Here is a 143177-nt window from a genome sequence, read left to right on the forward strand (position 1 = left end):
TCTCAGCCGACTGAAAGCCAAAATCAAGGTCACAACAACATCTGTTATAGAAGTCCAATATGCCGACGATAGCGTAGCCTGTGCACATTCAGAATAATAACAATTATGAGGAGCCTTCTAATCAAGGTGAAAGAAGAAAGCGCAAAAGCTGGGCTGCAGCTAAACATAAAAAAAACCAAGATTATGGCAACAAGAGTGATTGACAACTGGAAAATAGAGGGAGAAAATGTGGAGGCCGTGATAGACTTTGTATTTCTAGGCGCAAAGATTACTGCAGATGCAGACTGTGGCCAGGAAATCAGAAGAGCTTACTTCTTGGGAGGAGAGCAATGTCCAGTCTCGATAAAATAGTAAAGAGTAGAGACATCAGACTGGCAACAAAGATCCGCCTAGTCAAAGCCATGGTATTCCCTGTAGCAACCTACGGATGTGAGAGCTGGACCTTAGGGAAGGCTGAGCGAAGGAAGAGAGATGCTTTTGAGCTGTGGTGTTGGAGGAAAGTGCTGAGAGTGCCTTGGACTGCGAGAAGATCCAACCAGTCCATCCTCCAGGAAATAAAGCCCGACTGCTCACTGGAGGGAAGGATACTACAGACAAAGATGAAATACTTTGGCCACACCATGAGGAGACAGCAAAGCCTAGAGAAGACAGTTATGCTGTGGAAAGTGGAAGGTAAAAGGAAGAGGGTCCGACCAAGGGCAAGATGGATGGATGGCATCCTTGAAGTGACTGGACTGACCTTGAAGGAGCTGGGGGTGGTGACGGCCGACAGGGAGCTCTGGCGTGGGCTGGTCCATGAGGTCACGAAGAGTCGGAGACAACTGAACGAATGAACAACAACAAAGAGGTCAAGATAGAATAGACTGGACTAGAATGGAATAACTTTGTCATTGTATATTATACAATGAAATTAAATGCTCTCCCTAGCACATATCACAAACAACACACCCATCTCTCCACACTCCAACTACCACCGCACAGCATGCAATGCCACATCAATGTGAAACCATGGAGTTTAATATAGTTACAGCTCTAGGATCAAGGCAGTGACATCTCCGGCCCGTCCTCTGTTCAGATATCAGCCAGCATGCCAATGGCTTAAATCAAGAAACAGCTTCCTAAGATCTACAGAGATACTCGCAGGAACACCTGAGCAAGCAAGAATCCAAAAGTGGCAGGTTAAAACCCAGCACCTTAATCAGTGGCTGAGACCGAATGAGAAATTCCCTCCTGGGCACACAGAGACTGGGTGACTTGGAACGTGCTGAACCTTAAGAAATGGAGCTACAAAGTGGAGTCCACGACATGCGAATGTGGAGAAAAGCAAGCCACAGACCACTTTCTACAATGCTACCTGAGCCCTGCCACATGCAAAATGGAGGACCTTCTTAAAGCAACACCAGAGGCACTCCAAGTGGCCAGCTTCTGGTCAAAGGACATTTAGCATAATGCCAAGTTTTAAAAAACTTTGTTTGTGTTTTTAAATGCATTTTAACTGTACCCTCTACTTGCTTCTGACACGATAAATAAAATTAGCTGTAGGATAAAAGTGGTCTCTCAATCTGTTTGTCCTTGCCTTTGTCACCCTGTACCTTCTGCCAGATGGTAATAATCCAAAAAAAAGATGCTTGTTGATAAAGCTATTGCCCTTCCAACTGGATTGTACGTATGCCTGCAAAACATGGACCATCTATAAATGTCACTCTCAACTTCTGGAACAAAGTGTTGCCTCTAAAAAATCCTGAAAGTTGCCCACACTTGGAAGAAGCAAAGGCCACCATTATTGAAGCCATGACTCTCCACCATCAACTTCTCTGTAATGACCACGTTGTATGGATGCCCAAATAGTTACTCTACTCTCAAGTCAAGAATGGAAAATGGAAAGTTGGTGGACAGGAAAAGAGATTTCAAGATGGACTTAAAACTAACCTTAAAAACGTGGAATAAATACAGAGAACTGGGAACTTTGGCCCTTGAGCATTCTAACTGGAGGTCAGCTGTGACCAACAATGCTGTAGAATTTGAAGAGGCACAAATGGAAGGTGAAAGGGAGAATCTTGGTAGTGGTTCCATAAGTGACTGTGAAGAACACACACACACACATGCAGGCATACACACAAAAAAGTGTGTGTGCATATATGTATGTGTGTGTATACACACATACAATCTTAAAAATATATAGAGATATACATACATGTATATATGTGTGTGTGTGTGTGTGTGTGTGTATATATATATATACACACACACACACATACAATCTTAAAAATATATACAGATACATATACATTTGTATGTAGCTATGTTTGTGTGGCTTGGGGTGGATGGACCCTAGATTCTGGGATTTATAGTTCACATACATCTAGAGATTATTCTGAACGCAGCTGACAATGAATCTGGACTAAACTTGGCACAAAGTCCCCTCATGATCAACTTTAAATATTGGTGGGATTTGTGGGGTGTTGGGGTTGGACCCTGGATGATGGGAAATGCAGTATACCCACAATCAGAGAGCACTCTGAATCCTACTGACAATGAATCTGAACCAAACTTGACATGTATACCCATCATGACCAACTAAGTACTGGTGCAGTTTGGTTAGGAAATTATAGATCATGATGGGAGTTGCAGTTCATCTACATCCTTACGCCTTTTCTAATGAGTTCATTTGTTGTTTTGATGTTGTTTATTTGTTCAGTCGCTTCCAACTCTTCGTGATCTCATGGACCAGCCCATGCCATTGCTCTTGACAGCCGTCACCACCCCCAGCTCCTTCAGAGGTGTTGGAGGAAAATTCTGAGAGGGTCTTGGACAGCAAGATGATCAAACCAGTCCATCCTACAGGAAATAAAGCCCAACTGCTAATTGGAGGGAAGGATATTAGAGGCCAAGATGAAGTACTTTGGCCACATCGTGAGAAGAAAGGAAAGCCTGGAGAAGACAATGATGCTGGGGAAAATGGAAGGAAAAAAGGAAGAGGGCCGACCAAGGGCAAGATGGATGTTTGGTATCCTTGCTTGTAGCGACTGGCTTGACTTTGAAGGAACTGGGGGTAGCCACATGCGACAGGGAGCTCTGGCGAGGGCTGGTCCAGGAGGTTATGAAGAGTCGGAAGCAACTGAACCAATAAACAACAACAAAGTCAACTTTGTTGTTGACTGAGAACTGGGAAGCCCTCACCCTTGAGAATCCTAACTGGAAGTCAACTGTGACAACTGTGATCAGCACAAGAGGCACAAATGGAGGGAGAAGGAGAGAAATGTGCCAAGAGGAAGGCACATCAAGCCAACCCTGACCAGGACCGCCTTCTGTCTGGAAACCGATGCCCTCACTGCAGGAGAACATCCGGGTCAGGAATAGGGCTCCACAGCCACCTACGGATCCACCACCAAGACAATGCACTTGGAGGACCATCATCCTCGGACCACGAGGGATCGCCTAAGAAGAAGAACACCCTCCCCTCCCACAAACAAAGAATGGCTTCAAGCAACAGAGGCCGGGCTACCTCTATGCAAATACCCTCACTGATTGACTTTGCAGCTTCATAGTTACTCAATTGTGCCATCAGTAGGCAGTTGTTGTTGTTGTTGTTGATTCCTTCAGTTGCTTCCGACTCTTCGTGACCTCATGAACCAGCCCACACCAGAGCTCCCTGTTGGCCGTCACCACCCCCAGCTCTTTCAGTAGACAGTTGTTGATAATTCGTTCAGTCACTTCCGACTTTTTGTGACCTCATGGACCAGCCCACGCCAGAGCTCCCTGCTGGCCATCACCACCCCCAGCGCCTTCAGTAGGCAGATGTTGTTGTTGTTCATTCATTCAGTTACTTCTGACTCTTTATGACCTCATGGACAAGCCCACGCCAGAGCTCCCTGCTGGCTGTCACCACCCCCAGCTCCTTCAGTAGGCAGTTGTTGTTGTTTATTTGTTCAGTCACTTCCGACTCTTCGTGACTTCATGGACCAGCCCTCACCAGAGCTCCCTGTTGGCCGTCACCACCCCCAGCTCCTTCAGTAGACAGTTGTAGTAGTAGTTGTCAATGTTATTGCTTTGTTTTTTTAGTTATTTTGCTGTTTGTTGTTGCTGTTGTTTTTACTATTGTATTTGGGCTTGGCCTCTTGTAAGCCGCACCGAGTCCTTCGGGAGATGGTAGCAGGGTACAAATAAAGGTTATTATTATTGTTGTTGTTCTTCATTCGTTCAGTCGCTTCTGACTCTTTGTGACCTCATGGACCTGCCCATGCCAGAGCTCCCTGTTGACCGTCACCACCCCCAGCTCCTTCAGTAGGCAGTTGTTGTTGTTTATTCGTTCAGTCGCTTCCAACTCTTCGTGACCTCATGGACCAGCCCACTCCAGAGCTCCCTGTTGACCGTCACCACCCCCAGCTCCCTCAGTAGGCAGTTGTTGTCGTTTATTCATTCAGTCACTTCCAACTCTTCGTGACCTCATGGACCAGCCCACACCAGAGCTCCCTGTTGGCCGTCACCACCCCCAGCTCCTTCTGTAGGCAGTTGTTTTATTGGTTCAGTCACTTCCGACTCTTCGTGACCTCATGGACCAACCCACGCCAGAGCTCCCTCTTCTCCTTCACCACCCCCAGCTCCTTCAGTAGGCAGTTGTTATTGTTGTTGTTTATTCATTAGTCACTTCCGACTCTTCATGACCGCATGGACCACCCCATGCCAGAGCTCCCTGTTGGCCATTACCACCGGCAAATCCTTCAGTAGACAGTTGTAGTAGTAGTTGTTGTTCATTCGTTCAGTCGCTTCTGACTCTTCGTGAGTCAGTGGACCATCCCATGCCAGAGCTCCCTGTTGGGTGTCACCACCCCCAGCTCCTTCAGTAGGCAGTTGTTGTTGTTTATTTTTTCAGTTGCTTCCGACTCTTCATGACCTCATGGACCAGCCCACGCCAGAGCTATTTGTTAGCTGTCGCCACCCCCAGCACCCTCAGAGTCAAGAGTCACTTCAAGGAGACCATCCATCCATCTTGCCCTTGGTCGGCCCCTCTTCCTTTTTCCTTCCATTTTCCCAAGCATCAGTAGGCAGTGAGTTCCCCAAACTCTGGCCTTTGTAGAGTCTTTAGACTTCACCTGTCAGAATCCCTCAACATTGGCCAAAGCAGCTGAGGCTTCTGGAAAGGGAAGTCCAAAAGGTCTGGAGAGGTTAAGAGTTTGGGGCAGTCAACCTGGACTAACTTTCTATCCTCCCTTCCAAGGGTTAAATCCAGTGAGCCCAGGTTGGTAGAAAAGCCCCGGAAATAGGAAGACCCTGGGAGGGGAGAGCCACTTCCGGTTGAGCTGAGCCCTGGGAGATGCCAGGAGTTCTAACAATTGACCAGCGAGAGGGCGAGGGCGAGAGCGGCCGCAGGGGTGGCAGGGAGGCCTCCCTGGGTGCTGCAGGGCGGATGGGTGAGTCAGGGAGGGAAGGCATGGGTGTCAATGGGGGGCAGGGGGAGGGGGTGCCACAAAAAGGGGGAAAGGGGCTGCTGCAGAGAGGATGGGAGTGGGAAAACAACACACACACACACATCTATATCTAAATGTATCTATGCACATATGAAATATGCATTCATATACAAGTATATAGATAGGTGCAAATGTGCACATGTGCACCTGTATCTATACCTGTATGTATCTCTATATACCTTTCTGTGTCATTGTGTATATGCAGATCTTTATAATGTGCATGCATATATTATATACATATAGCACATATGAGTATATCCATATGACATGTATGAGCACATATATATGCATATACATGCGTATATGCACATATTATTATGTTTATTTGCATCCTGCTTTTTCTCTCCATACCCTGACTCAAAGTGGCTATATATGCATATATGCACATGTGCCACTTATACCTATGCCTGTATGCATCTCTATATACCTTTCTGTGTCATTGTGTATATGCAGACCTTTATAATGTGCATGCGCATATTATATACATATAGCACATATGAGTATATATGCTTCCATATAACATGTATGAGCACATATCATTACTATGTTTATTTACATCCGCTTTTTCTCTCCATACTGAGACTCAAAGCGGCTATATAGATAGATGCATATATGCACATAGAATGATAGAATCAAAGAGTTGGAAGAGACCTCATGGGCCATCCAGTCCAACCCCCTGCCAAGAAGCCACCTATACCTGTATGCATCTCTATATACCTTTCTGTGTCATTGTGTATATGCAGACCTTTATAGAAATAATGTGCATGCATATATTATATACATATAACGCATATGAGTATATATGTATCTATATAACATGCTTGAGCACACATATATGCATATACATGCGTATATACACGTATTATTATTAGGTTTATTTGCATCCTGCTTTTTCTCTCCATACCGAGACTCAAAGCGGCTATATAGATAGATGCATATATGCACATGTGCACCTATACCTATGCCTGTATACATCTCTATATACCTTTCTGTTTCATTGTGTATATGCAGACCTTTATAGAAATAATGTGCATACATATATTATATGCATATAACACATATGAGTATATATGTATCCATATAACATGTATGAGCACATATATATGCATATGCATGCGTATATGCACATATTATTATGCTTATTTGCATCCCGCTATTTCTCTCCATACTGAGACTCAAAGCAGCTATATAGATAGATGCATATATGCACATGTGCCACCTATACCTGTATGCATCTCTATGTACCTTTCTGTGTAATTGTGAATATGCAGACTTTTATAATGTGCATGCATATATTATATACATATAGCACATATGTATATATGTATCCATATAACATGTATGAGCACATATATATGCATATGCATGCATATATATGTGCTCATACATGTTATATGGATACATATATGCATGCATATATGCATGCATATATGCACATATTATTATTATGTTTATTTGCATCCCGCTTTTTCTCTCCATACTGAGACTCAACGCGGCTATATAGATGCATATATGCACATGTGCACCTATACCTATGCCTGTATGCGTCTCTATATACCTTTCTGTGTCATTGTGTATATGCAGACCTTTATAATGTGCATGCGCATATTATATACATATAGCACATATGAGTATATATGCTTCCATATAACATGTATGAGCACATATCATTACTATGTTTATTTACATCCGCTTTTTCTCTCCATACTGAGACTCAAAGCGGCTATATAGATAGATGCATATATGCACATAGAATGATAGAATCAAAGAGTTGGAAGAGACCTCATGGGCCATCCAGTCCAACCCCCTGCCAAGAAGCCACCTATACCTGTATGCATCTCTATATACCTTTCTGTGTCATTGTGTATATGCAGACCTTTATAGAAATAATGTGCATGCATATATTATATACATATAACGCATATGAGTATATATGTATCTATATAACATGCTTGAGCACACATATATGCATATACATGCGTATATACACGTATTATTATTAGGTTTATTTGCATCCTGCTTTTTCTCTCCATACCGAGACTCAAAGCGGCTATATAGATAGATGCATATATGCACATGTGCACCTATACCTATGCCTGTATACATCTCTATATACCTTTCTGTTTCATTGTGTATATGCAGACCTTTATAGAAATAATGTGCATACATATATTATATGCATATAACACATATGAGTATATATGTATCCATATAACATGTATGAGCACATATATATGCATATGCATGCGTATATGCACATATTATTATGCTTATTTGCATCCCGCTATTTCTCTCCATACTGAGACTCAAAGCAGCTATATAGATAGATGCATATATGCACATGTGCCACCTATACCTGTATGCATCTCTATGTACCTTTCTGTGTAATTGTGAATATGCAGACTTTTATAATGTGCATGCATATATTATATACATATAGCACATATGTATATATGTATCCATATAACATGTATGAGCACATATATATGCATATGCATGCATATATATGTGCTCATACATGTTATATGGATACATATATGCATGCATATATGCATGCATATATGCACATATTATTATTATGTTTATTTGCATCCCGCTTTTTCTCTCCATACTGAGACTCAAAGCGGCTATATAGATGCATATATGCACATGTGCACCTATACCTATGCCTGTATGCGTCTCTATATACCTTTCTGTGTCATTGTGTATATGCAGACTTTTATAGAAATAATGTGCATACATATATTATATACATATAACGCATATGAGTATATATGTATCCATATAACATGTATGAGCACATATATATGCATATGCATGTGTATATGCACATATCATTATTATGTTTATTTGCATCCTGCTTTTTCTTGCCATACCGAGACTCAAAGCGGCTATATAGATAGATGCATATATGCACATATGCCACTTATACCTATACCGGTATGTATCTCCATATACCTTTCTGTGTCATTGTGTATATGCAGACCTTTATAGAAATAATGTGCATACATATATTATATGCATATAACACATATGAGTATATATGCTTCCATATAACATGGATGAGCACATATTATTATTATTATGTTTAATGTATTGTTGAAGGCTTTCATGGCCGGAATACCTGGGTTGTTGTCATTTTTTTCGGGCTATATGGCCATGGTCTAAAGGCATTTTCTTCTGACGTTTCGCCACAGAGAAGCCATTGAAATCCACAGGCATGTGGACAATTTCAACAGAAAGGAGGAAACCATGTAAATGAACAAAATCTGGCCACCAGTATTAAAAAACTCTAAAATTAGAACAGCAAAACAACAGAGGGGAAACAAACAAGGACATCTAATTACCTCTCAACAAAAGATTGCTCCAGACACTGCCAGGCAATCACATGCTAATCAAGGTGATCAGTTGAAACATTCACACCTAGCTCCAGAAGACAAGAGTCCTTTGTCCCATCCTGGTCATTCCACAGATATATAAACCCCTTTTCCCAGCTCCAACAGGCCTAATTACCTCTGAGGATGCTTGCCATAGATGCAGGCGAAACGTCAGGAGAAAATGCCTTTAGAACATGGCCATATAGCCCAAAAAAACCTGCAACAACCCATTATTATGTTTATTTGCATCCTGCTTTCTCTCTCCATATAGAGACTCAAAGCAGCTATATAGCTACATGCATATATGCACATGTGCACCCTATACCTGTATGCATCTCTATATACCTTTCTGTGTCATTGTGTATATGCAGACCTTTATTATGTGCATGCATATCTGTCAGGGGTACTTTGATTGTGCTTTTCCTGCATGGCAAAAGGGGGTTGGACTGGATAAGCCATGAGGCCTCTTCCATCTCTGATTTTATTATTCTACCAACTGTCCCCTGCCACATGTTACTATGGCCCAGTCTGTGTATCTGTGTTTTTTGTGTGTGCGTTTGTGTATATGTGTGGTTTTGCACATGTGTTGTAATGCATTATTTGTTTTTTGGCTTTTAAGTATCTTCTGCTGTGTTTTTCAGTGTTTTTATGAGTGATGGTCACTTGTTGGCCTGATAGGTGTATTGTGTCCAAATTTGGTGTCAATTCGTCCAGTGGTTTTTGAGTTATGTTAATCCCACAAACAAACATTACATTTTTATTTATATAGGCTAGCCATCCCCAGCCACATGTGCTGTGGCCCAGTCTGTATATATGTGTTTTGCGTATGTGTATATGTGTGTGTATATTTGTGTGTATATATATATATGCGTGGTTTTGCGCATGCGTAGTAATGCATTTTTTGTTTTTTGGCTTTTTAAGTCTCTTCTGCTGTGTTTTTCAGTGTTTTATGAGTGATGGTCACTTGTTCGTCTGATAGGTGTATTGTGGCCAAATTTGGTGTCAATTCGTCCAGTGGTTTTTGAGTTATGTTAATCCCACAAACAAACTGTACATTTTTATTTATATAGATTTCTTTTTTTATTTTGGACACGGGTAAGTAAAACCATGGGCACCATCCCACGAATATGGAGGAATCATATTGTATTATTTCTCTTAAATGTGACTTGCACAAAAGGAAAGGGCAAAACCAATACTATGATTCTCTGTTTCCTCTGACAGATTACACGCACAGATGTTGGGAAGGCAACACTCAGTCCGAACGCTCTTGAGACATTTCCTAGAAGAGCCAAAGTAATGGCCACACTTGGTAGCGATTCCGAAGAAGGCTCCGAAAGGCCACCTGGTGACCACCTGAAGGAAACCAAAGTCCAGTTCATTAATTCTTCCGGAGGATACGTTGAGGCGGAGGACTACCTGGCCCAGCATAGCATCATCAAGACGGAGGTTGAAGAGGATGGTTATGAAAGTCTGCAGAACTTTGGCTGGAGCCCAGTTCTCGTGAGGAGCCCCACCAAAATGACGGGAGAGAAACCCCACCGGTGCTCAGTCTGCGGGAAGACCATCTCCACCAAAGCCAAGCTCATCATCCATGAAAGGACCCACACGGGGGAGAAGCCCTTCGTGTGCTCGTACTGCGGGAAGCGTTTCAACCAGCAGGCGCACCTCAACGGGCACCAAAGGACCCACACAGGGGAGAGGCCCTACAAGTGCGTTGACTGCGGGAGGAGCTTCAGCGATGGGACGTCCTTCAAGCGGCACCAGCGGATCCACACGGGAGAGAAGCCCTATGAGTGTGCGGACTGCGGGCGGTGTTTCCGCGACACCACAGGCATCAAGCGGCACATGATTGCCCACATGGCCAAGAAGCCCCACAAATGTGAGGATTGCGGGAAGAGCTTCCTGCACCGCTCGGAGCTTATGAAACACGAGAAAAGGCACCCCAGGGAAAAGCCGTACGGGTGCTCAGTCTGCGCACAGAGCTTCAGTAAGCCCCTGTACCTTTTTCGGCATGGGATCGTCCACGTTCGAGAGCAGCGGGAGCACCAGCAGCACATGAAGGGCTTTCCTCCCGAAAACCAAGGGGTCGTTCCCTCAGAGGGATCCGACGGGATCAGGGTCCCGATTCCGAAATGTGCCGCAATGCGCATGGAAGGCGGGAGGACCTTCCGTTGCTCTGAGTGTGGCAAGAGCTTCAGTCAGCAAACCAACCTGGTGGTCCACTGGCGGACTCACACCGGGGAGAAGCCCTACAAATGCTCGGATTGCGAGAAAACCTTCGGCGACCGGACCTCTTTGAGGCGGCATAAGAGGATCCACACGGGCGAGAAGCCCTATCAGTGCTCCGAGTGCGGGAAGCGCTTCAACGACAGCACCTCCTGCAAGAGGCACAAGACCACCCACACGGGCGAGAAGCCACATAAGTGCGAACATTGCGGGAAAAGCTTCATGTATCAAATCCAGCTGAATAAACACAAGAGGTGCCACGCAGGAAAGGCCCTGAAATAAACGTGCCAACTTGAAGGGGAATTTTTTTTCCCACTTGACATGCATTCATGTTACCCCTTGGAGAAGGGATGCCCAGGGCCGCCCCAACAGAAGCAGCCTGAGATTTCTGTATCGGGTGCAGACGTGATACAGAGCAAGCGCCAGTCTTATCCTCCTTGGAAGCCATCAACTACCACGTCTTGTGGTAGCGAGTTGCAGAAGTTAATAATGTGCAGTATGAAGAATTGTCTTTTGTTTTTCCTCGTCCGAGCTGAACCTATTGACTGTTTCGTTCGGATGACCAAAAGTTCTCATTTTCCCCAGACAGATGTTCTCTGTCCACTTTCTCCATACCATTCATAATGAATTTTCTAGCACATCCTTTCACTTAGTCTTCCCTGTGTGTTAGCCTCTCCTTGTAGCGGGGTGGGATGGGAATGGATTGATCCAACCCCCTAATGTAATTTTGGTTTTTCTGTGCTGGGCCCAGCCCAATATTAAAAAAACAAAACATTAACTTATAATGGATCCTGGCCTGACGTTCCTATGTTTGAAGGTGTGCTGGTGAAGGTATTAGTAAACTCTCCCTTGTCTCCCAACTCCCTATTGGTAAAGGTCAACTTGTAAATTATCTGTGAAATAAATAATAAAAAAGATGTGTCAAAGAGGAGTGCCGGCTATTTCTTTCCTTACTCTCAAGTTGATTTGGTTTGCAACAAGAAATGGAAGCCATATTCTTTTCAACATTGGACTACATCATTCATGGTCACTAGTTATGCTGTCTCATGGTGTCATGAGCTCATTTCCTTGTTTTGTGTAAAACCAGGAAATTAGGCCATGACATAGACTTGGCCTGTGTATATTTGAAATAAGGGCGAGGGTTGTCATGGAAATGGGAGCAATGAAGGGGCGGGGCCAGAGTGAAGGATAGGAGGCGTGAGGGAAATAAACTACCAGTTGGAATTTTGTTTCGTACCCTAATGTATGCTTTTGAATAAAGCCTTCCCACTTTGGGTGGTTGTAGGTTTTTCGGGCTGTATGGCCATGTTCTAGAAGCATTTTCTCCTGACATTTCACCTGCATCTGTGGCAAGCATCCACAGAGGTTGTGACCTCACAAGGTCAGTGCCCACCAAGCCCTTCCAGTATTTTCTCTTAGTCATGGGAGTTCTGAGTGCCAAGTTTGATTCATTTCCATCGTTGGTGCAGTTCAGAATGCTCTTTGATTGCAGGTGAACTATAAATTCCAGCAACTAAAACTCCCAAATGTCAAAGTCTATTTTCCCCAAACTCCAGCAGTATTCACATTTGATCATACTGAGTATTTTTGCCAAGTTTGGTCCAGATCAATCATTGTTTGAGTCCACAGTGCTCCCTGGATGTAGGTGAACTATAACTCCAAAACTCAAGGTCAGTGCCCACCAAACCCTTCCAGTGTTTTCTGTTGGTCGTGGGAGTTCTGTGTGCCAAGTTTGGTTCAATTCCATCATTGGTGGAGTTCAGAATGCCCTTTGATTATAGGTGAACTATAAATCCCAGCGACTACAACTCTCAAATGACAAAATCAACCCAACCCCCCCCACCACCAAATTTGGGCATTTTGGGTATTTGTGCCAAATTTGGTCCAGTGAATGAAAATACATCCTGCATATCAGATATTTTCATTACTATTCATAACAGTAGCAAAATTACAGTTATGAATAGCAACAAAATAATTTTATAGATGGGAGTCACCACAACATGAGGAACAGCATTAGGCATGTTGACAAAAACTGTTCTACAGTGTAGGTGCACCTATATCATTCCCAAGCTGAAAGTTTCCCGATTTTTAAAAAAATCGTACTTTTGTGCCTTATACTGTTTCCAAGAACTTGGTAGCGATCCAGAGCAACATCCATAATAAAAAGCTTCTCATTATATTTGTCAGAATTTTATTACAAATTTACGTTCAGGGCTGACCCAAAACATTTTGCTGCCCGGAGCAAAGTATAAATAGACTCCCATTCCCTTCCATTGCTTGCTTATATGTTAGAAACACCAACTAAACTGGCTGTTGGCTTTTATTCCAAAAGGACACTGTCTATTCCATTACAGTAGTTTTCAAACTTGGGTCCTCCAAGCGTTTTTGGTCTGCAGCTCCCAGAATCCCTGACCACAAATGAAGCTGGAGCTTCTATGTTTGGAGGATTGCGAACCTTTGCTTTAAAATATATGAGGATCTGAAGGGAAGGAGACATAAAACAAGTTGTGGGATATATAAAACAATCTCAATTCTGTCATTTGCCCCATCTGCATCTGCACTGCTGAATTAATGCAGTTTGACACCACTTTACTGCTACGACTCAATTCTATGGAATCCTTGGAACTGGCATTTCATAGAATCATAGAATCAAAGAGTTGGAAGAGACCTCATGGGCCATCCAGTCCAACCCCCTGCCAAGAAGCAGGAATATTGCATTCAAATCACCCCTGACAGATGGCCATCCAGCCTCTGCTTAAAAGCTTCCAAAGAAGGAGCCTCCACCACACTCCGGGGCAGAGAGTTCCACTGCTGAACGGCTCTCACAGTTAGGAAGTTCTTCCTAATGTTCAGATGGAATCTCCTCTCTTGTAGTTTGAAGCCATTGTTCCGCGTCCTAGTCTCCAAGGAGGCAGAAAACAAGCTTGCTCCCTCCTCCCTGTGGCTTCCTCTCACATATTTATACATGGCTATCATATCTCCTCTCAGCCTTCTCTTCTTCAGGCTAAACATGCCCAGCTCCCTAAGCCGCTCCTCATAGGGCTTGTTCTCCAGACCCTTGATCATTTTAGTCGCCCTCCTCTGGACACATTCCAGCTTGTCAATATCTCTCTTGAATTGTGGTGCCCAGAATTGGACACAATATTCCAGGTGTGGTCTAACCAAAGCGGAATAGAGGGGTAGCATTACTTCCTTAGATCTAGACACTATGCTCCTATTGATGCAGGCCAAAATCCCATTGGCTTTTTTTGCCGCCATTTGATGGTGTACCAGCATTCCTTGGCAGAGAAGACCAAAGCATTTGCAAAACTACAGTTCCTATAATCCCATAGTATTGGAACCATAGTATCAAATTGTATTAAACTCTACAATGTAGATCATAGAATAATAGAGTTGGAAGAGAGCACACGGGCCATCTAGTCCAACCCCCTGCCATGCAGGAAAAGCACAATCAAAGTATCCCTGACAGATGGCCATCCAGCCTTTGTTTAAAAGTTTCCAAGGAAGGAGCCTCCACTACATTCCAATGCAGAGAGTTCCACTGTTGAACAGCTCGTATGGTCAAGAAGTTCTTCCTAATGCTCAGGTGGAATCTCCTTTCCTGTAATTTGCACCTAAGTCTCATGATAAGGCTAGTCTTCATTTATTGGAAGGCAAAAGTACTGCAAAAATTAAATACTGCTGGAAGAGCCGCTGAAGAATAGGAATGGACAGAGAATAGTAGAATCATAAGAGTTTGAAGAGACCTCATGGGCCATCCATTAGAAGCAGGAAATTTGCATTCAAAGCACCCCTGACAGATGGCCATCCAGCCTCTGTTTAAAAGCTTCCAAAGAAAGAGCCGCCGCCACACACCGGGGCAGGGAGTTCCACTGTTTTAGGGCTGTATGGCCATGTTCTAGAAGTCATACAGCCCAAAAAACCTACAGCAACCCAGTGATTCTGGCCATGAAAGCCTTCAACAATCATTCCTGTTGTTGTTCATTCGTTCAGTCGTCTCCGACTCTTCGTGACCTCATGGACCAGCCCACGCCAGAGCTCCCTGTCGGCTGTCACCACCCCCAGCTCCTTCAAGGTCAAGCCAGTCACTTCAAGGATGCCATCCATCCATCTTGCTCTTGGTCGGCCCCTCTTCCTCCCTTCTTCCTCTTCCTAGCTTTAAATAATTTACACATATATAGAAGTCATCATTTATTATTACATACCTGATACACTTGCACCCCAAAGAGTGGGAAGAGAGGTATAGAAACTACAAATTCACATCCTAGAAGTGTTCACCCTACTAGAAAAGTAAATGAACTTTCTCTGTGGATATTGCAATGCCACACAGCAGGGATAGCTACACACATTTTGCTGCCTGAGGCAAAGAACAAGATAGCAGTGCCCTCCTTAAAAAGAGTGGTTTTCAAATAAAAAAGAGTGTGTCTACACTGTGGAATGAATGCAGTTTGGCACCACTTAAACTGCCATGGCACAATGTTATAGAAACCTGGGAACTGTAGTTTGGCAAGGCACCAGCAACCTTGGGCAAAGACGTTGTAAAACTACAACTCCCATAGCATTGTGCCACGGCAGTTAAAGAAGGGATCTAACTACATTCATTCTATAGTGTAGACACATCTCCCAGCTTACTGCCATTCCCTTTTCCTTCTCTGCCCTATCTTGTTTAGATTGTAAGATGGAGAGCAAATTAACGATTTGTAAGCTGTTCTGAAAGCTGCTCTCAAAAAACTGGGGAATTCCAGACAGGAAACAATCAGGGCCAGAGAAGGGCGGAATATAAATACTGCAAATAAATAAATAGTAGAGGAGTGTTCTCACTACATCTTCCAGCGGCATTCTGTGGCTAACATCCAGTGGATATTGACCACAGAATCATGCTAGAGGACCTAGAGATCCCTCAAAGTGAAACTTGCAAATTAAGAGGGCCAACTGTATTATCAGCATTTCTACATTCTAGACAACACAGAAGTACCTTCACAGTTTCCGCTAAGGTACTAATAACAAGTCCATGGTTGTTAACTCTCTAGATCAGGGCTTCCACTTGCAACCCCTTTCCGCTCGAGAAATTTTTACGTGACCCTAGGTATATTGCTCTATCAAAAAAGCAATACAAATTAAACACATGCTCTTTCAAAGTCAGCTTTTTGGAAGATTTGCTAAACAAGGTGATTTTCCTTTTTTATGGAGTACAGCTGAAGCATCTTCTGCAGTAAACACTGTAACACTTGTGCAGTAAACATTGTAAACACTGCATGTTATTGCTAAATGGATTCATGAAAACAGAATAGGGTTGGATAGGTTCGTTCGGAAGAGCCTAAAAGTCGGGGAAAAACTTCTGATGTTTGCCTTCCAAAGAGTTTTGAACCATGCAAGAAAAGTGAGAGGGGCAAATCCGAAATGGAACCACTTACCTTTTTTTTCTGAAATATTCCATAATGTTCGGATTTCTTGCAAGGTTATTTTATCCCTTCCTTCTCCACTTTTGACCCCTCTTCTTGTCCCTCTCACTCGGATTGAGCCAGACGAGGGAGAAGAGGGGAAGCGGAGAAGGAATTAACTCCTCCAGTTTTCCCCCCTCTTCTTCTCCTTCGCCCGGCTCAAGCTGAGAGAGAGGGACAAGAAGAGGGACAAAAGCAGAGAAGGAAGGAATTAACTCCTCCGCTTTTCCCTCCTGGCTGGCGGCCTGAGGAACAGCAGGGAAGGCAGGCAGGTGCATGGGCTGGGAGGATCAGCTGCACAAGTGCTTCCAAGTCACAGGAGGGCAAGCGGAGCTGAAGCAACACCCCCGATAAGTGAGGGAACACTGTACTATGATTTCTTTTCTCTACCAATTTAACACAGTTTGTGCCAAACAAAGTTTCTGAAGTAGAACAACTACTTTCAAAGTAAAGACCACCCAATGAAACAAGAAACAACACTTCAAACCATTAACGAAACAATTTGGAAGTCTTGGAAGTTTCGAAAAGTTTTGAAATTTTTTTGTGAAATTTTGAAGTAACTTTAGAATCGAACCACAAGTGCTCCCTACATCTAAAACGAGTTTTGAACCATTTATTTTGGATCAACCAAACCTAGTTCAGAAACCTACTACTGTTGCCAAATTTTTCATGACCTCAACACTGAGCTAAGAGGACCCCATTTGTGTTCAAGACCCATAGTTTAGAAAGCGGTACTCTAGACAACAAGGACAAAGCTTCACAGGGTTGTTGTAGGTTTTTCCGGGTTATATGGCCATGTTCTAGAGGCATTTTCTCCTGACGTTTCTCCTGCATCTATGGCAAGCATCCTCAGATGTAGTGAGGTCTGTTGGAAGTAGGAAAATGGGTTTATATATCTGTGGAATGACCAGGGTGGGACAAAGGACTTTTGTCTGCTGGAGCTAGGTGTGAAGGTTTCAACTGACCACCTTAATTAGAATTTGATGGCTTGGCAGTGCCTGGGGGAATCTTTTGTTGAGAGGTGATTAGATGTGCCTGATTGTTTACTCTCTGTTGTTTTGCTGTTGTAATTTTAGAGTTTTTTTAATGTTGATAGCCAGATTTTGTTCAGACAAGAGTCCTTTGTCCCACCCTGGTCATTCCAGAGATATATAAACCTATTTTCCTACTTCCAACAGACCTCACTACCTCTGAGGATGCTTGCCATATATGCAGGCGAAATGTCAGGAGAAAATGCCTCTAGAACATGGCCATATAACCCAGAAAAACCTACAACAACCCAGTGATTCCGGCCATGAAAGCCTTCGACAATACACAAAGCTTCATAGTTTTTACTAAGATCATAAGTCTGTGGTTGTTGTTTTTTCTTAACATTTCCCCTCCTGGTGGATGATCTGATGTCTGACAAGAAGCGACCTGTCACTGAAAATCTTCCCACAGTCCGAGCATCGGAACGGCTTCTCCCCAGTGTGGATTCTCATGTGTACCCTCAGATTTGAGTTGCCACCAAAGCTCTTCCCACAGTCCGTGCAGGTGTAGGGCTTCTCCCGTGTGTGGGTCCGTTCGTGCACCAGGAGTCCCGAGCTCTGGCTGAAGCTTTTCCCGCAGTCCCGGCATTTGTAGGGTTTCTCCCCTGTGTGGATCCTCTGGTGTCTGATAAGGACCGGCCTCTCTCGGAAGCTCTTCCCGCAATCCGTGCACTTGTAGGGCCGCTCCCCGGTGTGGGTCCGCTTATGGACGATCAAATTCGAATTGTCGCAAAAGCTCTTCCCACAGTCTGAACACTGGTAGGGCTTCTCCCCAGTGTGGATGCGTTTGTGGGTGATCAGGTAAGCTCTTGTGCTGAAACCTTTTCCACATACGGAGCACTTGTAGGGTTTTTCACCCGTGTGGGTTCTCTCGTGAGCTTGAAGGTTGCACTTGAGTTGGAAGTCTTTGCCACAATGAATACATGACTTGTCTCGCTCGCTTCCAGGTTTCTGTGCTTCAGCGATAGGCATCGTTAGCTGGACAACATTCTCCTCAAGCACCACATATCTTCCCTGGGAATTAATAAATTTATCTCCTCCTTGGCAGACCTCTTCTGGACTCATGGATGCTTCTCCTTGTTGAGCCCAAGTAGAAAAATTCTGGCCAGCTCTTCTGGCCAGTATTTGATGCAGCTCTAATCCCTGGGCCTTTTCCCGTTGCTTTTGCTTCTTACAGTCTCCTGCTGGAATAAAGCAACAAAGATAGACATGAAATTCCAGTTCCCAACTAGAAACTAATATAATTAAATTTAATAGAGATAAAATTCTACATTGAGAGCAAGAACATCAAATGCATTGATACAGGACAGGGAATCTGTACTGGTTTATCAGCAGTACATATGAAAAACACATTGAGGTTATTGTTGCTCCAAAACTGAACATCAGCCAGCAGTGTGATGCTGCGGCAAAGAAGGCTGCACAGCTTTATATATATATATCACAGTATATATCATTAACAGAAATAATAATAATAAAATAATAATAATAATAATAATAATAATAATAATCCAGTACAGGTGGTCCCAGTGGTCATCGGCACACTGAGTGCCATGCCAAAAGACCTCAGGTAGTATTTGGAAGCAATAAACATTGACAAAATCACAATCTGTCAACTGCAAAAGGCCACCTTACTTGGATCTGCACGCATCATTTGAAAATACATCACACAGTCCTAGACGCTTGGGAAGTGTTTGGCTTGTGATTTTGTAATACAAAATCCAGCATATAGATCTCCTTTGCTGTGACATACTGTGATTTTGTGTCAGTAAAATAATAATAATAATAATAATAATAATAATAATAATAATAATAATCCAGTACAGGTGGTCCCAGTGGTCATTGGCACACTGGGTGCCATGCCAAAAGACCTCAGCCAGCATTTGGAAGCAATAAACATTGACAAAATCACTATCTATCAACTGCAAAAGGCCACCTTACTTGGATCTGTGTGCATCATTCAAAAATACATCACACAGTCCTAGACGCTTGGGAAGTGTTCGGCTTGTGATTTTGTAATACAAAATCCAGCATATAGATCTCGTTTGCTGTGACATACTGTGGTTTTGTGTCAGTAAAATAATAACAACAACACCAAAAATAACAATAACTTCTTAAACATGGCCATATAGCCCGAAAAAACCCACAAGAACTTAATAACTTCATTCTTATATCCCGCCACCATCTCCCCGAAGGGACTCAGGGTACATTACAGATAGCACATAGTACCTAAAAACAAACATAAAAGTGAACACAATATAAATTACAATAAAACACATGCACACATTAAAACATCAGTTCAAACTCACTCAGTTGCAACCCTCTAACTGTGGTGATAAATTACTGGCACCATGGCCAGGATGTAAACATTGGAATAAAATAGGTGCCAGCTGCAGTAATGGAGAGAGAGGGCATGGGATAAAGTACAGGATGCGCGACTACTATGAAGGACAACTAGGGCCTAATTATTCTCAAAGGCTTGCTTGAAGAGCCTTGTCTTCAGGTCCCTATGAAAGGAGGGCAGTTTGGGGGCTTGTCTAATCTCCCTGGGGAGGGAGATCCAAAGCCAGGGGGCCACCACCAAGGAAGCCCTCTCCCTTGTCCCCACCAACCACACTTGTGATGCTGGTGGAACTGAGAGGAAGGCCTCCCCAGCAGATCTTAATATCCGTGTTGGTTCATTTGGGGGGGGGGGGGGGGCGGGATGTGGTCACAAAGATAGGCGGGACCCAAGCTGTTTAGGGCTTTATAGGAGATAACAGTATTACAGTAATGTAATCTTGATGGAACTAAGGCATGGATCACCATGCTTCTTGAGGTATAGTCGCAGCTGGCGCACAAGCTTTAACTGTGCGAAGGCTCTCTTGGCCACTGCTGACATCTGAGCTTCAAGTGTCAGTACTGAGTCTACGTGGGGTTGCCTTTGAAGACTGCTCGGAAACTTCAACTAGTCCAGCGAGAAGCAGCCAGATTACTCACCGGAGCGGCGTACAGGGAGCATACCGCCCCTCTGTTACGCCAGCTCCACTGGCTGCTGATCCAATTCCGAGCACAATTCAAAGTGCTGGTTTTGACCTACAAAACCCTATACGGTTCCGGCCCAGTGTATTTGTCCGAACGGATCTCCCTCTACATCCCATCTCGAAATTTAAGATCGTGTGGGGAGGCCCTGCTCTCGACCCCGCAACTATCACAAGTGAGGTTGGCGGGGACGAGGAGCAGGGCCTTCTCAGTGGTGGCCCCTCACCTGTGGAAATCTCTCCCCGGGGAGATTAGAACAGCGACTTCCCTTTTGGTGTTCAGAAAAAAATTGAAGACCTGGATATGGGACCAAGCTTTTGGATATTCTGGCAGCTAAGGAAAGAGCTGACGATAAACAAGGGCGAACGGAATGGAATGGATAAACGGACTCTGAACACTGAGCATGAGATTGTTTTGCTATTTTACTATGTATTAATGTTTTTAACTTGTTAATCGTTTAAATTGCTTTTATGTATTGTTTGTTTATTGATTTAGGCATCGACTTGTGCCTTCGTTTGTAAGCCGCCCTGAGTCCCCCCTCAGGGGTGAGAAGGGCGGGGTAAAAGTAATTGAAATAAATAAATAAATAAAATAGGAGGACCCCCAGACTGCGGACCCGTGTTCTCAGGGGGAGTGTAACCCCATTGAACACACGTTGCTACCCTATACCCTGATCAGCCTAATGACAGACCACGAGGACCTCTGTCTTGACTGGATTAAGCTTCAGCTTGTTAGCCTCATCCAGTCCATCACAGCAGCCAGGCACTGGTCCAGGATCCGAGGGACTTCTTCCTGCATATAGATGGCACCAAACTCAAAAACTCTGGATGACCTCTCCAAACGGTTTTATGTAGATGTCAAAATGCATGGGTGATAGAATGGAACATTGCGGGACCCCACTGGTCAAAGGCCAGGGGTCTGAGCAGGTGTCTCCCAGATTCACCAACTGGGTACGACCCTCCAGGAAGGAGTAGAGCCACTGGAGTGCAATGCCCCCAAGGTCCATTCCGGAGAGCCGCCCCAGAAGGATACCATGGTTGATGGTATCGAAAGCCACTGAGATGTCCAGGAGAACCAACAAGGATACACTTCCCCTATGCCAACTAGATTATTTCATTTATTTATTTATTTACGGCATTTATATGCCGCCCTTCTCACCCTCAAGGGGAATCAGAGCGGCTTACAAGATATATTTTCATGCAATATATTATATTATTAGGATAGTACAATATCAGTATTATATATTACAATATTGCACTATACCATTAGAATAGAATCATAGAATCATAGAATCAAAGAGTTGGAAGAGACCTCATGGGCCATCCAGTCCAACCCCCTGCCAAGAAGCAGGAATATTGCATTCAGATCACCCTCGACAGATGGCCATCCAGCCTCTGTTTAAAAGCTTCCAAAGAAGGAGTCTCCACCACACTCTGGGGCAGAGAGTTCCACTGCTGAACGGCTCTCACAGTCAGGAAGTTCTTCCCCATTATATTGTAATATTATTAGTAATATTACATGTAGTTTAAATATATAATTATAGTTATAATATTGTATTATTATTACTAATATTATATTGTATTACATTATAATATTAACAATATTATATGTATATACAATATGCTACGATGGATCAAGATAATTAGTTTCATCCAAGGATGCCTAAAACGTTTAGCTGTATGGCCAAAACTCTATTGTAAGGAATCTTTACCTGATGAGGCTGAATCTTGATCCCCTTCCTGTTTGATCTCCACGACAAGAGGTGTCTTCCAAGCATGCAAGGGACTGCCCTCTGCTTCAGAAAACTCAGCTGCTCCCTTCTTGAGTACGGCCACCTCCTGAATCAGAAGGAAAGGTAATCATTTTAGTGTATTTGACCAGAAGTGTTTTGGATTATGGAGATTAGAACATTTGCATTTTTGGATCTTTGGGATACAAGCCTAAAAAACAAAATTAATTTATTTTTCAAACGCAGAGGAGATTTATTATTTTTTGTTTTTACAGACATTATTGTTTCTTTTATATTAAATTTTAAATGTTTAATTTAAGGGGAGGAAAGGGCAGGGATGGGGCTTGGGGAGAACCTCCTCCCTCCCAGCCCACCCACCCTGCTCCGGCCCGCCATGCGGCCCCCAAGTTAGAAAGTCTGCCCATGCCTGTTACAGTGGGTCCACTGTACTCACAAACAAGAGTCTTCCTTGCAGTGTCTTTCCTTCACATACCAGGCAGTCAAGCTCAAGATTACCCAGAGAAAACCATAAACTCACCTGATTTCTTCTGTTCTCCCTGGGCGGCTGTTTCAGCAAGAAGTCCTCAGCCAGGGCCACTGCTTGAGAGCAGCTTTTTGGTCCTCCTTTGCTAACCCAGTTCTGCATCTCTGGAGGCAGGACAGCCAGGAATTGCTCCAGGATCACCAACTCCACAATCCGCTCCTTGGTGTGCCTCTCCGGCTTCAGCCACCGGTGGCAAAGGTCCCAGAGATGGCTGCAAACCTCTCGGGGACCCTCAACCTCCTGGTAGAGGAACTGACGGAAGCGTCGACGTTGTACATCAGTGCCAATGGCATCTTTCTCTTCCTCGCCATCCTCTTCTTTCTCCAATTTCACTTCCCCTTCCTCTTCCTTGTCTCTGGACAACTGATCATTAGCCAGTGGTTGGACTTCCTTGCTGGGATTAGCCCGAACCCGGATCGGCGCTTCTTGCTTTGTATCTACCAGTACAATCTGAGTTGTGTCCCTTAAGGCCAAAGTGTCTTGGTGAGGATTTTTAGTTTCCGAGTTGGAACTCTCCATTGCTTGCAAAAAGTCCTGCAGTCGGGCTTCCCATGGCTGCTGTGGCTCATTATGCGATTCCTGTTTCATGTGGTTTGGCACATTTCTGTCCCCCAACTCATCCACAATGTGGGGGCCTTTTCCTATCCCCAGTTCAAGGGCTGCTGGATCTCGCTGCTTGGTTTTAACTTCCCAATGGGGTGGACCCAAAGAGAATGCACCTTTTTGCTTTGCAGCCATTACCTCCTGGCAAAAAAAATGTCCAGTCCTGAATTAATATTATCGGTGATTTTTCCAAGGCCAGGGGATGGTTTGGACCTCACCACATGGCACTGTGTTCAGACATGCAAGTGCGTAAGAAGCAAAGGAGATTTATTATTCCTGAAAAGAAAAGGAGGACAGATGTCAACAAAAAGAAAAATAAGAAAAATAACACCTGGAATATTGTCTCCAAATTTGGGCACCACAATTGAAGAGAGATATTGACAAGCTGGAATGTGTCCAGAGGAGGGCGACTAAAATGATCAAGGTTCTGGAGAACAAGCCCTATGAGGAGTGGCTAAAAGAGCTGGGCATGTTTAGCAGTAGGAAAGAAGGCTGAGAGGAGACATGATGAGGGCCATGTATAAATATGTGAGGGGAAGTCATGGAGAGGAGGGAGCAAGCTTGTTTTCTGCTTCCCTGGAGACTAGGACGCAATGGAACAATGGCTTCAAACTACAAGAAAACAGATTCCATCTGAACATTAGGAAGAACTTCCTAATTGTGAGAGCTGTTCAAAAGTGGAACTCTCTGTCCCGAAGTGTGGTGATGGCCATCCAGCCTCTGTTTAAAAGCACCAAAGAGGGAGCCTCCACCACACACTGGGGCAGAGAGTTTCACTGCTGAACGGCTGTCATTTAAATATCAAGGTCTATTTTCCCAAAACTCCACCAGTGTTCACATTTGGCCATACTGAGTGTTCGTGCCAAGTTTGGTCCAGATCCATCATTGTTCGAGTCCACAGTGCCCTCTGGATGAAGGTGAACTACAACTCCCAAACTCAAGGTCAAAGCCCACCAAGCCCTTCCAGTATTTTCTGTTGGTCATGGGAGTGCTGTGTGCTAAGACTGGTTCAATTCCATCATTAGTGGAGTTCAGAATGCTCATTGATTGTAGGTGAACTATAAATCCCAGTACCGACAACTCCCAAATGTAACGATCTATTTTCCCCAAACTCCACCAGTATTTATATTTGGGCATATTGAGTATCCGTGCCAAGTTTGGTCCAGATCAATCATTGTTCGAGTCCACAGCGCCTTCTGGATGTAGGTGAACTGCAACTCCAGAACTCAAGGTCAATGCCCACCAAACCCTTCCATTATTTTCTATTGGACATGGGAGTTCTGTGTGAGACGTTTGACTCAATTCTATCATTGGTGGGGTTCAAGGGACTCTTCGATTGTAGGTGAACTATAAATCCCAGCAATGACAACTCCCAAATGTCAGGGTCTATCTTCCCCTAACTCCACCAGTGTTCATTTTTGGGCATATTGAGTATCCGTGTCAAGTTTGGTCCAGATCAATCATTATTTAAGTCCACGGTGCTATCTGGGTGTAAGGGAACTAGAACTCCAAAAGTCAAGGTCAATGGCCACCAAACCCTTCCAGTATTTTCTGTTGGTCGTGGGAGTGCTGTGTGCCAAGACTGGTGGAGTTCAGAATGCCCTTTGATTGTAGGTGAACTATACATCCCAGCAACTACAACTCTCAAATGACAAAATCAACCCCACCAGTATTCAAATTTAGGCGTATGGGGGATTTGTGCCCAATTTGGTCCAGTGAATGAAAATACATCCTGCATATGTACATCAGGATTCATAACAGTTACAAAATTACAGTTGTGAAGTAGCAACAAAAACAATGTTATGCTTGGGGGTCACCACAACATGAGGAACTGTATTAAGAGGTCACAGCATTGGGAAGGTTGAGAAACCCTGGTGTAGATGCATTGGAAAAGAGGCTTCACTAGTTAGACCTCTGCCTGAGTCCCACAGATACTCATGCAACACACTTTCCTACTCACCAAGAAGCAGAGGGTGGGATAAAGAGAAGCTCAGCATCGCCTGGGAAATTTAAATCCGATTTTCCCATGGAAGGCGGGGCAGGAAGTGAGTTGCATTGACAGCATCCACCAGCCTTGCCTTCCCAAAGTCTCTCTCTCTCCCTCCCTGCTTCTCTAGGAAGGACAAACTCCATGAGCTTAACCCCTTTCTCTAGTTCTGCTGCAGCAAACAGAGCAGAAGGGCCAGGAGGGATTCCAAAGATTTCCTTAGATGACAGGTGGTGCAGCTACACTGCAAGATTAATGCAGTTTGGCACCTCTTTAGATGCTTTGGCTCAATGCAATGTTATCCTGAGAGTCATAGTTATACTCCTAGGATTCCATTGCATTTATAACCATGGCAACTAAAGTGGTGTCAAAATGCATTCATTCTACAGTGTAGACCAGGCATGGCAAACTTGGGCCCTCCGGGTGTTTTGGACTTCAACTCCCACAATTCCTAACAGCCGTAGGCTGTTAGGAATTGTGGGAGTTGAAGTCCAAAACACCTGGAGGGTCCAAGTTTGCCCATGCCTGGTGTAGACGCACCCACAAACTCAATGTTGATAATCACAAATTTTAATCTTGCGCCTTGTTTTGGATCTGTGTAGTTAAAAAAAATTTTTTGCTGAAATGTTTTTTAATATGTCTTTTATAGAATGCACTAGCCTTCCCCTGCCATGTGTTGCTGTGGCCCAGTCTGTTTTGTGTGTATATATATTTATGTATATGTGTATATATATGGTTTTGCGCATGCATTGTAATGTATTTTTTTTACTTTTTTTACTTTTTAAGTCACTTCCGCTGTGGTTTTCAGTGTTTTTATGAGTGATGGTCAATCGTTGGCCTGATATATATACACATGCTAGCCATCCCCTGCCATGTGTTGCTGTGGCCCTGTCTGTGTATATGTTTTTGTGTGTATATATGTGTGTGTATATGTGGTTTTCTGCATGCATTGTAATGTATTTTTTAATTTTTGACTTTTTAAGTCACTTCCGCTGTGGTTTTCAGTGTTTTTATGAGTGATGGTCACTCATTGGCCTGCTCTCTCTCTCTCTCTCTCTCTCTCTCTATATATATATATACACACACACATGCTAGCCATCCCCTGCCATGTGTTGCTGTGGCCCTGTCTGTGTATATGTTTTTGTGTGTATATATGTGTATGCATATATGGTTTTGTGCATGCATTGTAATGTATTTTTTTATTTTTTGGCTTTTTAAGTCACTTCTGCTGTGGTTTTCAGTGTTTTTATGAGTGATGGTCACTCGTTGGCCTGATATATATATATACACATACTAGCCATCCCCTGCCATGCGTTGCTGTGGCCCTGTCTGTGTATATGTTTTTGTGTGTATATATGTGTGTGTATATGTGGTTTTGCGCGTGCATTGTAATGTATTTTTTTATTTTTTTGGCTTTTTAAGTCACTTCCGCTGTCGTTTCAGTGTTTTTATGAGTGATGGTCACTCGGCTTGCTATATATACATAGGCTAGCCACCCCCTGCCATGCGTTGTTGTGGCCCTGTCTGTGTATGTTTTTGTGTGTGTGTATGTAGTTTTGCACATGTAGTTTTGCACATGCATTGTAATGTGGTTTTTTTTTTTTTTGGCTTTTTCAGTCGCTTCGATTTTGGTTGGTAGATCTTATAATTGCTGGTGATTTACCCACTGTGCTAAAGCCCAGCCATGAAAGTAAACTTTGATTCTACCACACTGATTTATTGCTTGGAATTGATTTTTTATTGTTTATTATTAATTGCTTTTAGTCATTTATGAACATTAAAAGCAATTAAAGGTACACCCATTTTTCTAAAAAAGCACTAGGCTTGGGTAACCACGGAAAAATTTGGTTCTAAACTCATTTTGTTTTTAAGGGGCCCTTGCGTTTTGTTTTTTTTAATAATTCTGAAATTTTCCTTTTAAAAATTTCAAAATATACGAAATTTTGTATAATAACGAATTGATTCATTAATGGCGGACGCGATTGCGCAATATGCTAAAAAAACCTCCAAATGGGACAGGGGGAACTTCTGAAGCTTCCCTCTCCCTCTGTTGTTGACTGTTGGTGTGATAAAACAAACAACAACTATAAAACTTGCACCAGACATGCGAAAATAATTACAAAATAATTACAAAATAATTACAAAATAAATTGAAAAAATTGTTTTGAATCTAATTTACTCCTCACACTATTCCTGCATGGCTCAATATTGGATTGTAAGCTAATTTAAATAAGAATTAATAACGAATTACGAAATCAACGAACGAAACCGCCCAAGCCTAAAAAGCACACAAAGACAACACAGCACATTGTAGATTGGAAGTAGGGATGTAACTATAGAAGTGGGGAAGGAAATGAGGAAATGTTCCATAAACCAGAATTCATCCCCGCAAATGAAGTTTTCCTTCAGCTTCTACATTGCAGAAAATGAAACACAGAAGATGGTTCACACCAAGAACTACTTTTATTTGCTATGTTCACACTTCCTTTTCAGCAGTTATACATATTACATCTTTACAATCGGCCCTCTACGTTTTTGGGTTTCATATTTGCTGATTTGATTATTCACAGATTTGGCTAATATGTTCTCTGTATGAACCTTTAGGTCCTCCAGTGTAACTCTACAAGTCAATGCCTTTGATAGAATTGAGCTGGAGGATCTAGAAAATCCTATTTTCAAGCTCGTGTGATGGCATGGCTAACACGCTTTGGACCACCAACCCATATTACAGTAGATAATTCAGTTTACGTATTGACTAGGGAATCCACAGGAAGTTGTCTTAGATTAACAGACTATTTTCCTAGACCAAACTGTTATCTGTTTTACAGGCAGTAACCTGCTAGGATCACAACCTTTTCAATCAACTGCTGTCTCATCCCTCAAACTGGAGACAGCAGGAACCGAACTTTGTGACTTTGTGAATGAAAAGTTTGTGCTGTATCACTGAACTATGTTCTATCATCCAAGCTATGACTTCATGGATATGTAAAAGAAAGAGACAACACCAAAGAAAGTATCAAACATATTGTTAAGTCCATTGTAATCCCTCTGTCATGATGAAATATATGGTTTGAATGGAATTGTATGAAAAGTGTATGAGTGAGAGCTAATAATTTTGGAGACACCATTTTGAAGCCAAGGTTTGCAATGACTAAACCATTTACTCCCTGCTTGCTTGGATTGTAATTAAAACCTGCTAATGAGAACTGAAGTGGTTGACCTGCCTAATAAACTGTGATAAGAACTGTTACGAATCATAGAATAGAATCAGAGTTGGAAGAGACCTCATGGGCCATCCAGTCCAACCCCATTCTGCCAAGAAGCAGGAATATTGCATTTAAATCACCCCTGACAGATGGCCATCCAGCCTCTGTTTAAAAGCTTCCAAAGAAGGAGCTTCCACCACACTCCGGGGCAGAGAGTTCCACTGCTGAACGGCTCTCACAGTCAGGAAGTTCTTCCTCATGTTCAGGTGGAATCTCCTTTCTTGTAGTTTGAAGCCATTGTTCCGCGTCCTAGTCTCCAGGGAAGCAGAAAACAAGCTTGCTCCCTCCTCCCTGTGGCTTCCTCTCACATATTTATACATGGCTATCATATCTCCTCTCAGCCGTCTCTGCTTCAGACTAAACGTGCCCAGCTCCTTAAGCTGCTCCTCATAGGGCTTGTTCTCCAGACCTTTTATCATTTTAGTCGCTCTCCTCTGGACACATTCCAGCTTGTCAATATCTCTCTTGAATTGTGGTGCCCAGAATTGGACACAATATTCCAGGTGTGGTCTAACCAAAGTTACTTCCCTAGATCTAGACACTATGCTCCTATTGATGCAGGCCAATTGTTGGCTCATGTTTAACTTGTAGTCCACAAGGACTCCAAGATCTTTTTCACACATACTGCTCTCAAGCCAGGCGTCCCCCACTCTGTATCTTTGCATTAAATGATTAACTGTTGAACTTCTGGGGAAAAATGTGTTTACATTAATCAAAGATAATGATTCTTTAAGTTAAGGAAATGTTTACAGAGTTCCTTACATCTCAAAGGAAGCAAACAAGGCTCCTTGAGAAGAAAAACCGATTACGCAGAGTCAACATCTGTCAAGGGAACTGGTGGAATCAGGATGTTTCAGGCCGGAAAAACATCATTCATTTAAAACTTTGGGACAACATCAGCAAAAGATTGCTATTTAAGAGACCTTATTACAATCCAAAAAAGTGTGACAGACAACCAGGACTGTAGCCAGAAAAAATTTTTGGGAGGGGTTGAAATTTTCGGGGGGGGGGGGTTGAAAATTTTGTGGGGGGGGGGGCCTTGAAACCTGCCTCCTAGCTCACGCTGAAGCAAAGAGCACAGCAGTGGGCAGAGCAGAATTCAATAGCCTGCAGCTCTGCCCCTGTCAACCACCTCCACCAAGTCTGGCCTCCTTAATGAGAGCATTCAACAACCCCCCCCCCCACCCCCAACTTGGTTGCTTCACTACATCAGCTATTGCTGTAAGTAATGACAGTGTGAATAAATTGTCAATATTTGCTTGAGATAGTGCTTGCAGTTCTGGAGGGACTCTTGATTTTTTTGCATCTCATAGACTTAGCATGGGAATTTGGTTAACCAGTTAAAATTCATGAGTAAACCAGGTTTTTTTAAAAATCTGAAACATTTCGGGGGGGGGGTTGAACCCCTAAAACCACCCCCTCGCTACAGGCCTGCAGACAACGACGATGTTCACCCGCCATGCTCTATGGAGAGATGGTGTATGGGGAGTCTCAGATCTGCAATGGAAAGCAGGATTATGGACACTTGCCTGCCTTCTTTTCTCAAGGGAAGAAAAAAGAGTGCGATTTTGGAAGTATTGTCGTGATACGTTTGCGGGGAGTCAGTTTCTGATCCTTGGCATTGTTCTTAGGGAAAGAGGATGCATTTTTGGCATTATAGAGTTTTGAAACTATGCATTGGCAGGCTGCAAGAGAAAGCAGGGTCTGGCCTAAGCAGGTGCTTCTCCAGGATGGAGAAAGGACATGGTAATATCTGGATGCATGAGGATGAATTAATGTTTATATGTCATATGAATGCTGAATAAAAATGTAATTCCCCATTTGTTTCTTTGTTAGCCAATGTAACTGTAGGTTGTTTGTGAATTCAATGTAATTACATAGAATCTGTATGTCTGTACATGTAAAAGTTCTGTAAAAATTCTGATACTTTTTCTCTTACTGGAAAATTGCAATAAAAAGAAACTATGCTATAAAATTATTGAAAAGAGAGGAGATAACAGCTCTGTTCTTTTCTTCCAGCGATGTCCGGTGAACAGTGAAGACGTGTCTGTAACTATTTGGGGGGGGGGGGGGGGGTGTCACATGGCTGTCGTCTTCATGCTGTAAAGGTTTTGTTTTTTGTAGTTATTTTCTAGAAAGTAACAATAAAGTGCCACTCCAAGGCTTTGGAGTTGAATGAAGGCTGCACACTTCATTTGTTCTGTGCTTCTTAGCAGTCTCTCTGAGGCCAAATAATCGACAATCCATTGCTGGATATGTAAAAGAATGAGACAACACCAAGAAATTATGGAAGCAGATTGCAAAGCTCTATTATGATCCATCTGTTTCTAAACTCCCATTGTTCACGTGGATTCTCTGGTGCTTGAAGTTTGAAATGTTAAGAAAAATCAACAAAGAATTACTCCATAAGTAAGAAGCCAGACCTTGAAACTGCTAGGCCATTAAATGCTAATCAAGGTGGCCAGTTGAAACTTTCACACCTACCTCCAAGAGACAAGAGTTCTTTCTCCCACCCTGGACATTACTCCACAGATATATAAACCCCACTTGCCTAGTTTCTGACAGACCTCACAATCTCTGAGGATGCCTGCCATAGATGTGGGAGAAATGTCAGGAGAGAATGCTTCTGCAACATGGCCCACACAGCCCAGAAAACCCACATCAACCATTTTGCAACTCATATGATTTCTCATCCATCTGGACTTGTTGGAGCTTTGTACCACTGAGCTTTTCTCACCATCTAGTCAATGGCTTGCTGCTGAATATGTAAAAGAATGAGACAATGCCAGGAAAGTATCAAAACAAATCATAACGTTCTATTATTCCTATAGAATTTCATCACTCATGTGGAGTCTCTGGTGTTTGGCGAAGTTTGAAATGTAATGGAAAATCCTTCCACAGTCCTGGCACTCGTACGGTTTCTCTCCCGCATGGACTCGCTGGTGCTTGTTGAGGCTCTGCTTGCTGCAGAACCTCCTCCGGCACTCGGGACACTCGTACGGCTTCTCCCCGGTATGGCTCCGATGGTGGGAAACCAGGTGGGCCTTGCTGATGAAGGCTTTCCCACACTGGAGGCAGGCATAGGGCCTCTCCCCAGAGTGAATCCTCAGGTGCTTGACAAACTCCTCTTTCCACCGGTATGTCTTCTCACAGACAGGGCAAGTGTAGGGCTTCTCTCCTGTGTGGATCCTATGATGGTTGACCAGCTTCCCTCTCTCCCGGAAGCTCTTCCCGCATTCAGGGCACTTGTGGGGCTTCTGGCCAGTGTGGATCCGCTCGTGCCGGGTCAGCTTGTCCCTGCGGCGGAAGCTCTTCCCACATTCCGGGCACACATGGGGCCTTTCATTGGTGTGACTCTTCTGGTGCCGGATCAACGTCGATTTGTGCTGGAAAGTCCGTCCGCACTCAGGGCACAAGTGCTTGATCCCTCTCCCAGGGAACATCCTGACTGGGACAGGCCCACTGGTTTCTTCCACACAGAGAGTGGGTTCTGCCCATATCATGACCGGTGGCTGTTCGTGGAGCTTCTTCAGTCTGCAACCTTCTTCAATGATCTTGTGCCTCAGAAGGGGGGAATGGGATTCTGATGGGAACAGCCCACATAGTTCATCAGCCTCTGAAGATGGCCTCTGCTCATCCTCTTCCTCCTTCTCATACACCTGGCAGCCACCTGAAGGAAAAGATACACAACATATGAAGAAAGAGAGAAGTAGAAAACTGATGTGGGACAAATGAGGAGAAAACATCTCTATAGATCCTGAGGAAACATCCAGAGCCTGAATCCCACCAATGATTGATCTGGACCAAAATTAGTACACATATCCATCACGACCAAGTTAAAATACTGGTGGGATTTGGGGAGAGAGACAGATGTTGAAGAAAGTTGTAGTTTACCAACACTTGGATACCTATGTGAATCCTATCAATGATGGATCTCAACAAACCTGGTACACAAACATCACTCCAGAGCAGGGAGAGTAGAGGAGAAATCCAGAACCTGGTAAATCTGCCTATGTTTAGGAATTACGAGGGTTGAATGAAAAGTAATGCCTCCACTTTCGTTACTTGGGTTTGGATGGGAATATTTTAATAAACGCAGAAATAATCCTTAGAATGTGCTCTTTAACTACCACTATTTACTTTTCCACATAATCACCAGATAATTGGATACATTTCTGCCGACAATGAACAAGTTTTCTGAAGCCATGACGGAAGAAGTCAACACTCTGTTTCCGCAACCAGCATCTCACAGTTCTCTCAACGTCTTCATCAGAAGCTTAATGAGCATAATTAGGAGACGTAAATTATTATGTTTTTATTACTCTTGTTATCGTTTTATGTAATGTTTAATGTTTTAAATGTTTTATGATGTTCTTGGGCATCGAATTGTTGCCTCTGTAAACCGCCTTGAGTTTCCCAAAAGGCTGAGAAGGGCGATATACAAATACAATGAATAAATAAAAAAATAATGATGTCCCCGCATATCTACTTTCATTATCAGGAATAGATGGTGTAAAGAAGCGTTAATCCCACCGCTTTTCAACCAAAATGTAAAGAAGCAGCGCTAATCTCACTAGATGCCACCAAAATTATGTGAGGAACCTTCTTTTAGATATCAATTAAGCTGCCACCAATATGTTTAGAGACGCTGGTTTAGGTCTCTGTTTATCTTTAGTTGTGTTGTGAGGTGACTTTGGTAGTGTGGAATTCACCAAGCATGAAAGCAATCGAGGAGGCAGGTTTGAAATATAAAGAGAACAAGTTTTATTGTTAACAGAACGTAATTGTTGCAGTTTTGAGAGTTTGAACTTGACACAAGGCTTGATGTTACAAAATGGCTGGTTTGAGATACATGCTTCTGATGATACAATTCTACAAACTTCTTCCTTAGTGAAGTGCTTATACTACTTCAGAGTTCCCTATTATGAATATCCACACGGTTTGCCCTATACTCGGAACAAACCACTGATCACCAGTCTTTCCTTACTGGCAATCCTGAAAACCCCCTCTGTTAGATTCTTTTAACCTAAGCAATCTAACAAGGTAACACCTTCAGCTCTCTTGCTGAAGAAATATTCACAAATTCTAGGAACTACTGAATTCTCACAGCTTCACAACAGAGCCCTAACTGGCTATCCTCTTCCCCGGGTCTCTTCCACCGGACTGGAGCTTAACTGCCACTTTCAAACCTTTTCCTCCTTAAGCTCCGCCCACCTCCTCTGAGGCTTTGTCTTGTCACCATGGCAACCTATCCCTCACAGCTAGGCCATGGCAATAAATGTAATACATAAATACAGATTCAACACAGTACATTTAACACTCTATAATAAACATTATAAATAACACTTTATAATGAACACATCTCTACAGATGGAAGTCAGACAGTGCTAAATCTGGACTGTATGGAGGATGTTGTACGGTGGTGAGATCCAGTCTCTGAAGTTTCAAGTCTGTGCGTTTTCATTTCAGGCGTCAGCATCCTGGGTACCCATTGTGCACAGATCTTCTGATAGCCAAGCAAAGCAATAATGTGACCTACACATTCTTGTGAAATGCCGATTATGCTTGAAATTTCTCTCTGAGTGATACGACAATCGTCCTAAATCAATTTGTCAACCTTTTGCTTGTGAAACTCAGTGGTTGCTATCACAAGACGTCCAACCTCAACACCTTTAAACTTTCTCGCCCAACGACGCACAGTACTCACATCAACATAATCACCATAAACACCTTGCATTCTCTGATGAATCTCCTTTGGGGTGACACCTTCTGCTGTCAAGAATTCAATGACTGCACGTTGCTTAAGTCGCATTGACCGACCGTCTGCGCAGGGTTCCATACCTCACACTTTAACAACACAACCATTCAATGCAAAGGCTTCCCACCAAAATGGAACTGTAGAGGAGAGTCTACTGAACAAGCCAGTACCTGCTGCATACCAGTACTGCCATCTGTTGAGGAGCTACGAAGGTGGAGGCATTACTTTTCATTCAATCCTTGTACATTATTTCTATACTTTGTCTATATAACACACAGAAAGTCAAGTATTTAGAATGTGCACAATGAGGCAACATCTTAACATCTCAGGGATATTACTATTAATATTATAGTGGGCTTTGCCCTCTCTCAGGACTCCTTGGGCTCTTGAATATCTGGACTTCCTCTATTTCTCCATCCTTCTGGCTGACAGAATTTTTGGCCCCAGCTGATTCTTGAGCACGGTTTCTCAACCTGGGGGTCGGGACCTTGGGGGGGGGGTGTTGTGAGGTGGGTTTCAGAGGGGTTGCCAGAGACCATCAGAAAACACATATTTCTGATGGTCTTAGGAACTCGGCATCAAGAAGATTGAGAATGAAACCTACTGGGCTCAACAGGACTTACTTCTGAGTAAACATGGAGTCATCAGTCATTCTGACATAATATCCCTGGACACAATGATCCAAAGTTACCTTTCCTCTCTTGCTTGATCTCCTTGAGGAGGGGTCTCTGCCCAGTGTCTGATGGAACCTGGTCCCCAACAGGTGAATCCACTGTCACCTCCACAAAGGGCTCCAGATCCTGCAACAGAAGCAAAAGTGTTACCTCTTTGCTGGGACAGAACCAGCGCATCAAAGGCTGGGTTTATGCAGCAGCTGGAAAAGTTTCCATTTTGAGAAGCACATTGGTCAATACTGTAATTAAGGTCATGGCTTCTTCAGTTCTGGCTTGTCATTGTGCCCAAACTGACCTCCACAAACTAGCCATGATCTATTAGCATTGAATGGACTTGTAGCTTCAAACCCTGGCTACTTCCTGCTTGGGGGAATCCTTTGTTGGGAGATGTTAGCTTGCCCTGATTGATTCTTGTCTGGAATTTCCCCTTTTTAAAATGATGCTCTTTATTTACTGTCCTGATTTTACAAAGAATACCCAAGGCAGCAACCACTCAGGCTTTGAAGCTACAAGGCCATTCAATGCTAATCAAGGTGGTCAATTGCAACATTCACACTTTCCTCAAGTAGACAAGAGTTCTTTCTCCCACCTTGAACATCATTCCACAGATATATAGACCCCACTTGCCTAGTTTCCAACAGATCCTTCAACCTCTGAGGATGCCTGCCATAGATGTGGGTGAAACATCAGGAGAGAATGCTTCCAGAACATAACCTTACAGCCCAGAAAACTCACAGCAACACAGTGACTCTGTCCATGAAAGCCTTAGATAAGTCACATTATTTTTTTTGCTATTTGTGTGAACATGAAGTTGGCTTTTGTTTATATTTTGCTTTCCTTTTGCTTCAAGGGTACTATTCTGTGCACCGTGTACTTGTAACTTTTTGTCATGGCCTTGGGCTTATACAATAAACTATTTGATTGGACATGTATATTTTCTGAATTCCATGCATCTCAGACTTAAGTCCATGAAAGCTTAGGAAATTAATTATTTCCTTCAGCCTCAAAGACACTACAAGATCTCTTTTCATAACTATGGGTGCATATACTCTGTAGAATTACAATGTTCCCTCAATACTTTGTGGTTCGCTTTATGCGGACTCACTGCTTCACTGTTTTTTTTAATAAACATTAATATAAAATATTTATGTTACAACGGGAAGAACAAGGGCTAGACTGCGCATGCATGCTTCTTATACATAGAATCATAGAATCAAAGAGTTGGAAGAGACCTCATGGGCCATCCAGTCCAACCCCCTGCCAAGAAGCAGGAATATTGCATTCAAATCACCCCTGACAGATGGCTATCCAGCCTCTGCTTAAAAGCTTCCAAAGAAGGAGCCTCCACCACACTCCGGGGCAGAGAGTTCCACTGCTGAACGGCTCTCACAGTCAGGAAGTTCTTCCTCATGTTCAGATGGAATCTCCTCTCTTGTAGTTTGAAGCCATTGTTCCGCGTCCTAGTCTCCAAGGAAGCAGAAAACAAGCTTGCTCCCTCCTCCCTGTGGCTTCCTCTCACATATTTATACATGGCTATCATATCTCCTCTCAGCCTTCTCTTCTTCAGGCTAAACATGCCCAGTTCCCTAAGCCGCTCCTCATAGGGCTTGTTCTCCAGACCCTTGATCATTTTAGTCGCCCTCCTCTGGACACATTCCAGCTTGTCAATATCTCTCTTGAATTGTGGTGCCCAGAATTGGACACATATGCTTATACAGAGTTATCTTGCTACTTTGCAGTTCGCTTATTGCGGACTCGTGGATTTAAAAAAATATTAATTTAAAATATATATCATGGTATTTTAAGGCTTTTTTGTGGGGTTTTGCCGCTGCCACTCTCCAAGGCGCTTTCCCTCCTCAGTCCTCCCTCCCTCCAGCCTTGAAGGGCCTTTCCTTCCTTTCCTTCACTCTATTTTAAGTTTATAAAGACTTAAAATAGTGTATAACTACTAAAATAATGTAAAAATATTAAAATAAATAGAGCATCCCTATATTGTGGTTTTTCACTTATTGCGGGAGGTCCTGGAACGTAAGCCCAGCAATAAGTGAGGGAACACTGTACAATGTATACATATCACAATTAATATGGCGTCCCTACTTTGCGGATTTTCACTTATCGTGGGTGTTCCTGGAAAATAACCCCCGCGATAAGTGAGGGAACACTGTAATGCCATTTGACACAATTTTAACTGCCTTGGCTCAATGCTATGGAATCATGAGGCACCTGAACTCTTTGCCAGAAAATAATAATAATAATAATAATAATAATAATAATAATAATAATCTTTGTTTCTACCCCACCACCATCTCCCCAAGGGACTTGGTGCGGCTTACATGAGGCCGAGCCCACAATACAACAATAAACAATAACAACAATAATACAAAACAATAAATAACTCATAAGCAAAAATAAGCAATAAACATTAACAATAACACGACGAGTTTAAAAACCTATGGCTGAGCCAAATGTAATAATTAATTTTTTTAAAAAAATAATCCTGGGCATGACAAGGTGACATGGAACTGAGGTAGACGTTTTTGGAGAGGGATGAGTGTGCAGACAATCTTAGATCACTAATAAAGAGCGTTTGGGGACATATTACTGGGAGTTCCTTTATTCTGGGAAGGCACACTGAAACAACCACGTTTTTAGGCTCCTCCTAAAGACTGCCGGAGTTGGGGCTTTTCTAATGTCCTTGGGGAGTGAGTTCCAGTCGAGGGGCCACCAAAGACCTTATAAAACTACATCTCCCATGATTCCATACCATTCAGCTATTGCAGTTAAAATGGTGTCAAAGTACATTAATTCTTACGGTATCAGTGCACTCTGTGTCTTTGGATTCTTCCTCTAACAGTTTCCCTTTCGGACCCCAAAACCTTCCTGCTTGGATCTAGCTACCTGTTCCCGTTCTTGCTCCCATTGTTTGGCCTCTCGCTGTCTCCTTAGGAAATCCTCTGCCAGCAGGATCACGTGGGCACAGTTCTCGGGGTCTTGGGCCCGGACCCAGCTTTGCACTTCCTCAGGAAGGATAGTCAGGAATTGCTCCAGGATCACCAATTCCAGGATCTCCTCCTTGCTGCGTCGCTCCGGCTTCAGCCACCGACAGCATAGGTCCCGAAGTTGGACGTAGACTTCGCGTAACCCTCCAACTTTGGGGCAAGAGAAATGCCGGAATTGCTGCCGTTGCACCTCTGCTCCTTGTGGAAAAGGAGCATCATTCCCTTTTGGGGGGTCTTTCCTCATTCTGGACCCTCCAGCCATCCACTCTTTTTCCCCACCAAGGATCGGTGCTTGCTGGATCCTACATTCCCTGGTCAGCCATTTGCAAGCCTTAGCCATGTCCTCAAAAGATGCTGGGATAACGCTGGTGTCGGACTCTGTGAGTGGCAGGTTCCCGCATCCCGAATGAGGGGATTCTGTCACCTTTAGGACTACATGTTTCTCTTGGACTTCCCAATCCACTTTTTCTGGTCGCTGCTCAAATTCTGGTGCCCATCCCAATGTCTCGCCAATGCACACTGCTTGGATCTCCGTGTCAGTGTCCATAAGGTCCTGTGACTCCGTTTTGATCCCCTGCTGCTCGTCAAGCACAACCCGGAAGCGGAGGCTCAGTGGAGCTGGCAATGCTGCAACTTCCTTGGTGGCCATTTCACTTTGGACTGGCCACGACTGTGGATTTCAATGGCAGTGGCTCACAACCTTGAAAGAAACAGTCTGGCTCTCAGGGTGGCTGTGTTTGGATCAGGACACACTGGCATTCTCTTAGGAACAAAACCAAGGAGACTGGGTTTTTCCTTTTTCTTTTGGGCAAAGTGATCTTCTTAGAGCACAACGGTGAGCATTCTAGGCTGGCAATTAGGACTTCTGGCTGAAAGAAAAAGTGGAAGGAAAGGGAAACTTTAAAGCAGTGGTCGATTCCTAGAATTAAATTATATTAAAAGTCAGTACATGAAGACTCCAAATCCACGGTAGTCCATGCTCTGGTTACATCCCGAATAGACTACTGCCACGAGCTCTACGTGGGGTTGCCTTTGAAGACTGTCCTGAAGCTTCAAATGGTCCAACGGGCGGCAGCCAGGTTGTTAACAGGAGCGGTGCTCAGGGAGCATACAACTCCTCTGTTGCGTTAGCTCCACTGGCTGCCAGTCTGCTACCGGGCACAATTCAAAGTTCTGGCTTTAGCCTATAAAACCCTAAACTGTTCTGGCCCAATCTACCTGTCCGAACGCATCTCCTCTTATGAACCTGCTAGGACATTAAGATCATCTGCGGAGGCCCTGCTCTCGATCCCGCCTTTATCACAAGTATGGTTAGTGGGAACGAGAGGCAAGGCCTTCTCGGTGGTGGCCCCTTGGCTGTAGAACACCCTCACTAAGGATATTAGATCAGCTCCCCTCCTCTTAACATTTCGGGGGAAAGTTAAAACATGGTTGATTGAGCAAGTGTTTACAAATGCAGGTTAACTGACGTAGGAAACCGAATGACTAGACGATGGAATTGGATAATGTTTTTTTAACAAGGAGATGCTAATAATGTTGGTTTTTATTGCTTCTGTTGTGGTTTTTATATTGTTTTTAATGTTTTAATTTGTATTATGATATTATGTGAACTGATTTGTTGTAAACCGGCTTGAGTCGCCGACAGGCTGAGAAAAGGTATACAAGTACAGTAAATAAATAAATAAATAAAACCTGATATTTGAAGTTAAGCAAGCTCAGTCCTTTTTAGTAGTTGCACAAAACCATATGTAGTTACACAAAACCATATGTGATTTTAATTGTTGTTTTAATGTTATGTTTTAATCTGTTGGTTTTAATGTTTTTGTTTATTCATTGATGTATGTATACATGCGGCATTGAATTGTTGCCTTTGTGAGGCTGCCTTGAGTCCCCTTTGGGGTTGAGAAAGGTAGGATACAAGTATGGTAAATAATAATAATAATAATAATAATAATAATAATAATAACTGCCGTTTGATGAGGCACCAGAACTATTTGGCAGAAAAAGATTATCTGTAATGTCAAAGACTTTCATGGCTGGAATCACTGGGTTGTTGTAGGTTTTCCAGGCTATACGGCCATGTTCTAGAAGCATTCTTTCCTAACATTTGGCCTGCATCTGTGGCAGGAATCCTCAGAGGTTGTGAGGTTACAGATGCAGGTGAAACCTCAGGAGAGAATGCTTCTAGAAGATGGCCATACAGCCCGAAAAACCTACAACCCAGTGATTCTGGCCATGAAAGCCTTCAATTACAGATAACGTATTGTTGAAGGCTTTCATGGCCGGAATCACTGGGCTGTTGTAGGTTTTTTCAGGCTATATGGCCATGTTCTAGACGTTTCGCCTGCATCTGTGGCAGGCATCCTCAGAGGTTGTGAGGTCACAGATGCAGGCAAAATGTCAGGAGAGAATGCTTATAGAACATGGCAAGACAGCCCGAAAAACCTATAACCCAGTGATTCTGGCCACAAAAGCCTTTGATATTACAGATAATGTATTGTCAAAGGCTTTCATGGCTGGAATCACTGGGTTGTTGTAGGTTTTTTTGGGCTATATGGCCATGTTCTAGAACAGTGGTTCTCAACCTGTGGGTCCCCAGGTGTTTTGGCCTACAACTCCCAGAAATCCCAGCCAGTTTACCAGCTGTTAGGATCTCTGGGAGTTGAAGGCCAAAGCATCTGGGGACCCACAGGTTGAGAACCACTGTTCTAGAGGCATTCTCTCCTGATGTTTCGCCTACATCTATGGCAAGCATCCTCAGAGGTTGTGAGGTCACAATCGCTGAGGATGCTTGCCATAGATGCAGGCGAAACGTTAGGAGGGAATGCCTCTAGAACATGGCCATATAGCCCGAAAAAACCAACAGCAGCCCATTACAGATAACCTTTTTCTGCCAAATAGTTCTGGTGCCTCACCAAACTACAGATCCCTGGCATTGAGCCAAGGTAGCTAAAAGTGGTGTGAAAATGCACCAAGTGCACACTTCCATGGCACAGCCTTGGACCTCCCCCCAATGTTTCCCCCCTTTCACGCCCCAAATCCCTTGTTCCCAGAGCATCCCATCTCCCCACTCACCCTCCATGTGTATCCTTCCTGCTCTTTGCAATTTTCCCCTTTGCAATCCTCCAATTTTCTCTCTCAGTCTAGCAAAACACAGCAAGGAATTCTTCATCCAGACCTTGAAGGGGTGGAAAAGGAAGGTTTCCCCTTTCCTGGCCTCTCTAGGAAGGAAAAACAAAATGGGTTGCTTTGATTTTAACCCTTCGAGACATAGAAGGAAATGCCTGGTTCACTATTTCCCTTTGTAATATATATCTGAGATGCATCTGGGGGGGAAAAGGAGGCTGTTAGGAATGGTGGGAGTTGGAGTCCAAAACACCTGGAGGGCCCAAGTTGGCCCATGCCTGATATAGCTGCAATCCCAGCCAGATGCAGGAATGAGCCTACTAAGATACATGCAACTGTATCTCCCTGACTCTTGATCTAATGCAATTGTATCTCCCCTGATTGACTCTTGATCTAAGAAGGAGGAAAGGACGCTTCCAGGACTAGATCTGAAGAGTTAAAGCCATAGAGCTCTGAGCCTCAGAGAGAGAGCCACTTGCTTTGCAGAGGGTGGGGGCTTGCAAAGGCAGCCAGGTCCCTTCCTGCTCCCATTCCTAGCCAAGCCTATGCAGCCTGCACCTATTGTTGCAAAAATGCCTTTATTTATTGCAGATCTGAAGCTGGGGTGAGTATTTTTTTGGGAGGGTGGCTTTCCCAGGGTTCACTGAAATAGGATCCTCCCCTCCAGTATTTGGATTGATTCCACCTTGACATCCCAAGCTGCTGTATTTCTCATGTCTCATTTTCCTTCTCCCTAATAAATAGTGATGAGGTTTTCTATTGAGCAGGCAAGTCATACAAAATGACAACAAGGGTGCATCTCCACTGTAGAAGGAATGCAGTTTGACACCCCTTTAACTGGGTGACCTGGGTCTGGGATAGAAAGCTCAAGACCTTGTAAAACTAAAATTCCCAGGATTTCATAGCATTGAGCCATGCCAGTAAAAGGGGCGTCAAACGGCATTCATTCTATAGTGTACATGCACCACAAGGCCCTGGAATTGACTTTTTAAAAACATAGATAATGAGTCAGCATTATTTGGCAGATCTTTATGGAATCTGGGGAGCGGCATGAGCTTCCACTGTCAGCTCAAACTTCTCCAATCTAGCAGTTTGAAAACATGCAAATGTGAATAGATCAATAGGTATTGCTCTGGCGGGAAGGTAACGGTGCTCCATGCAGTCATGCCAGCATGAGCTTCCACTGTCAGCCCAAACTTCTCCAATCTAGCAGTTCGAAAACATGCAAATGTGAGTAGATCAATAGGTACCGCTCCGGCGGGAAGGTAACGGTGCACCATGCAGTCATGCTGGCCACATGACCTTGGAGGTGTCTAATGACAACACCGGCTGCTATGGACAGCACCGGTGGCGCAGTGGGTTAAACTCACTGCCGGCAGGACTGAAGACCAACAGGTCGCAGGTTCGAATCCGGGGAGAGGCGGATGAGCTCCCTCTATCAGCTCCAGCTCCTCATGCGGGGACATGAGAGAAGCCTCCCACGAGGATGATAAAAACATCAAATCATCCAGGCATCCCCTGGGCAATGTCCTTGCAGATGGCCAATTCTCTCACACCAGAAGCGACTTGCTCCTGACACGACAAAAACAACAACAACAAAAAAAACGGCTCTTTGGCTTAGAAATGGAGATGAGCACCAACCTCCAGGGTCGGACACGACTGGACTTCATGTCAGGGGAAAACCTTTACCTTTACTATTTAAGTATCTTGAATACCTTTAGGGGAAAAAAAATTGTTGTTGGGTAGCTGTGAGTTTTCCAGGTTGTCTGGCCATGTTCCAGAAGCATTCTCTCCTGATGTTTCACCCACATCTATAGCAGGGCATCCTCAAAGGTTGTGAGGTTTGTTGGAAACTAGGCAAGTGGGATTTATATATCTGTGGGATATCCAGGGTGGGGGAAAGAACTCTTGTCTGTTTGAGGCAAGTGTGAATGATGCAATTGGCCAGCTTGATTAGCATTGAATGGCCTTGCAGCTTCAAAGCCTGGCTGCTTCTTGCCTGGGGGGATCCTTTGTTGAGAGGTGTTAGCTGGGCTGGATTGTTTCCTGTCTGGAAACCATGAAAATGAACAAAATCTGGTTACCAGTATTAAAAACTCTAAAATCAGGAGAGTAAATAAAGAGCAACACTACAAAACAAACAAACAAACAAAAAAAAAAACACACACACAAAACACAAAAAAGGGGGAATCCTTTCTTGGGATGTGTTAGCTGGCCTTGATTGTTTACAGTCTGGAATTCCTCTGGTTTTTTAGTGTTGTTCTTTATTTACTGCCTTGGGGAATCCTTTCTTGGGAGGTGATTAGCTGGCCCTGATTGTTTCTTGTCTGGAATTCCTCTGTTTAATGAGTGTTGCTCTTTATTTACTGTCCTGATTCTAGAGTTTTAATACTGGTAGCCAGAGTTGTTAGGCACAGCTTCTGCCAACCTAGGAAATGTGAGTCAATAGATACCGCTCCGGCGGGAAGGTAACAGTGCTCTATGCAGTCATGCTGGCCACATGATCTAGGAGGTGTCTATGGACAACGCTGGCTCTTTGGCTTAGAAATGGAGATGAGCACCACCCCCAGAGTCAGACACAACTGGACTTAATGTCAGGGGGAAACCTTTACCTTTACTTTATGTTGTTGGTCCCATGGCTATAGGGGTCATACTGTGATAAACAAATGTTTCGATTTTGTATACTTGATGTCTCATTCTTTATATTTTCTTCCACTTTTAGGTCAGTTTCTCCCCCATGAATATCTGTCATCATCTATATACGTATTATTTTTATCTGGACTCACATCTCTGTGTCTGATGGAATTTACTGGCACCCCTAAATTGTAAATTCACATATATGATATTTGCCAAAAGAGTGTTGCGATAAGGAAATAGTGAAAGGAAGAGGGGAAGGTGGAAAGTCAAACATTGCACCTTGACACTGAAATTTAGTTTTCTTGGCCCTGGAGAAGATGGCCACCAAGCAAAAGATTCTGGGAAACTCCCTTCCCTTTGAGTTGCAATCAAGAAGACACAGGATGGAGAAAGCCATTCTAAGCCTCAAGACTGAAGACGACTCAGATGGAAGGTGCAGATCTCCCAGCATCCAAACCGGGAACGTGACCAAAATGGCATCTCCGCCGATCAAAGACGAAGAGGACGGTTCAGCCCAGCAGTGGGAAAACCCTTGGCAGGATTTCTCAAAGATAGGACAACCCTTCCACACAAGGTGGGAGGACTCTCCAAACTCCAAAACCTCTTCCTGGCACCACGGCGAGACTTTGCCGAACAACTTCCAACAGACAGCTAATGCTAGTTGCCAGTCTGGAGCACAGCACACGATCCAACCGTTGCCCATCTTTGGCAGGGATGTTCGAAGTATGGATGGCAAAGAAGAGGTGAACTGCGAGAAAGCAGAGCAAACAGCGCTTCTGGATTCAGATACGGTCAGTGTGGAGACGTGCCGGCAGCAATTCCGGCAGTTTTGCTACTTGGAAGCCGAGGGGCCCCGGGAGGTGTGCAGCCAGCTCTGGTTCCTCTGCTCTCAGTGGTTGAAACCAGAGAGAAGCACCAAGGAGCAGATTCTGGAGCTGCTGATCCTGGAGCAGTTCCTGGCCATCTTGCCACTGGAGATCCAGGGCTGGGTGAAGGAACGTGTGCCGGAGACCTGCACCCAAGCCGTGGCCCTGGCAGAGGAGTTCCTGATGCGGCAGGAAGAGCCGCTGAGAGAGGACCCGGAGGACCCTGAGGATCTTGGAGCAGAAGAGAGTGATTTGGAGTCCTTGTTGCCCTTGCAACACATGGAAAAAGTGGTGAGGGTTGATATTTTGTATAGACCTGTCCCTCTCTTTTGAGTTCACAGTGCTCTCCAGTATTTTCTGTTGGTCATGGGAGTTCTGTATGCCAAGTTTGGTCGAATTCCATTGTTGTTGGATTTCAGAATGCTCTTTGAATGTAGGCGAACTATCAATCCCAGTGACTACAACTCCCAAATGACAACATCAACCCTGCCCAACCCCACCAGTATTCAAATTTTGACGTATTGGATATTTGTGCCAAATTTGATCCAGTGAATGAAAATACATCCTGCATATCTGATATTTACAAAGCAGTATCAAAATTACAGTGGTGAAGTGGCAACGTGAATAATGTTATGGTTGGGGGTGACCACAACATGAGGAACTGTATTAAGGGGTCGCCGCATTAGGAAGCTTGAGAAACCCTGCTGTAGATGCACCTTTAGATGTTTCCCGCATTTGGCCCTCTAGATGTGTTGAGTTCTATCTGTCAGAATCCCTAAGCGTGGGAACTGAAATCCAAAACACCTGGAGGACCAAACTAATGTTAAGACTTTCTGTAATATTTCAGATTTCAATAGTAATGTCAAATATACGTAGTATGATTTTACATAGGATTTGTGCTACATCAGAACAGTAAAGACAAATATCAATTAAGTAAAATAAACATTAAATATTAAATAACCAGAAAAATAAAATAAGGTGTAAACACTAAACTAATCAGGGAATCTGCTATTGCAACACATGCAATGAAGTGGTTTAAAACCAGGGCCTTCTCAGTGGTGGCCCCTCCGCTGTGGAACTCCCTTCCTGGGGAATATTGGATCAGCGCCCTCCCTCCTGAACTTTAGGAAAATAGTTTTTATTTGTCGTGTCAGGGCAACCAGTCAATTATATTACATGTCTAACAGAACAAAGCAAACAAACAGACAAAATTCAAGATGTGTGAGTTTGGTAGTTGATTAAATGTCCTTTGACCAGTATCTGGCCACTTGGAGTGCTTCTGGTGTTTCTGCAAGAAGCTCCTCCATTGTGCAAGTGGCATGGCTCAGGTTGCATTGCAGTAGGTGGTCAGTGGTTTGCTCCTCTCCACACTTGCATGTCGTGGATTCCACTTTGTAGCCCCATTTCTCGAGGTTGGCTCTGCATCTTGTGGTGCCAGAGCACAGTCTGTTCTTCGCCTTCCAAGTTGCCCAGTCCTCTGTGTGCCCAGAGGGGAGTCTCTCATTTGGTATCAGCCATTGGTTGAGGTTCTGGGTTTGAGCCTGCCAAAGGAAAAGAGTGAAAACCTGGCTTGTCGAGCAAGCTTTTGGAACCTCATTGTAACCAGATAAACCCAGTATTGTGAACAAATATGGAATGATGCAAATGGACATGAATTTAAACCTGGAAGTCATTGATTTTTATAGTTTTAAATTGTTTTTATATGAATTTTGTTATGTGATTTAACCTGACTATGTATTTATGTGTGTTCGGCATCTAATTGTTGCCAGTCTGTACGCCTCCCTGTCACCTCCAGGCTGAAAAAGGGGGAAATAAAAGTGTGAACTAAATAATGTGAGCTTTCCAGAGCATTACATCAAAGTTTTTGCAGTATGCAGAGCAGAACACTCAACGTTATATTCTCCCAACACTCTCGTTGTGTATTTATTATGCTTTTGTTGTTATTTCAGGTATCTGGCCTATTGGCAGAAGTGGGACTTTATTCCTCTACTACAATAGAACCCATCCTTGGTGCCCACAAAGAGAGCAAGCAGAAGAAGGACCGAGATGCCCATTTGTTCAGTAAGTAGTGTTTATGACCCGTTTCCTAGCCTGGCTGGAACTTTGCTGATTTCAAAAACCTAACATTGGTTAATTGGATTTACATCCCGTGCTTATCCCAAAACAGAGAAGCTCACATCAATAATAAGAAAAAGTGTGGCAAACTAGTTAAAACACAGTACAAGCACAATGATTAAAACAGACTTAAAGATAGAATCGTAGAATCAAAGAGTTGGAAGAGACCTCATGGGCCATCCGGTCCAACCCCCTGCCAAGAAGCAGGAATATTGCATTTAAATCACCCCTGACAGATGGTCATCCAGCTTCTGTTTAAAAGCTTCCAAAGAAGGAGCCTCCACCACATTCCAGGGCAGAGAGTTCCACTGCTGAACGGCTCTCACTGTCAGGAAGTTCTTCCTCGTGTTCAGATGGAATCTCCTCTCTTGTAGTTTGAAGCCATTGTTTCGCGTCCTAGTCTCCAAGGAAGCAGAAAACATTGCTCCTTCCTCCCTGTGGCTTCCTCTCACATATTTATACATGGCTATCATATCCCCTCTCAGCCTTCTCTTCTTCAGGCTAAGATGCAATGAACATTTAAGAAGAGGTCTCTACGAAATGCCTAGCTCCTGATTGATAAGAATTTCCATATTCAGTACCTGGTTGAATTGCTTTAGCTATATGAGGCCCTCCATTTCCATGTGGTTTCAAAACACAAGTTTACTGTGAAAATAGAAAAACTGCAAGTAAAAATCTGTTTGTTTGTTTTTTTACCTGAGAAAATACCACTTTAGGAATGTCTAGGGATGCATCTACACCAGGGGTTTTCAAACTACGGCCTGAGGGCCGGATACGGCCCTCCAAGGTCATTTACCCAGCCCTCACTCAGGGTCTACCTAAGTCTGAAACAATTTGGAAGCACACAACAACAACAACAATCCTATTTCATTAGCCAAAGGCAGGCCCACGCTTGCCATTGAAAAACTAATAAGTTTATATTTGTTAAAATTATTCTTCATTTTAATTATTGTATTGTTTTAAAATGTATTTATTTGCACTACAATTTTTTTTGTCGTGTCAGGAGCGATTTGAGAAACTGCAAGTTGCTTCTGGTGTGAGAGAATTGGCCGTCTGCAAGGACGTTGCCCAGGGGACACCAGGATGATTTAATTTTTTTTTTATCATCCTTGTGGGAGGCTTCTCTCATGTCCCCGCATGAGGAGCTGGAGCTGATAGAGGGAGCTCACCCGCCTCTCCCCGGATTCGAACCTGCGACCTGTCAGTCTTCAGTCCTGCCGGCACAGGGGTTTAACCCACTGCACCACCGGGGGCACACAAATAAGATATGTGCAGTGTGCATAGGAATTCAAATTATGTTATTTTTTTTCAAATTATAATCCTGCCCTCCAACAGTTTGAGGGACTGTAACCTGGCCTTCTGCTTAAAAAGTTTGAGGACCCCTGATCTACACTGTAGAATGAATGTGGTTTGACCCCATTTAACTGCTAATGAGTGCTGGTGTTTCGACATATAGCTCCCAGGATTCCATGGTATTGAACCATGGCAGTTGAAATGGTGTCAGACTGCTTTCATTCTTCAGTGTAGATCAGGCATGGGCAAATTTGGGCCCTCCAGGTGTTTTGGACTTCAACTCCCACCATTCCTAACAGCCTACCTTCATGGAGTGCCGTTACCTTCCCGCTGGAGCGGTACTTACTGATCTACTCACATTTGCATGTTTTTGAACTGCTGGGTTGGCAGAAGCTGAGGCCAACAGCAGAAGCTTACGTCGCTCCACAGATTAGAACATGCGACCTTTCGGTCAGCAAGTTTAGCAGCTCAGCGGTTTTATCCGCTGCGCCACCGGGGGCTCCAACACTGCCATATATTCCTGTTCAAAGCAGATAATGTGAGATTTTTTTCAGCTGTGTGGAAGGGCCCAAGTCAACTCTCAGTTCTCTCTTTTTTTTGTTCCATCAGATCACAAACAATCAAGGGAAAGTGCAAAACCTTCGGAAGTGAAAAGCTCTATGAAAGAGGAGCTTCCAGAAGACTGTGGGGCAGACTTTGAAGCTGATACAGGTGTTCCTGAAAGGGGGAAGCCTCCCGCAATTGGCTTGAAGCCACACAAATGCTCTGAGTGTGGGAAACGCTTCCACCAAATCTCCCACCTGAACAGACACCTGAGGATCCACACTGGAGAGAAGCCATACAAGTGTTTGGACTGCGGGAAAAGCTTTACGCAGGGCTCCTGCCTGCTGGGGCACCAAAGGATCCACACGGGTGAGAAAGCATATTCCTGCTCCTACTGCGACAAAAGCTTTATCTGGAGCTCCGGCTTGCATCAGCATGAAAAAATCCACCTGGGAGAGAAGCCCTATAAGTGCTTGGAGTGCGGGAAGAGCTTCCACCGGAGCTCGGCACTCACCGACCACGTGAGGTCCCACACCGGGGAGAAACCGTACACCTGCTCAGACTGCGGGAAGGGCTTCAGCCAGCACTCGAACCTCATTGTGCACCGGAGGGTCCACACCGGAGAGAAACCGTACACGTGTTCCATCTGTGGCAAAAGCTTCACCCGGACTGCGCTGCTCATGGCACACCTGAGAATCCACACAGGGGAGAAGCCCTACAAGTGCTTGGTCTGCGAGAGGAGCTTCAGGGAGAGGCCGGCTCTCACGAAACATAAGAAAATCCACATGAGAGAGAATGTGTAGCAAAGGTGGGCATCACGGTAGCAAGTGTGGACATTGGTTGTCTTTTGTGTGCACACAGTTGGCGTCTACCCCAACAGATCTGTCGACAGTGTTTTGATTGTCTATTCTTGCATGGATGACCCTTGGGGTCTCTTCCAACTATGATCCCACCAGGGCACCACAATTCAAGAAGGATATTGAAAAGATGGAACATGTCCATAGAAGGGTGTAATGTGTTAGCCTACCTTACAGGGTTGGTGTAAGAGCAGTAAACATACCTGATTTGGAAAAGCTAAGGAGAGAAGAGGGGTGGAGCAATCAGACAGCTTCATAGCTGGAAGTGCAGTCTGGTTGGCTGATGGAGGGTGTGTTTAGCAACTGGAGGTGGGCAGAACCAGAGGGAAAAGTAAGAGCTAATGCAGCCAGAGTCTTGTCAGTTGGGAATTTGGTATTTGAAGAGTTAGGTTAGGATATTTGAAGGGCAAGGAAGGAAGGAAGGGTTTTGGGAACTGTTGTTAAAAGATACCTCTTTGAGGAAGATAGTTAGACCCTTCAAGGAGAAGGAGTAAGAAATATAGTAGGCCTCTATAGTGTTCAGAGTGCTGGTGTGGAAAGAGGTTTCAAAAGGTTCAAAAGATCCTGTTTGTATTAATGTGTGTGGAACTTTGTTTTAAGGAACTCAAGTTATAAGACCATTCTCTGTAAAAGTAAAGCCTGACAATGTATTGAAACCACTACACATCTTTACTTTACTTTACATATTCTTGTATTGTCGAAGGTTTTCATGGCTGGAATCACTGGGTTGTTGTAGGTTTTTCCGGCTATATGGCCATGTTCTAGAGACATTCTCTCCTGACGTTTTGCCTGCATCTATGGCAAGCATCCTCAGAGGTAGAGAGGTCTGTTGGAACTAGGAAAAAAGGGGTTTATATATCTGTGGAATGACCAGGGTGGGACAAAGGACTCTTGTCTGCTGGAGCTAGGTGTGAATGTTTCAACTGACCACCTTAATTATCATTTGATGGCTTGGCAGTGCCTGGGGGAATCTTTTGTTGAGAGGTGATTAGATGTGCCTGATTGTTTACTCTATGTTGGAGTTTTTTTTAATACGTGTAGCCAGATTTTGTTCATTTTCATAGTTTCCTCCTTTCTGTTGAAATTGTCCACATGCTTGTGGATTTCGATAAGCCATTGAAATACACAAGCATGTGGACATTTTCAACAGAAAGGAGGAAACCATGAAAATGAACAAAATCTGGCAACCAGTATTAAAAAACTCTAAAATTACAACAGCAAAACAACAGAGAGCAAACAATCAGGCACATCTAATCACCTCTCAACAAAAGATTCCCCCAGGCACTGCCAAACCATCAAATGCTAATTAAGGTGGTCAGTTGAAACATTCACACCTAGCTCCAGCAGACAAGAGTCCATTGTCCCACCCTGGTCATTCCATAGAAATATAAACCCTTTTTCCTAGTTCCAACAGACCTCACTACATCTGAAGATGCTTGCCATAGAGAAAATGCCTCTAGAACATGGCTATATAGCCTGGAAAAATCTACAACAACCCAGTAAAGCCTGACAATTTATTGAAACCACTACACATCTTTACTTTACTTTACATATTCTTGTTTTATTTCACCTGAAGATTTCGTGTGTTTTTTTGAACATGCTCAGTGAAGGAGGTAGCTTATAAATCAATAAAGGTGACAGCAAAAGAAACCTTAATAAATATTTGATGGCAGCAAAGAAATATTTAATATACAGCGGTGGCATCCCACTCTCCTGCCTTGTGTATGAGGGTGTGTGTGTCCTTTATCCCTCACGGCCTTGGCTGACCATAACTGTCGTCCACATCTTTCATTGCAACCAAAGAAGGGCAGCCAAAAAGGTCCAAGGTCTGGAAGCCAAGCCCTATGAGGAGTGGCTGAAGGAGCTGGGTCTATTTGGCTTGGAGAGAAGAATGTTGAGAGGAGACATGAAAGAACTATAACGATAGAACTGTGCTCAAAGAACTAAAGAGAGCACCTCTCTGGGTATATTTAAGTCTTCCAGCACAGCAGTGTGGTCAACTTTTGCCATCATCCTTGACTTGCTATGTTGGCTGGGGCTTTTGGTTGTGGGAGTCCACAAGAAAACACGAGTCCTGGTGTTCCTAGCCTTAGATGCTGAACATAGGGACTTGAAAATATTATTTATTCAGGTTTGGAAAGATTTTAGTAGAACCTTGATTTTTTCTCTCTCCAAGTTTTGTAACACAACACCCCCTACCCCTACACACTTTTGTTTTCTTGTTCTAAACTGTGAATAAGGATGACAGTTGTTTTGGATGATAACATATAAATAAATATATTTATGGTGAAACATTGCTTGCAGCTTCCTTGAGCCATACATCAGTGCTGTATTAATAATATCATAGAATCCTAGTGTTGGAAGAGACCTCGTGGGTCATCTAGTCCAATCCCATTCTGCCAAGAAGCAGGAAAATCGCCTTCAAATCACCCCAACAGATGGCCATCCAGCCTCTGCTTCAAAGCCTCCAAAGAAGGAGCCTACACCACACACTGCGGCAGAGAGTTCCACTGCTGAACAGTTCTCACAGTCAGGAAGTTCTTCCTCATGTTCAGGCAGAATCTCCTTTCCTGTAGTTTGAAGCCATTGTTCCACATCCTAGTCTCCAGGACAAGTAATTGTTCACATTTGTGGGGGAGTAAGCACCATTAAATTCAGTGGAACTTCTAAGTAGACATTCAAAGAATGACAATAAAGATAATCTCTAAAAAAAAATTGGACCGAATTTGTTTTAAAATCTCACAAAAAATTAGCACTACTCAGAATTTTTGTCTCAGTAAATAATATCTATCTATCTATCTATCTATCTATCTATTTATTTACAGGGGACTCAGAGCAGATTACAATGCACATATACATGGCAAACATTCAATGCCATAGATATACAACATATGTAGACAGACACAGAGGCAATTTAACATTCCAGCTTTCCAGCTTCATGAGCATATGCATGATTTCAGCCACAGGGGGAGCTGCCACTTCACCTTCCACTTGTGACACTGAGTTCTTGATGGAGTACTTCCTCATTCTTACACAAGCTACTGGAAGGTTTTATGGTATCATAAATTAGTTAAATGAGCCTCCTCGCATAAAGTGGTACCTAAATTTCCTACTTGACAGAGGCAACTGTCTTTCAGGCTGCATAGGTCAACAGCAAGCTAGACTAATAATGGCCGGGAGCTCACTCCGACCTGGGCTGGCTTCAAATAGTCCTTAGGTGGCCATGTGAAAGCAAAAATATAAACTGTCTTGCGAAGCTCCTGCATAAAAAAAATCTAAAAAATGTAACTGTTGCCAAAACTCCTAGGCTCAGTTAAGCTTCTACCAATCAATCAGCTTCCTGCTTTGCATTTTCCAGTTAACACACTCACCGACTGAGATATGTGCAGTATGCATAGGAATTCATTCATGTTTTTTTCAAATTATAATCTGGCCCTCCAACAGTTTGAGGGACTGTGATTTGGCCCTCTGTTTAAAAACTTTGAGGACCCCTGCACAACAAGATTAGTACACAGCAAACAAGATCACTATGCTGGCTTTTGATCACACGTTGGACACTTCCCAAGTATCTAGGACTGTGTGATGTCTCGACATGTAAATGTTGTCAATGTCAATTGTGTTCAAGTACAGGCCAAGGTCTTTAGGCACTGCACCCAGTGTGCAGGAATATTGCATTCAAATCACTCCTGACAAATGGCCATCCAGCCTCTGCTTGGAAGCTTTTAAGCAGAGGATGGATGGCCATTTGTCAGGAGTGATTTGAATGCAATATTCCTGCTTCTTGGCAGGGGGTTGGACTGGATGACCCTTGAGGTCTCTTCCAACTCTTTGATTCTATGATTCTATGATTCTATGATCACTACTGGGACCCCCTTGACTGGCTTGTACCAGAGTCTTTCCAGTTCAATCTTTAAATCCTCATATCGTGTAAGCTTTTCCAAGTATTATTATTAGTAGTAGTAGTAGTAGTAGTATTATTATTTGAAACACAAAAAGATGATTCCACAGCAGACACTCTGGCTGTTGAATTGGATCGCACGTTGGACACTTCAAGCGTCTAGGACTGCGTGATGTATTTTATTTATTTATTTTGGGCACTTCTACCCTGCCCTTCTCAACCCCCTAAGGGGGACTCAGGGCGGCTTACAACCGGCACAATTCGATGCCAACAATTCAACAGATAAAATACATAACAACAATAACAATAGTTAAAACATTCAATTAATACAATAACAACTAAAAAGCCAATCTAGTGCCCAACGTTCACAGAGTTCTAAAATCCGTAAGTCCATTCAGCATTATCATAGTCCTTTCCAAATTCTGGTATCGGCGAATAATACATGCAGATCCCAGTAAGGTGCAGCTGGCAGATGGTAATTTTGTCAGTGCCAATTGTGTTTAAGTGCAGGCCAAGGTCTTTAGGCACTGCACCCAGTGTGCCGATCAGAACTGGGACCACCATTACTGGCTTGTGTCAGAGTCTTTGCAGTTCGATCTTTAAATCATATCGTGTCAGCTTTCCCAGTTGTTATTATTATTATTATATTTTATTATTGTTATTTTATTGTTATTACTATTGTTGTTATTAATAACAGCTGCTGTGGTTCAAGACTGTGGGATCATGGAAGTCGTAAGACTGCCATTATATTATTATTATTATTATTATTATTATTATTATTATTGACAACAACAACAACAATAAAAGAACAATAATAAAATATAATAATAATAACTAACAACAACAACAAAATAACAATAATAAAATATAACAACAACAACAACAATAATAATACAGGCAGTCATACGACTTCCATGATCCCACAGTCTTGAGCCACAGCAGCTAAAGTGGTACCAAACTGCATTAATTCTACCGTGTAGATGCACCCACTATTGCAGATCTCAAGTGTGCCTCTGCTGCCCCCAAATGACTTCTTTGCAAAACATGATCTTATTTTATTTTTATTTTTTTGCAAAGCCTGGGCTTGGAGGACTGCAAAGCAGGACGGCTACTTCCTTCCTTTTCCTTTCCCCCTTCCTTACTTCCTCTCCCCCCAGCAATTCCTGCCTATTCAATTGGTGGAGCAAAGCAGGGAAATCCTTTGGGAAATGTGCAAATTGCAATTGATCTTCCAGCTGTAAAGTCATTGTTTTTGCTGCACCTTTCCAGCAAGGTGAGTCCAATGCAGGTGGAAAGGGGAAGAGTTTCCTAAATTTAATTTCCCTCTTTTTTTATTTAATTTTTGTATTTCTGCTTTGCTTGAATGCAGAGAGGAAAGGAACAGCAATGGGTGGGAGAGGGAAATCCTCCCCTTTTCCAAAGATCTGAATTGTAAATATGTCTCAATTGCAGACCTAGGACAAAGATGGAGGAGAAAGTGTATCTGCTCCCCTTCTATACTCTCTACCTAAAATTTACCTATTCTGAATTGCAGCTATGTCTCAAATTTTCCTAAGACCAAGGAAGAAGGTGGGGGAGAAAATGCATTTGCTTCTTCCATAACCAGGTTATTTATAAATAATCTAATATTTAGGTTCTTATAGCTTTTTTCGGGCTATAGGGCCATGTTCTAGAGGCATTTCTCCTGACGTTTCGCCTGCATCTATGGCAAGCATCCTCAGAGGTAGTTTCCAACCGACCTCACTACCTCTGAGGATGCTTGCCATAGATGCAGGCGAAATGTCAGGAGAAATGCCTCTAGAACATGGCCCTATAGCCCGAAAAACCTACATGAACCTAGTGATTCCAGCCATGAAAGCCTTCGACAATAAATCTAATATTTATTTTGAATTGCAGGTATTTCCCAAATGCACTCCTATGGTCAATTTTTGAGTATTTTGGATTTTCTTATTATACAAATTGCTGCAAACAATATTTTGCCTGGGTTGTTGTAGGTTTTTCAGGCTTTATGGCCATGTTCTAGAAGCATTCTCTCCTGACGTTTCGCCTGCATATATGGCAAGCATCCTCAGAGGTTGTGAGGTCTGTTTTTCCTAGTTTCCAACAGACCTATTAATCTACTCACATTTGCATGTTTTCGAACTGTTAGGTTGGCAGAAGCTGGGGTTAACAGCGGGAGTTCACCCTGCTCCCTGGATTCGAACCTGTGATCTTTTGGTCAGCAAGTATAGCAGCTCAGTGGTTTAACCCACTGCGCCACGGGGGCTTCCAATTACATAAAAATAAACACATAAATAAAGAAAAACATCTTTCAAAAACCACAGCCAGGAAGGTGACAAGAGATCTTGGGAGATATCAAAGTATCTAGCTGGAGGAGAGAATCCTGGTGCAATTAAACCATGCTTCATCCCTTGCATCCCCTGTCCAGATACATTACATTGCTCTCTCACCCAGTGTTTTTAAACTTTTAATCTCTGCAACCAGCCTTGCCCACTGTGATCAACTTTCTGTGTTCAAATATTGTGATTTTATATTGTTCTGGTGAGTTTATTTATACTGTTTCTTGTATTTTATCTTATTTTCTTATATTTTATTGTTGCATTTTTATGCTGTATATTTGCATTGTTGTATTGCTGGGCTTGGTCTCATGTAACCCGCCCCAAGTCCCCTTGGGGATTAATTATTATTATTATTATTATTATTATTATTATTATTTGAAACACAACAAGATGAGTCCACAGCAGACACTCTGCTGGCTGTTGTATTGGATCATACGTCGGACACTTCCCAAGTGTCTAGGACTGTGTGATGTATCGGCGAATAATGCGTGCAGATCCCAGTAAGGTGGCCTTCTGCAGCTGGCAGCTGGCAATCTTGTCAGCGCCAATTGTGTTTAAGTGCAGGCCAAGAGCTTTAGGCACTGCACCCAGTGTGCCGATCACCATTGGGACCACCTTGACTGGCTTGTGCCAAAGTCTTTGAAATTTGATCTTTAAATCCTCATATCATGCTAGCTTTTCCAGTTGTTTCTCTTCAATCCTGCTGTCACCTGGGATTGCAACATCGACAATCCATACTTTGTTTTTTTAACACGATTGTGAGGTCAGGAGTATTATGCTCCAAAACTCTGTCTATCTGAATTTGGAAGTCCCAGAGTAGCTTGACGTGTTCATTCTGTGTAACTTTTTCTGGCTTGTGATCCCACCAGTTCTTTGTCACAGGCAGATGGTATTTGTGGCACAAGTTCCAATGAATCATCTGAGCAACGGTGTTGTGCCTCTTCTTGTAGTCTGTTTGCACGATCTTCTTGCAACATCTGAGGAAGTGGTCTTTTTAAAAAATTATTATTATTATTATCATTATCATTATTATTATTATTAGAGATGAGAAGAGTTTTAGCCAAATCACATCCAAAGGGCTACACACTCCCCATTCCTGGAAGATAGGTTGGTTTGTGTTTTGATTTCTCTCTCTTCTTTCTCTCTCTCAATATTTCAGGCATTGGCAGACAAATGAACGAAATCGAGGCAACTGCTGAACCAAAAGGCCCAGAGCACATGGAACAATGTGAGTCATTACTAGAGAATGTTGAAGACATTTCCAGATTCCATGAAGTGGAACGAATCTGTGAGATTGAATGCCAAACAGAAGATCCAGTAGGGATCATCCCAGATTTACGGGTGGGTGGTGTCTCTGTGGAAGGGACTTCCTATATATGCTCGGACTGTGGAAAAAGTTTCTGCAGTATCTCTAGCCTCATCAGCCACCAGAAAAGGAATCACTCGGGAGAGAAGCCATACAAATGTTCGGACTGCGGGAGGAGCTTTCACCAGAGCTCGGATCTTGTTAAGCACGAGAGGATTCACACGGGGGAGAAACCATACCAGTGCTCAGTGTGTGAGAAGCGATTCAACCAGCGCTCCTATCTTATAGTTCATGAACGTTTCCATACGGCAGAAAAGCCATATAAATGTTTCTTGTGTGGGAAGAGCTTCTGTTCCAATGCGCATCTCATGACTCATCAAAGAACCCACACTGGCGAGAGACCGTATCAGTGCCCTGATTGTGGTAAAAGGTTCACAACCAGTTCAAACTTTGTCAATCATAAGAAGACTCATACAGAGGAAAAACCATACAATTGCTCTCTTTGTGAGAAAAGTTTCAAGCGAAGCTCAAACCTGATCCAGCATGAGAGAACCCACACAGGCGAGAAACCCTATACTTGCCTCACTTGCGGGGAAAGCTTTGCTTCGAACTCAGGGCTGGTGAAGCACCAGAGAAGCCACACAGGGGAGAGACCTTACAAATGCTCCTACTGTGGCAAAAGCTTCAGTCAGAGCATGATTCTCACACAACACGAGAGGACTCACACCGGGGAGAAACCCTGCAAGTGCCCGGCTTGTGGGAAGAGCTTCCGTTCCAGTTCAGACCTGGTCAAACACAAAAGGATCCACACGGGGGAGAAGCCGTACAGATGCTCACTGTGCGGCAAAAGCTTCACGACCAGTTCGGATGTGGTGAAGCACGAAAGGACCCACACGGGCGAGAAGCCATACAAGTGTGGGACTTGTGGGAAAAGCTTCAGCCAGAGTGCGCACCTTATGCAACACCAGAGAATTCATACTGGAGAGAAACCCTACGCCTGCCTCACTTGTGGGAGATGTTTTACTTGCAGCGCACATCTTGTGGTCCATAAAAGAACCCACAAAGAGGGAGAGGTCCCCAAAACATAGATCTCTTCTGGTTGGGATGGGCAGAGCAGGGAGATCATATTAACGTATACAGTGTTCCCTTACTTATTGCGGGGGTTATGTTCCAGGATCTCCCGCAATAAGTGAAAAACTGTGATGCAGGGACACTATATTCATTTTAATATTTATACATTATTTTAGTAGTTATACACTATTTTAAATCTTTATAAATTTAAAATAAAGTGAATGAAAGGAAGGAAAGACCCTTCAAGGCTGGAGGGAGGGAGGACTGGGGAGGGAAAGTGCCTCAGAGAGTGGCGGCGGCAAAAACCCGCGAAACTGAAAATACCGCAATATATATTTTAAAGTAATATTTTTTGAAAACCGCAAAACAGTGAGTCTGTTAAAAGCAAACCACGAAGTAGTTCCCTTGCTACTTCGTGGTTCACTTTTTGAGGACTTGCTGTTTCGTGGGTGTTTGCCTCCCCGTTTATGAATGGTTGCCGTTGCCCAGAGCGGCGTTCTAATCCTGCCTCCTGGCAATGATGGAAAGGGGTTTCACCCTCCCTCTTGGGAGAGAGGCAGCCAATCAAGAGAGATTGCAAAGCAGATATAGCAAGCAAAAAAAAAAAGTCTGTGGTGCCTTTAAAACTCTCCTCGCTTCTGCCTCACCCTTGGAACTTGATAAACATATATATATCGTCCCTACTTCACGGATTTTCACTTTTTGCGGGTGGTCCTTGTCATGTATCATGTTCTGCAGTTGATAGTGGTTGGTGATAGAAGGGTTAATATAAGTCTTAGTTCTAAAGGGTTGAGTAATCTGTAAGTAAGAGTTCCTGGGGTGGAAGCAATTAAGGGTGGAGGTATGCAAGAGATATAAGAAGCTAGCCTTGGGACTGATTTTGGGAGAAAAATATTCTGTCACGATGCCAGGGCTCTGCCATTATTCTGGCAGAGGTGAATCAAACAAACACCCAGTTTGTATCAAACAATTCAATTAAAACGGCACTTACTTCCTGGTCATTTTAATAGTCCAAAACATAAAACATAAAGATAGCACTCAGCCACAGAATATAAAAAACTGACAGCAAACACCATTGCAGGTTCAAGATAACATCGTACTCAAAAGGTCCAGTCCAGTGGTCAAATACGGAGAGTTCAATAAGCAAAGTCCAGGGATCAAAAGTCTATACTGTAGTTAAAAGCCAGTCCAAAGATTCAAGGTTCCAGGATTCCAAAGGTTCAGAAGACCAGTCGGGACACCGAAAATCCACAAACCTGGGGAAAACCAGCAGCATCTACCACCAAAATAAGACAAATACTTTTCTCCCAAATATCAGTCCCAAGGATGGTTCCTTGTATCCAGAAACACCCAGCTGCAACCTATCTCTTGCATACCCCCATCCTTAATTGCTTTCATCCATGAACTCCTACTTACAGATTACTCAACCCTTTAGAACTAAGACTTGCATTAACTCATCACCAACCACCATCAACTGCAGAACATGATACATGACAATCTTGGAACATATCTCCCGCGATAAGTGAGGGAACACTATATTTATGCATAAGTCAGCTGAAAAGCTTCTATCCAGTTCCACTGGGTGGAAGCCATCAGCGCTGAGTTTCCTGATCCAAAATACAGCTATTGCATTGTTTTCAAAAATGTTTGCCAGTGCGGTTTCAGTCCCTTATGTGGAGCCCACATTGCCTCTGAAATTGGGTGGAGGCCTTGGATGGTAGCTATTGGGAGAACAAAACAGAAAGGGCCATTATTGTACAACTGCTCCCCAGGTTTCGCTGGCTTGTGCACCTCCATTTTCATTTCTTGCAGGGGTAGGGGAAGAAAAAGCATCAAATCAGAGCAGAGAAAATTACTTTTAAAAAATTACTTTTAAAAAAGTAATTACCATATATACTTGTGTATAAGTTAACCTCATGTATAAGTTGAGGGCAGGTTTTGGGGCCAAAATCATAGGTTTCGGTATGATTCATGTATAAGCCAAGGGTCTTTCTGTGGAGAGGGGAAAGTAGCAATGTGTCACGTTGCCAGGGCTGTGCCGTTATTCCGGCAGAGGTGAACCAAACAAACTCCTAGTTTGAGTTAAACAATTTAATTAAAGCAGCACTTGCTGTCTGGCTGTTTGAATAGTCTAGAATATAAAACATAAAGATAGCACTCAGCCACAGAATATAAAATAAAAACTGACAACAAACACTGTTGCAGGTTCAAGTTAACACCGTAGTCAAAAGGTCTAGTCCAGTGGTCAAACGCTGTGAGTTCAGTAAACAAAGTCCAGGGATCAAGAGTCTATACCGTAGTCCAAAGATTCAAGGTTCCAGGGTTCCAAGAGTACAGGAGACAGGTCAGGATACTGAAAATCCACAAACCTGGGGGGAAAACCAGCAGCATTTACCACCAAAATAAGACAAATACTTTTCCCCCAGAAGATCAATCCCAAGGCTAGCTCCTTGTATCCAGAAACACCCAGCTGCAACCTATCTCTTGCATACCTGCACTTAATTGCTTTCACCCATGAACTCTTACTTACAGATTACTCAACCCTTTAGAACTAAGACTTACATTAATCCTTCCGTTACCAACTGTGAGGCCTGGTATCATGTTCTGCAGTTGAACATGATCACCATCAACTGCGGAACATGATACATGACACAATGCCATTGCAGGAGGTCAGCTGCCAATGGCTCTGCCATTTCCTCACCAAGACATTCAGAAAGACCACTAGTGGCATCATTGGGGAAAGAGGATATGGGGTAGGTCTTTCTTTTACATTTCCCCAGGATGAACTAAGCTCTTGCCTTTCACCACTCAACTCAGAGAAGGGAATTGTTCCTTTTAAAATAGGAGTTAAAGTAGGGTATGCACATTGACATGTGGATACGTCAGTCCAGGTTTTTGTGGGTTGAAATTTTGGATAAAATTTCTAAATTTATACATGAGTATTTACAGTATCAGCTGAGCCTGAACAAATCCATGCAAAAAGAAGAAAGGAAATGTTCTATGCAGTGGCTAAACCAGACTAAATATGATTAGAACCCCATTGGGAGGGCAGTATATGATAAAAATAAGAACTGTTCTTATTGTAAATTAAAATAATTTTTAAAGCCACTAGGAGAAAGCCATTCAGACCATGAGAATAAGAATCAGCATGTCGTTGTGGCCTGTCGAATCTAAATCCAAGACAAGTATATTGATGCTTCCTTAAGTGTCAGCTACCCTGGAGAATGCTTTCTTTCCTTTCTACTTTCCAATATTATAGAGCAGTGGTTGTCAACATGTGGGTCCCCAGGTGTTTTGGCCTGCAACTCCCATAAATCCCAGTTTAACAGCTGTTAGGATTTCTGGGAGTTGAAGGCCAAAACATCTGGGGACCCACAAGTTGAGAACCGCTGTTATAGAGAGAAATGGAAGCTGAAAAGTTTGGAACTTAAATGAGTTCAGCATAGTGGACGCCATGCTGGGTCAGCTCAGGTTAGTATTTGGAAGGCAGACTGCCAATACATAACATTTTTCATAAGACAGAAGCGATAAAATTGCTTCTGAGTATTTCTTGTCGAAAAACTCCCTATGAAATTCATAGGGTTTGCTACAAATCAAGAGGCGATTGAAGGCACAAACACGCACAGTGATTTGGGAATGTGTAAAATAGGTGCAAGGTCAATATGTAATTTTGGGCAAAAGCCATGGCGCCTAGGCTCTAGAGGTGAGAGAAGACCAGCAGGGAGAAAATGTCTATGAAATTACAATAATTGGTGCAGAAGTAAAGGAAATTCATGCATTATTGTTTGTAGTTCTTTTGTAATAAATAGACATGAGTTTGTGCCACCTGTACAAGCCTTCATTTGGTGAGAATGTTGACATTGAGCAAGAAATAACTACAGGGAAAGAGATTCCACGTAAATACTCAGATTTACTCGGGTCTAGTCCACTATCAAATCTAATGTGCACCTCAATTTTCTAAACCTTGAAACCCAAAAAAAGTATTGTCGAAGGCTTTCATGGCCGGAATCATTGAGTTGTTGTAGGTTTTTTCGGGCTATATGACCATGGTCTAGAGGCATTCTCTCCTGACGTTTTGCCTGCATCTATGGCAAGCATCCTCAGAGGACGGACAGCCTGGCAGCATACGCAGGTGCTACCCTTTAAGTGACTGCCGCACTCCTCCTCTGTTTCTGCTGACCTTTATACTCAAGTAATAGGTCATAGAAAGTACTCTCTTTCCAACCCCCCTCCCTTGACCTTTTAAAGGAAAGTACCTTCTTGTACCTGCAGACTCTGCGCTTAACCACAACCTTTGGCTTAACCACAACACAACTACTTCCTACGTAGGCTTGAACTTTGTATGACCTCTACATGTCACATCTTGTTTCTTAAAAACATTTCCTTCTGTGTTGCTCCTTTTCTACAGAGAAAGGGTATATTTCTCTTTTGCTGTTAATTTCATTCAAAGCCCCTTCCTTAGCATTTGCAAATTTCACTCAAAGACCCTTTCAGCTGCACTCGCAGAGCTTAGGCCATGTTGTATTTCAGTATTGGTTGTCCTTTGTTAATTTCAGAATAACGATATTTGCATATACATACAAAACGGGATACCATGGAGATGAGACCCAAGTCTAAATACAATATTCATATATATTTATTTATTTATTATTTATTTATTTATTTATTTATTTATTTATTATTTGCATTTATTGACCGCCCCTCTCAGCCCGAGGGCGACTCGGGGCGGTGAACAACAACACAAAGAAACAGTGTACAATAAGTCAGGACAACACAAACCAGACAATACAAACATAACATATACTTATACTAAAAGTCCGCTTCGTCTAGTCCCGGGATCGTAGCCAAAATTCATAGTCCTAGTCCATTCCAGAGTCGTTCAAGATGCACTCAATTGAAGGCCTGCTCGAAGAGCCATGTTTTCAGGCCCCTACGAAAGGCCATCAAAGAGGGCGCCTGCCTAACTTCAGCAGGGAGGGTGTTCCACAGCCGGGGGGCCACCACCGAGAAGGCCCGCTCTCTCGTCCCCGCCAGACGTGCCTGTGAGGCAGGCGGGACCGAGAGAAGGGCCTCTCCGGATGATCTCAAGGCCCTCGTGGGCTCATAGGCCGAGATGCGGTCTGCAAGGTATTTTGGGCCGGAACCGTTTAGGGCTTTGTAGGATAACACCAACACCTTAAATTGGGCCCGGTAGCGAATCGGCAGCCAGTGGAGTTGGGACAGCAGGGGCGTTGTATGCTCTCTGCGTCCTGCTCCCGTTAGCAACATGGCTGCCGCGCGCTGGACTAGCTGAAGCTTCCGGGCCGTCTTCAAGGGTAGCCCCACGTAGAGAGCGTTGCAGTAGTCGAGGCGGGATGTGACCAAAGCGTGTACCACCGTGGCCAAGTCAGACTTCCCAAGATACGGGCGCAGCTGGCGCACGAGCCGAAGCTGTGCAAATGCTCCCCTGGTCACCGCTGAAACCTGAGGCTCCAGGCTCAGCGATGAGTCCAGGGTCACACCCAAGCTGCGAACCTGCGCCTTCAAGGGGAGTGCGACCCCGTCCAGCACAGGCTGTAACCCTATACCCTGTTCGGCCCTGCGACTGACCAGGAGTACCTCTGTCTTGTCTGGATTTAGTTTCAGTTTGTTCGCCCTCATCCAGACCGTTACAGCGGCCAGGCACCGGTTCAGGACTTCGACGGCCTCCTTAGTAGCAGGTGGAAAGGAGTGACAGAGTTGGACATCATCTGCGTACAGATGACACCGCACCCCGAAACTCCGGATGATCTCACCCAGCGGCTTCATGTAGATGTTAAACAGCAAGGGGGACAAGATGGAACCCTGAGGAACGCCACAGATCAACGGCTGTGGCGCTGAACAGGAGTCCCCCAGCAACACCTTCTGAGTACGACCCTCCAGAAATGACCGGAGCCACTGCAAAGCAGTGCCCCCAAGACCCATCCCTGCAAGGCGCCCCAGAAGGATACCGTGGTCGACGGTATCGAAGGCTGCTGAGAGGTCCAGGAGCACCAACAGGGACACACTCCCCCTGTCTAGCTCCCGGCGCAGATCATCCACTAAGGCGACCAAGACCGTCTCGGTACCATGTCCCGGTCTGAAACCAGACTGTGCCGGATCCAGAATATCCGTGTCTCTCAAGAATACCTGGAGTTGTGAGGCCACCACGCTTTCCATGACTTTGCCCAAGAAGGGGAGATTGGAAACAGGCCGAAAGTTGTCCAATTTAGTGGGGTCGAGTGATGGTTTCTTCAACAGCGGCTTTACAATAGCCTGTTTTAGGCTCGCTGGAATCTTGCCTTCCCGGAGGGAGGCATTAACCACCACCGTTACCCACTCGGCCAATCCCCCTCTGGCCTCCTTCAGAAGCCAGGATGGGCAGGGGTCTAGGATGGACGTGGTGGGTCTCATTCCTCCAAGTATCTTGTCCACATCCTCGGGTTTCACAAACTGAAAAGAATCCAACAAAATTGGACAAGCAGGTGCTTGTGTCACATCCACAGAGACTGCATCTAAAGTGGCGTCCAGCCCAGAGCGGATCAAAGCGACTTTGTCTGCAAAGAACCGAGCAAATGCTTCGCAGCGCGCTGCCGAGTTGTCAGGGCTCCCACCTGCAGTAGGGGGAGTTAAAAGACCTCTGACAACCCGGAACAACTCCGCCGGACGGTTTTTTGCAGACGCAATAGTGGCCGCAAAGAAAATTTTCTTTGCGGCTTTTATTGCCGCGGCATATGCCCTTAAAAAGGACACAAACCGTGTTCGGTTTGACTCGCTTGGGTCCGAGCGCCACACGCTCTCTAGAACCCTCTTCCTTCGCTTCATTGCTGCCAGCTCCTCGGTAAACCAAGGGGCTGGTTTAGCTCGGTTACTTGAGAGGGGACGTTCCGGAGCGATCTTGTCAATGGCCCTGGTCATCTCCCCATTCCAGAGAGCAACCAAGGCCTCGGCATGATCACCTACCGCGGTGGCGGGAAACTCCCCAAGAGCCGTCAGGAATCCATTCGGATCCATTAGCCTCCTGGGGCGGACCATCTTAATGGGTCCCCCACCCTTGCGGAGGTTAGGGGGCGCAGTGAGTCTAAATCTAATCAGGAAGTGGTCGGTCCACGGCAACGGAGAGATGGACAACTCCTCCACACCGCCACCCTGCTCCCATCCCTGGCAGAAAACCAAGTCCAATGTGTGTCCAGCACAGTGGGTGGGGCCAGTTATTTGTTGGGACAGCCCCATGGTTGCCATGGCGGACATGAAGTCCTGAGCTGCACCTGTGAGGGTTGCCTCGGCGTGGATGTTGAAGTCCCCCAGCACAAGAAGCCGTTGGGACTCCACCGCCAGGCTCGAGACCACCCCCGCTAGCTCAGGTAGGGAGACTGTAGTGCAGCGAGGTGGACGGTACACTAACAGAATCCCTATTCTGTCCCGGTCACCCACCCTCAGGTGAACGCATTCAAAATTTGTGGTCTGCGGGATGGGGCTCCTGGTTAGATGGATGGAATCTCTATAGACCACTGCGACTCCGCCTCCCCGTCCTCCGGCTCTTGGTTGGTGTTGCACGGAGAACCCTGGGGGACAAAGCTGGGAGAGATTTACGCCCCCCGCTTCATCCAACCAGGTTTCCGTGATGCACGCCAGGTCTGCCCGCTCCTCCAGGATTAAGTCCTGAATCCAAGTTGTTTTTCCGTTGACAGACCTGGCGTTCAACAACACCACCTTCAAGCCAGAGGGCCCGCTCACCTGGTTACACCGCGATACCTTAGGAGACCTATTGGGAATAGTTAATTTGGAAAAGCGGTCCGAATTAGGCCGAATTCGAGGTCTCCTCCTCCCGCATCTCCTCCTTCCCACCACGACCTCTATGGGGGCCCCTCGGCTAGTGGAACACCTCCCCCCCTCCATGCCGCAGTTATGAGCCATAGGATTAGGATTACTTTCTCCTACGCTTGTTGTTTGTTGTTAACTATGTGCCTTCTGTATAGCTTGAGGGTAATTTTAGACACAATATTTAAATAATTGTGTGTATAGAATCATAGAGTTGGAAGAGACCTCATGGACTATCCAGTCCAAGAAGCAGGAAAATTGCCTTCAAAGCACCCCCGACAGATGGCCATCCAGCCTCTGTTTAAAAGCCTCCAAAGCAGGAGCCTCCACCATGCATGAAAAGGTTGTGTACAAATGGAAAAATGAGAAAGCAAAGGTCTCACTATCTCAGCCTTCTATGAGAACAGTTATGTAATCTTTTGGATAAGAGATTTCCAACTTGTAGTAATACTAGCTTGAAAGGCAATAACAAAAAAGGCAAGCGGAACCAAAGGATCATAGTCCAGATTTTCCAGGGGACGGGAAAGAGACGCGCTCCCCTCAAGGGGGGAGGTGATGACGGCATAGTTTATCGCGCATGCGCACCCAGTCCTCATCAGAGAAGAATTCTTTGTACGCATGCGCGGTGAGGAGGGGAGACGACACAGAAGGACAACAAAAGCTTTTATTCCTCCTTGTGGCCTTTTCAACTCAAAGGGTGCTGAATGCGCATGCGCTTTGGGGGGGTTGACGTCATCCCCAACTAGAGAGTTTGACAGCACGCAGCTCAAGGAGGCTGAATGCGCATGCGCTTCGGAGGGTTGACGTCATCCCCAACTAGAGAGTTTGACAGCACGCAGCTCAAGGAGGCTGAGTGCGCATGCGCGTCAGGGAGATGTAATCATTCCCCGACTTCCGCTTCTAGGGAAGAAACTCGCTCGCAGAACCGGAAGGGGCGGGCCCAAAAAGGGAAATGATATCTAGTGAGAGAACCAGCTTCCTTTTCCGGCTTAAAACAGCTGGAGTAGCAGCTGGGAGTTGCTTCCCCGCCCCTTTTTCTGTTTTGAGGGAAAAGGAGGAGGAGGAGGCGGCGAGGGAGAGAGAGACAGGCAGGCAGCTGGGCCTTTTGTCTTGATCTTGGCCTGGCCATGACAGCATTGACTGGCAAAAAGGTGAGAAGGAAACACCTATTTCTACTGCAGGTAGACGCTTTCAGAGATAGGAGGGACCTACAGGTCAAAGGCAATGGGTTGTTAGGGGCAAAGCAAGAGGAATGGTGGTGAATGCATTGAGAGTCATGGTATATGGCCAAGAATGAAATGCTCTCCCACCATCTTTTGCTTTCCTGAAATATAGAGCAGGCCTGGGCAAACTTGGGCCCTCCAGGTGTTTTGGACTCCAACTCCCACAATTCCTAACAGCCTACCGGCTTTGTGATGGTTCGTAACAGGAGATACATTTAGACAGGTAATCTTTAAATATTTAAAATATTTATATATTTCTCTCCGAGATTTACTATCCTTTTGTAGAGCTTGTAAAACTTATTTATTTAGGCTGGCATTTGAACCTTGCTGATCAAATCTTTCCTTGATTTTAATGTTATGTATTACATGTGTATATTGTGAACCTCTCAGAGCCTTCGGGGAGGGGCAGTATATAAAATTGATAAAAAAATAAATATATATATATTCACCCTTCTCACCCCGAAGGGGACCCAGGGCGGAGCACAGCATATATTCAGCAAAGCTTCAATGGCAGGACAAGAATGTATTATATGCATACATAAACATTAAAAACATTGGTCTCAATATTAAAATACACTGTTTAAAATTGTCTTGATCATCGGTGTCTAATTGAATGGGCCTGGTAATGTTTCCTATCACTGCTTTATTGCACTATCCTGAAAGCTTGGTACCACAGCCAACTTTTTAGCATCCTTCTGAAGGACAGGAGGGAGGGGGCTGATTTGATCTCACCATAGCCACCGAGAAGGCCCTTTCTCTCGTCCCCACCAATCATGCCTGGGACAGAGAGCAGAGCCTCCTCCTCGGATCTTAATCTCCGTGGTGGTTGGATAGTAAAGGGGATGTCTAGCAAATTTGGTCCAGAACCATCAAGCCATGTAGGAATTGTTGTGATACAAACCAACTAAGAAACATACAATCATACTTTGACTTTTATATGTAGTGTTAGACACACACACAGAGAGAAAGGAGGCCTTTTCCACTTTGGATTTCATTGTGAAGCAGCTCCCTACTTCATTAAAGTTTTCAGTACATTGCATTCACAGAGAATCTTTTCTTCTTCTTCTTCTTCTTCTTAGGCTTAGTTTCCGGTGATTTTACTGGATGATGAATCTGGCAAAAGAAGAAAGTATTCCTTCAGCCATGTTGGAAACCACAAGAGAAAACAGCATGAAGGTTAAAAAAGAAGACACAGCCGTTTGTGAGGTAGGAAAGGATCATCATCCTATTCATGTTAAACACAGAGGATAATTCTTGGGAAGAATCACAGAGAATTGTCTGGAGGAGAATGTGCTCAGTTCAGACCTACGGTGCCAGCGCTTCGGGGAGTTTAGCTACCAAGGGGCTTTGAGGCCTCAAGACGGTTGCAGCCAGTTCCATACTCTTTCACCTGTTGCTGAAACCCAACAGACACACAAAGGCTCAGATCCTGGACCTGGTGGTTCAGAAACAGCTTTTGGCTGTCCTTCCCCTGGAGATGAAAAGCTGGTTGAGGGAGTGTGGGGCAAAGATCAGCTCCCTAGCAGCGTCCTTGGCAGAGGGCTACCTCTTAAGCCAAGTAGAGGAGATAAAACAGGAGAAGTGGCAGGTGAGAGAGGCTTATGATCTCTTTAAAAGGTGTTGCAAACACAAATTGAGATTCAGAGAAGGAAGCAGGACTCCTGCTCAATCAAGTGACAGATCAGAGAACAGGGATTTAGCCAATGCTGGGTTAAGTTACATTTCCTCTGAAATGTAAAGCTTGTGGCTTGCATGTTTACGTTTCTAGCATCATCATTGGTGCATCCATCCAGCTAAAAGAAATGTGTTCTGATGTTGCCTGATTTGGCTGTAGTGACGCAAGCCTTAGTTCAGTACTGTTTGGATTGTAATACAATCTTGTATCACAGATACCTTAAACCCTAAGTAATAGTGAACCCCACTTAGAGACTACCTGTGTGCTTGGAATGGAAGAATATCATAGAATAGCACTAGATGACCAAGGTGCATCTACATTGTAGAATTAATGCATCTTGACACCATTTGAACTGCCATAGCTTAATGCTATGGAATACTGAGCTTTACAAGACCTTAGCCATCCCTGCCAAAGAGTTCTAATACTTCACCAAAATACAACTCCCATGATTCCATAGCATTGAGCCATTGCAGTTGGAATCCTTCAACCATAGAGTTGGAAGAGACTGAAAGAGCCATCCAGTTGAACCTCCTGCCATGCAGGAACATTGACTCCAACAACAAAGGAAATTCTTGCTAATGTTTAGTGGTGTCAAACTGCATTAATGTTACAAGGTAGATGCGCCACTAGAGAGGCTCACAAATGTCTTGGGTGAATACTTTTTATGGCATTTATAAGGACTGCCTTTGAAGAATATTAAGACACTACAGCTGGCCCAAAGACCTGCGTCCAGATTGTTAGCTGGGACTGGTGATAAGAAACACACAATTCCCTTGTTAGCAGCAGCTCTTTCAATTACTAGACTCATTCCAGGAACAATCTAGAGTTCTGGTTTTGGCTTTCCATGACTCGAGTCAATGAAGGATTATATTCTCCCAAATGAGGTCCTGCTGCCATGTGGGCATGTCTTGTGGGGCTATGGGAGAGGACTTTTTGTTGGCTGCCCCAACTTCTGAAACACTGTCTCTTGGAATGTCAGACTGACTTTCTCCTTTCAGTCCTTCCATATTTTTATTCCAGCCACCTTCTGGAAACTGTAGAGGGGCTTTTATTAATCTGGTGTTCAATTATATTAAATTTGTCTTTTCACCAATATGCTTTAATTCTACCAGAGGCTTAATTTCTGTTTTGCTGTTGTTTTTGGCATTTTCATATATATATATATATATATATATATATATATATATATATTGTTTTAACTTCAGCTTTTTGTTTTAATTTGGCTTTAATGGCTGCTTAAAATGTTACATTTTTCCAGTCCTGGGAAAAACATGAGATATATATGGATATACTAATGACAGTTGTGTACAACTACCCTGTCCTTCCCTTCTACCCTTGCCTCCATTTATCTGGAAGTTATACAAAGTGGGGATATACAAACTGAGGCCGGAGGTTTAGCACAGCTGGTAAATTGTCAGCAGTTGTAAGATCTATCAACCAAAAAGTTGCAAGTTCGAACCCTGGGTTGGCATAAGGTGCCTACTGTCACCCTAGCTCATTGTTTACCTAAGCAATTCGAAAAGAGCTTTAGCAGTAATTAGAGAAATTAGGTACCGCTAAAAAGCAGGGGAGGTGTTTTATGATGCCATAAAGGAAGAAGATCAGAAAATGCTGGGTGACCAAAAGGAAGGAGGAAGTCCAGACAGCTCTTCGTCATATAGGATAGAGCAACAGCACCCCCTGGATTCAAGCCCAACCTTCCATGGCACCCAAAACAGCTGAAACAAACCACCTCCTGTTCTGTCTGTCTGTGTATTGTCTATACAAAGCAGCATTGAATGTTTGCCAATCATATGTACTGTGATCCGCCCTGAGTCCCCTTTGGAGTGAGAAGGGCGGAATATAAATAAAGTATTATTATTATTATTATTATTATTATTATTATTATCCTGACCTTGTCCTTTTCCATTATTTTAATTTCTAAATGGAGCCACCGGTGGCGCAGTGGGTTAAAGCTTTGTGCCGGCAGGACTGAAGACCGACAGGTCACAGGTTCAAATCTGGGGAGAAGCGGATGAGCTCCCTCTATCGGCTCCAGCTCCTCATGCAGGGACATGAGAGAAGCGTCCCACAGGGATGATAAAAACATCAAATCATCCGGGCATCCCCTAGGCAACGTCCTTGCAGACGGCCAATTCTCTCACAACAGAAGCAACTTGCAATTTCTCAGGTTGCTCCTGACACGACAAAAAATAAATCTAACTGTTTTTCCCCCTTCTATTTCCTATCTTGCTTCTTTTTCTGGTGCAGAAGAAGTTTTTGGAAAGAGTGGCTGAGATGAAGGACCATTCTCCCAAGACCAAGTGGATTGTACAGAACGAGGACGGAGCATCCAGTTCAATGGGTAAACGATGGCGGGACGTGGGATTTTCTGATTTGCTGTCTCCTAGCAATTTAATTTTTTATGTATAATCCGTATCATACCTTTGAAGTTATGTGTATAAGGGAAGAAACGGCAGTGGAAGAAGTGATTCTGTGGGTTAGTATTCTGGTAACCAGACAGTTCTGTGTTTCATCATTGATTCATGGTCCATAGATGGTCATTATCTATGTGGATAATAGCTTGGAACCTGGACTGTATACCCCACAGTCCAGATAACTTTCTCTAACAGCATATTAATGTGTGGAGCCAGGACACCAAACCTTTGACTCATAGACTTTTGGGTTGTTGTTGGTTTTTCAGGCTGTATGACCATGTTCTAGAACAGGAGTCCTCAAACTTTTTAAACAGAGGGCCAGGTCACAGTCCCTCAACTGTTGGAGGAACAGATTATAATTTGGAAAAAAAAAACCCATGAATGAATTCTTATGCACACTGCACATATCTTATTTGTAGTGCAAAAATGAAAACAATTAAAAACAATACAATAATTAAAATGAAGAACAATTTTAATAAATATACACTTATTAGTATTTCAATGGGAAGTGTGGGCCTGCTTTTGGCTGATGAGATAGGATTGTTGTTGGGTTGTTGTAGGTTTTTTCGGGCTATATGGCCATGGTCTAGAGGCATTCTCTCCTGACGTTTCACCTGCATCTATGGCAAGCATCCTCAGAGGTAGTGATGATTTTTGTTGTTGTTGTTGTGTGCTTTCAAGACTTAGGTTGACTCTGAGTGAGGGCTGGGTAAATGACCTTGGAGGGCCGTATCCAGCCTTCGGGCCTTAGTTTGAGGACCCCTATTCTAGAAGCATTCTCTCGTGATGTTTTGCATGCATCTATGGCAGGCATCATGTAAGGTCACAACCTCGGAGAATGTGCAGGAGAGAATGCTTCTAGAGCATGGCCATACCGCCCAAAAACCCTACAATTGTCAAAGGCCATGAAAGCCTTTGACAATTCATAGACTTTTTTTCCCTACTGTTTAAACTTCTTCCTAAATGGCAAATGCATCCAATTATTGAATACCTCTTATCTAAAATGCTCGAGACCAGACATGTTTTGGATTTTTTTGAAATTTCTGAATGCATATATTTTCATATAAATGTATTTATATTTTCATATAAATAATAATAAAATTAAATAAGACAATCAGACGAGTAAGACCAACAGGATTGACGAAGTGGAACTGAAAATTAGAACTATGAGTTAGCGAACGCTGATCATGTAGGAGGAGGAATTGGGTTTGTATTGGTTTTATTGATTTTATTGATTTTATTCGTATAGTGCATGAATTGTTGTTAACTGTGAATTGATGTAATTTTGCGTTTGATTGTTCTGTGATGCAGGCATCAAATTGTGCCTTTGCTTTTGTAAGCTGCCCTGAGTCCTCTTCGGGGTGAGAAGGGCGGGGTAAAAGAACCCCGAAATAAATAAATAAATAAATAAATAAATAAATATTATTATTATTATTATATTTATTATTATATTTGCATCTCCGTGGAGAGCTATGATGAAATCAGAAATGTAGTGAATTGGCTCCCCCCCCCCCCCTTCTGTTCCTCACAGGAGATGCAGTGAAGACATGGTCAATATATACAAGCACATCTCTTCATGGTGATGCTCCCAAAGCAGCCTTGGTGAGACCAGATCAGGTAAGGGGCTGGATCCTCATTAGGAAAAGAAGAGGAGTGGGTTGCTGTGAGTTTTCTGGACTGTATGAGAATGTTCTTGAAGCATTCTCTCCTGACGTTTCACCTGCATCTATGGCAGGCATCCTCAGAGGTTGTGAAGTCTATTGGAAACTAGGCAAGTGGGGTTTATAGTGGGGTGGAATGTCCAGGGTGGGAGAAATAACTCTTGTCTGTTTGAGGCAAGTGTGAATGTTGCAATTGGCCACCTGGTTTTGGAACCAGGCTTTCGGCTAGTGGACACAGCAACACCAGGGAGTTCGAACTGGATCATACGACTGTTATGATAATTAGAAACCGCTATGTGATGTGATTATTTAACTAATGTTACTGTTTTTAAATTTTTTATATATTCATGGTTTTATATTGTTGTCTGTTGATATTGTGGCATTGAATTGTTGCCTGTGTTAGCCGCTCCGAGCCGCCCCTGGGGGGGTTGAGAAGGGTGGGGTAGAAATGCTGTAAATAAATGATTAGCATTTAATGGCCTTGCAGCTTCAAAGCCTGGCTGTTCCCTGCCTGGGGGAATCCTTTGTTGGGAGGTGTTAGCTGGCCCTGATTGTTTCGTTCCCAGAAAACTCATAGCGACCAAGTAATTCTAGCCATGAAAGCCTTTGACAACACAAAGAAGAGGAGTGTTTGGGTATCTACATCCTCCTTGCGTCCCAGTGTTTTCTTTGGTTTTTTCAAGGAAATGCCCTGCAATGCCATGTAAAGATTTAATTTCTTTCTTTCTTTGGGGAGTCCCCTGCTACATCTCTCTCTCTCTTTTTGATTGATTGGTCTTTTTTGCTCAGGGATACTGTGTCTTTCCTCAGGTGACTTTTGAAGATGTGGCTGTGTATTTCACAGAGGAGGAGTGGGCCCTCCTGGATCCAGACCAGAGGGCCCTTCACTGGGAAGTCATGGATGAGAATTTGGGTCTCGTATCCTCTTTAAGTAAGTCTGTCAGGAGAGAGGGAAACCTATGTGGCGAGAAAGGATTCAAAACCGTGTCAGACGTGCTGCTAAGCATGCATTGCTGGGTTGGGAACGTCATCAAAGCTGCCCAAAACCTGGGTAGACTTAATGCGCAGGTCATTGTAACTCTTATCAAAAAGGAATTATCCTCTTCTTTGAGTAAATTGGTGAAAGGCAAGAGCTTAGTCCATCCTAAGGGTAAAGGTAAAGGTTTCCGCCTGACATGAAGTCCAGCCGTGTCCAACTCTGGGGTGTAGTGCTCATCTCCATTTCTAAGCTGAAGAGCCAGCGTTGTCCGTAGACACCTCCAAGGTCATGGGGCCAGCATGACTGCATGGAGCACCGTTACCTTCCATCCTAGCTTTTTTGAATGCCTGGCTTGGGAAATGGCAGCAGTAACTAGAGTATTTATATTCCACCCTTCTCACCCCAGAGGGTACTCAGATCAAATCACATAACACATATACGGCCGTTACACACTGACAAGACTTAGACAACTGTACATAGATAGAGGAATATATAGGCTTTCCATCTTTGGCATCTTGGAGGCTTGTGCTCTGTTCCGGCTGTCACTCGACTTTTCCTGCCGAAGAGCTTTTGTCATAAACTTCCTCCTTGATCAAATCACCTGCTTTTTTCTGGCATTTCCTTATGGGTGCCTTAAATACCTCCCTGCTTAAACGGTACCTATTTATAAACCGCTTCGAGTCCCCCTCAGGGTGAGAAAAGCGGTATACAAATACTGTAAATAAATATACAAATACTGCAAATCTTCTCACGTTGTTTTTGAAACTGCTAGGTTGGCAGAAGCTGGGCTAAAGGCCAGGAGCTCACCCTGACCCAGGCTTCGAACTGTCAGTCTTTCTGTTGGCAAGATTTATTGCAGCTGGTGGTTAACCTGCAGTTCTAAAGCCTGGCCTGTTGCCATTTGGACTCCAGTCTTCTATCTTATGCTATGTCTGTTTATTTTTCTCCTTTTAAGGTGGAGATGGACAAGAAAATGCCAATGAAGAGGATCCATATTGGATCAGTGACTTATTTGGGATCTCACATCAAGAAATAACACAAAAAGGGAAAGAAAAGAATAAATGTCCTTGTGTTGCGTGCGAAGGACTCTTCACATCTAAAGCTAGCGTTAATCGTCACAGGAAAACCCGCACAGTTGAAAAATCTTCTAAAGGTGGTGACCGTGGAAAGTCCCACAGCTTCAGGAAATGCCTGATTTCCCATGAGAAGATTCCCTCAAAAGAGAAACCTTTTAAGTGCTCAGAGTGTGGGAAGAGCTTTGTCTGGAGGTCGCATCTCATGATACACCGAAGGACCCACACAGGGGAGAAACCATTTAAATGCCTGTGGTGTGGAAAGAGCCTAAGCCGGAGGTCACACCTGATGGATCATCTAAGGACTCACACTGGTCAGAAACCATTTAAGTGCTCCGAGTGTGGGAAGAGGTTCAGTCAGAAAAGGAGCCTCACTTGCCATCAGGCCACTCACACGGGAGAAAAACCATTCAAATGTTTGGAGTGTGGGAAAAGGTTCAGCCAGAAGAGAAACCTCATTCACCACCAGGCAACGCACACCGAGAAGAAACCCTTTGAGTGTTTAGAGTGTGGGAAAAGTTTCAGTCAGAAAAGAAAGCTCACACATCACCAGGCGACTCACACTGAGAAGAAACCATTTGAATGCGCAGAGTGTGGGAAAAGTTTCTTTTGGAAAATCAGCCTTATGCATCACCAAGCTATGCACACCGGGGAAAAACCATTCAAATGCATGGAGTGTGGGAAAAGTTTCAGTCGGAAAGCAGGGCTTTCTTGTCACCAAGCCGTGCACACTGGAGAGAAACCATTTAAATGCCTGGAGTGTGGGAAAACATTCAGTTGGAAGACGGGCCTCACATACCATCAAGCGACACATACCGGAGAGAAACCATTTGAATGCTCAGAGTGTGGCAAAACTTTCCGTTGGAAGACAGGCCTCACCTATCACCAAGCCACGCACACAGGGGAGAAGCCCTTTAAATGCTTGGAGTGTGGAAAGAGTTTCAACTGGAAGATGGACCTGGTTCGGCACCAAGCCATTCATGTGGGGGAGAAACTATTTAAATGTTTGGAGTGCGGGAAAAGCTTCAGCCAGAAAAGGAATCTCGCTCATCACCAAGTAATGCATTCAGGGGAGAAGCCGTACAAATGCTCGGAGTGTGGGAAGAGCTTCAGTTGGAAAATTGACCTCAGCCGTCACCAGGCCATTCACACAGGGGAGAAACCCTTTAAATGCTTGGAGTGTGGGAAGAGCTTCACTCAGAAGACGGGCCTCACTTACCATCAAGCGACACACACGGGGGAGAAGCCATTCAAATGCTTGGAGTGTGGGAAAAGCTTCAGTTGGAAGACGGGCCTCACCTACCATCAAGCCACGCACTCAGGGGAGAAACCATATAAATGCTTGGAGTGTGGAAAGTGCTTCAGCCAGAAAAGGAGCCTCAACCACCACCAAGCCATGCACACAGGGGAGAGGCCCTTCAAATGCCTGGAGTGTGGAAAGAGCTTCAGTTGGAAGATGGACCTTGTTCGGCACCAAACGACGCACACAGGGGAGAAACCCTTTAAATGCTTGGAGTGTGGGAAGTGTTTCACGCAGAAGACGGGCCTCACGCGCCACCAAGTGACGCACACTGGGGAGAAGCCCTTCAAGTGCTCGGAGTGTGGCAAAAGCTTCAGCCGAAAGATGCATCTCACTCGTCATCAAGCCATGCACACAGGGGGAACTCCTTTGGGTAAAGTCAAGGAGGAAATTGTATCAGTCATAATCTAGCATCAGGCCTCACTTTGCATGAATCCAGAGAGAAATCTTGGACACACAGAACTGGAAGAAACTCAAAGGTCCATCCGGTCCAACCCCCTGCCATCCAGGAACATTGAATCAAGACACCCTCAACAGAGGCCATCCAACCTCTGCTTAAAACTGCCAGAGAAGGAGACTCCTCTACACTCGCACTCCCTGTCAGAAAGTTCTTCCTAATGTTTTGGTGGAATCTTTTTCCCCCTGCAATTTGAATCCGTTGCTCTGTGTCCTAGTCTCTAGAGCAGCAGAAAACAATGGGACATCCTTTCAAATATTTAAACATGATTGTGATATCCCTTCTTGGTCTCTTTTTTCCCAGCTCCTTCACCCATTCCTCATAGGGATTCACATTTTCTAGACTTTTGATCATTTTAGTCACTTTTCTCTGGACCTTTTCCACTTTGTCAGCATAACCTTCTTGGACTGTGGTGCCTAGAATTGGTGAGATCTGACCAAAGCAGAATAGAATGAGCTTATGGCTTCCCTTGACATCTCCCCCCCCCCCCCCCAATGATCTAGACACATTATGTGACATTAAAGAGAAAACATTTTGGAAATCTTGTTCCCATTTATCAACTACACTGGATCGTCTCTCCACAGGAGATCTACCATAATCTCATCTGAAGTTTTGGAATAGTAACTATAAACTCTGACTGGTTTTGTTATGTACTCATGGTGAGTGATCATTGAATTTCTTATAAACAAGGACAGGGTGGCTGTGGGGGTGATTATAATAAATGTATGGCTGAAATAGTTTTATATATAAAACTAATAATAATAATACTTTATTTGTATCCCCCCCCCCCCCATGTCCCTGACAAACAATGGCAAACATCCAAACACATGATACTGACATAAAATCCCAGAAAAACCCCACATATAAAAGTGGCATTAAAACCTAAAATCAAATTAAAAACCTGGCATCAGTAAATTAATCTTGATATCAATAAATTAAACTACTCATAGACAAACAAAATTCTGTAATAACAAATCTAAACAAAATATCCACACTAGTTTACATTTTGAAAAACAAATTAGTGGGGAAAAGAATTCATAAATATTCATACTACAAGGTTACAAGGCATGTAGCTCTTGCGGGGAATTTTCGTGGGAGAAGTTGGTATCACTGCCGTGTAGCAGGAAGCCTGTGGAAGCGAATGAGCAGTGCCAGTCATCAGTAGCTCATCAACTGGCATTGTGGTGAAGGTTAGAGATGAGCATCCTCATTCAGTTTCCCTCCAAGTGCAAAGTTCACATTGTAATGCGCTACCGAAGTGCTAAGGACATGAACACCACTGCAATTCATAGTGAAAGTTTATGGAGAGTACATAATGTCAAGACAGTATGTGACAAAATGGGTACAGAATATATTGTGAGACTGAAGAAACTTCACAGAGTCATCCAAAACAAATGTCATGGGATGCTGATAGCGGGAGACTGTCTCCTTCATGACAATACTTGTCTGCACACCGCTCATGCAACACAGGAGTTGTTGACTTCATTTGGTTGGGATGTTTTAAGCCACCCCTCTCACAGCCCCGATCTCACACCTAGTGACTATCATCTGTTCACTAAATTGAAGGAACACTGGGTGGAAAACACTTTTCCGATGATGAGGTGAAAATCAAAGTGACAAATTGGCTGAAAAAGGCGGAGGGAAACTTCTATGACAGGCATCAAAAACTTTCCCAAGGATGACAAAATGTATTGAACTGAATGGTGATTATGTGGAAAAATAATGTAATACCTATGCTACAATCCATGTACATTTCATTAAAATATATTCATTCTTTTATTTAAAAAAATCTTGTAACCTTACTTTCTGGAGACCCTCGTTCATAAGTGTGAATTTAGAGCTCTGGAGATGGAAGGACTCTATGAAAGGAAATGAATCCAAACTGAATGGCAGGTGCTCACTGAATTCTGGAAAATGTAGATCAAGAATTGTCGAAGTCTTTCATGGCCGGAATCACTGGGTTGTTGTAGGTTTTTTCGGGCTATATGGCCATGGTCTAGAGTCATTCTCTCCTGACGTTTCGCCTGCATCTATGGCAAGCATCCTCTACGGCAAGCATACCTCTGAGGATGCTTGCCATAGATGCAGGTGAAACGTCAGGAGAGAATGCCTCTAGACCATGGCCATTTAGCCCGAAAAAACCTACAACAACCCAGATCACGAATTATTTGCAGGGTTCCCCAACACAAATGATTTGAGTTTGACGCTATCCTTAAATTATAAGGGTTTGTGATTTTATAGCAGAGTGGACTAGAACGGACATTATTTTGTTCTGAATTTTAAAAATATAACACTTTTTTTTTCTTATCAGTTGAGGTTAGTTGACAATGGGCCACAACTTTTGTGTAAAATATGAACAGTAGAAAAAAAATATTAACTAAACGTAGAAATACTTATACATAGTAGATTTTGAGTTTTGTTGTCAAAGTTATGAGTAACTCATCTTCTCCTGCCTGATGAATACATTTTTCATGCCTAAGTCTCATTTTCAGACAGGAATATTATCAGCACGAGGAATGACATCTCAAAGACTTGACAGTGATCTAATGTTAAGAAAGACCTCACAACCTCTGAGGATGCCTGCCACAGATGTGGGTGAAATGTCAGGAGAGAATGCTTCTGGAACATGGCCACACTGCTTGGAAAACTCACAGCAACCCAAAGACCATAAATATGAGCACAGCATTCAGACTGATTGACGTGCCCCAGATGTTACTGCTGTCTTTTCCAATTTGTTAACATAAGCCAATTTCGGAGCTGGTATATGAAATGTCTGTGATCATCCCAGCAGTTGACCCAAAATAATTCTGTCATAAACAAAATGTGCATGGATCTCCTAAAATAAAATAGGAAAAAAGACAGGCACTGTGGTCTTTATTTAGTTAGGATGTATCTACTGTCTTTTTCTGTCATTCATTGTAAAGGAAAAATAATCAAGTGATGAAGGCGAGTATAGTATAGATGGCCCTCTAAAGAAGGAGTCACCACCACAGCCTGTGGCAGAGAGTTCCACCGCTGAACAGCTCTCACAGGAAGTTCTTCCTCATGTTTATGCTCTTACCGATTGATTCGATATTCATGTTCCACTTACCCACATTCCAAAAAATATTCTCACCTATATAATTTTTTGGTCCTGTCTGAATGTTCCAGCGTGAGTCTGTGGTATACATCTTCCCCAAATATAGGGTTTGGTATTCTCCACAGTTTCAGGAATCCATGGGAAAGTGTCCTGGAACATATCCTCCCAAAGTACAGCATTCCTACATTGATCATAGAATCCTAGAGTTGGAAGAGACCTCATGGGCCATCCAGTCCAATCCCCTGCCAAGAAGCAGGAAAATCGCATTCAAAGTACCCCTGACAGATAGCCATCCAAAGAAGGCGCCTCCACCACAGTCTGTGGCAGAGAGTTCCACTGCTGAACAGCTCTCACAGTCAGGAAGTTCTTCCTCATGTTCAGATGGAATCTCCTCTCTTGTAGTTTGAAGCCATTGTTCCTTTGCGTCCTAGTCTCCAAGGAAGCAGAAAACAAGCTTGCTCCCTCCTCCCTGTGGCTTCCTCTCACATATTTATACATGGCTATCATATCTCCTCTCAGCCTTCTCTTCTTCAGGCTAAACATGCCCAGCTCCTTAAGCCACTCCTCATAGGGCTTGTTCTCCAGACCCTGAATCATTTTAGTCGCCCTCCTCTGGACACATTCCAGCTTGTCAATATCTCTCTTGAATTGTGGTGCCCAGAATTGGACACAATATTCCAGGTGTGGTCTAACCAAAGCAGAATAGAGGGGTAGCATTGCTTCCCTAGATCTAGACACTATGCTCCTCTTGATGCAGGCCAAAATCCTATTGGCTTTTTTTGCCGCCACATCCCATTGTTGGCTCATGTTTAACTTGTCTACGAGGACTCAAGATCTTTTTCACACGTACTGCTCTCAAGCCAGGCATTGTCCCCCATTCTGTATCTATTTAATTCTCAAAGTTTCTTAGCCAATTGTAGATGTTTGCTTGGCATACTTGGAAGTGCTGTTTTTGTGATGTACAAATGTAACATGCCAGGCATGACAATAAATCACCCTGTAACAAAAAAATCAAAAAAACAAAAAAAAAGGGGGGGGGGAATAAATACAGAATAATGATATAAGTGCATTAATGGTGTCTTAATATGTTTTGGAAAATTAAGTGACCTTCCTTGCCATTGAAATCACTCTGATATTGATTTGGGATGAGGAAGAGGACATGGATGGCCTGCCACAACTGGAATGGCTTTGCCCATCTGTTGAACACATGTGCACATTTTTCCTCATTTACCAGACTCCCAAATAAGATGGGTAATTGTCCACAAGCATGTGGACAATTTCAACAGAAAGGAGGAAACCATGAAAATGAACAAAATCTGGCTACCAGTATTTTAAAAAACTCTAAAATTACAACAGCAAAATAACAGAGAGGAAACAATCAAGGACATCTAATCACCTCACAACAAAAGATTGCCCCAGGCACTGCCAGGCCATCAAATGCTAATCAAGGTGGTCAGTTGAAACATTCACACCTAGCTCCAACAGACAAGAGTTCTTTGTCCCACCCTGGTCATTCCACAGATATGTAAACCCATTTATAATTCCAACAGACCTCACTATCTCTGAGGTTGCTTGCCATAGATGCAGGCGAAATGTCAGGAGAGAATGCCTCTAGAACATGGCCATATAGCACGAAAAAACCTACAACAACCCAAGATGGGTATCACTGCTTCCATTTTCCTCTCTTCTTTTAAAAGAAAAGCTCTTCATTTTCTTTTCAAATTTTGCCTGATGTACTTCAAGGAGAGAGAACAAGACCTGCACACAAGTCGCATTTAATCTTGTGATATTCAACCTGTAATACAAAGGGCTATTTTAAGGATACCGGCATAAGGTACATCTACACCTGGCATGGGTAAACTTTGGGGGCCTCACGCTAGCACTTCCTGCTAAGAAGACTGGCTGCCCAGTGATGGATGGATGGATGGATGGATGGAATGGGGGAAGGAAGGGTGAAATGGAAAGGGGAAGGAAAAATAAGGAAGAAAGGGGGAAGAGATGGATGGATGGATGGAAGGAAGGAAGGAGAGAAGGAAGGACAAAAGGGTGGAAGAGAATGGAGGGAGGGAGAAAAGACAAAAGGGAAAGAAGGAAGGAAGGACAAAAGGTAGGAAAGGAATGGAGGAAGGGAGCAAGGAAAGATGAAAAGGGAAGGAAGGAGAAAGAGGAAAAGAGGGAAGGAGAGCGGGAAGAGGGAAGAAAAGAAAGGAGGGAGGGAAGGAAGGAGGAAGGAAAGAGAGAAGGAAGGAAGGAAGGAAAAAAGGTTGGAAGGGAATGGAGGAAGGGAGGGAGGAAAGATGAAAAGGGAAGGAAGGAGAAAGAGGAAGAGAGGGAAGGAGAAAGGAAAGAGGAGGGTGGTGGAAGCTCCTTCTTTGGAAGCTTTTAAACAGAGGCTGGATGGCTATCTGTCAGGGGTGCTTTGAATGCAGTATTCCTGCTTTTTTGCAGGGGGTTGGACTGGATGGCCCATGAGGTCTCTTCCAACCCTATGATTCTATATAATCCATTTCAAAACAGATAATCTGGGATAGATGACCTTTCTGGAAGGACTTCAAGGAACATCCCTTTTACAAAACGGGAAGAGGCTTTTCCTCAAATTCCTCAATTCCTCCATCTGTGAGCATGTCTTCACTTCCTTTTTCCTTACAGCTTCTTCATTGGCAGCATCCGCACTACTTCAATTGTCATGTCTGCATGCTATGGGATAATGGGAGTTCCCTGCCAAAGGGTGCTGGTGTCCCACCAAACTACAAATTCCACCATTCCATAGCATTTGGGCATGGCATTTCAAACTGCATTCGCTTGGCATGGGCAAACTTTGGTCCTTGAGGAGTTTTGGGTTTGAGCCTGCCACTTTTGGACTCTCACTTGCTGAGGTGTTCCAGCGAGTGTCTCTGTAGATCTTAGACCTCTGAGAATGCCTGCCATGGATGCCATAGATGTAGGCAACATGTCAGGAGAGAATATAGACAACAAATGTTGGAAGCTTAAGCGGCCAAGGGGGAAAAGGAAAGGGCCTGAGGCCAGGAATGGTGGGAGTTGAAGTCCAAAACAACTGGAGGGCCAAAGTTTGCCCATGCCTGGTGTAGATGCATCTACTGTGAGATCCCACCCTTGCCCTTCCATTGACACAAAGCAGCCCTGTGTTTGGTGGGGCCTGGTCCTGACACACAGTTGGCCTCCAAAGCACCATGGAGCCCATCCTGCTTCCTAGAGAGGCAGGGCATTGTTTTGCCCAGGAAGTCCTGGGAGAGAGCAAACCAAGGAGCGTCGATTCCGCTTCCGCTTCTCTCTTTGGTGAAGCAGGAAGAGTGAAAGCAGGGGAAGAGGAGCCACGAGGAGGTAGGGATGCCATGCTGGGGCTGCAATATTGGCCTGATGGAGAGCTTTAGAATCCAAGAGTTGGAAGAGACCTCCTGGGCCATCCAGTCCAACCCCATTCTGCCAAGAAGCAGGAATATTGTATTCAAATCACCCCTGACAGATGGCCATCCAGCCTCTGTTTAAAAGCTTCCAAAGAAGGAGCCTCCACTTGGGGAACAGGATGCAATGCTGGGTTGCAAGATTGTATCCTCTGACGATGCTTGCCATAGATGCAGGCGAAACGTCAGGAGAGAATGCCTCTAGAACATGGCCATATAGCCCCAAAAGAACAACAACCCTACAACAACCCATTGTTTTATTTGCTTGCTTGTTTGTTAATGTATTGTTGTATTTGTATTTGACGAGCTTGACCTCATGTAAGCAGTCCTAAGTCCCTTCGGGGAGATGGTGGCAGGGTATAAATAAAGTTATTATTATTATTATTATTATTATTATTATTATTAGGAACAATTTTTATATATCCATGCAAAAGCTTTCAGTTTTTCATTAAAGTCCATTTTCAGGGTTTTTTTTTCCAACCTGTACTTTTTTGTTTTGTTTGCCTTCAAATAATTTCCAGCCTATAGTGAACCAAAAGTGTTTGTACTGGGCAGGGATTCAAGCCCAGTAATAAAACCACTACAACACCTACGCCAGGCTGGCTCCCTGCCCATAAATAGAACATGTTTAATAATTGGTTTTTTTCTCTACAAGCAGGTAATGGGAAAGAACTCTTACGTAGCTTTCTATGAAAGATGGAGCAGGAATAAAGTGGATTAAGTGGAAAATAAGTCAACAAGTAGGATGAGAACTCCCTCCATTTCTCTGATGTCCATGACTGTCTGATCCAAGAAGGTGAGAAAAGCAGAAGGCGTTCACTGTTTGGGAAAACTCAACAATTTCAAATACTGAATGAGCAGAGAGCAAGAGCCATAGAAAACCATGGAGTCTGAAAATAGTATCAGTCCAACTGTTTCCTCACACAAGAGAACCCGCAGAGGGGGCAAATCATTTAAATGCACAGAATGTGGTAAGAATTTCAACAATAGAGGATATCTTACTAGACATCAAAGGATACATACAGGAGAGAAACCATATCAGTGCACAGAATGTGGGAAGAGTTTCAGCATAAGAGGAAGCCTTACTGTCCACCAAAGAATTCACAGTGGAGAGAACCCATATCAATGCCTGGAGTGTGGAAAGAGTTTCCGTGCTTCTGGATGTCTGACAAAACATCAACGACTTCATACAGGTGAAAAGCCTTATAAATGCACGGAGTGCAAAAAGAGCTTCCGATTAAGCTGTAACTTACTTTTACATAAACGAATCCACACAGGAGAGAAACCATATAAATGCCTAGAGTGTGGAGAGAGCTTCAATAACAGAGGAAGTCTTACTGGCCACCAAAGAATCCATACAGGGGAAAAACCATGTACATGCGAAGTGTGTGGAAAGAGCTTCCGTTTAAGTACTATCCTTTCTGCACATCGAAGAGTCCACACAAAGAAGAAACCACATAAATGTATGGAATGCGGAAAGAGCTTCGGTTCGAGTCAAGAGCTTACTTTGCATCGAAGACTCCACACAGGAGAGAAACCATATAAATGCCTGGAGTGTGGAAGGACCTTCCGAGAATCAGGGCAACTAACTCTGCACCAGAGAACCCACACAGGGGAGAGACCATATACCTGCCTGGAGTGTGGAAAGAGCTTCCGCCAAAAGCCGCATCTTAATACACATCTGAGAATCCACACGGGGGAGAAGCCATATAAATGCCTAGAATGTGGAAAGAGCTTCAGTAATGGCGGAAATTTCAGTAATCATAAAAAAAACCACACTGGGGAGAAACCGTATAAATGCATGGAGTGTGGAAAGAACTTCCGCTTGAGTACCAGCCTTACTATGCACCAAAGAACCCACACGGGTGAGAAACCATATAAGTGCACCACCTGTGGGAAAAGTTTCAGTCAACATTCACACCTTTCCATCCACCGGAGAAGCCACACAGGAGAGAAACCATATCAATGCACGGAATGCGGAACGCATTTCAGCTGTAAAGATAGCGTTACTCGTCATGAAAGGATGCATGCGCAGGAAAAAACATCCAAATGCATAGAGGGAGCAAAGACCTCCAGTGAAAAGAGGAAACCGAGCTTCAAAAAACCATTGTAGAGCTTGTTCCAAGTTCTCATCAGAATTTTCCTAATTGGGTGTTTATTAAAGTTTGGGTCTTCTGGCCCTTTCCCATAAATTAAGTATGTATGCATGCTAGATTTTAAATCAGCTTCCTCAAGAACTATGCGTGTTTGATTATCGAAATGCATCCATGCTTTTAACCAAATTGGAATAGCAGCTTTAAAGGGCTGTTGAATAGATGGAAAATCTGTGGATGCGCAGATCCAACTATATGTCCAGATCTGTGGCTTTCTGGAGAAAAACATACCTTACTAACAAAATGGGAAGGCTTTATTTCAAAAGCATACATTGGGGTACAAAACAAAATTCCAACTGACAGTTTACACTTCCAATCCCTCACCCTGGCCCTCCCCTTCATTGCTCCCGTTTCCATCGCAACCCTCTCCCTTGTTTCAAATATACACAGGCCAGGTCTAAGGTATGGCCTAATTTCCTGGCTTCACGCAAAGTTTGGGTCTTCTACCACTTTTCTATACATTAGAATTATAGAATCAAAGAGTTGGAAGAGACCTCATGGGCCATCCAGTCCAACCCCCTGCCAAGAAGCAGGAATATTGCATTCAAATCACCCCTGACAGATGGCCATCCAGCCTCTGTTTAAAAGCTTCCAACGAAGGAGCCTCCACCACACTCCGGGGCAGAGAGTTCCACTGCTGAACGGCTCTCACAGTCAGGAAGTTCTTCCTAATGTTCAGATGAAATCTCCTCTCTTGTAGTTTGAAGCCATTGTTCTGCGTCCTGGTCTCCAGGGAAGCAGAAAACAAACTTGCTCCCTCCTCCCTGTGGCTTCCTCTCACATATTTATACATGGCTATCATATCTCCTCTCAGCCTTCTCTTCAGGCTAAACATGCCCAGCTCCTTAAGATGCTTCTCATAGGGCTTGTTCTCCAGACCCTTGATCATTTTAGGTATGCATGCAAGCCACATTTTAAATCAGCTCCTTCAAAAACTATGGGGCTTTGATTATCAGATGGATCAATTTTTTTGACCAATTCAATATAGCTGCTTCAGAGGGCAGTTGAATAGATGGAAAATCCATGGGTGTAGAGCAGGTATGGGCAAACCCACCTGGGAGCCAAATGCAGCCCCTTGGGCTCTTTTCTCAGTCCCTCCTCTCTCACACTATCCCATCCTTCCTTCTCTCTTTCCTTCCTCCTTCCCTCCCTTCTTTCTTTACCTTCCTCTTTCTCCCTCCTTCCTCCCTCCTTCCCTCGTGCTCTTTCTCCTTTCCTTTCCTTTCCTTTTGTCTTTCCTCCCTCTAGCCCGTTCCACACTTCCTTCCATCTTCTCTTCCTCCTGCCTTCTCTTTTCCCTTCCTCCTTTCCTCCTGGGGATGTTTAGCCGAGAGAAGAGAGGGAACATGAGAACTATGTTTTGAGATTCAAGGGTGTCCCATTGAGGAGGAGGCGGGGAACTGACTTTCTGCTGCACTAGAGACCAGGGCACAAGGGAACAATAGTTTCAAATGGCAGGGAAAGAGATTCGACTGAAAAGTTTAGGAAGAACTTCCTGAGAATAAGAGGTGTTGGAGAGCGGCATAGTCTGTCTCGGAGTATGATGGAGTCTCCTTTTCAGGAGACTTTTCTGCAGAAGCTGTTAGGAGTGCTTTGATTGTGCCTCCTTGCATGGCAGGGGGTTGGACTGGATGGCCTTTGGGGGTCTCGTTGAGCTCTAGGATTATCTATCAGAAGTAGGCAATATGGGGTCTAATGAATACACTTTTTCCTCTCCCATCCTCATCCTGACTGAGGCTAACCCTTTTGGGATCCAAATGTTTTCCATCTTTCCTTCACTTGCTGCCTCTGAAAGAGAGAAGGAAAGGGGAGAATGGGCAGCCTGCCAATCCCACTCTGACCTGCTATGCGGCCCCCAAGTTTGAAAATTTGCCGTGCCTGATGTAGAGAGAACCGTAACTGGGATGCTGTAGGTTTTCCGGGCTATATGGCCATGTTCTAGAGGCATTTTCTCCTGACGTTTCGCCTGCATCTATGGCAAGCATCCTCAGAGGTAGTGAGGTCTGTTGGAACTTGGAAAAAGAGTTTATATATCTGTGGAAAGACCAGGGTGGGACAAAGGACTTTTGTCTCCTGGAGCTAGGTGTGAATGTTTCAACTGACCACCTTGATTAGCATTTAATGGCTTGTAAGTGCCTGGGGGAATCTTTCTTTGAGAGGTGATTTGATGTGCCTGATTGTTTACTCTCTGTTTTGCTGTTGTGATTTTTGAGTTTTTTAATACTGGTAGCCAGATTTTGTTCATTTTCTGTTGAAATTGTCCACATGCTTGTGGATTTCACTGGCTTCTCTGTGTAGTCTGACATGGTGGTTGTGAGAGTGGTCCAGCATTTCTGTGTTCTCCAATAATATGCTGTGTCCAGGTTGGTTCATCAGGTGCTCTGCTATGGATGACTTCTCTGGTTGGAAGAGTCTGCAGTGCCTTTCATGTTCCTTGATGCGTGTCTGGGCAATGCTGCGTTTGGTGATCCCTATGTAGACTTGTCCACAGCTGCATGGAATACGGTAGACTCCTGCAGAGGTGAGCTAGGAAACATTTACACCTAGCTCCAGCAGACAAAAGTCCTTTGTCCCACCCTGGTCTTTCCACAGATATATAAATCCATTTTCCTACTTCCAACAGACCTCACTACCTCTGAGGATGCTTGCCATAGATGCAGGCGAAACGTCAGGAGAAAATGCCTCTAGAACATGGCCATATAGCCCTGAAAACCTACAACAACCCAGTGGTTCCGGCCATGAAAGCCTTCGACAATATATAGAACCGTAACTCTTTTATGTAGTGGCTGGCGCTCTTTAGTTTATACCCAGTTTGGGTCCCCAGATATTATTAAACGGCAGTTCCCATCACTTCTGATTATCCACCTTGTGGACTCAGAATAATGGGAATTGTAACCCAAGACTGCTTGTTGCTCTGAGGTTGGGGAAAGATTAAATGGCATTTTAACCTCAGACATATCAACACGCCTTGTATCTAAATTCAAAACCCCAATTAAACAAAACGAACTGAAGATTTGAGCCCAAGTAATGAAACCATATAGTCATCTTAACTGGACCAAAGATTCTTTGAGCCATAGGAGTTGCCATAGAGTCAGAAATGTAACTCCTGCAGATGTGGGATATTTACTGTATCGTTCTTTTTTTATTTGCTTTCTAAATGTTGATTTTTTACCCTGTGAATAATCTGTTCATCTGTACTAAAACATCAGTGAATATGATTTTTTTTTGGTGATATTTTCAATTAAGTTTTACGAATCTTTGTTTTGCCATTTATGCCTGCTTGCCTCTAGAAAATGTATGTATAAGAGTGACCAAAAAAGTAATGACATAGTAAGAATTTCTAGAACAAAAGCTGTCATTTATTTCTATCTTTGGATATTCTATTTTTGTGATGTTTAATTTCTATATTTCATGTTAGATATTTTATATATCGCTTTAGAATACAATATCTAGACTATGAATCCAATGCCATTGTAAGAGCTGAATCAGGGAGAATTTATTTAAAGGAAATTTTACTTGAACTCTAAATAACTTGTTGATCTCTGTGCTTTGAAGAAGTTGCTGATTTTTGTACTTTGAATAAGTTGCTGATCTCTCCTTTAGATAACTTGCTGACCCTTGCATTTGAACTCTGTATAACTCTTTGAAACCACGAATTTATGATACTTAATTTAGCATTTCTTCTTTCTTTATAGTCTCGTCACATTATAACTGTTTCCATTGTCACAATATATTCCTGAATTGATTTTTAATACCACGCAATCTGTAGTCGCGGTTTTCTAAACAACTGCTCCTTTTTGCTATCATCTTTTATAGCTTTCCAATAAAGTTACATTTTCTTCATATGTGTGCTGGAACTGCAACAGTTCCAGAATCCTTTGTCTGGCTTCCTCACCTATTGTTTTACAGCAGTTACTTTTATGTTAGTTTTTATGAGGGTGGAGTTTACGAAAACTTTTCCTGGTTTGTGCCAGCCATTTTGTTTGCCCCTTTGCATTTGGAAGGCACAAAAAGCAGTGGCCCCTCCTGAAATGAAAGTACAATAGATACAAAAGGCAGGGAAGGATTCGGGTTTAAAAAAAAAAATAGCTGGAGGAAGGCTAAAGCATCCCTGTACATGGAAGATATTTCTCTGGACCTGCAAGCTGTTTCCAAGTAAAATAAAACAGAAGTAAACTGATATCTGCCCAAGTAAAGGTAAAGGTTTCCCCTGACATTAAGTCTAGTTGTGTCAGACCAGGGGTTGATGCTCATCTCCATTTCTAGGATAAAGAGCCGGCGTTGTCCATAGATGTCTGCAAGGCCATGTGCCCAGCATGACTGCATGGAGCACCATTACCTTTCAGAAGAAGCGCTACCTATTGATCTACTCACATTTGCATGTTTTCAAACTGCTAGGTTGGCAGGAGCTGTGGCTAACAACAGGAGCTCATCCTGCTCTCTGGATTCGAACCACCAACCTTTCAGTCAGCAAGTTCAGCAGCTCGGTGGTTTCACCCACTGCGCCACTAAGGGGTCAAACACAGCCTCAAATGGATCGGCCTGACATCCCTCCTTTCCTTTTTAAAGCTGACAGTGGGGTACATCCAACCACTTTAAGTACTATGGTTCACTCCTATTTAATTCTGGAAGTTATAGTTTGGCAAGATCTTTAACCTTCTCTGCCAAAGAGTGCTTGTGCTTCACCAAACTCTACTTCCCTTTATTTATTTATTTATTTATTTACGACATTTATATGCCGCCCTTCTCACCTCGAAGGGGACTCAGAGGGGCTTACAAGATATATATATATATATTGTGGTGCGCACTGGGATTGTGGCGCAGCTGGTTGAGTGTCAGCTGCATTAAGATCACTCTGACCAAAAGGTCATGAGTTCAAAGCCAGTCTAGGTTGGAGTGGGTTTCCAACCAATTGTGTGTAGCCTGTTGTCGACCTTTGCAACCCGAAAGACAGTTGCATCTGTCAAGTAGGAAAATAAGTTACCACCTTAAAGTGTGGGGAGGCTAAATTAACTGATTTATGAGGCCATAAAGAAGACTCCAGCAAAGCATTCCAGCGGGGAAGCATGCGGGGAATGCGGAAGTGCTTCATCAGCGTCGCAGATGGACGATGAAAGCGACAGCTCCCCTGGCGGCCAGAAAAAGTTAAATAGCCTCTATGTCTGTATATTGTACTTTGGCCACATCATGAGGAGACAGCAAGGCCTAGAGAAGGCAATTATGCTGGGGAAAGTGGAAGGCAAAAGGAAGAGGGGCCGACCAAGGGCAAGATGGATGGATGGCATCCTTGAAGTGACTGGACTGACCTTGAGGGAGCTGGGGGTGGTGACGGCCGACAGGGAGCTCTGGTGTGGGCTGGTCCATGAGGTCACAAAGAGTCGGAGACGACTGAACGAATGAACAACAAAATGTCTGTATATATGTCTGTATGTCAAAAATTGGCATTGAATGTTTGCCATATATGTGTACACTGTAATCCGCCCTGAATCCACTGCAGGGTGAGAAGGGCGGAATATAAAAACTGTAAATAAATAAATAAATAATATATGTATATATATACACACACACATACAATATATTATATTAGAATAATACAATATCAGTATTAAATATTACTTCATTGTACTATACCATTATATTGTAAAATTATTGGTAATATTGCATGTAATAGAAATATATAATTATATTATTATTAGTATTATATTGCATTACATTATATAAATAAAAAGATGATGTTTGTTTGTGGGGTTAACATAACTCAAAAACCACTGGACGAATTGACCCCAAATTTGGACACAATACACTTATCAGGCCAACGAGTGACCATCACTCATAAAAACACTGAAAAACACAGCAGAAGAGACTTTAAAAACACAAAACAAAACAAAAAAATACAGCGCATGCACAAAAACCATATGTGTGTATATATAGAAAACACATGTATATACACACATATATAAATATATACGCACAAAACACATAAAGACAGATTGCGCCACAGTAACTCGTGGCAGGGGACGACTAGTAATATTATAAACTATATATATGATTACATAACGGTGATCCACTGTGATTAAAGTAATGTCAAACTGTGTTAATTCTACAGCGTAAATGTACCCAGGCACAGCCACATTTCTAGATCCTTGCTTGCAAAGCTCTAATGCGTTTGGTGGAAGCTTTTCTGTTGTTTTTAACTTTCAGGAAAGCCTCCAATAAGGAAATATTTTATGTCAGTTTCCATCCCATTACCATCAACAACTGTTTTATGCATCTGGCTGAAAAATGGGAAGAAGGGGGGGAAAAAACTGTTTCTGCCCGGTTTCGAACCGGGGACCTTTCGCGTGTGAGGCGAACGTGATAACCACTACACTACAGAAACGCTGGCCTATCTGCTGCCCCCTTACAAGCCTGCCCTTTCCCGCAGCCAATGAATGGGATCTAGCTATAGAGGCAGAGATGGAGAATCATGCAATGTCATGCGTTGAGCCAACCCTCTCAGCTCTCTCTCCTAGCAAAGCCCTCAACAGAGCATTTACACTGAAGCATTAATGCAGCCTGACACCTCTTTAACTGCCAAAACAATGGGATCCTGGAAAATGTAGTTTGGTGAGGCACCAGCTCTCTTGGGCAGAGAAGAGAATCCTAGAGTTGGAAGAGACCTCATGGGCCATCTAGTCCAACCCCCTGCCAAGAAGCAGGAACATTGCATTCAAAGCACCCCTGACAGATGGCCATCCAGCCATCTGAGGGAGGGAAGAAGGAAGGAAGAAAAGAGAGCAGGAAGAATATGATGGTTTATGATACTTAATTTAGTGTTTCTTCTTTCTTTATAGTCTTGTCACATTATAACTGTTTCCATTGTCACAATATATTCCTCCTTCCCTCCCTCCTTCCCTCTTTCCTCTCTTTTTCCCTATCTTCCTCTTTCTCCTTCCTTCCTTCCTTTCCTTCCTTCCTTCCTTCCTTCCTTCCTTCCCTTTTGTCCTCCCTCCCTCCCTTCCTCCATTCCCTTCCACCCTTTTGTCCTTCCTTCTCTTTCCTTCCTCCTTCTGTCTCTCCTTTCTTTCCTTCCCTCTTCCCTCTCTCCTTCCCTCTTTCTCCTTCCTTCCCTTTTCATCGTTCCTTGCTCCCTTCCTCCATTCCCTTCCAACCTTTTGTCCTTCCTTCCTTCTCTCTTTCCTTCCTCCTTCCTTCCCTCCCTCCTTTCTTTCCTTCCCTCTTTCCTTTCTCCTTCCCTCTCTTCCTCTTTCTCCTTCCTTCCCTTTTCATCTTTCCTCCCTCCCTTCCTCCATTCCCTTCCAACCTTTTTTCCTTCCTTCCTTCCTTCCTTCTCTCTTTCCTTCCTCCTTCCTTCCCTCCCTCCTTTCTTTTCTTCCCTCTTCCCTCTCTCCTTCCCTCTTTTCCTCTTTCTCCTTCCTTCCCTTTTCATCTTTCCTTGCTCCCTTCCTCCATTCCCTTCCTACCTTTTGTCCTCCCTCCCTCCCTCCCAACCTTTTGTCCTTCCTTCCTTCTCTCTTTCCTTCATTGTTCCCTCCCTCCTTCCCTTCCCTTTTGTCTTTTGTCCCTCCCTCCATTCCCTTCCACCCTTTTGTCCTTCCTTCTCTCCCTCCCTCCCTCCCTCCCTCCCTTCCTTCCTTCCTTCCTTCCTTCCTTCCTTCCATCCATCCATCCATCCATCCATCCATCCATCCATCTCTTCCCCCTTTCTTCCTTATTTTTCCTTCCCTCTTCCATTTCACCCTTTCTTCCCCCTTTCCTCCTTCCTTCTCTCTCTCCCTCATTCTCCTTCCCTCTTTCCCTTCCTCCCTTTCATCCTTTCTTCCTCCTCTCTTTCCTTCCTTCTTTCCATCACTGGGCAGCCAGTCTTCTTAGCAGGAAGTGCTAGTGTGCAGGCCCCCAAAGTTTACCCATGCCAGGTGTAGATGCCCCTTATTCCTGTATCCTTAAAATAGCCCTTTGTATCACAGGTTGCATATCACAAGACTAAATGTGACTTGTGTGCAGGTCTTGTTCTCTCTCCTTGAAGTACATCAGGCAAAATCTGAAGGGAACATGAAGAGCTTTTCTTTTAAAAGAAGAGAGGAAAATGGAAGCAGGGATACTCATCTTGGGTTGTTGTAGGTTTTTTCGGGTTATATGGCCATGTTCTAGAGGCATTCTCTCCTGACGTTTTGCCTGCATCTATGGCAAGCATCCTCAGAGGTAGTGAGGTCTGTGGGAACTATGAAAATGGGTTTATATATCTGTGGAATTACCAGGGTGGGACAAAGAACTCTTGTCTGTTGGAGCTAGTTGTGAATGTTTCAACTGACTACCTTGATTAGCATTTGATGGCCTGGCAGTGCCTGGGGCCATCTTTTGTTGTGAGGTGATTAGATGTCCTTGATTGTTTCCTCCCTGTTGTTTTGCTGTTGTAATTTTAGAGTTTTTTTTAATACTGGTAGCCAGATTTTGTTCATTTTCATGGTTTCCTCCTTTCTGTTGAAATTGTCCACATGCTTGAAATTGTCCACATGCTTATTTGGGAGTCTGGTAAATGAGGAAAAATGTGCACACGTGTTCCACAGATGGGCAAAACCATTCTAGTTGTGGCAGGCCATCCATGCCCTCTTCCTCATCCCAAATCAATATCGGAGTAAGTTCAATGGCAAGGAAGGTCACTTAATTTTCCAAAACATATTAAGACACCACTAATGCACTTATATCATTATTCTGTATTTATTCCCCCCCCCCCCTTTTTTTTGTTTTTGTTTTGTTACAGGGTGATTTATTGTCATGCCTGGCATGTTACATTTGTACATCACAAAAACAGCACTTCCAAGTACGCCAAGCAAACAACTACAACCTTGAGAATTAAATAGATACAGAATGGGGGACGCCTGGCTTGAGAGCAGTACGTGTGAAAAAGATCTTGAGTTCTCGTAGACAACAAGTTAAACATGAGCCAACAATGGGATGTGATGGCAAAAAAAGCCAATAGGATTTTGGCCTGCATCAAGAGGAGCCTAGTGTCTAGGTCCAGGGAAGTAATGCTACCCCTCAATTCCGCCTTGGTTAGACCACACCTTTTTTCTACTGTTCATATTTTACACAAAAGTTGTGGCCCATTGTCAACTAACCTCAACTGATAAGAAAAAATATTTATATTTTTAAAATTCAGAACAAAATAATGTCCATTCTACTCCACTCCGCTATAAAATCACAAACCCTTATAATTTAAGGATGGCTTCAAATCATTTGTGTTGGGGAACCCTGCAAATAATTCTTGATCTGGGTTGTTGTAGGTTTCTTTGGGCTATATGGCCATGGTCTAGAGGCATTCTCTCCTGATGTTTCGCCTGCATCTGTGGCAAGCATCCTCAGAGGTAATCTTGCCGTAGAGGATGTTTGCCATAGATGCAGGCGAAACGTCAGGAGAGAATGCCTCTACACCATGGCCATATAGCCCAAAAAAAACCTACAACAACCCAGTGATTCCGGCCATGAAAGCCTTCGATAATTCTTGATCTACATTATCCAGAATTCAGTGAGCACCTGCCATTCAGTTTGGATTCATTTCCTTTAATAGAGTCCTTCCATCTCCAGAGCTCTAAATTCACACTTATGAACGAGAGTCTCCAGAAAGTAAGGTTACAAGTTTTTTAAAAAAAATAAATGAATATATTTTAATGAAATGTACATGGATTGTAGCATAGGTATTACATTATTTTTCCACATAATCACCATTCAGTTCAATACATTTTGTCATCAGTGGGAAAGTTTTTGATGCCTGTCCTAGAAGTTTCCATCCACCTTTTTCAGCCAGTTTGTCACTTCGATTTTCACCTCATCATAAGAAAAGTGTTTTCCACCCAGTGTTCCTTCAATTTAGTGAACAGATGATAGTCACTAGGTGTGAGATCGGGGCTATGAGAGGGATGGCTTAAAACATCACAACCAAACGAAGTCAACAACTCTTGTGTTGCATGAGCGGTGTGCGGACAAGTATTGTTATGAAGGAGACAGTCTCTCGCTGTCAGCATCCCATGACGTTTGTTTTGGATGACTCTGAAGTTTCTTCACAGTCTCACAATATATTCTGCACCCATTTTGTCTTGACATTAAGTCTTCTCCATAAACTTTCACTATGAATTGCAGTGGTGTTCATGTCCTTAGCACTTTGGTAGCGCATTACAGTGTGAACTTTGCACTTGGAGGGAAACTGAATGAGGATGCTCCTCTAACCTTCACCACAATGCCAGTTGATGAGCTACTGACGACTGGCACTGCTCGTTCGCTTCCACAGGCTTCCTACTACATGGCAGTGATACCAACTTCTCCCGCGAAAATTCCCTGCAAGTTCTTCCTCATGTTCAGATGGAATCTCTTTTCTTGTAGTTTGAAGCCATTGTTCCATTGCGTCCAAGTCTCCAGAGCAGCAGAAAACAACCTTGCTCCCTCCTCCCTATGACTTCCCCTCCCATATTTATACATTGCTATCATGTTTCCTCTCAGTCTTCTCTTCTTCAGGCTAAACATGCCCAGCTCCTTAAGCCGCTCCTCATAGGGCTTGTTCCCTAGTCTCCAGGGAAGCAGAAAACAAGCTTGCTCCCTCCTCCGTGACTTCCTCTCACATATTTATACATGGCTATCATGTCATATCATGTTTCTTTTTCTCTCCAATAGCGTGCATAAACTATTCTAGCTGCTGCTATTAGATAACTAAATAGTGCCTCTTTATTTCTGTCCCAGTCTAGATCTAAGATGCCCAGAAGGAAATATTCTGATTTGAATTGAAATTTTGTTTCTAGGATTGCTTATTACAGCTAAGTATTATACCTCCCTGCAATACTTATTAGCTATTTTGCAGCTCAACCACATGCGGTGGAACGTCCCTTTTTCTTTCTCGCATTTCCAGCATTTCCCATTAGTATTTCTATAACATTTTGAGAGGTAGTCCAATATTAAAAAACCCCTCTCTAGTTACTCTTTTGTTGACATCATTGTATTTATTTATCATGTCATGGACAACCAGACCATTGTATTACATTTCTAACAGAACAAAACAAACAGACAAAAAACAAAGTTTGCAAGCTTGGTAGTTGATTAAATGTCCTTTGACCAGTGTCTGACCACTTGGAGTGCCTCTGGTGTCACTGTGAGAAGGTCCTCCATTGTGCATGTGGCAGGGCTCAGGTTGCATTGCAGCAGGTGGTCCGAGTTTGCTCTTCTCCACACTCGCATGTTGTGGATTCCACTTTGTGGCCCCATTTCTTAAGGCTGGCTCTGCATCTCGTGGTGCCACAGCGCAGTCTGTTCAGCGCCTTCCAAGTCGCCCAGTCTTCTGTGTGCCCAGGGGGGAGTCTCTCATTTGGTATCAACCATTGGTTGAGGTTTTGGGTTTGAGCCTGCCACTTTTGGACTCTCGCTTGCTGAGGTGTTCCAGCGAGTGTCTCTGTAGATCTTAGAAAACTATTTTTTGATTTAGGTTGTTGATGTGCTGGCTGATATCCAAACAAGGGATGAGCTGGAGATGTCTCTGCCTTGGTCCTTTCACTATTGGCTGCTACTTCCCGGCGGATGTCAGGTGGTGCAATACTGGCTAAACAGTGTAATTTCTCCAGTGGTGTAGGGTGCAGCCACCCTGTGATAATGCGGCATGTCTCATTAAGAGCCACATCCACTGTTTTAGCGTGGTGAAATGAGTTCCACACTTGAGCAGCAGAGTAGCATAGCACAAGGGCAATGTCTTCACTGTATCTGGTTGTGATCCCCAGGTTGTGCTAGTCAGCTTCCGTATTATATTGTTTCTAGCACCCACTTTTTGCTTGATATTCATTGTGAGATATTAATATTATTCCTCCTACTATTAATAATGCACTTAATAATAATCCCTTTTGTAGTTGTTCTTTAGAATGGGACCTGTTTTTTATTGCTGACATTCTCTTGAAGGAGGAGTACCATTTGAAAGAGAGTCCACAATAAAGACCATTCTGCAGCTTCAGAGGTTTTTTTCTATTTCATTTCTTGCTGCTGTCATTTTTGGACCTGAAATAGGACAACTCTCAACCAAAGAGAAATTTCCAGAGGAAGGTTCCCATCTGAAATTACTGGAAGTTACAATGCACGTATAAAGAAATGTAAACTTTATTGGAAAGCTATAAAAGATGGTAGCAAAAAGGAGCAGACGTTTGCAAAACATTGAATACCGAATGCATGGTATTAAAAATGCATTCATTAATACATTGTGGTAATGCAAACAGTTATAATGCGACTAGACTATAAATAAAGAAGAAACGCTAAATTAAGTATTATAAACCAAATTAAAAAGAGAGAAAAATCAAAGAAGCATTAAATGACTGTAAATCAACAACAGAATCTTTAACTATGGCTCCATCTAGGCTGCCAGTAGGTTATTGCAGGCTCATATAATGCAGTTATATAATAAAGCGAGGAGGAGCTGAGGAGCCTTCTAATCAAGGTGAAAGAAGAAAGCGCAAAAGCCGGGTTGCAGCTAAACGTCAAAAAAACCAAGATTATGGCAACAAGAGTGATTGACAACTGGAAAATAGAGGGAGAAAATGTGGAGGCCGTGACAGACTTTGTATTTCTAGGTGCAAAGATTACTGCAGATGCAGACTGTGGCCAGGAAATCAGAAGACGCTTCCTTCTTGGGAGGAGAGCAATGTCCAATCTCAATAAGATAGTAAAGAGCAGAGACATCAGACTGGCAACAAAGATCCGCCTAGTCAAAGCCATGGTATTCCCTGTAGTCACCTACGGATGTGAGAGCTGGACCTTAGGGAAGGCCGAGCGAAGGAGGATCGATGCTTTTGAGCTGTGGTGTTGGAGGAAAGTGCTGAGAGTGCCTTGGACTGCGAGAAGATCCAACCAGTCCATCCTCCAGGAAATAAAGCCTGACTGCTCATTGGAGGGAAGGATACTAGAGACAAAGTTGAAGTACTTTGGCCACATCATGAGGAGACAGCAAAGCCTAGAGAAGACAATTATGCTGGGGAAAGTGGAAGGCAAAAGGAAGAGGGGCCAACCAAGGGCAAGATGGATGGATGGCATCCTTGAAGTGACTGGACTGACCTTGAAGGAGCTGGGGGTGGTGACAGCCGACAGGGAGCTCTGGCGTGGGCTGGTCCATGAGGTCACAAAGAGTCGGAGACGACTGAACGAATGAACAACAACAATAATGCAGTTCAAGGCAATCAAACTGCATTACACGGCCGTCTAGATGGGAACATATTTTCAGTCCTTCTACCGTAGTAACAAATGTTCTGAATATATGGTACTGGACTCATAAAGCCTAGATATGGTATTCTAAAGCAATATATGAAATATCTGACACGTAATATACAAATTAAATATCACAAAAATAGAATATCCAAAGATGGGAATCACTGACAGCCATCTGACGCCCTCATTTATTTTTGGGTTAATCTTTTATAGACGTTTTCTAAAGGCAAGGATGCATACAAACAAAGATTCTTAAAACCAAACTGAAAATATCAAAAATTGAACTGAAGAGTATTTCTATCTCTCTTGTAAAAATATTTCATATTCACTGATGTTGTTAAAACAGATAAACTACTTCACATTGTAAAAACCAACATTCAGAAAGCAAATTTTAAAAAAAGAACTTCACAGTAAAAATCCCGTATCTGCAGGGGTGACATTTCTGACCATGAAATTGCATACATGACAAAACACCATTAAATTCCCTCATTTGCAGTCCTTTGCATACTATAGAGCTGTGTTGGAGGATCTAGAGCAGTGGTTCTCAACCTGTGGTTCCCCAGGTGTTTTGGCCTACAACTCCCAGAAATCCCAGCCAGTTTAACCTCTGGTTGAGAACCACTGACTAGAGGTACCTTCTCTAGAAATTGGCTTAATCTTCTAACATAACTATATGGCAACTCCTGGGGATGGTCATTGGTGGCTCTATGGATCTTTGGTCCAGTTAAGATGAATATAGGGCTTCATGCCTAGAGCTGAAATCTTCAGTTTATTTTGTGAATCAGAATAAAGGATTAAACCCTTGTGCCGGCAGACCTGCTGACCACATTACAGTCAGAAGTTCGAATCCGGGGACTGGGGTGAGCTCCTGTCTGTCCGCTCTACCTCCCCATGCAAGGATATGAGAGAAGCCTCCCACAGGATGGTAAAATATCAAACATCCGGCCGTCTCCGGACAACGTCCTTGCAGACAGCCAATTCTCTCACACCAGAAGCGACTTGCATTTTCTCAAGTCACTCCTGACATGGGACAAAAAAATGGGAATAGTGAGGTTTGAATTTAAATATATGTTATATGTTTTGATAGTGGTTGTTGATATAACTGTATGTGATATTGTTTTATACTCATGTAAAATCATAGAATCATAGAGTTGGAAGAGACCTCATGGCCCATCCAGTCCAACCCCGTCAAGAAGCAGGAAATTTGCATTCAAAGCACCCCCAACAGATGGCCATCCAGCCTCTGTTTAAAAGCCTCCAAAGAAGGAGCCTCCACCACACTCAGAGAGTTCCACTGCTGAACGGCTCTCAGTCAAGAAGTTCTTCCTAACGTTACCGTTGTATGTTATATGCTGCACCCTGGAGTGCCTTTGTAAGCTGCCCTGAGTCCCTTCGGGGAGATGCTGGCGGGATATAAATAATTTTTTTAATTCCCTCATTTCCAGTCCTTTGCATACTAGAGAGTTGTGTTGGGGGATCTAGAGATAGCATCTCTAGAAATTTGCTTAATCTTCTGACATAACCTATGAGGATTGGTACTGGCGTCTCTAAGGATCTTTGGTCCAGTTAAGATGAATATATGATTTCATCCCTAGAGCCGAAATCTTCAGTTTATTGTGCTAATCAGAATAGTGAGGTTTGAATTTAGACTCAAGGCGTGTGGATATGATGTCTGACGTTAAAATGTCATTTAACCTTTCCACAACCTCAGAGCCAAAAGCGCTATTGGGTGACAATTCCCATTATTCTTTGACCACAAGGTGGATCATTAGAAATGATGGGAGTTGATCAATAACATCTGGAGAGCCAAACTGGGTAAATACTAAAAAGCACTAGCCACTATATAAAAAATTACAGTTGGCTCTCCGCATCCACAAATTTTCCATTTATTCAGCAGCTTTTAAATTGGTTAAAAGAATGGATCCAACTCGATAGTCAAAGCCTTATAGTTCTTGAAGGAGCTGAATTAAAGTTTGGCTTGCATGCATACTTAATTTATGGGAAAGTGGCAGAAGACCCAAACTTTATTAAACACCCAATTAAGAAAATTCTGATGAGAACTTGGAACAAGCCCTACATCAGTTTTTGAAGCATAGTTTCCTCTTTTCACTGAAGGTCTTTGCTCACTCTATACATTCGGATATTTTCCTCAGGCATGCATCTTCTGATGACGAGTAACGCTTTCTTTACAGCTGAAATGCTTTCCGCACTTTGCGCATTGATATGGTTTATCTCCTGTGTGGCTTTTCCGGTGCCTGGAAAGGTGTGTATGTTGATTGAAGCTTTTCCCGCAGGTGGTGCACTTATACGGTTTCTCACCGGTGTGGATTCTTAGGTGTGAGGAAAAACTAGCACTAAAGCGGAAGCTCTTCCCACACTCCATGCATTTATATGGTTTCTCCCCTGTGTGGTTTCTTTGATGATTACGGAGGTTTCCGCTATGGCTGAAGCTCTCTCCACATTCGTGGCATTTGTATGGTTTCTCCCCTGTGTGGATTCTCAGGTGTATAGTAAGATGCGGCTTTTGGCGGAAGCTCTTTCCACACTCCAGGCAGGTATATGGTCTCTCCCCTGTGTGGGTTCTTTGGTGGACAGTTAGTTCCCCTGATTTCCGGAAAGTCCTTCCACACTCTAGGCATGAATATGGTTTCTCCCCTGTGTGGAGTCTTCGATGCAAAGTAAGGTCATGACTCCGATTGAAGCTCTTTCCGCATTCCATACATTTATATGGTTTCTCCCCTGTATGGGCCTTTCGATGCGCAGAAAGGATAGTGCTCAAACGGAAGCTCTTTCCGCACACTTCACAGTTAAATGGTTTTCCCCCTGTATGGATACTTTGGTGGCCAGTAAGGCTTTCACTCCTATTGAAGCTCTTGCCGCACTCTTGACACTTATATGGTTTCTCCCCTGTGTGGAGTCTTTGATGCGTACGAAGGTTACTGTAGTAACGGAAGCTCTTTCTGCACTCCAGGCATTTATAAGGCTTTTCACCTGTATGGAGTGGCTGATGTGTTCTCAGATTTCCAGCACTGCGGAAACTCTTCCCACATTCTGTGCATTGATATGGCTTCTCCCCTGTATGTATCATTTGATGTCTAGTAAGATGTCCTCTACTGTTGAAACTCTTATCACATTCCGTGCATTTAAATGGTTTCCCCCCTGCGTGGGTTCTCTGATGTGAGGAAAGAGTTGGAATGAAACTGTTTTCAAACTCCATGGATTTTGATGTCTCTTGCTCTCTGCTGATTTGGCTCTGCCCAATAGTACTTGAAATTGTTGAGTTTTCCCACACAGTGAATGCCTTCTGCTTTTCTTGGATCAGTCATTCATGGACATCAGAGAAATGGAGGGAGTTCTCATCCTACTTGTTGACTTATCTACCACTTTGATCCACTTTTATTCCCAACAGTCTTTATTCCTGCTTCATCCTTGTTTGCTTCCAGTGGATTCACAGATCACTACTTGAAGAGTTCTTTCCCATTACCTGCTTGTGAAGAAAAAAAATCAATTATTAAATGTCTTCTATTTGTGCGCAGGGAGCCAGTCTCGTGTAGGTGTTGTAGGTGTTGAATCCCCACTACATACAAACACCTTTGGTTCAATGTAGGTTTGAAATTATTTGAAGGCAAACAAAAAAAAATTCTAGGTACAAGTTGGAAAAAAAGAAACCTTAAAGTGAACCAAAAGAACCACAGAATGCTTGCGTGAATATATGAAGAATTGATCCTACTGCCCAGTGTCAATTTGTTCACCTTTATTGCAAGACCAATGTTCACATCTTAAGGAAACAAAAATGCTCTGTGTAGGCTGACCACCCCTTATCTGGAGTTCCAAAATAATTGGTCACATGTTTTGAGTGGTTAGGGGACTCCTCCACCCTGGGTCCCTGGAGGGGCCCCTTGACCACTTGACAACTCGATGTGGCAAATTTGCCCATTATTTTGCAGATAAAGTCACTCAGATACGCTCCAATTTAGATGTCAGGTTTAAAGCAATACTCCAGTAAAAACAGAATTGCTAATTCAATATTTTTCTCTCCACAAGAAAATGGAGGCTGGGGAGCACCTTGCCTTCTGTTAGGGATTCCTCATCTTCGGAAGAGGAAGGGGAACAGGGAAGTGCTCAGGAATTGGAGGCAGAAGAAAAATCAGACAATGAGGGTTTGAAAGTGCCCACATTTCTAGAGAGACGAAAAGACACAGAGCACAGATGGCGCTGAGCTGGAATAGCTGCTAAAAACGTTGAGCTAATTGGGAGGCACCCTCGTACCTCCTGCATGGGGAATTCAGGGCTATAAATCAGTAGCAGTAACAAGAACCTTGATACTGATGTTTTCACTCCAGCGGACACAAAGCACAATCTGCTTTGTGTCCGCTGCTAAAGACTTAGTTCATTGCCCATTGCCTGATGGAAGACTGCTGTTTCTTTTGGGATTTTTGTAAAAGACTTTAATTTGTGTCTGGATTAAGACTTCTTGCTTTCTTTTGTGCTTTTCAATTGCATTTGCTTATCCTTTGTGTCTGCTGAAGTAAAGCGTTTTTCTTTTACTTTCAACATTGTATTAAGACTGTTTTTGAAGGGACACTTTGAAGCTTGCCAACTGGCCAGGTTACTTGAACTGGGCACTGGTGAGCCCAAAAGTTGGGTCAGATAAGAGAAATAAATGGATGGGAATATGGTTCATGTCTAATGGGGAAAATTGGATGCAGATACGCAGTAGTCTTAACAGGCACAATGAAGGACTCGGTAAAAGAACAAAAGTAATTTAAAAATTTGAAAAGATTTCAGGCCTAACCATTAATATTGAAAAATAAGAAATTTTACATAAAAACCTGAACTGGAAGGAGGTAAAAGAAGCCCAATCTATTCTAGAGGTAAAACTAGGGGGAAAGAAGTTGAAATAACTAGGAGTATTGAATGTGATTTTCCTGCTTCTTGGCAGGGGATTGGACTGAATGGCTCACAAGGTCTCTTCCAATTCTATGATTCTCTGAGTCAATATACCAAAAAATTAAATAATCCAGATAAATTATAACTAATCATGGGAAAAAGTAAGTAAACAAATCAACAATTGGGAAAAAATGAATTGGGACATAACAACAAGGCTGAAGGCATGTGAAATAGTGACATTACCTAAATTTCTATACTTATTTCAAACCCTCCCATTTAGTGTCCCACCTAAAATAATCAAGAAATGGGATAATTCAATCAAAATGTGGATAGTAGGTTCCAGCAAGAATAGAATTGCAAACACAATAATTTTTACTCCACAAGAAAATTGAGCCTCCAGAACTACTCTGAAGCCTGCAAATTGGTCAGGTTACTTGAATTGGACATTGGAGAGTCCAAAATATGGGTCAGACTAGAGAAATGAATACACGGGTGGGAATATGGATCATGTCTTATGGGGAAACTTGGGAAAAAAGACCTAAAATATAACAGGAGACCCTTTGACATCAACAATGCTATGTTAGGAAAATGGCAAGATAAACTTCCAATAAATAAAATCAATATGTTCCCAATAGGATCCAGAGAGAACAGAACATCCCAGCTATATTGGAACATGTTAAAGAAATTGGAACAACATTTTGTAACCCGATGGAACAGTAATATTTATATTTATTTATGACATTTATATGCTGCCCTTCTCACCCCAAGGGGACTCAGAACGGCTTACAATTTATTTATTTATTTCCTGTATTTATATACCACCTTTCTCAGCCCGCAGGTGACTCAAGGCAGTTAACAGGCTAAAATTCAATGCTTACAATATCATAAATACAATTTTTTTTTGTCGTGTCAGGAGTGACTTGAGAAACTGCAAGTCGCTTCTGGTGTGGGAGAATTGGCCGTCTGCAAGGACGTTGCGCAGGGGATGCCCGGATGATTTTTTGATGTTTTTTTAAATACAATTTTTAAATACAATTAAAAACATAACATATAATAAAAGCTTAACAAATCAATAAAATATAAATTCATAGTAGAATCATAGGGTTGGAAGAGACCTCATGGGCAATCCAGTCCAACCCCCTGCCAAGCAGCAGGAAAATTGCATTCAAAGCACCCCCGACAGATGGCCATCCAGCCTCTGTTTAAAAGCTTCCAAAGAAGGATCCTCCACCACACTACAGGGCAGAGAGTCAGGAACTTTTTCCTGATGTTCAGATGGAATCACCTTTCTTGTAGTTTGAAGCCATTGTTCCATTGCGTCCTAGTCTCCAAGGAAGCAGAAAACAAGCTTGCTCCCTCCTCCCTGTGGCTTCCTCTCACATATTTATACATGGCTATCATGTCTCCTCTCAGCCTTCTCTTCTTCAGGCTAAACATGCCCAGCTCCTTAAGCCGCTCCTCATAGGGCTTGTTCTCCAGACCCTTGATCATTTTAGTCGCCCTCCTCTGGACACATTCCAGCTTGTCAATATCTCTCTTGAATTGTGGTGCCCAGAATTGGACACAATATTCCAGATGTGGTCTAACCAGGGAAGTCTCCAGGGAAGCAGAAAACAAGCTTGCTCCCTCCCCCCTATGACTTTTCCTCACATATTTATACATGGCTTGGCTATCATGTCTCCTCTCAGTCTTCTCTTCTTCAGGCTAAACATGCCCAGATCCTTAAGCCGCTCCTCATAGGGCTTGTTCTCCAGACCCTTGATCATTTTAGTCACCCTCCTCTGGACACTTTCCAGCTTGTCAACTTCTGGGAGTTGAAGGCAAAAACATTTGGGGACCCACAAGTTGAGAACCAGTGCTCTAAAGTAAGGCTGTTTTTTTTTATATCTGAATAAAACATATTTTGGGGGAGAGACCCCCTTATTCAACCCCCCCCCCTTGCTTCAGGGGAAAAAGTGAAACTAACCAGGAAAAGGTTTTCCTTTCCCTCCAATCTTGCAACCCAGCATTGCATCCTGTTCCCCAAGTGGAGGCTCCTTCTTTGGAAGCTTTTAAACAGGGGCTGGATGGCCATCTGTCAGGGGTGATTTGAATGCAATATTCCTGCTTCTTGGCAGGGGGTTGGACTGGATGGCCCATGAGGTCTCTTCCAACTCTTGGATTCTGTGATTCTAAAGCTCTCCATCAGGCCAATATTGCAGACCCAGCATGGCATCCCTACCTCCTCGTGGCTCCTCTTCCCCTGCTTTCACTCTTCCTGCCTCACCAAGGAGGGAAGCGGAAGCGGAATCGACGCTCCTTGGTTTGCTCTCTCCCAGGACTTCCTGGGCAAAACAATGCCCTGCCTCTCTAGGAAGCAGGATGGGCTCCATGGTGCTTTGGAGGCCCACTGTGTGTCAGGACCAGGCCCCACCAAACACAGGGCTGCTGGGTGTCAATGGAAGGACATGGGTGGGAACTCACAGTAGAAGCATCTACACCAGGCATGGGAAATACCTGGGAGTCACTTTGGACCGTGCTCTGATCTACAAGAAGCACTGCCTGAACATCAAGCAAAAAGTGGGCGCTAGAAACAACATCATACGAAAGCTGACTGGCACAACCTGGGGATCACAACCAGACACAGTGAAGACATCTGCCCTTGCGCTATGCTACTCTGCTGCTGAGTACGCATGCCCAGTGTGGAACACATCTCACCACACTAAAACAGTGGATGTGGCTCTTAATGAGACATGCCGCATTATCACAGGGTGTCTGCACCCTACACCACTGGAGAAATTACACTGCTTAGATGGTATTGCACCACCTGACATCCGCTGGGAAGTAGCAGCCAATAGTGAAAGGACCAAGGCAGAGACATCTCCAGCTCATCCCCTGCTTGGGTATCAGCCAGCACGTCAACGACTTAAATCAAGACATAGTTTTCTTAGATCTACAGAGACACTCGCTGGAACACCTCAGCAAGCGAGAGTCCAAAAGTGGCAGGCTCAAACCCAGAACCTCAACCAATGGCTGATACCCAATGAGAGACTCCCTCCTGGGCACACAGAGGACTGGGCGACTTGGAAGGCGCTGAACAGACTGCGCTCTGGCACCATGAGATGCAGAGCCAACCTCAAGAAATGGGGCCACAAAGTGGAATCCTTGACATGCGAGTGTGGAGAGGAACAAACCACTGACCACCTGCTGCAATGCAACCTGAGCCCTGCCACATGCACCATGGAGGACCTTCTTGCAGCAACACCAGAAGCACTCCAAGTCGCCAGATACTGGTCAAAGGACATTTAATAAACTACCAAACTCAGAAATTTTGTATTCTGTATTTTGTATTTTTGTATTTTGTCTGTTTGTTTGCTTTGTTCTGTTAGAAATGTAATATAATTGACTGGTTGCTAATGACTCGATAAATAAAATCCTCAGAGGTTGTGAGGTCTGTTGGAAACTAGGAAAATGGGGGTTATATATCTGTGTAATGTCCAGGGTGGGAGAAAGGACTCTTGTCTGTTGGAGTTATGTGTGAATGTTTCCATTGGCCATCTTGATTAGCATTTAATGGCCTGACAGTTTCAGGTGTGGCTTCTTGCTTCCTGGGGAAATCCTTTGTTGAGAGGTGATTAGCTGTCCTCGATCATTTCTTGTCTGGGTTTCCCCTGTTTTTGGGTGTTCCTCATTAACTGCTATGTTGTTGTTCATTCGTTCAGTCGTCGCCGACTCTTCGTGACCTCATGGACCAGCCCACGCCAGAGCTCCCTGTCGGCCGTCACCACCCCCAGCTCCTTCAAGGTCAGTCCAGTCACTTCAAGGATGCCATCCATCCATCTTGCCCTTGGTCGGCCCCTCTTCCTTTTACCTTCCACTTTCCCCAGCATCATTGTCTTCTCTAGGCTTTGCTGTCTCCTCATGATGTGGCCAAATAACTGCTATAATTTCAGAGGTTTTTTTTAACTAGTGGTAGCCAGATTTTGTTCATTTTCATGGTTTCTTCCTTTCTGCTGAAATTGTCCACCTGCTTGTGGATTTCAATTGCTTCTCTGTGTTATCTGACATGGTGGTTGTGAGAGTGGTCCAGCATTTCTGTGTTCTCAAATAATATGCTGTGACCAGGTTGGTTCATCAGGTGCTCTGCTATGGCTGACTTCTCTGGTTGACTTAGTCTGCACTGCCTTTCGTGTTACTTGATTCATGTTTGGGCAATGTTGCTACGTTTGGTGTTCCCTATGTAGATGTGTCCACAGCTGCATGATATACGGTAGACTCCTGCAGAGGTGAAATGATCTCTCTTGTCCTTTGCTGAACGTAGTATTTCTTGGATTTTCTTAGTGGGTCTGTACCTGTCTCCCGATGAACCATCTAGGAACTTAAGATTGTCTGGGAAGGCCCAGCTCTTGATCCCACCTTCTTCGTCGACCTGTCTGGCGAGGACGAGAGACAGGACCTTCTCAGTAGTGGCCCCTTGGCCGTGGAACTCCCTCTCTAGGGATATTAGATCAGGCCCTCCCTCCGGACCTTCCAAAAAAAAGTAAAAATCTGGCTCCTTGAACAAGCCTTTGGAAATGAAGTGCAATAGACAAACATGGAATTATGTAAGTTTGAAACATGGAACAGCTTAGATGATACTACTGGAAAGTGAGATTGGTTATTAATGGTTTTTGTATTGTATTGATTTTATATTGATTTTATAATGCTGTTTTAAATGTTTTAATTGTATATTGTGGATTCTTATGGCATCAGATTACTGCCAATTTGTAAGCCACCTTGAGTCGCTTTCGGGCTTGGGAAAGGTGGGATAGAAATATCGCAAATAAATAAATAATAGATAGTTTCCTCATCAACTTCCCTATGCAGTCAGTGGTTCCCTTGATGGGTGGTTGTAGGTCTTTCAGGCTGTATGGCCATGTTCTAGAAGCATTATCTCCTGACGTTTTGCCTGCATCTGTGGCAAGCATCCTCAGAGTCATAGAATCATAGAATCAAAGAGTTGGAAGAGACCTCATGGGCCATCCAGTCCAACCCCCTGCCAAGAAGCAGGAATATTGCATTCAAATCACCCCTGACAGATGGCCATCCAGCCTCTGCTTAAAAGCTTCCAAAGAAGGAGCCTCCACCACACTCCGGGGCAGAGAGTTCCACTGCTGAACGGCTCTCACAGTCAGGAAGTTCTTCCTAATGTTCAGATGGAATCTCCTCTCTTGTAGTTTGAAGCCATTGTTCCGCGTCCTAGTCTCCAAGGAAGCAGAAAACAAGCTTGCACCCTCCTCCCTGTGGCTTCCTCTCACATATTTATACATGGCTATCATATCTCCTCTCAGCCTTCTCTTCTTCAGGCTAAACATGCCCAGTTCCCTAAGCCGCTCCTCATAGGGCTTGTTCTCCAGACCCTTGATCATTTTAGTCGCCCTCCTCTGGACACATTCCAGCTTGTCAATATCTCTCTTGAATTGTGGTGCCCAGAATTGGACACAATATTCCAGGTGTGGTCTAACCAAAGCAGAATAGAGGGGTAGCATTACTTCCTTAGATCTAGACACTATGCTCCTATTGATGCAGGCCAAAATCCCATTGGCTTTTTTTGCCGCCACATCACATTGTTGGCTCATTGTGAGGTTGTGAGGATGCTTGCCACAGAAGAAGGTGATACGTCAGGAGGGAATGCTTCTAGAACATGGCCATACAGCCCTAAAGACCTACAGCAACCCAATTATTCCGGCCTTCGACGGTTCCCTTTATGTATGATAAGGACACTTTTCGTCTGGGTGGATCTTTGTCTTGACTCTAGTGACTTGTTCTCGGCCTTGCAGCTCTTCTGATGTCTGTGGTGGAGTCTCCATTAGAATGTAAAGCCCACTTTGGGTGGTTCGGTTCACCTTGGAGGAGATGAACTTCACAGATACTAGTGATTGTTCCATAAAAAAATGGGGTGTTGAGTACAAAACAACATTTCTTAAAAGCAGACAAGACAAGGCAACTTACTGAACGATCCAAGATTAGAAGAGTGAGGAAAGGACAGGTGGGTTCAAATGGAAAGGATTCCTGGTAGCTAGGATGCCACTGATAAGGTATGCTCCTGGCCTGTAATAATCCCAGGCTTTGGCTGGACCCTGTATCATATTCAAGAGACATTTTGCCTCCTGCTTCTCATGGGTGACAAGAAGCAGGAGGAGCAGCAGAATGAGCAGAAATATCATTGTTGGTCACCAGCCTCTTTTTCCTCCTTTCTGGCTGCTTCTCTCAGCAACAAGAACAGCCAAAGAGAGAAGAAGCAAAAACTTCTTGCAAAATGAAGTCTGTGGTCATTTACAAGGAGATGCAGGTTACAAATACAATGTACGGTTGAAGACTTTCATGGCTGGAATCACTGGGTTGTTGTAGATTTTTCGGGCTATGTGGCCACGTTCTAGAAGCATTCTCTCCTGACGTTTCGCCTGCATCTATGGCAAGCATCCTCAGAGGTTGTGAGGTCACAACCTCTGTGGATGCTTGCCATAGATGCCATTGTGACCTCACAACCTCAGGGGATGCTTGCCATATATGCAGGCGAAACGTCAGGAGAGAATGCCTCTAGAACATGGCCGTATAGCCCGAAAAAACCTACAACAACCCAGTGATTCCGGCCATGAAAGCCTTTGACATAGATGCGATTGTGACCTCACAACCTCAGAGGATGTTTGCCATAGATGCAGGCGAAACGTCAGGAGAGAATGCCTCTAGAACATGGCCGTATAGCCCGAAAAAACCTACAACAACCCAGTGATTCCGGCCATGAAAGCCTTTGACATAGATGCGATTGTGACCTCACAACCTCAGAGGATGCTTGCCATAGATGCAGGCGAAACGTCAGGAGAGAATGTCTCTAGAACATGGCCATATAGCCCAAAAAAACCTACAACAACCCAGTGATTCCGGCCATGAAAGCCTTTGACATAGATGCGATTGCTCACAACCTCAGAGGATGCTTGCCATAGATGCAGGCGAAACGTCAGGAGAGAATGCCTCTAGAACATGGCCGTATAGCCCGAAAAAACCTACAACAACCCAGTGATTCCGGCCATGAAAGCCTTTGACATAGATGCGATTGCTCACAACCTCAGAGGATGCTTGCCATAGATGCAGGCGAAACGTCAGGAGAGAATGCCTCTAGAACATGGCCGTATAGCCCGAAAAAACCTACAACAACCCAGTGATTCCGGCCATGAAAGCCTTTGACATAGATGCGATTGTGACCTCACAACCTCAGAGGATGCTTGCCATAGATGCAGGTGAAACGTCAGGAGAGAATGCTTCTAGAACATGGCCATATAGCTTGAAAAACCTACAACAACCCAACAAATACCATTTTTATTATTTTCAAAATTTCACCTAGACATAATTGTCCCCAGCCTCTCCCCAAATTTTATACACAGTTTTTCTCAGGCAAACTGCAAGAAGTTGCACCACGCTGCCCTTGATACTCTTCTTAACATTATTGCTTTCAAAGATTACTCCCCATGTGTAAAATCAAATCTCTCGGGCTTTGTCAAGAAAAGACCACTATCATCTTGATAATTGTAACAGGACAAGAACATTATATCTGCAGTGCCTCTCAGTGTTTTGAAAAACACCGACAAAGATAAGAGAAAAACATGTTTGTGTGAACTCTCTACATCTGTTGCTGCATATGGTGGGGTGAGCTAAAAAACAGCTGCGTCTGCATCCCCACCATAAGCGCCAACTGTATCCATATGTTTTATGTAATTATGATGTTATTGTTTATTGTTCGCGTTTTCGGTTGTGTCTTGGTTTTTCTTTACTGTAATTGTTTTGGGCTTGGCTTCATGTAAGCCGCTCCGAGTCCCCATCAAGGAGATGGTGGTGGGGTATAAATAAAGTTTATTATTATATTATTATTATGAAAGCAGCAAGGGTGGTGCTAGGCAAGTACAGTAGAAGAAAATCCACTCACTAGGAATTGTGGAAAGAAGTGACTTAATGCGGTCCCGATGCCGAGGAGAGGGGCGCCTCACCGGGAAGGTGTAAGTCAGTGGTTCTCAACCTTCCTAAAGCCACGACCCCTTAATACAGGTTCTCATGTTGTGGTGACCCCCAACCATAAAATTATTTTCGGTGCTACTTCATAACTGTTGTTTTGTTACTGTTGTGAATCATAATGTAAATATCTGATACGCAGGATGTATTTTCATTCACTGGACCAAATTTGGCATAAATGCATGATACACCCAAATTTGAATACTGGTGGGGTTGGGGGTGTGTGTGATTTTATCATTTGGGAGTTGTAGTTGCTGGGATTTATAGTTCACCTACAATCAACAGAATTGGGCCAAACTTCCCACACAGAACTCCCATGACCATCAGAAATATGTGTTTTCTGGTGGTCTTTGGCAACCCCTCTGACAACCCCTTTCGACCCCCCCCAGGGGTCCTGACCCCCACGTTGAGAAACACTGGTGTAAGTAAAGGATGGAGCAAGCTGCAAGTGTCTGGAACGCCCGGGGTATGAAAAAAGAGATAGAGCAGCACTATGCCCAGAAAAACATGCCTCTTTCACCCGTCTAGTCCGCCGTTGTGTCCTATCACCATACCTCCTTCTCTGCCTGTCAGATTTCGCTCCTGAGGACTGCAAATTTGGTGGCGCAGGCACGTATGTGCAAAATCTGAGAGGCAGAGAAGGAGATATGGAAATAGGAAAATTACCATATTGAAATTAAATCAGATGTTTTTAATTTTTTATTTGGTGCGCATTGGAAGTGGGGTAGTCTTATACGGCAAGTATATCCCAAACTCTATATTTTAACTCAATGGTTCTTAACCTTCCTAATGCCGCGACCCCTTAATACAGTTCCTCATGTTGTGGTGACCCCCAACCATAACCCTAACATTATGAATCACCATGTAAATAATGATCTTCAGGATGTATTTTCATTCACTGGAGCAAATTTGGCACAAGTATGCCCAAATTTTAATACTGGTGAGGTTGGAGGGGGGATTGTTTTTGTCATTTGGGAGTTGTAGTTGCTGGGATTTATAGTTAACATGTAAACAAAGAGCATTCTGAACCCCACCAATGATAGAATTGAGCCAAACTTCCCACACAGAACCCCCATGACCAACAGAAAATACTGTGTTTTCTGATGGTCTTTGGTGACCCCTCTGACACCCCTTTGCGACCCCCCCCCCAGGGGTCCCGACCCCCAGGTTGAGAAACACTGTTTTAACTGGAAAAGTTGGGGGTCGTCTTATACGCCCGGTCATCTTATACACCGGAAAATACGGTACTTTGAAAGATAAACATGTAAGATTTATTTATTTGATTTGCATTTCTGAAGGAGACTTCCCAAAATTCCTATGAAAGTGAATATGTAACAAACAAAACATTTGTCGATGTTTTAAAAGTAGCATATAGATACACAATGATATATCGTATTTATTTACTGTATATTGTTATACTGATAGATTACAATGGAGTCTTAACTGCACATGACATTCCTTCTGCCTCTGGCTCCACCGTACTGACAGACAGAGCTTGATCCCTGGAACTGGCCAGTGAGGAGGGCTGCTTAAGGCTGCTGCTCTCTCCTCCTTGTCTTCCTCTTTCTCCCGCATCCAGCCTCAGCCACAATCCCCACCAAGACAAGGAAGACCAAGGCAGCCACTCCCAGGCGAATGCTGCTTTCAAGGGAGAATTCAACAGCTGTAATAACTGCAATGACAACAAAGAAGGAAGGACAATTCAGGTGTTGGCTGCAACGTGAAATTATCATTAACTGATCCCAGTGTCCTTGATTCAAACACTACTCCCAACCAAAATACACTGATGGAATCAATTGCTGAAATGGAAATGATGTGCAAAGCTATGGAACATTATGACAGCTGTGTCTTTTAGCAGGGACCCCAGTTCCATATGTCCAATATTTTGCTCTCCTATTTAGGCGAGTGTTTCTCAACCTCCCTAATACAGTTCCCCTTAGCACAGTTCTTCATGTTGTGGTGACCCCCAACCATAACATTATTTTCGTTGCTACTTCATAACTGTCATTTTGCTACTGTTATGAATCATAATGTAAGTATCTGATATGCAGGATGTATTTTCATTCATGGACCAAATTTGGATCAACTACCCAACATGCCCAAATCTGAATACTGGTGGGGTTGGGGGAGATTGAGTTTGTCATTTGGGTGTTGTAGTTGCTGGGATTTATAGTTAACCTACAATCAAAGAACATTCTGAACTCCACCAATGATGGAATTGAACCAACCTTGGCACACAGAACTCCCATGACCAACAGAAAATACTGGAAGGGTTTGGTGGGCATTGACCTTGAGTTTTGGAGTTGTAGTTCATCTATATCCAGAGAACACTGAAACAATGATGGATCTAGAACAAATACTCAATATACCCAAATGTGAACACTGGTGGAGTTTGGGGGAAATAGACCTTGACATTTGGGAGTTGTAGTTGCTGGGATTTATAGTTCACCTACATTCAAAGAGCATTCTGAACCCCAACAATGATACAATTGGGCCAAACTTCCCACATAGAACCCCATAACCAACAGAACAAATAAAAATATTGTGTTTTCCGATGGTCTTTAACGACCCCTCTGACATCCCCCTCACGACCTCCCCAGGTTGAGAAACACTCATCTAGGCCCACACAGGGGCTTGGGAAATCATTTTTTCCTCCTATGGTCTTTCATTTGTTCTAGTATTGCAAGAAAGTAGACTGTGTACACTCACTTGGCTGCATAGTAATAACAGCTGGAAAGCTACGTCAGCAGCTTTGTTAAGAGATGCAGTCAGGAAACTGCCTCAAACGATGTACCAAGAAAATGAGTTCTGCTCTGCTTGAAGATCGAGAATATTGCACATTATGTACTCTATTAACAGCTTTAACAGGACCCCAGAAAGAGGTTGTTTTAATACTGGTAGATTTTGTTTATTTTTGTGGATTCCTCCTTTCTGTTGAAATTGTCCACATGCTTGTGGATTTCAATGGCTTCTCTATGTAATCTGTATTGTTTTAAAATGTTGTGAGCCGCTTTGGGTCCCATTTAGAGAGAAAAGCAGGATACAAATAAATATTTTATTATTAATATTATTATTATTGAAAACAAAGACTCTCATAGAATCAAAGAGTTGGAAGAGACCTCATGGGCCATCCAGTTCAACCCCATTCTGCCAAGAAGCAGGAATATTGCATTCAAATCACCCCTGACAGATGGCCATCCAGCCTCTGTTTAAAAGCTTCCAAAGAAGGAGCCTCCACCACACTCCGGGGCAGAGAGTTCCACTGCTGAACGTCTCTCACAGTCAGGAAGTTCTTCCTCATGTTCAGATGGAATCTCCTTTCTTGTAGTTTGAAGCCATTTTTCCGCGTCCTAGTCTCCAGGGAAGCAGAAAATAAGCTTGCTCCCTCCTCTCTGTGGCTTTCTTTCACATATTTATACATGGCTATCATATCTCCTCTCAGCCTTCTCTTCTTCAGGCTAAACATGCCCAGCTCCTTAAGCTGCTCCTCATAGGGCTTGTTCTCCAGACCCTTTATCATTTTAGTCGCCCTCCTCTGGACACATTCCAGCTTGTCAATATCTCTCTTGAATTGTGGTGCCCAGAATTGGACACAATATTCCAGATGTGGTCTAACCAAAGCGGAATAGAGGGGTAGCATTACTTCCCTAGAACTAGACACTATGCTCCTATTGATTCAGGCCAAAATCCCATTAGCTTTTTTTGCTGCCACATCACATTGTTGGCTCATGTTTAACTTGTTGTCCACGAGGACTCCAAGATCTTTTTCACACGTACTGCTCTCAAGCCAGGCATTGTCCCCCATTCTGTATCTTTGCATTTCATTTTTCCTGCCAAAGTGGAGTATCTTGCATTTGTCACTGTTGAACTTCATTTTGTTAGTTTTGGCCCATCTCTCTAATCTGTCAAGATCGTTTTGAATTCTGCTCCTGTCCTCTGGAATATTGGTTATCCCTCCCATCCTGATGATGCTGGTTTTGAGGAGAGATCAACCTGATGCAGGTATTAATAAGGCAAACTGGGAAAGGCATGTACCTGAACACTCCACGCTGGCATCCTGGCTGTGGCTGCAACTGTGCTCTCCCCAGCCTCCCTTCTGGCACTCCTCCAGGGATGCTTCTCCTCCTGTACAGTTGATGCTCCCCAGCCAGATGGGGCCCGATCCTTGGCCATAGTGTGCTCCACCTAATGCTGTGGATGCATTGCCACAGCCCAGCTGCCTGCAGACCACTTGGGCATCTAATAAATCCCAGCCAGCACCACAAATGGTCCCCCACGTGTCATTGTGAAAGACTTCAACCCTCCCAGAGCAGGTACTTGTGCCATTCATCAAACGGAGATCTTGAAGAGAAAAGAGATAAACGTAGTAAAAGATGAATGGTGATGATAAAGATCTGGGCCTAAATTCTGTTGTTAGCTTCGCCTTAATGAAATTATACACACTGAACCCATTGGTTTTTACCTATATCTTGATTTACCATTCAACTATTTATTTATTTAACGTATCAGGAGAGAACCAAGGGTACAGTTGTAATGCATTTTAAATCAACAAAAACACAATGTTTTAGACACGAGAGAAGCCTCCCTGTAGGATTGCAAGACATCCGGGCATCCCCTGGGCAACGTCTTCGTAGACTGCTGATTCTCAAACAGCAGAAGCGACCAGGACAAAAGGCAATGACATCTCTGGCCCATCCCCTGTTTGGATATCAGCCAGCATACCAACGACTTAAATCAAGAAATAGTTTCTACAGAGACATTTGCAGGAACACCTCAGCAAGCAAGAGTCCAAAAGTGGCAGGCTAAAACCTCAATCCATGCCTGATACCAAATGAGAGACTCCTGGGCACATAGAAGACTGGGCGACTTGGAAGGCACTGAACAGACTGCGCTCTGGCACCACAAGATGCAAAGCCAACCTTAAGAAATGGGACTACAAAGTGAAGTCCACAACATGCGAGTGTGCAGAAAAGCAAACCATAGACCACCTGTTAGAATGCGGCCTGAGCCCTGACACATGAACAATGGAGGACCTTCTTATAGCAATACCAAAGGCACTCCCAAGTGGCCAGCTTCAATAACTCCTTTCTCCCTCAATTTTACAGCTATTAGGGTGAAACTTTCTACAATGAGAAAACATATTCACCACCATTAACCCATAAAATTTCAGAACGTTTCACTTATCCACAGGATTTTAGGGAATTTTCAAAGTTTTTATAAACATTTTTTAAAAATTACAAGAGCTATCTCCATGAATTTTCTAAACAATAACACAAGGTAACGGAATCATTCCCCCAAAACTTTCAGAAATATTCATATATTTTAGAGATTTTTTAAAAAGTTTTGACAAAAACATTTTTTTAAAGTCACAACAGCTATCTCATTGAATGTCTCTCATATTAACCAAATTCCATTTAAGGATTTCTTTCCAGTTCACCACAGAGATTTACTTACTAGAAGTATCAGTCAGTTCTTGTATTTGCAGATTCAACAATTTATCAGAATTCTGGCCGGCTGTGGCTATGAAGGGATAAATCTCTCCCCTCTCCTGAATGGGGCTTTCTGTTGCTGAGGAATATTCTGAGAAATGTAGTTTAGGGCAGGACCTTTTGATTTATCTGCAATAGAACTTCTCACCTTCCCAAACTACATTTCCCAGAATTCTGTGCTTTCTCGATCTCCTTCCCAGCGAACTTTGCTTTCTCCTTGCTGCTTCCCTCTCCTCATGGTGAGATGCCATTAATTTAAAAAGTAAATAACGCCATTAATTTAAAAAGCCCTATGAGGAGCGGCTTAAGGAGCTGGGCATGTTTAGCCTGAAGAAGAGAAGGCTGAGAGGAGATATGATAGCCATGTATAAATATGTGAAAGGAAGCTACAGGGAGGAGGGAGCAAGCTTGTTTTCTGGAGACTAGGATGTGAAACAATGGCTTCAAACTACAAGAAAGGAGATTCCACCTGAACATGAGGAAGAATTTCCTGACTGTGAGAGCCGTTCAGCAGTGGAACTCTCTGCCCTGGAGTGTGGTGGAGACTCCTTTTTTGGAAGCTTTTAAACAGATGCTGGACGACCATCTGTCAGGGGTGATTTGAATGCAATATTCCTGCTTCTTGGCAGGGGGTTGGACTGGATGGCTCATGAGGTCTCTTCCAATTCTTTGATTCTATGATTCTAATGACAGCCTTTTTGGCTTTGCTTTGCTTGCTTGTGCTAAAAATGAAACTGACCTTGGGAGACTTCCAAGGTTTAAAAAATTCAAACTAAAACGTATTATTCTTAAGTTTTAGGCGCAGGTCATGCCCACATGTTGGATATCACATCATAAGTACAAATTTAACGAATTTGATCCAACTTGCGACGACTAACAAATTTTTTTCACAACTCTGGTGTTCAAAAGCAAACATCATATGTAGTCTTTCCTAGCACTGGGTTTTTTTACTGGAATTTCTTTAATTAATTTTAAACACTTCTGCTGTGAACTGTAAAAGTCCAAAGAGAATAATTGACAATTCTTATTTTTTATCAGTTACCTGAGCACACAACACCAGCATCTTCTTCGTGACTACAATCATGTTTTCTTTCAAATGGGCACTTCTGAAGGGCAACTTCTGTCCCCAAACATTGGGCTTCATCTATCCAGATGGCACCGTTTCCTTTTCCAAAGTGGGCTTCTCCTGGGGCTGAGAGAGCTCCTCCGCAGCTGAGTTCTCTGCACACGACTTGAGCATCACTCAGGTCCCACCGATCATCACACACCGACCCCCATTCCCCATCGAGGAACACTTCAACTCTCCCAGAGCAACGGTTTGTGCCATTCACCAGTCTGGTTCCTGTTGGGTTGGAGAGAACAAAAGGCGCTTTGATTGGTCTGCAGTCCAGTTCCATGGTTTCTCTTGTATACCTTCCCAGTTTAAGGACCATTCATCATGAGTGGCAAGCTGGCTTGTGAAATCAATGTAAAACTTTGCAACACATCTCTTCTTATCTCCCAGTGATACACATTTGTTGGTACTGATTTCTACTGTAGGACACTCTGCAACTCCATTCATAACCAAAAGACCGCATTCATTTGTAAACCACTCACTCCCTTTTGTGGAATTCTGTGAGTGGGACAAAAGACAACATTTTGAGTTTACAACTGACAGAGAGTGAAGAATATTCCTATTTGTTGACATCCAGTATCAAATAACAAAATGGAACCATGTTCACCTCCAAACTGAGTTCCTCTTGAGACTACAAAAACTTCTCTGCAGTTAAGATCCCTGGCATTTTTCAGTTCCAAACTGTCAGTGGACAAAATTTGCCTTGCCTGGTTGCTGAGCTATAATTTGGATATATGGTACTGGAAGATAAAGACTCCCCTTAACCACGATCGCTTTGAGGAAACATTAACCCCATGCAATCTTCGGTAAGTCATACCTGTGAAAGACATGTACCTGAACACTCCACGCTGGCATCCTGGCTGTGGTTGCAACTGTGCTCTCCCCAGCCTCCCTTCTGGCACTCCTCCAGAGATGCTTCTTCTCCTGTACAGTTGATGTTCTCCAGCCAGATGGGGCCCAATCCTTGGCCATGATGTGCTCCACCCAGTGCTTTGGAGGCCTTTCCACAGCTCAACTGGCTGCAGACCACTTGAGCATCTTGTAAATCCCAACTAGCATCACAAATGGTTCCCCATGTGTTATTGTGTAAGATTTCAACCCTCCCTGAGCAGAGACTTGCGCCGTTCATTAAACGGAGATCTTCTATAAAAAATAGAGTAAGAGATTAATGGTGATTACAAAGTCATAGGCAACAATTCTGTTGTTAGCCTTGGCTAGACTATATACACTAAATCTAAATGTGTTTTAGTAGGGAGTAGCTAACAGGAATGCTTACCATTGTAATGACATTGCATCCAACTGGAAAACTAGAAGAGTAAGACTTTCTTACTTACTTAGACGATCCCTCATTGTGCGAGTAAGATTGTCTTCCAAGTTCAGTGTCCTAGCGGTGGGTATGTAGGTGACTGTGGAGCCCAATTCTTGATCTGCATGTTGTCCCGCAGTGAGGGCATCGGTTTCCAGGTAGAAGGTGGTTCCGGGGTTGGCTTGGCTCACCTTCCTCTTGGCATGTTTCTCTCTTTCGCCCTCCATTCATGTGTCTTCATATTCTACCACATTGCTGGTCACAGCTGACCTCCACCTAGAGCCATGATGGCGAACCTATGACACGTGTATCAGCACTGACACGTGTAGCCATTTTTTATGACACGTGGCCACATGCAGCCCCATACGCAGAAGAATGGGGCTGCATCCCAAGAAGGACATTTCATCCTCAGCTCCTGCACCAACATTTTTCTATAATGCCGAGATATATGACATTATAGAAAAAAGCAGGTAGGTTAAATAATTAGTTTTTTGGTTTATTAAATACCGTTATATAATACAATAATATATTTTTGTTATATTGGTTTTTTTCTCGAAGTGACACCCGACCTGAGTTATGCTCAGTTTTTTGGCGAGTTTTGACACACCATGCTCAAAAATGTTGCCCATCACTGACCTAGAGGGCTCAAGGGCCAGGGCTTCCCAGTTCTCAGTGTCTATGCCACAGTTTTTAATGTTGGCTTTGAGCCCATCTTTAAATATCATTCAGTGGACCGCCCTTGATCAATGCTTGGGGGCTATCCCTTACTGGGATGATGCTCCACCACATTCTCAGCTACACAATCATGCAGATGCTCCGTCCCCACTTGTACACCACGCACAACAGGAACACACCTGGGAGAACGACGGGCTCTTGTCTTGGACGTATCTCAATGGATTGTCCTTGATTAATGCACCAGGGATGTTAAGGAGGAGCGGCTTAAGGAGGAGCAGCTTAAGGAGCTGGGCATGTTTAGCCTGAAGAAGAGAAGGCTGAGAGGAGATATGATAGCCATGTATAAATATGTGAGAGGAAGCCACAGGGAGGAGGGAGCAAGCTTGTTTTCTGCTGCCCTGGAGACTAGGACACAATGGAACAATAGCTTCAAACTACAAGAAAGGAGATTCCATCTGAACATTAGGAAGAACTTCCTGACTGTGAGAGCCGTTCAGCAGTGGAACTCTCTGCCCCGGAGTGTGGTGGAGGCTCCTTCTTTGGAAGCTTTTAAACGGAGGCTGGAGTCCTCGTGGACAACAAGTTAAACATGAGCCAACAATGTGATGTGGCAGCAAAAAAAGCTAATCGGATTTTGGCCTGCATCAATAGGAGCATAGTGTCTAGATCTAGGGAAGTCATGCTACCCCTCTATTCCGCTTTGGTTAGACCACACCTGGAATATTGTGTCCAATTCTGGGCACCACAATTCAAGAGAGATATTGACAAGCTGGAATGTGTCCAGAGGAGGGCAACTAAAATGATCAAGGGTCTGGAGAACAAGCCCCATGAGGAGCGGCTTAAGCAGCTGGGCATGTTTGCCCTGAAGAAGAGAAGGCTGAGAGGAGATATGATAGCCATGTATAATTATGTGAGAGGAAGCCACAGGGAGGAGGGAGCAAGCTTGTTTTCTGCTTCCCTGGAGACTAGGATGCAGAACAATGGCTTCTAACTACAAGAGAGGAGATTCCATCTGAACATGAGGAAGAACTTCCTGACTGTGAGAGCCGTTCAGTAGTGGAACTCTGCCCCGGAGTGTGGTGGAGGCTCCTTCTTTGGAAGCTTTTAAACAGAGGCTGGATGGCCATCTGTCAGGGGTGATTTGAATGCAATATTCCTGCTTCTTGGCAGGGGGTTGGACTGGATAGCCCATGAGGTCTCTTCCAACTCTTTGATTCTATGATCCTAGGAGGAGGAGGACAACACTTTACACCTTCACAATCCATTTCCAACAGGGACACTTTTCAGGGGACCTACACACTGCCTTGCACAAAGGGGGTCCTGTCAATCCTCAAAGGAAACAGGTCTTGGTAGTAGGTGACTCCCTCCTTAGCAAAATAGAAGCCATCATTTCCAAACCAGACAGCATGGCTTGAGAAACATGTTGCCTCCCAAGGGCAAAAATGTCACTCAGAGGATCACTAAGCTCCTCAAGCTCCATCATTCTCCTCCTCTCATGTTGATTCATGTAGGAACCAATGATACTGCTAGACATACCTTTAAATAGATCACAAATGATTTTTGACTTCTCGGAACAAACCTAAAACAGACTAATGTTCCTTGAACCACTTAAACTGGGCTGTACAGGCCAGTGGAGACTCCACCACACACATCAGAAGAGCTGCAAGACTGAGAAAAAGCCACAAGAGTAAAGACAAAGATCTATCCAGAGGAAAAGTGTTCTTGCCATATATCAAGGGAACCACTGACTGCATTCGGAAGCTGATGAGGAAACACAACCTACAAACTAGCTACAGGCCCACTAAGAAAATCCAACTAATGCTACATTCAGCAAAAGACAAGGGGGACCCTCTCACCTCTACCGTATACCATGCAGCTGTGGGCAAGTCTCCGTAGGGACCACCAAACGCAGCATTGCCCAAACACAAATCAAGGAACATGAAAGGCACTGCAGACTAAGTCAACCGGAGAAGTCAGCCATAGCAGAGCATCTGGTGAACTAACCTGGACACAGCATATTATTTGAGAACACAGAAATGCTGGACCACACCAACAACCACCACGTCAGGCTGCACAGAGAAGCCATTGAAATCCACAAGCACGTGGACACGTTCAAAAGAAAGGAAGAAACCATGAAAATGAACAAGATCTGGCTACTAGTATTTAAAAACCTCTAAAATTAAAACAGTAAACAAAGAACTAAATTCAAACACTGGGGAACTCAAGACAAGAAACAATCCTGGACAGCTAATCACCCCTCAACAAAGGATTCCGCCAGGCAGCAACAAGCTACACCTAAAAACTGTCAGGCCATCAAATGCTAATCAAGGAGGCCAATTGATACATTCACACCTAGCTTCAACAGAGAAGAGTTCTTTCTCCTATCCTGGACATTATTCTACAGATATATAAACCCAATTTTCCTAGTTTCCTACAGACCTCACAACCATCTGAGGTTGCCTGCCATAGATGCAGGTGAAACGTCAGGAGAGAATGCTTCTAGAACATGGCCATACAGCCCGAAAAACCTACATCAACCCAGCCATGAAAGCCTTCGACAATAGTATCGAAATTGGACCTTTATTTCATAGGCAGAGGTGTGGGAGAAAGACTGTAATTCAAGTAGCAATAAACCCCTTTCCCTTAGTTATAAAGATGTATTACAATAATCATAGAATCATAGAGTTGGAAGAGACTACATTTCCCAGAATTCTGTGCTTTCTCAGTCTCCTTCCCAGCTTTCTCCTTGCTGCTTCTCTCTCCTCGTGGCGAGAGGCCATTATTTTAAAGAATAATGGCAGCCTTTTTGGCTTTGCTTTGCTTGCTTGTGATGAAAATGACTTTAGGAGACTTCTGAGGTTAAAAAAATTGAAACTAAAAAGTACTGAGTAAGTTTCTATTCCTAAGTTTTTGGCGCAGGTCACATCCAAGTGCTGGATATCGTGTCATAAGTACAAATGTTACGAATTTGATCCGACTTACGACAACTAACGAAAAGTTTGCACAGCCCTAGTGTTCATAAAGCAAGCATCATACCTAGTCTTTCCTAGAACTAGAAATTTGTACTGCAATTTCTTTTTGAATATCCAGATTTTAAGATTGGTTAATTTCCAACCCTTCTGCTGTGAACTGTAAAAGCCCAAAGAGAATAAGCAGTATTTCTTATTTTTTTTATCAGTTACCTGAGCACACAACACCAGCATCTTCTTTATGATTACAATCATGATTTCTTTTAAGGGGACATTTCTGTAGGGCAACTTCTGTCCCCAAACACTGGGCTTCACCTATCCAGATGGCACCTTTTCCTTTTCCAAAGTGAGCTTTTCCTGGGGCTGAGAGAGCTCCTCCGCAGCCGAGTTCTCTGCACACGACACGAGCATCACTCAGGTCCCATCGATAATCACACACCGACCCCCATTCCCCATAGCGAAACACTTCAACTCTTCCAGAGCAATGGTTTGTTCCATTCACCAGTCTGGTTCCTGTTGAGTTGGAGAGAATGAAAGGTGCTTTCATTGGTCTGCAGTCCAGTTCCATGGTTTCTCTTGTATACTCTAAGACAGTGGCTCTCAAGCTGTGGGTCCCCAGATGTTTTGGCCTTCAACTCCCAGAAATCCTAACAGCTGGTAAACTGGCTGGGATTTCTGGGAGTTGTAGGCCAAAACACCTGGGGACCCACAGGTTGAGAACCACTGCTCTAAGATCTTCCGGGGAGGCACTCCTTTCGCTCCCACCACCATCACAAGTACGGTTGGTGGGGATGAGAGAGAGGGCCTTCTCGGTGGTGGCCCCCCACCTCTGGAACGCCCTTCCAAGGGAAATAAGACAGGACCCATCCCTCCCCTCCTTTCGTAAGATGAGATGGTAGATGGGAGAGAAAAAATGTATTTATAAGACCCCGTATTGCCTACTCCTGATATAGAATCCTAGAGCCGGAAGAAACCCTCCAAGGGCCGTCCAGTCCAACCCCCTGTCGTGCAAGAAGGCACAATCAAAGCACTCCTGATAGCCTCTGCTGAAAAGCCTCCAGAGAAGGAGACTCCACCACACTCCGAGGGCGGTTCTAAACACAGACTTTAATCCGGGTGCAATCAGAAGAAAGAGAGAAAGGGAAGGAAGAGAGGGAGGGAGGGAAGGAGGGAGGGAAGGAGGAGAGAAGGAAGGAAGGAAGGAAGGAAGGAAGGAAGGAAGGAAGGAAGGGAAAGTAGGAAGCAAGAAAGAAGAAAGAGAAGGAAGGCAGGAGGGAGGGAGGGAGGAAGGACAAAAGGGTAGGAGAGAAGGATGGAAGAAGAAAGAGAGGGAGGGAGAGAAGGAAGGAAGGGTAGGAGGAAGGAAGGGAAAGAAGGAAGCAAGAAAGAAGAAAGAGAAGGAAGGCAGGAGGGAGGGAGAGAGGGAGGGAGGAAGGACAAAAGGGTAGGAGAGAAGGATGGAAGAAGAAAGAGAGGGAGGGAGAGAAGGAAGGAAGGGTAGGAGGAAGGAAGGGAAAGAAGGAAGCAAGAAAGGAGAAAGAGGGAGAGAAAAAAGGCGGGAGGGAGGGAGGAAGGACAAAAGGGAAGGATGGAAGAAGAAAGAGATGGCAGGAAGGAAGGGTGGGAAGGAAGGAAGGAGGATGGAAGAGAAAGAAGAAAGGAAAAAAAGGAGAAAGAGGGAGAGAAGGAAGGAAGGAAGGAAGGAAGGAAGGAAGGAAGGAAGGAAGGAAGGAAGGAAGGACAAAAGGGTAGGAGGGAAGGATGGAAGAAGAAAGAGAGGGAGATAAACAAGGGTGGGAGGGAAGGAAGGAAGAAGGAAAGAGAAAAGGAAGGAAGGATAGGATGATGAGAGAGAGGAGGGCCCAAAGGGGCTGCATCTGGCCTGGGTATACCCATACCTGCTTTAGAGGATGTGGAAGGCATTTCCACCATATTTGGGGTAGGGGCCTCTGCAGTCTTTTTTTCTAACCTACACTCCATAGAGCAATGCCTTGCTCCAACCTCCACCAAGCACTGATTGATTCAATGAGTGTGGTAATATTACACATGGATCTAGAAAGGGATTTCCTAAGAAAGAAGGTCAGGGAGGGTGCATGCTGTGCCTACGTTACTTTGTTTCTCCTATGTCTTGCCACATAGGCCTCAATTGTCAAAAGGCACCAGCTCCCAACTGGGAAGCTAAGCAATACAGCCACTTATTGTCGAAGGCTTTCATGCCCGGAATCAGAGGTACCTCTGAGGATGCTTGCCATAGATGTAGGCGAAACTTCAGAAGAGAATGCCTCTAGACCAGTGGTTCTCAACCTGGGGGTCAGGACCCATGGAGGGGTCACGAGGGAATGTCAGAGGGGTCACTAATGACCACCATAAAACACAGTATTTTCTGTTGGTCATGGGGGCTCTATGTGGGAAGTTTGGCCCAATTCTGTCGGTGGGGTTCAGAATGCTCTTTGATTGTAGGTGAACTACAAATCCCAGCAACTACAACTCCCAAAATGTCAAGGACTATTTCCCCCAAATTCCACCAGTGTTCACATTTGGGCATGTTGAGTAATCGTGCCAAGTTTGGTCCAGATCCATCATCTTTTGAGTCCACAGTGCTCTCTGGATGTAGGCGAACTACAACTCCAAAACTCAAAGTCAATGGCCACTAAACCCTTCCAATATTTTCTGTTTGCCATGGGAGTTCTGTGTGCCAAGTTTGGTTCAATTCCATTGTTGGTAGAGTTCAGAATGCTCTTTGATAGCAGGTGAACTACAAATCCCAGCAACCACAACTCCCAAATGACAAAATCAACCCCGCCCCCACCACCACCACCACAAGCCCACCAGTATTCAAATTTGGGCGTATTGGGTATTTGTGCCAAATTTGGTTTAGTGAATACATCCTGCGTATGTATTTACATTACGATTGATAACAGTAGCAAAATGACAGTTACGAAGTAGGAAGGAAAATAATTTTAGGGTTGGGGGGTCATCACAACATGAGTAATTGTATTAAGGGGTCGCAGCATGAGGAAGGCTGAGAACCCCTGCTCTAGACCATGGCCATATAGCCCGAAAAAACCTACAACAACCTAATGCAGACACGTTTAATACTCAGACAGGAGACATGTAGTGAATATCTGTAGACTATATTTCAGAGGGAAGATCTGGCACTACCACCTCTGAATATTACTTGCCTATGTGTTCTGTCGCCGCTGGGCTTAAAATGAATTGCTGTTAAAACAGGACGTGCAACTTGAGCCCAACGGGAAGCCAGGGGGCCCAAAGAGAAGCTTTAGAGATTTCCCCCCCATAAACAGTCTTTAGAGGGCTTGAGCTTAAATACAACAAAGTCTTTATTGATGAACAATCAAACAGAAACTTCTTTTGTCTTCAAAGGTTAAACAAATGCTTCCAGACTTCAAGCAACTGGTGGCTTCTAACCGTTTCTTTGCTTTACTTTCCAAACTTCTCCCAGGCTAACTGTGAACCTAAACCTAACTGGTGTGGATCCACTACCGGGCTGAACTGTGTCTCAAAACCGAGTGGACCTACCAGTAGGCCTGTAGTCACTTAGCTGGAGTTCTTGATGTTTAAAGCTGTTATTCCCTCCGAAATTCCTCAGGGCTGTAAAGCTGTTTCCCTGGAACCTTTGGGAATCTTTAGATGCTCTTAAGACTGTTCTCCCCCGGGAAGTCTTAAGGGTTGAAGCCTTTGTACACGAGAAAGTCTGTACACATCCTGTACATTAGCTATTCTTGCAGAGACTAACTAAAAAATGGCTCCCTTCCCTTCTCTAAACCCAAAAAGGGGGGCGGGACTAGAGAACCTAATGATGATGAACAGGTGGCCTGCCCTATAACTGCAAACTTTAACAGGAAGTCACCCTTCTGCAAAATCCCAAGCCTTGGGCTGCAAAGAAACACTTGATACAAAGCAAATAAAGTGGGAGCTTCTGGTACAGCTGTACCTGCACACTATGAACCTCCATCCAGGCACCAAAAGTCAACAGGTGGCTTACAGGCGTGTGCATAGGCATGTGCACAGTAACATACATTATTCCTAGAGCTCATCAAAATCTATCCATGTATCCATCCATTTATCTATTTCATCAATCTAACAGTTTCTAGGAAAACTGTTTAGCACTTGCCCACACAAATAACACCAGCATCGTTTTTATGAGTGCAGTTGATGTTTCCTGAGTTTTCAAGTGACAGAGACTAAATAATATTCCTATTTGTTGACATTCATTATCAAATAACAAAATGGAACCATTTCCACCTCCAAGTGAGTTCCTTCTGAGACTACAAATACTTCTCTGCAGTTAAGGTCCCTGCACACAATTTGGGCATGGTTCAGTGCCAATCTGTCAGTGAACCAAGTATGCTATGTCTGGTTGCGGAGCCATAATTTGGACACATGGTAATGGAAGATAAAGAATCCCCTTAACCACGATCGCTTTGAGGAAACATTAACCCCATGCAATCTTCAGTAAGTCATACCTGTGAAAGACACGTACCTGAACACTCCACGCTGGCATCCTGGCTGTGGCGGCAACTGTGCTCTCCCCAGCCTCCCTTCTGGCACTCCTTCAAAGATGCTTCTTCTCCTGTACAGTTGATGTTCTCCAGCCAGATGGGGCCCGATCCTTGGCCATAGTGTGCTCTGCCCAAGGCTTTGGAGGCATTTCCACAGCCCAGCTCCCTGCAGATCACTTGGGCATCTTGTAAATCCCAGCTAGCATCACAAATGGTCCCCCATGCACCATTGTGTAAGACTTCAACCCTCCCTGAGCAGCGACTTGCGCCGTTCACTAAACGGAGATCTTCTATAAAAATAGAGTGAGAGATTAATGGTGATTACAAAGTCATGGGCAACAATTCTGTTGTTAGCCTTGGCTAGACTATATACACTAAATCTAGATATACTTCAGTTGGGAGTAACTAACAGGAATGCTTGCCAATGTAATGGCTTTGAATCCAACTGGTAAACTAGAAGAGTTTAGTATGATGATTACTGGGACCTCTGTACTAGAAAGGATAACTGGAATTGATGTCTGCATTGTAGCTTTAGTCCTAAGCATGTTGTGGGCATTTCCTTCGCTTTGGGCATGATCAAAAGCAGTTGTTTCATGGCACAAGCTATAGCAAGAACTCAGGCATGAAAGGAAATTGGGTGGAATGAATCTCTTTGTGACAACTTGATTAGTAGGCATGTGCATAATTTCAGATCATAATCCTACATTACACTGTTTAGCCGGTATTGCACCGCCTGACATCCGCCGGGAAGTAGCAACCAATAGTGAAAGGACCAAGGCAGTGACATCTCCAACTCATCCCCTGTTTGGGTATCAGCCAGCACGTCAACGACTTAAACAAAGAAATAGTTTAAGATCTCTACAGAGATCTTAAAAAACACCTCAGCAAGTGAGAGTCCGAAAGTGGCAGACTCAAACCCAGAACCTCAACCAAAGGCTGATACCAAATTAGAGACTCCCCCTAGGGCACACAGAAAAGTGGGCAATTTCAAAGGCGCTGAACAGACTGTGCTCTGGCACCACGAGATGCAGAGCCAACCTTAAGAAATGGGGCTACAAAGTGGAATCCACGACATGTGAATGTGGAGAAAAGCAAACCACTGACCACCTGCTGCAATGCAACCTGAGCCCTGCCACATGCACAATGGAGGACCTTCTTGCGGCAACACCAGAGGCACTCCAAGTGGCCAGATACTGGTCAAAGGACATTTAACCAACTACCAAGCTTGCAAACTTTGTGTTTTGTTTGTTTGTTAAAAATGCAACACAATTGTTTGGTTTGCTCCTGACACGATAAATAAATAAATCCTATATCAGATTAAATTTGTTAAATTCAAATTTTATTACTATTGAGTGTGATCACAAAACTGGCAATTGAAAAGACCAAATTGTAAATATGATCCAAAATTGTCGACCCGTCTATTCCAGGTAGGAACAGACCTATGCTCCCAACTGTAAGTGCATAATAGATTTCAATTGAAAGTGAAATGCACATGTAAGTCCTAAGGATATAGCAACCAATAAGTTTAAAATGCAGATTCTGATTTTAAAAATGCAAAATAAATTATCAGACATTAATAGTACAAATACACAAGAAAATACAAATGTGGTCCAGATTCTGCATGGCAAATACAACCTTTTTTTTTAGGAGAAAACGTAGTTTATTGACTGCTGGGTTTTTTTTTATTTTTTGTTTTTGTTTTTATTGTATAATACATAGAAACATACCATCTTTGAAATTAACATTCAAAATACCAGTATTTTCCCCAATCCCACCATCATCACAACCCCACCCCCACCCCACCCACCCAGGAACAGATAAGTACTTTTTCTGTGTTTATTACAATTGTTCAATCATGAAAATAATCTTATTTAACACCGTATATTTATCTTTCCCATTTATTCTGTAAATGAGACCCTTCCATTTTGCTTCCCATGTCCTTCTGCTTTGACCTGTCATATAGTAACTTTTCCTTTCGCTAATGTAATCTTGGATGGTAAATACAACTGGATTCTATGGCAGTGTAGACTCATATAATTCAGTTTAAGGTGATTTATCTGCTTTGATAATCTAGACTAATGGCAGTGTAGATCCAGCCAAAGCCATCAGCAGATGTCAGCCAACTGAACAGAGACATAAACAAAACAGTCATTAGCTAAATCATCTATTCTCTCACAGGAAAAAAATGTTATTGCCTTTGTTATTGAATGATCATTTGTTCTAAAGCTTTAGTTTTATGTAATGATTCCTAAACATGTTTTAGTCTTGGTGATAAATATTGTGGGAAACTGTCCCAATCTTGCGCAATAATGCTAAGGTTTGGGACTTTATTTCAAAGGCAGAGGTGTGGGAGAAATACTAGAATTCAAGTAGCAATAAACCCCTTTCTCTTAGTTATAAAAATGTATTACAATAATCATAGAATCATAGAGTTGGAAGAGACTACATTTCCCAGAATTCTGTGCTTTCTCAGTCTCCTTCCCAGCGAACTCTGTTTTCTCCTTGCTGCTTCTCTCTCCTCATGGCGAGAGACCATTAATTTAAAGAGCAATGGCAGCCTTTTTGGCTTTGCTTTGCTTGCTTACAAAGAAAATAAAATTGACTTTGGGAGGCTTCCGCGGTTAAAGAAATCGAAACTAAAAAATATTGGGTAAGTTTCAATTCTTAAGTTTTTGGCGCGGGTCATGTCCAAGTGTTGGATATCGTGTCATAAGTACAAATTTTACGAATTTGATCCGACTTACGACAACTAAGGAAAAGTTTGCACAGCCCTAGTGTTCATCAAGCAAGCATCATACCTAGTCTTTCCTAGCATTAGAGATTTGTACTGGAATTTCTTCTTTGAATATCCAGATTTAAAGATTGGTTAATTTCAAACAATTCTGCTGTGAACTGTAAAAGTCCTAAGAGATTAATCGACAATTCTTATTTTTTATCAGTTACCTGAGCACACAACACCAGCATCTTCTTTATGACTACAATAATGTTTTCTTTCAAATGGGCACTTCTGAAGGGCAACTTCTGTCCCCAAACATTGGGCTTCATCTATCCAGATGGCACCATTTCCTTTTCCAAAGTGGGCGTTTCCTGGGGCTGAGAGAGCTCCTCCACAGCCAAGTTCTCTGCACACGACTTGAGCATCACTCAGGTCCCACCGATCATCACACACCGACCCCCATTCCCCATCGAGGAACACTTCAACTCTCCCAGAGCAACGGTTTGTGCCATTCACCAGTCTGGTTCCTGTTGGGTTGGAGAGAACAAAAGGCGCTTTGATTGATCTGCAGTCCAGTTCCATGGTTTCTCTTTTATACCCTCCCAGTTTAAGAACCATTCATCATGAGTGGCAAGCTGGCTTGTGAAATCAATGACAAAGCAGCGCAAAACTTGCAACACAACTCCTCTTATCTCCCAATGATACACACTGCTTGGTACTAACTTCTACCGAGGGACGCTCTGAACCTCCATTCATAACCAAAAGACCACATATTCATTTGTAAACCTCTCACTCCAATTTCCACTACTGGAACAATTTCATCAGCGCTGCCTCCAAAAAATCCTGCAAATCTCTTGGGAAGACAGGCGGACAAATGTCAGCATGCTGGAAGACACAAAGGCCACTCGCATTGAAGTGATGCTCTTATGCAATCAACTCCGCTGGACTGGACATGTTGTCCAAACGCCCGATCATTCCCGTCCACAATAATTTCCCCACCGGATCATTGTTCAGATCCAATCTGTCAGTGGACAGAGTATGCTATGTCGGGTTGCTGAGTTATAATTCGGATACATGGTACTGGAAGATAAAGACTCTCCTTAGCCATGGTCACTTTGAGGAATCATAGAATCATAGAATCAAAGAGTTGGAAGAGACCTCATGGGCCATCCAGTCCAACCCCCTGCCAAGAAGCAGGAATATTGCATTCAAATCACCCCTGACAGATGGCCATCCAGCCTCTGTTTAAAAGCTTCCAAAGAAGGAGCCTCCACCACACTCCGGGGCAGAGAGTTCCACTGCTGAACAGCTCTCACAGTCAGGAAGTTCCTCCTCGTGTTCAGATGGAATCTCCTCTCTTGTAGTTTAAAACCATTGTTCCGCGTCCTACATGGACCCCATGCAAACTTCAGTAAACAATACCTGTGAAAGACACGTACCTGAACACTCCACGCTGGCATCCTGGCTGTGGTTGCAACTGTGCTCTCCCCAGCCTCCCTTCTGGCACTCCTTCAGGAACGCTTCGCCTCCTGTACAGTTGATATTCTCCAGCCAGATGGGGCCCAGTCCTTGGCCATAGTGTGCTCCACCCAAGGCTTTGGAGGCCTTTCCACAACCCAGCTGGCTGCAGACAACTTGGGCATCTTGTAATTCCCAGCTAGCATCACAAATGGTTCCCCATGCATCATTGTGTAAGACTTCAACCCTCCCTGAGCAGGGACTTGTGCCGTTCATTAAACGGAGATCTTATTTTTTAAAAAAAAAAACAGAGTAAAAGATTAGTGGTGAATTACAAAGTCATGGGCAACAATTCTGTTGTTATTCTTGATTAGACTATATGCACTAAATCTAAATATAATTCAGTTCGGAGTAACTGACAGGTATGCTTGCTATTGTAATGACTTTAGATTCAACTGGTAAACTAGAAGAGTTTAGTATGATGATTACTGGGTTCTCTGTACTAGAAAGAATCTGTGGAATAGAAGTAGAAAGAGAGACCCTGTTGGGTTCTTGTCACAACTCCTCTTTGCATCTTTCTTTGCTGGCATAAGGAGGATGGATGTGTCATTCTTCAGCAGTCCACTAATTAGTGCCAAAGAACTCCTTAGGTTGGAGAAACTGTATTGTATATTGTGAAAGGGTCTTTGAATAAAATTGACAAACAAAGGAGAAATATACCATCTTTATTAATGACTTAGATGAAGGGTTAGAATGCAGGATCATCAAGTTTGCAGACGACACCAAATTGGGAGGGATAGCCAATAGTCCAGAGGACAGGAGCAGGATTCAAAACGATCTTACCAGATTAGAAAGATGGGCCGAAACTAACAAAACGAAGTTCAACAGTGGCAAATGCAAGATACTCCACTTTGGCAGGAAAAACGAAATGCAAAGATACAGAATGGGGGACGATGCCTGGCTCGAGAGCAGTACGTGTGAAAAAGATCTTGGAGTCCTCGTGGACAACAAGTTAAACATGAGCCAACAATGTGATGTGGCGGCAAAAAAAGCCAATGGGATTTTGGCCTGCATTAATAGGAGCATAGTGTCTATATCTAGGGAAGTAATGCTACCCCTCTATTCCGCTTTGGTTAGACCACACCTGGAATATTGTGTCCAATTCTGGGCACCACAATTCAAGAGAGATATTGACAAGCTGGAATGTGTCCAGAGGAGGGCGACTAAAATGATCAAGGGTCTGGAGAACAAGCCCTATGAGGAGCGACTTAAGGAGCTGGGCATGTTTAGCCTGAAGAAGAGAAGGCTGAGAGGAGATATGATAGCCATGTATAAATATGTGAGAGGAAGCCACAGGGAGGAGGGAGCAAGCTTGTTTTCTGCTTCCTTGGAGACTAGGACGTGGAACAATGGCTTCAAACTACAAGAAAGGAGATTCCATCTGAACTTCCTGACTGTGAGAGCCGTTCAGCAGTGGAACTCTCTGCCCCGGAGTGTGGTGGAGGCTCCTTCTTTGGAAGCTTTTAAACAGATGCTGGATGGCCATCTGTCAGGGGTGATTTGAATGCAATATTCCTGCTTCTTGGCAGGGGGTTGGACTGGATGGCCCATGAGGTCTCTTCCAACTCTTTGATTCTATGATTCTATGATTCTATACCCTTTCTCTGGAGAAAAGGAGCAACATGGAAGAAAATGTTTTAAAAACAAGAGGCATCATGTAGAGATCATACAAAGTTCAAGTTTATATAGGAAGTCGGGTTGTGGTTAAGCTTCAAAGTCTGCAGGTACAAGAAGGTACTTTCCATCAAAAGGTCAAGGGAAGGGGGCTGGAAAGAGAGTACTTTGCATGACAAAAAATTGTTCTTGTTTACTTGAGGGTATATAACGGTGTACAAAAACCGGGGGGGGGGGGGGGCAGCAGTCACTTGAAGTGTAGCATCTGCGTATGCTGCCAGGCTGTCAGACTTCTTCAATTGTATTCAGTGGTAGTATTGTGCAACCCAATGTACAAGGAACTGTCCTTCTGAAACCTTCATATTATTGTGGATGTTGTTCACAAGGCCAAAAGAATGTCTGGTTGGTCCCAGAGTGAAAGGCCCATCTACACTACCATATAAAATTCAGATTATCTGCTTTGAACTGGATTATATGGCAGTGTGTTGTTGTTTATTTGTTCAGTCGCTTCCGACTCTTTGTGACCTCATGGACCAGCCCACGCAAGAGCTCCTTGTCATCCGTGGCCACCCCCAGCTCCTTCAAGGTCAAACCAGTCATTTCAAGGATACCATTCATTCATCTTGCCCTTGGGCGGCCCCTCTTCCTTTTTCCTTCCATTTTCCCCAGCATCAACAACCATTACTATAAACTTAATACCAAATAGAAATTAACCAAATAACTATGACTAAGACATAAGTTGGATAAAATAATAATAATAATAATAATAATAATAATAATCTATATAAATAAAAATGTAATGTTCGTTTGTGGGATTAACATAACTCAAAAACCACTGGACGAATTGCTGCCAAATTTGGCCACAAGACACCTACTAACCCAAGAAGTGACCATCACTCAGAAAATTGATTTTGTCATTTGGGAGTTGTAGTTGCTGGGATTTATAGTTAACCTACAATCAAAGAGCATTCTGAACTCCACCAATGATGAACTTGAACCAAACTTGGCACACAGGACTCCCACGGTCAACAGAAAATACTGAAAGGGTTTGGTGGGCATTGGCGTTGAGTTTGGGAGTTGTAGTACACCTACCCAGAGAGCACTGTGGACTCAAAAAATGATGGATCTGGACCAAACTTGGTACGAATATTCCATATGCCTAACTAGGAACACAGATGGAGCTTGGGAAAAATAGACCGTGATATTTGGAGTTGTAGTTACTGGGATTTATAGTTCATCTAAGCATTCTGAAGCCCACGAATGATAGAATTGGGGCAAACTTCCCACACAGAATCCCTATGACCAATAGAAAATACTTAAGGCCATCCAGTCCAACCCCCTTCACCAGGGCAAGAAAATTTAATCAAACACTGTTTACCCACAATCATAAAGAAATTACATATATTAGAAACCAACACTTTCTCATTACCTTATTTTCCAGATCACCAGACTGGGCCACAGCAATGCGTGGCAAGGGACAGCTAGTAATAATAATAATACATAATCTTTCCTTGCACTAGAAAATTTCATTGCCATTTCTTCTTTGAATATCCAGTTATAAAGATTGGTTAATTTTAGACTCTTCTGTGGTGAACTGTAAAAATCTGAAGAATCAATATCACTTTAATATTAATCAATTACCTGAGCACACAACACCAGCCATTTCAAATATTCTGCAACGATGGCTTGAATCGAACATACATTTGTGAAAGGCAGCTTCTGTTCCCAAACATTTAGGTTCATTTGTCAAGATGTAACCTTTTCCTTTTCCAAAGAAAGATCCTCCTGGGACGGACACTGCTTTTCCACAGTCTAGTTCTCCGCACACGACTTGGGCATCACGCAAGTCCCATTCATCAAGACACCATAACCACCACTCCTGATGAAGGAACGTTTCTTCTTTCCCAAAGCAACGGTTTGAGCCATTCACCAATCTGGTTCCTGTTGGTTTTGGAAGAATGAAAGGTGCTTTTATTGATCTGCAGTCCAGTTCCATGGTTTCCCTTGATACTTTTCTAATTATGGGAACATTCATAAGGAGTGGCAAGCTGGCAGTTCTGAAATCAATGCAGAAGCCGTGCAAAGGTCTGCAACGCGATTCCTCCTACCTTCCAGTAATACAATGTTCCCTCGCTACTTAGAATCATAGAATCATAGAATCAAAGAGTTGGAAGAGACCTCATGGGCCATCCAGTCCAACCCCCTGCCAAGAAGCAGGAATATTGCATTCAAATCACCCCTGACAGATGGCCATCCAGCCTCTGCTTAAAAGCTTCCAAAGAAGGAGCCTCCACCACACTCCGGGGCAGAGAGTTCCACTGCTGAATGGCTCTCACAGTCAGGGAGTTCTTCCTAATGTTCAGATGGAATCTCCTCTCTTGTAGTTTGAAGCCATTGTTCCGCGTCCTAGTCTCCAAGGAAGCAGAAAACAAGCTTGCTCCCTCCTCCCTGTGGCTTCCTCTCACATATTTATACATGGCTATCATGTCTCCTCTCAGCCTTCTCTTCTTCAGGCTAAACATGCCCAGTTCCCTAAGCCGCTCCTCATAGGGCTTGTTCTCCAGACCCTTGATCATTTTAGTCGCCCTCCTCTGGACACATTCCAGCTTGTCAATATCTCTCTTGAATTGTGGTGCCCAGAATTGGACACAATATTCCAGATGTGGTCTAACCAAAGCAGAACTTCGCGGTTCGCTTTACGTGGACTCACTGTTTCATGGATTTTTAAAATAAATATTAATATAAAATATTTACATTACAACAGGTCTCAGAAAGGGAGGCTTGTGTATGGCCTCTCGCTTCCTATCGCTTTTTTTGCTCATTCCATTGGTGGCTCGGGCTGCAAGTGGACATGCTTTGTCCTCCTTCTCATTCTGGGCAGGGATGCAGCCCCGCTGGAGGCGCCGATGCTGCCCCAACAACATCCAGGCCTGTCCCAGCAGAGTGGCAGCCTGAGGTGTGGCGGGGAACGCCTGCCTCCCTGGCCTGCTGCTGCCCACGTGGCTCCGGAGGTGGGTAAGGAAGTGTGAAGGCTAGACTGCGCATGCATGCTTCTTATACATATGCTAAAATAATATATAAATATTACAATTACTATAACGTCCCTACTTCGCAGATTTTCACTTATCGCAGGTGGTACTGGAATGGAACGGAGCCCCTGGTGGCGCAGTGGGTTAAACTCCTGTGCTGGCAGGACTGGAGACCGACAGGTCGCAAGTTCGAATCCAGGGAGAGGCGGATGAGCCCCCTCTATCAGCTCCAGCTCCTCATGCGGGGACATGAGACAAGCCTCCCACAAGGATGATAAAACATCAAAAATCATCCGGGCATCCCCTGGGCAACGTCTTTGCAGACGGCCAATTCTCTCACAACAGGGCGCTCCTGACACGACAAAAACAAAACAAAAACAAAAACTGGAATGGAATGGAACACCCGTGAAAAGTGAGGGAACTTTGTCCTTCTTTATTGTTAGGGCTTAGAATGAGACTAAATTTTACAAAATGAGGGTAGCAAAGGAATAACTTCCTCTCCTTACACTTCATTTTTGTTCCATTTCAAATAGGCGGAGAGGCATGCCAACATGTTTGGCTTCACCACCCAGCAGAGCTGTGAATTTTAACTGTGTCACAGGGCGTTATGAAGAAATCGAAGCGTAAGAAACAAAGGCTTCTTAAACTTAAATTTCTTAATTTTTGGAGTGGACTGTGCGTGCACATCGGAAATCGCATCGTAAGTACGAGTCATCCAAAACTGACCCGACATACAATGCTTTCCGATTTTATTGCAAATCCCTAATACTGAGTATTTATAGTAACCAAGATCTGTTTCTATGCACTTAACTTCAGGCATCTGAAGAAGTTGACCTTAATTTACAAAGGCTTATGATACCAGCTTCTTTCTGCAAAAACCCCTTGGCACTCTACCTCTGCTGCTTTTTTGTTTGTTTGTTTGTTTGTTTTGTGCTGCAAAAACCCCTTGGCACTCTACCTCTGCCATTGACTCCTCTCGTGCCATCTTCTCCTGCATCCTTTGCTAGAAACCTACCTGTGCACTCCACACTGGCATCCTGGCTCTGGTTGCAGCGGTGCCCTCCCAATGATCTTCGGGGACACTCCCTCAGGAATGCCCCTTTTCTTGTACAGTTCACTCCCTCCAGCCACATGGGATCAAATCCTTGGCCATGATGTGCTCCTCTGACTTCTTTGAGGGCATTTCCACAGCCAAATTCTCTGCATACAACCTGATCATCATATGTGTCCCAGCTGGCATCACACTCTTGGTTGTGCAGCAGCTCTGTCTGCCCAGAGCAGGGATTTGTGCCATTCACCAAGTGGGCCTCTGATAGGAGAAAATAAAATAAAATTGAAATGCACCCATATAATTAGACACAGCAGTTCAAGAAATACAGAGCAAGAATATCGGATTCTTTGTTGTTATCTCTTCCAATAGGGATAACATGGGCCAATGAAGAAGTGGAGAAATACTTCTGGTCTGAGAGCCATATTTCTACTTTTAAATATTTTACAGACTGAATTATGTGTGCATGGCTACTTTGTCCCAGGTAAAAAAGGGGGAAGATATGTATTTCCACATGGCAATTAAGAGAAAAGCTTTATTCTCACTCCTTCATGAGCAGGAAATCAGGATGAGGGACTTCTGGTCCATAGACATCTACTGAGACATGGGGTCGGGTCTCAACTCTAGCTTGTTTTTCCAAGCCCAAATGAATATTTCTGCACAAAGTCAGTAATTTCTGCACAGAAAATTCTGTTTTCTACCACATATGAAATTTGTGCTGATAAAATCTCCCCAATTTCTTATTATCAGAATGATACCTAAAACCCCTTTTTTCAACAATATTACATAGAAGTCTTTCTTCCCATACATAGTTTTAAGTGCTGCAGTCTAAAACTCTCTGAGGGGGCATATATTAGTAGGGGTGTGCGAGACGCCAAAAAACCGTGCCATTTTGGGTCCTGTTTCAGCTCCCGCTCCCATTCTGTTTACAGTAAAATTCCCAAAATCGGGAGGGATAAAACACCATTTCATAATACAGCGCCTGAAAGTTCTGCTTACATTCCCGGAAGATCCAGCCCATTGATGGCAATGGGGGAAACTGTGGGGGCCCTCTTCCCATCATTTTTTGGGCTATCAGGATGAAAATGGCCACACTTGGAGGACCCATTTAGGACTGCAAGCCCCCCAAGGTTCAGGATGTTTGAGTAATCTACTAATTTTAAGACTGCTTGGAAGCTCCAATTAGTCCAACGATCGGTAGGCAGGTTGCTCACCGGAGCGGGGTACAGGGAGCATACAACGCCCTGTTACACCAGCTCCACTGGCTGCCTATTTACTTCCAAGCACAATTCAAAGTGCTGGCTTTAGCCTACAAAGCCCTAAACAGTTCCGGCCCAGTTTACCTGTCCGAATGTATGTCCTTCTACCAACCACCAAGGACATTAAGATCGTCCGGGGAGGCCCTGCTCTCGGTCCCACCTCTTTCGCAGTCACGACTGGGGAGGACAAGAGACAGGGCCTTCTCTGTGGTGGCTCCTTGGCTGAGGAACTCCCTCCCCAATGACATTAAATCTGCTCCCTCCCTCCTGACCTTTCGTAAAAAACTCAAATCCTGGCTGTGGGATCAAGCATTTGAACAATAGATGGATCAACTGGGAAGATAATGTTTTTAGTTGACCGCAGTGGATTGATCTGGATGATGATGATGATGATGATGATGATTATGTAGTGGTTGGTGCTCTTTAATTTTTACCCAGTTTTGGTCCCCAGATGTTATTGAATGACAATTACCATCTCGTTTGATTATCTGGGGATATAATAATATTTCTAATATTATAATGTAATACAAAATAATACTACTAATAATAATACAATATTACAATTATATATTTTATATTACACTAGCCATCCCCTGCCATGCGTTGCTGTGGCCCAGTCTGTGTATATGTGCTTTGTGTGTGTATATATTTGTGTATATGTGTATATATGTGTGTTTGCATATATATGTGGTTTTGTGCATGTGTTGTAATGTATTTTTTTGTTTTTTGGCTTTTTAAGTCTCTTCTGCTGTGTCTTTTGGCGTTTTTATGAGTGATGGTCACTCGTTGCCCTGATACGTGTATTGTGTCCGAATTTAGTGTCAATTTATCCAGTGGTTTTTGAGTTATGTTATGTTGTGCATGTGTTGTAATGTATTTTTTTTGTTTTTTGGCTTTTTAAATCTCCTCTGCTGTGATTTTTGGTGTTTTTATGAGTGAGGGTCACTCATTGGCCTGATATGTGTATTGTGTCCAAATTTGGTGTCAGTTTATCCAGTGGTTTTTGAGTTATGTTAACCCCACAAACAAACATTACATTTTTATTTATTTAGATGTAATATTACTAATAATATTACAATATCATGGTATAGTACAATACAGTAATATATAATACCGATACTGTGCTATGCTGATAAATTAATATATTGTATGTATATATATCTTGTAAGCCACTCTGAGTCCCCTTATAAATGCCGTAAATAATTATTTTTAACTGGCAAACTATTTTTAAATTGAATATTTACAACTGTTTTAACTGTGTCAATTGTAACTATGATTTTAATGTATTGTGTTGGCATCTAATGGCTGCCTGTTGTAAGCCACCCTGGGTCCCTCTTCGGAGATGAGAAGGATGAGATATAAATACTTGAAATAAATAAATTAATAAAACAAACAAACAAACAAAAAACTAAAAGAGGTATCCTTTGGAATTTCTCTTTGGAGGTTTTTTTTTCGTGTCAGGAACGACCTGAGAAACTGCAAGTCGCTTCTGGTGTGAGAGAATTGGCCATCTGCAAGGATGTTGCCCAGGGGATGCCCGGATGATTTGATGTTTTATCATCCTTGTGGGAGGCTTCTCTCGTGTCCCCATACGAGGAGCTGGAGCTGATAGAGGGAGCTCATCCACCTCTCCCCGGATTCGAACCTGTGACCAGTCGGTCTTCAGTCCTACCAGCACAGGGGTTTAACCCACTGCGCCACCGGGGGCTAATTTCTCGAGGTGAACTAACAAGAAGAAAGGAAAAGTTTAAAATTCACAGGACACTCTGTTGCTCCAGCAATAAATGTGTGTGACTTTTCCTGGTCACAGGGTACCCTGACTCATTACCTGAGCAAATCACGCCAGCAGATCCTCCAGAGTTGCAGGGTCCCCAATCCCTGAAGTCACAGTTTGTAAAAGAATCCCCCGCCAGACTACAAAAACTAAATTTTGTCTTGAGGGGATTATATTTCCTCCCAAATTGGGATCCTCTTGGGGTTGATAAGGCTTGTCCACAGTTCAGTGTCCTACAAACAATTCCAGCACTATTTAGATGCCAGTGATCATCGCAAATGGCTTTCCACTGCTGCTCCAGGAACACTTCCACTCTCCCAGAACAGAGACTCGAGCCATTGACCAATCTAACCTGACCTGAAATGATGAAAAAGAGCGCTTGTCATTTCCCAACTTTTCCTTAGGAGAAGGCTTTGCACATTGAGGCTGCCCCAAGTGTTTGAGTGGTCATTTCAAGGACCAGGGAGGAGCTAGAGCAAGGGAAGGGGTCTGGCTTTCCACTTGAGAACAGAGAGCTACAGAGATACGCTCTTGGTGTGCAGGTACAGATGTACCAGGAGCTCCAATTTTGTTTGCTTTGCATTGAATGTTTGCTGTAGTCCTAAGTTTCAGGGACTGCAGTTAGGTGGCTTCTTTTGGCTGCAATCATAGGGCAAGCCACCTGTCAATTGCCGTTAGGTTCCCTGGTCCCGCCCCCTTTTTGGGTTTTGGAGGGAATAGAAGCCATTTTGGGTCCAGTCCACCCAGAGAAGCCTTTTATGCAGGACATAAAACCAGGAGCTCATGTAGAAAGCTTTGTCTTCTACAGCTTTGCCGGGGATATTACAGCCCCATGGCTTGGCTGGGAGATGTACAGCATTAGTTTGGCTGGGGAGAAAGGTCCCATAGCTTGGCCGAGGATTATACAGCCTTACAGCTCCTTTGCTGAGAGACTTCAGCCAGCCATCACCGAAACCTGAACTCCTTTTTCCCTGGAAGTCTACAAAGCTCTGCTTGGTAAGGGTCACTTGCGGAAGCCAGAAGCAGTTGGTAATGGGTGCAGGGGCTCCACGCCAACAGAGGCAAAGACAGACTGCCCAGATTAGAAGTTAAGGATTTCCCCATTAGTTACAGTTATGAAGATAGTGCCTGTCCCCTGTGGACAAGATTGAGAGAGAGCCAATAGACTGTTAAGAAAGCCTTAAAGTACCTGTTTGTTTTCATTAATAAAGAACTTTGTTGAACCTTTAAGCAATCTAAAGACTCTGTTTTAAGGAAATCCAAAGGCCTTTAATCTGAGGCAGCCCTGGCGTCCCATTGGGCACACGGAAATTATGTCCTGTCTACAGTCTTATGCACAGGCCCAGCGTGCGACAGCACACTTGGAGATAAAAAGTGCATCCACATTTCTAACAAAGTGAAACCTGGAATAGTTTAGACCAGTGTTTCTCAAACTGGAGGTTGGAATTCTTGAGGGAGAGGGGTTGCCAGGGGATGTCAGAGGGGTCACCAAAGACTATCAGAAAGCACAGTATTTTCTGTTGGTCATGGGGGTTCTGTGTGAGAAGTATGACCCAATTCTATCATTGGTGGAGTTCAGAATGCTCTTTGATTGTTGGGGAACTATAAATCCCAGTAATAGGCATGGCCAATTTGTGGTTCTAAATGGTTTTAGAGTATTTACAAAACTAAAGTTCTGGTGGTGAAAACTAGGGGGCGCTGGTGCTTCTGGTGGTGAAAATTTCGGAACTCTAACAAAACTTTCAAAATTTCATTACTATTTCATTATTGGCGATTTTTTATGACAGAATCAATTAGGAACTGCCATTTATAACAAATTGAAGGCAGATGTTGACAAGCTGGAATGTGTCCAGAGGACAGCGACTAAAATGATCAAGCCCTATGAGGAGCAGCTTAAAGAACTGGGCATGCTTAGCCTGCAGAATAGAAGGCTGAGAGGAGACATGATGGCCATGTATAAATATGTGAGGGGAAGTCATAGGGAGGAGGGAGCAAACTTGTTTTCTACTGCCCTGGAGACTAGGATGCAATGGAACAATGGCTTCAAACTAAAGGAAAGGAGATTCCACCTGAAAATTAGGAAGAACTTCCTGGGTGTAAGAGCTGTTCAGCAGTGGAACTCTCTGCTCTGTTGTGTGGTGGAGGCTCCTTCTTTGAGTGCAATTTTCCTGCTTCATGGCAGAATGGGGTTACACTGGATAGCCCAATTGGTTTTCTTGGAGATAAAATGTCCAACCTATTAACTATAAAACCTGGTGCCCAGCATTTTCCATTGCCCCACCTGTACTACTACCTGTTATTGTAGATCTAGAAACTCACCTGAGCACGTTACACTCACATCCTGGCTGTGGTTGCAGTTGTGCTTTCCCCAGGGGCTTTTGGGACATGCAGCCAGAGAAGTTTCTTCTCCTGTACAGTTCACATTCTCCAGCCAAATCAGACCAGACCCTTGGCCATAGCGAACTCCCCCAAATGCTGTTGAGGCATCTCCACAATTCAGTTCCCGGCACACAACTTGAGCATCATGGGCGTCCCAGCCAATATCACACACAGTCCCCCACTGCTGGTTGTATAACACCTC

At 43.7% G+C, this 143177-nt stretch overlaps 8 protein-coding genes and 1 non-coding gene across 12 annotated transcripts; 4 read left to right on the top strand and 5 right to left on the bottom strand.

Annotated features, from left to right (window-relative positions):
- Positions 1-5284: 5284 nt before the first annotated feature.
- On the top strand, positions 5285-12002 carry LOC137096307 (zinc finger protein 79-like). Its single transcript, XM_067465425.1, has 2 exons — positions 5285-5411; positions 10067-12002. Exon 2 carries the CDS (start codon positions 10142-10144, stop codon positions 11351-11353), a length of 1212 nt encoding a protein of 403 aa, XP_067321526.1. The 5' UTR covers positions 5285-5411; positions 10067-10141; the 3' UTR covers positions 11354-12002.
- A 5738-nt stretch (positions 12003-17740) lies between these two features.
- LOC132765910 (zinc finger and SCAN domain-containing protein 31-like) lies at positions 17741-25526 on the bottom strand. The gene is made up of 4 exons (XM_060760201.2): positions 25395-25526; positions 22826-23710; positions 22270-22396; positions 17741-18724 (listed from the first exon to the last, which is right to left on the bottom strand). Exons 2-4 carry the CDS (start codon positions 23567-23569, stop codon positions 17880-17882), a joined length of 1716 nt encoding a protein of 571 aa, XP_060616184.2. The 5' UTR covers positions 23570-23710; positions 25395-25526; the 3' UTR covers positions 17741-17879.
- A 5955-nt stretch (positions 25527-31481) lies between these two features.
- LOC137096282 (zinc finger and SCAN domain-containing protein 31-like) lies at positions 31482-41644 on the bottom strand. Of its 2 annotated transcripts, none has more exons than XM_067465332.1 (4): positions 41297-41644; positions 38018-38987; positions 35137-35245; positions 31482-32357 (listed from the first exon to the last, which is right to left on the bottom strand). In XM_067465332.1, the coding sequence occupies exons 2-4, from the start codon at positions 38765-38767 to the stop codon at positions 31513-31515; spliced, it is 1704 nt and encodes a 567-aa protein (XP_067321433.1). In that variant the 5' UTR covers positions 38768-38987; positions 41297-41644; the 3' UTR covers positions 31482-31512. The 2 variants fall into 2 exon arrangements, with proteins under 2 accessions (XP_067321433.1, XP_067321432.1); XM_067465331.1 differs by having other exon boundaries at positions 41194-41644.
- A 1-nt stretch (position 41645) lies between these two features.
- LOC132765907 (zinc finger protein 585A-like) lies at positions 41646-79633 on the top strand. The gene is made up of 10 exons (XM_067464740.1): positions 41646-41848; positions 43967-45038; positions 46697-46808; positions 48765-49500; positions 54723-54726; positions 68306-68416; positions 71136-71229; positions 72834-72919; positions 73774-73894; positions 74898-79633. The coding sequence occupies exons 2-10, from the start codon at positions 44199-44201 to the stop codon at positions 76724-76726; spliced, it is 3933 nt and encodes a 1310-aa protein (XP_067320841.1). The 5' UTR covers positions 41646-41848; positions 43967-44198; the 3' UTR covers positions 76727-79633.
- Positions 54551-62003, top strand: LOC132765927 (zinc finger protein 436-like). The gene is made up of 2 exons (XM_060760229.2): positions 54551-54726; positions 56952-62003. Exon 2 carries the CDS (start codon positions 56966-56968, stop codon positions 58184-58186), a length of 1221 nt encoding a protein of 406 aa, XP_060616212.2. The 5' UTR covers positions 54551-54726; positions 56952-56965; the 3' UTR covers positions 58187-62003.
- Positions 79634-83035: 3402 nt separating the features above from the next.
- Positions 83036-87409, top strand: LOC132765926 (zinc finger protein 724-like). 2 transcript variants are annotated; one of them, XM_067465423.1, is made up of 2 exons: positions 83036-83193; positions 83929-87409. In XM_067465423.1, the coding sequence occupies exon 2, from the start codon at positions 84157-84159 to the stop codon at positions 85384-85386; it is 1230 nt and encodes a 409-aa protein (XP_067321524.1). In that variant the 5' UTR covers positions 83036-83193; positions 83929-84156; the 3' UTR covers positions 85387-87409. The 2 variants fall into 2 exon arrangements, with proteins under 2 accessions (XP_067321524.1, XP_067321525.1); XM_067465424.1 differs by having other exon boundaries at positions 83932-87409.
- Positions 87410-91732: 4323 nt separating this feature from the next.
- TRNAV-CAC (transfer RNA valine (anticodon CAC)) lies at positions 91733-91805 on the bottom strand. The gene has a single exon. It is a non-coding gene; the product is annotated as a tRNA-Val (tRNA).
- Positions 91806-97311: 5506 nt separating this feature from the next.
- LOC132765939 (zinc finger protein 85-like) lies at positions 97312-105834 on the bottom strand. 2 transcript variants are annotated; one of them, XM_067465449.1, is made up of 2 exons: positions 105762-105834; positions 97312-102134 (listed from the first exon to the last, which is right to left on the bottom strand). In XM_067465449.1, the coding sequence occupies exon 2, from the start codon at positions 101865-101867 to the stop codon at positions 100800-100802; it is 1068 nt and encodes a 355-aa protein (XP_067321550.1). In that variant the 5' UTR covers positions 101868-102134; positions 105762-105834; the 3' UTR covers positions 97312-100799. The 2 variants fall into 2 exon arrangements, with proteins under 2 accessions (XP_067321550.1, XP_067321549.1); XM_067465448.1 differs by having other exon boundaries at positions 97312-102137; positions 105762-105830.
- A 6244-nt stretch (positions 105835-112078) lies between these two features.
- On the bottom strand, positions 112079-132088 carry LOC132765732 (deleted in malignant brain tumors 1 protein-like). Its single transcript, XM_067464741.1, has 8 exons — positions 131794-132088; positions 130582-130881; positions 127620-127928; positions 123329-123628; positions 119000-119308; positions 118094-118393; positions 115598-115903; positions 112079-112188 (listed from the first exon to the last, which is right to left on the bottom strand). The coding sequence occupies exons 1-8, from the start codon at positions 132086-132088 to the stop codon at positions 112079-112081; spliced, it is 2229 nt and encodes a 742-aa protein (XP_067320842.1).
- Between the last annotated feature and the right edge of the window lie 11089 nt (positions 132089-143177).

This window comes from Anolis sagrei, chromosome 2 (genome assembly GCF_037176765.1).
Source record: "Anolis sagrei isolate rAnoSag1 chromosome 2, rAnoSag1.mat, whole genome shotgun sequence".
NCBI lineage: Eukaryota > Metazoa > Chordata > Lepidosauria > Squamata > Dactyloidae > Anolis > Anolis sagrei.

Bases quoted from the DNA above. Each gene is read 5' to 3' on its own strand.
- LOC132765910 (XM_060760201.2), bottom strand. From the start codon at position 23,569: ATGGCTGCAAAGCAAAAAGGTGCATTCTCTTTGGGTCCACCCCATTGG. The intron at 22,397-22,825 runs GTGAGTTTATGG...CTTCTGATTCAG, and splicing joins GGGAGAACAGAAGAAATCAG to GAGGTGGCCGTACTCAAGAA. The intron at 18,725-22,269 runs GTAAAGATTCCT...GCTTTATTCCAG, and splicing joins TCAAGATTCAGCCTCATCAG to CAGGAGACTGTAAGAAGCAA.
- LOC137096282 (XM_067465332.1), bottom strand. From the start codon at position 38,767: ATGGCCACCAAGGAAGTTGCAGCATTGCCAGCTCCACTGAGCCTCCGC. The intron at 35,246-38,017 runs GTAGCTAGATCC...CTTCTGTTGCAG, and splicing joins GGGAGCAAGAACGGGAACAG to GATCTGGAGCCCTTTGTGGA. The intron at 32,358-35,136 runs GTAACTTTGGAT...CTTTTCCTTCAG, and splicing joins GATCAAGCAAGAGAGGAAAG to GTGGCTGCCAGGTGTATGAG.
- LOC132765907 (XM_067464740.1), top strand. From the start codon at position 44,199: ATGGCCACCAAGCAAAAGATTCTGGGAAACTCCCTTCCCTTTGAGTTG. The intron at 68,417-71,135 runs GTAGGAAAGGAT...TTTCTGGTGCAG, and splicing joins AAGACACAGCCGTTTGTGAG to AAGAAGTTTTTGGAAAGAGT. The intron at 71,230-72,833 runs GTAAACGATGGC...TGTTCCTCACAG, and splicing joins CGGAGCATCCAGTTCAATGG to GAGATGCAGTGAAGACATGG.
- LOC132765926 (XM_067465423.1), top strand. From the start codon at position 84,157: ATGGAGTCTGAAAATAGTATCAGTCCAACTGTTTCCTCACACAAGAGA.
- LOC132765927 (XM_060760229.2), top strand. From the start codon at position 56,966: ATGAACGAAATCGAGGCAACTGCTGAACCAAAAGGCCCAGAGCACATG.
- LOC132765939 (XM_067465449.1), bottom strand. From the start codon at position 101,867: ATGGAGTTTGAAAACAGTTTCATTCCAACTCTTTCCTCACATCAGAGA.
- LOC137096307 (XM_067465425.1), top strand. From the start codon at position 10,142: ATGGCCACACTTGGTAGCGATTCCGAAGAAGGCTCCGAAAGGCCACCT.
- LOC132765732 (XM_067464741.1), bottom strand. From the start codon at position 132,088: ATGAACGGCACAAGTCCCTGCTCAGGGAGGGTTGAAGTCTTACACAAT. The intron at 127,929-130,581 runs GTAACTGATAAA...CTATTTTTATAG, and splicing joins TGCTGGTGTTGTGTGCTCAG to AAGATCTCCGTTTAGTGAAC. The intron at 119,309-123,328 runs GTAACTGATAAA...TATTTTTTATAG, and splicing joins TGCTGGTGTTGTGTGCTCAG to AAGATCTCCGTTTAATGAAC.